The 144179-nt window shown below is 39.4% G+C and overlaps 3 protein-coding genes across 9 annotated transcripts; 2 read left to right on the plus strand and 1 right to left on the minus strand.

Moving 5' to 3' along the window:
* Window positions 1–735: 735 nt before the first annotated feature.
* On the plus strand, window positions 736–106272 carry LOC144042778 (ryanodine receptor 3-like). 4 transcript variants are annotated; one of them, XM_077555741.1, is made up of 105 exons: window positions 736–1204; window positions 14023–14142; window positions 17341–17445; window positions 17960–17980; window positions 22454–22528; window positions 22878–22956; window positions 28117–28229; window positions 28872–28971; window positions 29420–29513; window positions 30809–30883; window positions 31189–31345; window positions 33293–33457; window positions 33788–33909; window positions 34491–34671; window positions 37508–37643; window positions 38620–38715; window positions 38880–38998; window positions 39093–39226; window positions 40949–41190; window positions 41307–41499; window positions 43403–43619; window positions 43727–43831; window positions 45515–45618; window positions 48286–48369; window positions 48450–48609; window positions 49725–49872; window positions 50053–50255; window positions 50958–51132; window positions 51227–51435; window positions 51515–51714; window positions 53395–53461; window positions 53539–53699; window positions 53775–53940; window positions 54543–54629; window positions 55902–56128; window positions 58548–59355; window positions 59429–59629; window positions 61280–61382; window positions 63500–63631; window positions 66356–66629; window positions 66709–66823; window positions 67629–67761; window positions 67947–68050; window positions 69104–69239; window positions 69751–69937; window positions 70083–70191; window positions 70275–70395; window positions 71185–71354; window positions 73001–73221; window positions 73374–73464; window positions 73948–74088; window positions 76146–76309; window positions 76403–76481; window positions 76771–76860; window positions 76950–77096; window positions 77161–77223; window positions 77326–77401; window positions 78157–78280; window positions 78351–78454; window positions 78536–78603; window positions 78668–78789; window positions 78926–78975; window positions 79646–79706; window positions 80383–80621; window positions 81182–81263; window positions 81406–81536; window positions 81643–81969; window positions 82726–82966; window positions 83032–83119; window positions 83199–83291; window positions 84263–84277; window positions 85477–85647; window positions 85739–85798; window positions 85877–86011; window positions 87689–87801; window positions 89535–89631; window positions 90619–90728; window positions 91142–91193; window positions 91264–91314; window positions 91385–91484; window positions 91558–91637; window positions 91710–91786; window positions 91885–91958; window positions 93908–93925; window positions 95084–95164; window positions 95252–95340; window positions 95431–95559; window positions 95660–95764; window positions 97455–97536; window positions 97615–98933; window positions 100690–100748; window positions 100826–100997; window positions 101071–101157; window positions 101246–101452; window positions 101744–101874; window positions 101955–101997; window positions 102876–103003; window positions 103073–103133; window positions 103210–103356; window positions 103542–103676; window positions 103762–103918; window positions 103989–104053; window positions 104146–104246; window positions 105106–105157; window positions 105386–106272. In XM_077555741.1, exons 1-105 carry the CDS (start codon window positions 1157–1159, stop codon window positions 105479–105481), a joined length of 14682 nt encoding a protein of 4893 aa, XP_077411867.1. In that variant the 5' UTR covers window positions 736–1156; the 3' UTR covers window positions 105482–106272. The 4 variants fall into 4 exon arrangements, with proteins under 4 accessions (XP_077411867.1, XP_077411878.1, XP_077411894.1 ...); XM_077555752.1 differs by lacking the exon at window positions 84263–84277; XM_077555768.1 differs by lacking the exons at window positions 84263–84277; window positions 93908–93925.
* Window positions 106273–112615: 6343 nt separating this feature from the next.
* On the plus strand, window positions 112616–116525 carry tmem179ab (transmembrane protein 179a, genome duplicate B). The gene is made up of 4 exons (XM_077555817.1): window positions 112616–112977; window positions 114120–114257; window positions 115234–115312; window positions 115397–116525. The coding sequence occupies exons 1-4, from the start codon at window positions 112676–112678 to the stop codon at window positions 115568–115570; spliced, it is 693 nt and encodes a 230-aa protein (XP_077411943.1). The 5' UTR covers window positions 112616–112675; the 3' UTR covers window positions 115571–116525.
* Window positions 116227–130316, minus strand: c1h14orf180 (chromosome 1 C14orf180 homolog). 4 transcript variants are annotated; one of them, XM_077555789.1, is made up of 10 exons: window positions 129929–130316; window positions 129175–129205; window positions 126603–126689; window positions 124153–124273; window positions 121646–121676; window positions 121458–121566; window positions 121057–121220; window positions 120701–120833; window positions 119739–119765; window positions 116227–119435 (listed from the first exon to the last, which is right to left on the minus strand). In XM_077555789.1, exons 1-10 carry the CDS (start codon window positions 130079–130081, stop codon window positions 119233–119235), a joined length of 1059 nt encoding a protein of 352 aa, XP_077411915.1. In that variant the 5' UTR covers window positions 130082–130316; the 3' UTR covers window positions 116227–119232. The 4 variants fall into 4 exon arrangements, with proteins under 4 accessions (XP_077411915.1, XP_077411906.1, XP_077411931.1 ...); XM_077555780.1 differs by having other exon boundaries at window positions 124153–124276; XM_077555805.1 differs by lacking the exon at window positions 119739–119765 and having other exon boundaries at window positions 129929–130315.
* Window positions 130317–144179: the final 13863 nt, after the last annotated feature.

Raw genomic sequence — 144179 nt, forward strand, 5'->3', positions numbered from 1 at the left:
ATTTGAAATTTTATTGGTTAAGTAAATAGACGCTTTGCTAAAATATAGTTTAAGTTACACAAGCCATCTGATTTTGAAAGCCCTGGGCAAATTGACATGGCAGCACATATGTTCTGAACTCAGATTATATACATGAAAAAAGTCATGTACTGGAAGCAGTGCAGCCAAGAGAAAACCAATGAAACGAAATGAATAAAATGAATTGAGTTCAGTTTCAAAAAAAGTAATCTATTCCCATGGGGGTATTAAGAAGAAATACAGTATAATTTAATGGAATAATATATTACAATTAAATTGAAAATTCATTGAAGTTATTCTGACATATTTTAGGCCAGTAGAGACGGCCTTTGCTAGCACTGATTGTCAACACCCCCAAACACACTAAATTCTTTGTAGCGTTGTAGGTCCACTGCTCCGACGGTAGAGAGCAGCATTGTATTTGATATTAGGGAGGCCCCTTCATTGAGAGCGTAAATACAGTTTTCATACACGGATACACTATCAGTGACCGATACTATAATTCCCATTGTTAAAATCGCAGACGTAAAAATTTGAGAGAACTAAAACGACTTTCTTAAATTTCTGTAGGTTTTAGGGTCGTTTTAAAAACGTTGTCTACTATAGTGCAATGCATCCTAGGATCAGGATCCAGCTGTGGCCAAACATTGATTGTCTAGACGTGTTGCTCATCTGAGCTCGTACAGTAAATGGAAGCTGACGTGATGATGTGCACGCTTTCACGGCCCATTTTGCAGGGGTTCCGAGAGTCTCGAATAAACAACATTGATTGTTATTATCGCGGTTTGAATGTCACGCTTGCATTTACACGCTATGAGGGTGACGTTGTAGACGTGTCTGCTTCTACTTGTTTCCACGCCACGTCGTCCACAGTCGCTCCAGTCAGCATCAGCATCATCTTCAGCAGCAGCAGAAGCAGCAGCAGCAGCAGCATCCTCTTTGCACACTCTCCTCCTTCCTCCTCCTCCCTTCCTTCCTTCCTCCCACCTCCTCCTCCTCCTCCCCGGGGGCCGCCGGTGAATGAGGCTTGTACACCGGGGTTTGGCCGGCAGTCTCGCCGCTGTATGACCGTGGATTAGCTGTATGCACACGTCGACCGTGAAGAGGAGCCAGCGCCTGAGCGGGCTCACTTGCAGCCATGGCTGAAGGTGGAGAAGGAGAGGATGAAATTCAGTTCCTCAGAACTGTGAGTACACGTTTGCTGATACGCTGCTCTGCAGACTTCTCTTTGTCGTTCATCCCATGTAAAGGAGGTTGTTTATGTCTCAATCAAGTGCCCGTCATGTGGGATGGTTTTATTTCATGTCATAACATATAAATAACCTGCTAGAGCCTTGTGCACATCTTGAAGTCGGTGATAGTGTTGCCTTATTGTTTGTGCAGCAGCTCAGTGATTCCTTCATATGCACTATGCAGTCTTTGAATGAAGTTGACAATAAGTCCATCAAGCCATCTTAAATCTTTGTTTGTCAAGATAGTTACAGTTACACTGATAGATAAATATTCATTTAAAATTATGTATGTTGTGTAGACTGTTGAACATACTATACATATTTGGACAGTTGTTTGTAATGGTTTGGTTTATTTATAGCGTAAATGTTTTGAACCTTTTGTACTATATTTCTTTAGAGCAGTGGGTCTTAACCCGGGTTCGATAGCACCCTAGGGGTTCGGTGAGTCAGTTTCAGAGGTTTGGCGGCGGTTAAGACACACACCAAACTCAGATGACTTATGATGATTGGCTTCAGGTGGTAACGCTAGATTGCTTGGCCTGTCTGTGCAGGAGGGAATTTGGTGCGCTCAGTAGCCGACTTGCGACTGTTGTGATGGTACGTCGTGTGATTTGTAATCCTTTCATGCTGACTATGTCGAGCAAAAAAAGAAAGCGGTTGAACGAATATGTACAATACAAATTCACATAGAACGGAACATATGGTGTTCCACAGGGTTCAATTCTGGTGCCTCTTTCTTTTCTTTTCTTTTCTCTCATTTTTTTCTGGTGCTTCTTTCTGTTTCCATTGTATCTGCTGCCCCTGGCTTTCAAGTGCTCTATTAATGTAGAGTTGAGTTGAGTGATGGGAGTCTGCGTCCAACTGCATGATTTGAAACGCCAAGTTGAACAATTCTAGCCCAGCAAAACTTGCTTTTAGCAAAACTAGAAGAACACTTACAGCTGCACGGAGATGGGGAATCCAAGAACACAACACTTTCTGAATTCAAGAGAGCCAGGTTTGATGAAAAGGCTACTCTCCCTGTTTATTTGTTCACACTCTTGAATTAAAAAAAAAAAAAAAAAAATTAAAAAAACAACAACATTTTTTTTTTTTTCAATAAAGAGGGTTCGGGGGATGTGCATAGGAAACTGGTGAGGTTCAGTACTTCCAATAACCCATAAAGTTAAAAACCACTGCTGTAGTTAGAGGAACTTCTAAAAGTTTCTTAAAAAACTTAAAAAACTTCTGTAAGTTTCTTACACTCTCTAGCAAAAACAGAGGCAAAATATTAAAAACAGTTGTTAGTGCAATGCAACCTACTACAACCATACAACCACAATTCTAGTCATATTAGTGAATAAATTAACTGCACATATTTTTTGTATCGTCACCATTTTAGGTAGAGCTCATCTTCTGGATCTTTTTAGAATGTGCAGGTGTATCTAATCTTAAACTCCAGCCTTGGCCTGTGCAGCAACTGCAGCAAAGGTCTACGCAACTAAGCGGAGTAAGATTCATTCAAATATTCATTGTTATTCCTGATCATAGCAATTCAGTATGATGAGGACAGACAAGGGGCTCCGGGTTCAACGTGATTTGCAGTATCAGTTTAAACAAACGGGAAAACTGTTGGCAAAAATAGATGATGACATAATGTGGCCATTTGTGGTCAAATTCCATTAAAGTTGAATAACAAGGGGATCTTACTGTCTGTCTTTGTCCTCAATTTTTTAATTAGTCATTCAGTTACTACCGAACAAAAACAACTGTCAAAATGTCAAAATCAATCCGAGAAGCATGGTTCCATAGCACATGAACCACGTACCTAAATGATGGAGTCTTGAATATGTAGTCGATGCACTTTCTTTCCCCAAGAACAGCAGTGATCTTTTAAAATGTTCCTTTCTCTCGCTCACTGTCGTCTGATACCTCCTGCTCGTTTGTCCCCACAACCACTCAACCTTTTAACCGCAGTGCATAGAGGTCACCAAATCAGCACGTTCTCCCGCTCCTAAAAGGAGCTGACATTTCTGCGCCGCTGCTCCTCCTTTCTGGGAAAGAATGTAAATGGCATCCTTTTATAATTGTATTTTTTTTCATAGGCTCGCCTATTTTTGGATTTGGTACTTTTAGGTCAGTGAAGAAGCTTGGTGTGCATGTGTGTGTGTGTTGAATGCAAATGTGGAGCTGTGTGGTGCAGTCAGGCTGCACCAGACGTGCCACAGCAGAACACAGTGCAGAAATTATTCATCAGTCCAAGCACGGCGTGGACACACACATACATGCATTTATGTAGCGTAGGTGCTCACTTTACAGCTCATTCCTGCAGAAATTAATGCTCAACATAGATACATGTAAGCTTATGCCAACAGAGCAGCATGATTACACACACACACACACACACACGCACGCACGCACGCACGCACGCACGCACGCACGCACACACACACACACACACACACACACACACACACACAGAGTAAACTATGTGCCATGCATTTAAGTCACTATTGGTTTGCCTGTATGGAGGCTGTATGTTTCCTGCTCGCATCCATATGTTACTCGTTATTGGAGTCAAAGCGCTTGATAAAGCAGTTTGCAAACTGCTTCTTCTTCTCTAACAACAGAAAGTAATTTCCCTGGAGTGGGAGTAGAAATTACCCCTGCCGGACTGCTGCCTATAAAGCCAACTCTGTGGGAGGAGAGGAAAAGATGTGAGGCAACCCCTGAAGTTGACTCGGTTGTGGGTAATTTGGTGTTGACAGGAAGAGGAGTAGTGTTGATGGTGAGCCAGGAGACTTTGCTTCCTCCAAACTGTTGTTTAACTCCTTGAGTGTGTCGTTGCATGAATTGCAGTCAACGAGAATCCTAATGAGCGCAGCCAGCGATGACAATTGTCTTCAACTGGGTTGTTGTTGTCTGTTTTTTAAATGGGAATGAGCTAAGAAAAGTTGTAAGCAGCTCTGCTTTGATCAATCATTAAGCCAGAAAAAAAAGAGGTAAATAAATAAATAGAAATAAACATTTACTATGGCCAGGGCTGGACTGGTCATCTGGCATACAGGGCAGATGCCCGGTGGGCCAGCCTCTTTTAATTAATATTCTACATTTTACCCCAAGAGACTGCCCTACAATTTAGAGAGACCAGTTTGTTAATCTGGTTCGACTATAGATGACAAACTCAAGCATCATCAGTGGCAGAACTACATGTTAGACAGGAGTCGGGCTGGGCTGGGCCGGTAGCCCTAAGTCAAAATGCCAGGGCCGATTTTTGTGTGCCAGTCCAGCCGTTGACAGCAATGGGTGTCTTTTGGATGAAATCACCACGTCACAGTGGAATGCAGAAACCCATTAACATGGCGGCTCTCTGAAAATTTGACCGTTACAAGCAAGCTCGTGATTGATCAAAGTTAAATCTACTACAAAGAGTGTGTCACAAAATAGAGAAAAATGATGGACGTTATTTAAATTTAGAAGAAGAAGCAAGGATGTAATGTACACACGCTCATGGTTGTAAAGTTTGTCGAATATTTGTAAAAACAAAAACAAAAAAACAACCAAAACAAACATTATTATTATTTTCATTGTTGTTGTTGGTATTTTATAAAAGAAAAAAAGACGATTCAGTTGTTTGAGACGTCATTAAAGCTAATATTATCATCATAAAACCACTGCCATGAAATGTCTTTTATGCATTTTTTGGTCCAAAATAGGTGATTTGCATGAAACCAACCAAAATGTCCGACTAGTGAAGACTAAAAAATAGTATGAGGTAAAAACTAAGTTTTTTTTTTGTGATGAAAAGATGAAAAAAAAGAGTGTAATACAAGAGTCTAACATTTGGTTGTTTCTGTGTTTACATACAACACAATATTCTGTGAGCCTTGAAAGATCAGTCAGAATGCTCAATAGGTTCTCTCTACACATGCCACAGGAACTTGTACACATCCTGCTTGGAATTGGAGTTGCCCTAAGATGCACCAATAGTGGCTTCGTAATGAGCAAGGAAAGGACTAATATGAATAGAACATCAGCTTATGGTCACATGAATCAGACTGCTCATTACCCACGAGTAGTCCTCTAAATGGATTGGTAGCTCACTGCGTGTAGCGTCATTAGACTAGACCCAGTAGGGAGCAAAAAGAGGGATTCGGAAAAGCATGCAGTATGTCGGTAAGTGCACAAACAAGCACAACCTTGCTGTTGCGGGGATCCCTGCAAGGCACATATAATATTTGGGCAACTTATTATCAGTCTGAGTGGGCGTAGCGACTTTGATAAGGCCAGACTGGCTCTGTGACTAACATGCTGTGGCAGCGCTCGACTTGTTTATGTGAAGGTACCGGGATTGCTTTGCATTCAAGCGATGACTGTCAGTGTGGAAGCAAAGAGGAAGAAAAAGACAGGGTATATTAATTAGCTGTACTAGCAAAAACAAACAAAACAAAACAACAATAGAGCAGGTGTTAAGTGTCAAAGTTGACTGTCAAGTGTGTGTTTCATTTGTGCCAACCTGGCAACCCAGTCACTGTTGCGGCGCACTTGCTAGTCAGTGGAGTAGCTACACTGAATACCAATAGCAATGGATCATGGAAGGAACCCCGAGGGTGATTACATTTAGATTCACAGATTATATTTTTGATAGAGTTGTCAAAAAAAGGACGGCAAAATGCCTGGTTTGTGTCTCAAAGATAAATACACAAAGTCAAACTTCATTCATCACTACAGGTAAGCTAACATCTTTTGCTAGCAATTACAAGATATGTTATGGATTGGTTGACCAGATTAAAAACAAACAAAAAAAAAAAACAAGTTACATTACAATTTTGCTGAAATCAAATACTGTATACAATAAATTCTCACCAGGACGTATTTAGAACAAATTTAATCTCGAGTCAATCTTGTGACCTTGGTTGTGTTAATGCTAAATGCTATTTTGGTTGACAGTTCAAGCGTAAAACAAGTCAATGCACTCACCATGTTCCAACCTTTTTTAGCAATTTGGGGCTGGCGAAATCTGACAGGACTCGGGACACAAGGGTAAAAAAAAGGCACATTTGGTCACCCTTCGGACCATTAATTACTATGTGTGAACATGCATGAAAGTAACGTAATTAGAGGTGGAAAAGTTTATGAAACCTCTCTGAGCTCTTTGTTTTCACTTTCCACTGTTGCGGATTGGTTCGCATCGTGACGCAGGACATGCTTGAAGTTGAGACTTGAAGGTTGTGACTCGAGACTGACTTGCAAACTTGCACATAGGTGACTTACTCTCACCTCAAATTTTTTTATTCTTCTTTAAAAAAAAAAAATCACAATCCCCTCAGTTTTCTTTCCCCCTCAAAACCACGGCTAATGCTAATGACATGAGCTATGCGGTGTGTTTGTACGCTGTGATGATAAAACACCTCGCTAGTCTTTATTGCTGCATTCATAAGACAGAAAATATTTGATTTGAATTTAAACTGAACATGTTTGATGACCTCAACGTGTATCTTCTCATTTAAATTAATTCATGGTGTTGTGATGTCAGATTCCTCATGTTTATTGGAAATATCACTTTTATGTATAGAAATTTGCTACTAAATGGAGCTGCCGTCCGAGGGTACTGAAGATGTTATTTAATGATTGAAATAGTGATGTGTGTGAAAGTACTGCTCGCTGGTTAACCAGTGGTGTTCTGCAGTGTAGTGTAGTATAGCTCTATAGTGTTATAGTTATAGTGTTTAAAAAAATTAAGGAAAAATGCCATCACAATTGTGATAGCTGTCATTTCAATATCTCATTACCAACTGACATTTATTGAATAAATGTGCAATGTGTGAGTTTTTATCAGACGTGACATTCATATGCAAGATAGTGTCATTGTAAATGCACATTTTAAACCCTCTCAAAATGTGAAGCCATCTGTATTGATAAAAAATACATACGGATGAACGTACACCTCTGAGGCTGCATCACTATTGATTTTCCTCATCACTCTCATTTTGCATCACCCAGGACAATATCATCAACCATCGAGTTCCGCGCAACAAAGTTGGTTTGTCGCGATAGTGGTGTTCAGCAGGGACAATTTCCCTCTGTTGCATGATGATGACAGATAAAATTGGCCTGTGAGGTAGCGGGCAAGCCCACAGACATACCCGTGTAAAGCAGCTGTAATGAGCTATTGATCGTGCCACCAAATGAAGAAATTTCCGCAGTAGTGTCAGTGGCATGCAGTAAGCAGCCCTGATTGATCCCGTGTGTCAGGGTGTGAATATTTAACAAGGCACTGACTGAAGCGTCTCTCTGTGGAAGACCCTTTTATTCTTTATGTTTCTCTGTTATACATCTGATGTGTGCTCAATATTTGACACAGTGCTATGGTTGGTTGGATACTGATTTATATTTTTATTGGATGTTGGATTCACTTCATCAGTATGTCATTGAGAACTTTGCTGTCATGTGTCATCTTTTGGCTATTATAAATATTTTTAGGGGGCGAGGCAGAGCTCGGGAAGCACAATGTTAACAACAGCATGCCTAACTTAATTGACCTCTGTGATTAATCTTGCACAAAACTTAAATATAGTATATTATAGTGATGCATCCATCCAGAGAAAAGTTAAGCCTGATAAAAAAGAAAGAAAAAGAAGCACACATGCAAGTCTAGCTACAAATGACGTTGGCCTGAGTATTTTAACTATATAAGCCAATTCCTTATTAGATGCATAGAAGAAGAAGAGTCTGTTATCTGTCCTCTCTCTCAAGAGGAAGAGCAAGCTGCGCAAGCGACAGCCGCGTTACCACAGAAACAATGTCAGTGTGTCACATTTTATTCATTAAAAGTCGTCCCTCCTTTGGCTGCGCTTATGAATCATTCTCTTACACGCATCAATTCTACTATCTGCCTGTAATGGGGTCCAATGTTCTTCCTTCCCACTGTGCCCAGAGTAAGCCATTTAAAAGAGTGTTAACTGCAGCAATCTGCTGCTGTTAAGCTTACTTTGCCCTCCCTCGTAGCAAGGTGGAATTTTCTCTCAGGCTCGAGACAGCTCCCGACAAAAAAAACACTTCTCTGTCTTTATGCTTTGGGCAAGGTTTTTATCACCAAAGTAAGTTTTGGAAATTGATTTTCCAAATTATTAAGTGCCGCTTCTGACAAACAGACTGTTTTGATGACAAGAAATTGCTTTTTGTCATAACCTTTCCTAAGAATTGTCAGCTATCACAAAACGTTTTCCCACTGTGCTCTTTCCCATTGTCTACTCTGATTATGTTGTAAAGAGTCTCAGCTGCGCTTTAGAGTTAACGGGAACTCTTCACCTGCGTATCATCAACAGTCCCTGAGCAAACAGAGCTTGACGTAACAGTGTCTCAGCTGTAAGTCGGTCTTGGCTCCCCTCTGCAAGGACAGCTGCATTGATACATGGATGAGCATGGAGGAAGAATTGGAGTCAAGGCAGGCTTTAAAAAGTCATTCCAGGCAGATAGGACTAATTTGACCCCCCCAAAAATCAGTTATACATGAACTATTATTCAATCACCCTGACCTCAATATGAAAGATCTATTGAATAACATATCATATGGCACAGCTCAAGCATGAATTCCCTGATATCTTCTTCTTTTCCTTTCGGTATGAGGCCGGAAAATCATTCAGTGGACACTTCATTAGGTACTCGTCCATATGCAAATGATTAAAAACTGGCAGTATTCAGTCCAATTCTGCAGCTGTGCTTATTACAACAACATTGTAATAATTATTATATATTTTTTGGATCCATCTAAAAGCCACAGTGGTCATATGATGACAAAGGTCTTAAGTAAAAAAATAAAAATAAATAAATAAAAATAAAATAAAAAAGGCAACAAAACACAACCACATTTATACAAACGTGACAAAAAAACAGCAGCAACACAAGTGGTATTAGTTCCTAGACAAAATAGCCTTTTGTTATTTTTCTTGAAAACCGAAGTACCGGAATTTGCTTTGTGTACACAGTACAACGAATACGCTGCTCGTGTTACTCCCTCACTAGGCTTCCAAGAAGCTTTTTCACCTAAAAATACAACATGTTTCACAAAGAGCCTCAATTCCCTCGGCAAATGAGGAAGAGGAGCAGGGGACTGTTGTTTGTTCCTACTTACTCCCCAACTACAAACCCCGACTAAAATGTTGCCACAATGCCACCACGTCGAGTATGGAAAATACAGTAGAGGAGAAGCAATGCTATGTATGGATATATGTCCTATATGTATGGATAAATTCACATAGCAATGCCGTGCATCTTTCCATTGAATGGCGCCCGCGGACAGTATTATTATAGACAGCATTTACAGTACATACACATACAGTAGACGTTGACGCTGCAGCCATATTGGATGAGGCAAAGTGAAGCTATTTGTAAAGATATCTTGTTCACTTTCTCCTTGGAGATGTATCATCAACTCATTGGATTAATAAGGAACCATTACCTTTGATTACATTATCTCATTCTAACTCAATCTTACTAATATATTCTGATTTAATGGTGAATACAATTGCCACATCCAATATGGAGGATGCGCTGACATATCCCTTCGAACGGGCCACCTTTTTGAACGTTGTCTGCAGCAGAATTAAAAAGAAAAAAGGAAAGCAAAATCCAACCTCACGATATGCGGATCCTGTGGTTTCTTTTTTCAAGTGGCTCTTAAGTTGTAATGGAATTAGTTAAGTAAATAATTGATAATTGTTTATATTAAATTAAATATAAACAATACAATACAAATATGGTATTTTATTATTAAAATAATATGCTAATTAAACCATTGTACATATTTTACATGCACATCTAAATTTTAGATACTTATTTGTCTCACCTAATTTTAGAATGACCTGGCCTATATTTGTCCATTACAGGAATAAATGTAGCCCTTGAGCACAAAAGTTTGCTTACCCCTGTTTTAGATAATAACATGTTATATTATAGAAAATAATTGGAGCAACATTGGTGTCATATTTTATTTGTCATTTTGTTGCCCTTTTACTTTAATGGGTGAGTACATTCCCTTTTTCCAAGTGTTCAGGACTTGTCTTTGTGACAGATTGCAACTTGCTGCTGTCCGATTGTACTACCAAAAATCTTTTGCAAGAGCTGTAGTATGGTTTTTGTTGTGTGTATTTTAAATGTACACTCGCTTGACTTCAATACACATCTAAGGATGATATTTTCCCAGGCTACACATGTGAACTTTGAAACTCAGTAATCATTAACACTCTCATATGTATTTCACACTAGTTAATTTAATTCACGCGTTACAATAAATCAATGCAATTATGAGTCAACTACTAACTATAAATGATAAGCATGCTCTGGTAATAAATACGAAGGGAAGTAGCGCCGCATAATTAGTAGGACAACAACAAGCATCCTTGCGACGTGTTCCCAGTTATTTTATGTCAGACTGCAATAATGAAGTCCAAGATAATGTGCATGTAAAGCTAGCACTATCACTATCTCATCGAAAATGCTGTGAGACCCTAGCGTCTCATGAGAGACCATGGATTGCTATCAATTACCCCCCAAAAATTAAGGTTTGAATATCATCCTTGCACTTGATCAGATAAAGTAGTTTTTGTCACTATTAGACAAGATTACACTAATAAAAAACGGAAGTGAGGAGAGAGGGAGTTTTAGGATGTGTCAAGTCAAGAAGTAGATGGTGTTGCACTTTGCCAGCCAGGATATGTGTTGGATACAAGGAGGGCGAGCTGAGCTCTGATGGGTTCCGGCCCAACTTAACACGAAAAATGCTTCTCAGAGAGGCCATGTCCAGTGATTGGCTGAGTGGTTTAGTGGAGAGAAGACCTACTGTCACTAAGCAAAAATCTCCACCAATGTTGTCTTTTCCCCATGCATCCAAGGAGAGCGATTGGTCGAACCCAGGAAAATATCATGACGGGAGCACTCATTGATATGCTTTAGTGCTACACCCACAGGTCTCAGAGGTAAATGGATTTTACAGCGTTGTTGCAGTATGCACATAATGGAGACGACAGGATTATAGATTTACACAGAACAAAGGAATACGACAGTGTGGGGTTGGTGGGGTTGGGGGGGGGTATCATAACAGAGTCAAATTCAATCTCAAGGTGCCCTTGGAGACTCAACTCAGGCCTAACATTCTTTTAGGATAATTAAATTATTCTCTATTTTCTATTACAGAGCTGTTGGTCTTCAAATAACATTTATATCAGTGTGCTGGAACTTTTATTTTTTAACTTGAGAGAGGCCCTTTTGGTCTAACATTTTAAGATGAAGTAATGGCTGTGGGTAACCGATCTCTTTTTGGTACTTTTTGTTGCATTTTACATATGTTTCAAATATTTGACAAATTATGGTAAACCACTGGACTCTAATTTAGATTAAAGATGACAATTATTTGTGCTCATTTGTTTCCCCTCTGACTGGCTAAACTGTCACATAATGATCAATACTTTTAACTTATAGCATCTGCCTCAAACTTCCAAACCAGCCCATTGTAAATTATACTATAAATTTTAATATGCATCTACGTTTAATACCATATTGCTATTGATCTTTTTTTGTTTTTGTTCTTAAAATGAATGTTAAAATTCACTATGAGCTCAAATTTGTACTCTTCTAGCTGATGTACGGAAGCGTATTGCATTCACTTGAAAAAAAATTTCCTTTTTTCTGACAAATTTTTTGGGGGGGAGCGTTGTTTTTTTGAATATTTTTTCCCTTTTTTTTTTTAAATAATTTTTTTTCTGTTTTAATTTTTTTCCCTCTGTTTTTCTGATTTTTTTTTTCTGTTTTTCGGAGTAATTTTTCCCTGTTTTATAAAATAATTATTTTTCAGGTTTTTTTTGATTATTTTTTTTCTTTCTGTTTTTCTGAATTTTTTATTTTAACGGGTTTTCCCTCAGAGATTAGATAAAAAACCACAATACAGTATACACATTCATTCCTTTATTGAGAGCCAGTAAGTAAACATGACCATCTTATTTAGTTTAAAGTTTTATGAGTGCGAACAAAAAAAAAAAGTCATTCGAGGCTTCTAATTTGGATTTTCATGCCGCTCTTCCAAACGAACAAACGAGTAACAAAAATGTGTGCACATGCATCCGAGACATGGAGTAGCTTTCAGCGCACTTTTTCATCAGCCTGCACTGTAACATACTGTAGATGCTTATGTATATGGCTACTTTATTACCACCGCATTCTGCTCTCAGCACATTCCTCACATTAAATAATGCAGCTGGCCATTGTACAACAATCTCCCGCCCCCTTTCCTTGTCCCATAACACCACATATCATCAGATTTCTGCTTAGTCAGCTATCACGAAGAGTAACTAGTACGAGTTCAGCGTTTATAGTCTTCAACGCTATCATCTCGTTTATGCAACAGTGTCATTGGATGCTTCTTTTTTAGCAGTTTTTTCCCCCACAGAAAAAGTAGCTTCTGGCAAAAGGGATAATTGAACTGATATGCCATCAAGCTGGCAGCTAGTGCTTAGCAACAGTGAAAGAAAACTTAAACAGAAGCACTGCAGTCAGGGAGGCCAGCCATCTGCATGAATGTTGTATGAGACCTTTTAACACAATGTTATTTACATGCTAACAAATGTTTAAAAAGGGACTGTGACCCGATAGCATGGAATTCCTTCATCATGTTTGCATGTGTCATGTAGTAATGCAAACATCAGCTCAACTTCAATACACATAGATTGTTTTTAAATGTCTGCCACCATCATGCCCAACGACACAGCCTCATAAATCCAGTTGGTAATTCTCAAACACCATCACAGATATAATTGGAAGAGTAATGTAGTCCAAGCAAAAATATACTGTACATGCATTCATTTATGTAGGCTATTACTTTTCTTTCAAATCCTAGAATGTTCCAATCAATTGCTCCAACCTAATTTGCACTATACAAACAGTGTAAATAGCCTTAAAGAGATTGGACGGGCTCAAAGGGATCAACCATGGATGTGTTTGATCATTACATTTTGAAAGGAAAACCTCCCAATTAGCCAGTCGAGGGAAAGAAAAACAACTCTGTGCGTGTGTGTGTGAAGCTTTAAGTCTGCGTGTCGTATTTGAGTGCTCAGTTTTATATTTGCAGCATAGAATGCTATGCTTGATGAATAGGAACTGATTATGCTTCCTTGTAGGAAAATGTGTTTGGGATTCAGTGTGTTGCTCAGCGATTCTTTGACGACGCCAGTAGTCTGATGACTTGAACCACTTCAGTAAATGTCGAAACGAGGTTGTTTGGTGTTCTTTTGGTGCCCTCCATTATTATTATAATTTTTTTTTTAAATTTTTTTTTTAGATGTGTTGAATTAACCACATTTTGTTTAGTGTAGAATATATTCATGCATTGTATGTTATTTATTTATTTATTCATTTTATTTATTTATTTATTATTAATATTTTATTATTTATTCATGTATTTTAGATCATCAGAGTAATACATTGTTTGAATATAAAGGGCTTTTTGAAAGCGTTTTGCTATATTATAAATTAATGGCTGCTGTGGTGTTAGCATTAATTTTTATAGTTTTATTTTGGGTCAAGGATAGCAACCTGGTTTTTAAAAACATGCTCCAAAAAAATGCAGCCCAGTACAGACATCAAGTACAGACAAAATAACAACAAACAAATGATAATACAATTCAATTTCTATTCACAGTCGCAAGGCCCCTGCATCTACGTGTCCTGGCCAAAAGATGCGGGGTGGCCGTGTGCGCTACATGAGTGCACACCCAGATTGAAGTCTGTTTTGCTTTGACAGGATGATGAAGTGGTGCTCCAGTGCGTGGCCTGCATCCAGAAGGAGAATCGAAAGTTTTGCCTGGCTGCTGAGGGGCTGGGCAACCGGCTGTGTTATCTGGAGCCCACATCTGAGGCAAAGGTAGGCACACAAACTACTGTCGCTTTTCCATCCGTCCATCCATTTTCTACCACTTACAGTCAAGGGAAAAAAAAAACATGCATGCAACTACTCACAGAAAGAGCTAACCTGAAATACAACATAAGTCACTACCATTTAAGGACTGCTTTCTGGATCCGTGTGTCCGCATGGTGCAAAATTGGCCCATGTGACGTGGATATCGTGGTCCACTTCTATGCACGAGCATCCACTCGTGTGTGTGTGTGTGTGTGTGTGTGTGGTTTCTGTGGAATAAAAAATGTCAATGTCTCTTTTCTAAAATGCTCATTAGCTGAGATCATAATTATACAAGTAGTTCAAATAGTACAGGTAGCATTCACTTCAATGTATTGTACATAAACGACCTACAGTCACTAATAACACAATATTGTGGTACTTGCTCATACAGGCACACATTATAAATCGAGACAAATTGTGAAAGAACTCAAACGTGTCCCCTTCATCTCGCCATTAGCGTGGGTCTTAAATGTAGATGGCCAAAACAGGCCTAATTAAAATTAAACTGCACTAATAAACTAACCATCAGAGGCTGCTGGAACTGCATAAATGGAAAACCACCTGGCCTTTTTAACAGAAGTGCTGCTTATGTCGTAACATGATGAAGAATTTTAATAGGATATTGCTGTTACATTATATGCCAACAACAAACAAAAGGGGCTTTGTTTGTTTTCACTTTGGCATGGACCAATGCACACAACCCACAACACATACTGACATAAATTGTGATATGAATGGAACTGTATGCAGATCTGTGTTCCACAAGTTTAAAGTGGTGGAGCGGGAACCATGGAAGAGCCTTAACCTAAATACAGTATAAGAAATCAAATCGAATATGTACTGTACTGTATAGTTTACATAAAAGCGAACTGGATGAAAGGTTGTATTCGCCCAGGCAAGAGCGCAGCTGGACCCAAACCTCCATACAGCTCATTCTTTTTTTTTTTGCAGCAAGCAGTCAGCAAAGCCAACGGGAGATGCGCTTAAAAGCACATTATCAGCAGACTCATTTATGAGCTTTTCTCGCAAAGGTTAAGAGATGGCTCTACTTCTTTGGACCTGCTGTCTGGTGATGATTTGCTTGAATTACGTCCTCTGGACATTTTTAGTAGACTGTTTCATAGAGAGTATTGTCACTTGTGCCTGCCTTCAACTTTATTATTGCTGAACAGTGTGTTTGTAGCTGATGTTGCATTTTCTAGTTTGTTTACTCACCAGCAGCATGGTTCTGAGAAACCCGATCTGGTTCACATTTTAATCCACTAAGCAGATACAGTATAGGGACCACTTTAAGAGTATCAAGGCAGGTCTTTCACTTCCCTTTTGTATGAAGTGTAAACTTCATCGAAGCTGAAGAGAGGAAAGGAATCAGTCTTAACCCTTTCTGGTGCTATAAATAAATGCTGCAATACAGTCAAGCTGCCACCGACCAATGCTATGTATTAACCTCAATGATTGGTGGCGAACCAAACATCAAATCACAAGCTGCTGTAAAGCTGTCGCCTTGCTTTGCCCTGCGAGAGTGTAACCTGACAGGAATGGACACTCATCATCCACTCCATCTCCCATGGACCTTCATTTTTCCGCCATACTCTGTAGGGCAGTTCAACATTGGTCGCAGGGGTCAAAGGAGTGCTGTTAATCACCCACAGGGATTGGGGTGGGCGAAGCTGAATTGCTTCCATCCGGCCATTTGGTTCATTTCTCCACCGAATCACAATGTTACTTCTATCTTGCAATGATGTGGTGCATATGTTTAAGTCTAGTCTGTCTTATACTCTTTAGTATACTGTCTATTATGTACAACTCATTTAATGCAATATTCAAACAGTAATCTAATCTTTTACACAATTTAATCTATTCATTTAAAAAGTTGTTAAAATTGTTCTAAAGCTAGCTTGTTGTTTACCTAACTAATAACTAGCTAGCGAGCTCTTATTTACATGACTAGATAGATAGATAGATAGATAGATAGATAGATAGATAGATAGATAGATAGATAGATAGATAGGGGTGTTAGAAAAAAATAGATTCGGCAATATATCGCAATATTACAGCGCGTAATTCTCGAATCGATTCAATATGCGGTCGGATCGATTTTTAAACATCATTTTTTTATGGGAATATTCAACAAAAAATCTTACCTAGGGTTAGGATTCACACATTAAGCATGGAAGAATGTTATATTAATGGAACATTAAGCCTTAATATTTTATTTCAGTGCTGTTCAAACATGAAACAGACTGCAACCCGTTTGTTAAATGCAGTGGCTCAGTTATAAGCCTGAATTTTCAGATAAATAAATACATTTTCATAAAAATCTTACAGTGTACATGTACAAGTTTACTTCTTAGTATTTTCTAAATTTGAGTTAAAAAACAGCAACGCAATAATCAATTTATAGATTCGTGTCGGGATTAATCGGTATCGAACCGAATCGCCAGGTACTAGGCAATTCACACCCCTAATAGATGGATAGATGGACGAATGGACGAATGGACGGATGCCCAACTTTGTGCCCACCTCAGTATATCTTTGACGCTGTCCCCTAAGCACAAAATTACCAGCGGGTAGGCACTCACCTCCATGAATAGAACATCTGCAGCATCTTTTTGCAGATCCTAAAGAAAGTCTTCTGAGGAAGCACGGGCAGCTCTTTCCTTTGTCACGTGTACACGGCAATAGTGTTAGCTGCAGTTATCCAGAATTTAATGATTGGGCATCACACTACAGTATCCATGTTTTTATCTTGCTTAGATGGCAAAAATGTTCTTAAATCTAATTCTGCTTGGATGAATATGACAACACTTTATATTATGGAGGTTGCTACTGCAACACTTTCTGACATAGCTTCTTTGTTAGTGGTTTGATTTACCATATAGTAACTTTTGTGTACATTGCATTGCACTCGCCAGTGAATCTGCATACCTCAGGTTCTTTGAGAAAAGACCAAATGCATTTGTCGATCATAAGTTTAAAAAAAAGAAAAGTATCAAGTAAGAACAATGTTGCTTATGAACATTTACTGTGAATTTTTTCGCAGTATATTCTCATTTGGTAGCATTCATTGGATTCACTGATTTGTTCATCTAGTCCAAAGAAGAAACATTACAGTAATGTGTCTTAATCGCTAACCTCTTTTGCTCTGTTCTGTTGCTGCAGTATGTCCCTCCAGACCTATGCATCTGTACCTTTGTGCTGGAACAGTCCTTGTCAGTGCGGGCTCTGCAAGAGATGCTGGCTAAAAGTGGGCAGAACAATGAAGGGGTGAGCAAAACGACACACAAATGCAGAGAACACATTTGTGTATTGAAACCGAAATACAAATGATGTACCGTCGCATACTTACCCTGTATACAGCAAGCTGTGTAGGTTACAGTATTTGGAAATGATATTCATTTGCAGTGCCTGCAGTCAGCATAGTTTAAATTTCGAGATTAATAGCCTAAATAAGCCCACTGCAGTGATCAGGAGACCCAAGTTGCTGAGAGGTCCTGGCCTGCATGAATATTAATGAGGACGAAGCAGATGCAGTTGTCCAATTTAGCCCGACAGTTTTCTTTGGGAGAAACAAACTTTGCGCAAAAAGGTCATTACCAAGCTACTTCAAGAATAATGAGACAAGCTGCAGGTTGGGTGCACATTTTATCAATACAAGGTGAATTTATCATCATTTGACTCTATTTCTCTTAATATTGCTGTGTTTCCTGTCTCATTGATGTCTATTATTCCATCTTTGTGTTTTATTTTCTGTATCCGATCTCCATCTTCCACATGGTAGACTCGAGGCCCGGATCGATGGGTATGTTCACCTCTCATACCATTTCACTTCTCACCTCTCTTGTATGAAGCAGTGAAATGACACACAAAGACACGTCACACTGAAATATTTGTCTTCATAATAGGAAGTGTGGTTAATATGGATTTTTGGTAAACATATAGAATTTGATGACAAATTACGTTCAGCTGCCTTTCACCAAAGTTGTGCAGTACATTTGTTTTATGTCATTCTTGCTGTGTCAGAACAGCTCACATTTTTCAGCGTGTCTTCTTTCAGTAATTGTGATTCTAGGAAATGATACTAACAACCCTGAGATGAAGCTATCTGGAATAAGGAGCACAAATCTCTATTACTAATAAAGAAAAAAAAAGGCTTATTCCGTCACTTGGAGTCTTTTGAGCTTTTTAGCCATTTCACTCCTTAATGTCACATGATGTTGCGAAATTCCGTAAAATCCTCAGCTGTTAGCGGATCATATTCATGGTCTTGACGTCTGAGATAAATGGATGTATCAGGGCTGCAGCTTTGCCGCTGTAAAAAGGTTGCCTGTGAGCAGATGAGACCATTGGTTCCGCCACTCCTGTGTGCTGGCAGGGAATTATGGGCGGCAGCTATGGGAAAAGGCAGCTCAAAATATTAAACACTGAGGCGACGCTCAATTAGATCTATTTTACCATGAGTTCAACGTTAGCCCTCTTACACTGCACCTCTTTAAAGCCAATAAACACAAGAGCACTTAGTGAGAAGAGCTCAGCCAAGACATTTTTCATGTAGGAAATGAGCGTTTGATCGAGATCTAGAAGTTCTTTGCTGATGAGTTCGTGTTGGTTAGTGAAAGACTACGGCACCTTCTGACAAATTCAGGTTACGTCACTGATGTAGGAAAATAACTCTTATCAAAAGACCTGTAGGCCTTTTGATAGCTTGAAATAAATGTATCAGAAGTGGCCTTTCCTTTCTTTTCTTTGGTCCTTCCTCGGGTCTCCTGACGGCCTCACGACTCTGGCTGGAAGTGTTCGGTTTAGGTGAACGGTATGGGATTTTTTAATAGGTTTTAGGTGAACTAATGAATGCACACGCACTCACACGCACGCACATACACATACTCACCCACATACAAAAAAAAAAAAAAAGAGAGAGCAATGATGATGACATGTCAAATTGGTAAAATTACCGAATGAACAATACTGAGCTCTCCAGGAAGAAAAAAAAGAAAAAAAAGAAAAAAAGAAGTGGCTTTATTACATACATTTATGCTAGGTGGAGGTGCCACTGTAGACACATGTATAAATGAATGCTGAGCGGTGTTAATTGATGTCGACGGGTGTGAGTGTGTAGTGTGTCTGTCTCAGTTGTCCGAAGCATTCCAGAGAGTTGAGATGTGTGAAACCCGGAAGTCGGAAGTCTGTGGCATCTACCCCATTACAAGGCGCAGTCTCAGTTACGGGTGCTATTTTCTGTATTAAACACACATAACTCTAACACTCAAACATACGCTGGCTCAAAACATATGGTAACAGGCTTTCATGCTAAAACATACGCTAACACACATGCTAGCGTATGTTTTTAACTCTTTGACTGCCAGCCATTTTCAGAAAAGAGCACCTCATAGTGCTGATTTAGAGCATTTTGAGTGATGTTTCAAAGATTAATCGCACTATTAATTTTGACCATAGATTAGCCTTTAGCGTGACAGCGGATGGCTATGTTTAAGGTAGGACAGGTCTAGTTTCTACCTTATTCCGCTTTTCCGTAATCTGCAGTAGAAAATAGGTTGTTTTGAGCGAAATCCCGTATTTTGGATGAAACGTCTGAGTCCACACATGTGGGCATCATTTCTAAAAGTTTTGAAAATGGCTTGCTCTCTTTGATGATACGATGTTAATGGTTGAGCAAACATGCCGTTTTTGGGGTCTCCTGAAAAATGATGATTTTGGGGGTATAAGGTTTTGGCCTAACGTCAGCGATATGGAATTTTTTGCCAGGATAAATGTGGCTCCAAAATTTGGTGAGTTTATTTTGTACATTTTAGTAATGTCTCAAAAAGGCTATTATCTGGCCTGAGAATAAATAACGTTTCAAGAAGATCTTTTCAATGCGTGTTTGGTGCCCCTTCTACAATCTTCGCCTTAGCCAAAATATCATTGAAGGGGATTTGGAGGTTGAATATGTCTAGGCCAAGGCACTGAAATCAATAAGGGCTTAGAACAGATGGGCTTCTCAATAGATGCTGGCTGAAGCAAATTGCTGGTTGGGTCTGATTTAGCCGGGAGACACAGGAGGGACCGTCATGAACCACAAAGATAACACAGTAAGCGAATGCCAACCCCACAGAGCTTGATATCTATCCATCAGCAGGCTGAGATCAGTCCATCAAAGAGACAACACTACCCCAAAGGCATCAAATGTGTACTTTCTTATATTTGTGGCTCCTTCCAGAGCACAACAGTTTGGCTAATAATGTAAACAGCTGCACCTTTAAGGGGTGGCCTTGGTCTGCCAGATGTTACGCTGTTAGATTAAATGTCACTTGTGGTCAACAGCTGCATGACATTCTACAGGACACCATCCACCTCCTCTTATATCCATTTTGATCGAAACGCTTTACCTTTATGGGTCAATTAGCTACGGCTGATTCATTTTCTCATTTCAGTAATTGCGGCAACAGTTTCTAAGTGTCTCGATCATTCGCACTGCGCTCCCTCTATATAGATGACTGCCTCACAGTGCTATAGGGGTGGGAGACTTGAGTTTACTGGTCGTGGTGACTGCAGCTGGATGTGTCTCGCTGCATTAATCTCAGTATACCTCAACCAGCTGCACACAATTCTGGAAGCCAGTGTTGCAGTCAGCATCAAACTGCTGGCTGGCGTTTGTTCTGGGTAGTCAGTGGAGGTACATATTGTATAAAGAGATAACACGATTCCATGATTTATACACGCTATATGGAGAAAAGTCGTGGGAGACAGTAGGGTCCTAATAGTTACCCTAAGGCTTCATTTTGAAGACATTTTAGAGAATTCACTGCTTAGCTCCAACTTGGTGGGAACATTTTACGGAAAAACCCGTAAGCCGAATGACATTGCCCCAGTGCACAAAAAGTCCACAAAGACATGAGGAGTTTGGTGTAAAAAATGGGTCAGCAACCTTTATTGTCAAAAGAGGCATTTTAGGCCAAATAAATAACAATTGTGATGAGAAAAACAGTGTGTTAGTGTTAGTCTAGTGTACTGAGTGAGGGTCCAATAGCTATTTAGAGCTGCACCATAACAGAAAAATGTCCAGCATCCAATATTGTGAGATTCATTTTCTTCTACCTTTCCTCTTCCGCTTTATTATTCTTATTTTTCCGCGGAAATTTTTCTAATTCTTATTCTTTTTCTTAATCAATTTGATCATTTTTGGCAATTTTGTGGACATTTTATGGTAATTTGCAGGATTTCTTCTTTTGTTTTTGGACATTTTATAGTTACTTTTTAAACTTTTTTTTTCTGCCTTTTTATTAAATTCTCTGACATTTTTGGCAATTTCATTGAAATTTTATGGCAATGTTCTGCTTTTCCGCTTCCTTTTTGGACATTTTATGGTTACAGGTAATTCAGAAAACTATTTTATCTACCTTTTTCTGACAAAACTTTGGGAAGTGTGACATACATTTAAAGAATATTTTATCTAAAAAATAAAAACAATAATAATTTCTACCATTTTTTTTAGAGATCCACAGGGAGTCACATCAGAGGGACTGAAGAGCCATATATGGCTCCAGAGCCTCAGGTTGCAGACCCATGGTGTACAAGAACTTAACGGTTCTGATCTCAACCCCACAAAATCAAGTTATTTTCCTCCACCTTTTATATATATATGTATATATATATATATATATATATATATATATATATATATATATATATATATAGTGTATCTGACCAACTACATTATAATGGCATTAGGAGATACATACAATTACTTACTATGCCACGTAATTTTTGTGATTAATCACGTTTAGTGTGATGTTTATTCCTTCTAAGACTATTTATTGACAACAACTGTAACAACTACAGTAACAAGAAAGTCTTAGAATAATCAAACTCTTGTCTTACCTTAATGCTTCCTAGAGGCTGATAAGAAAGGTGAGTAATATAGGCGTTTCCAGCTGAGCAAAAAAAACATCATCAAAACTTCTCCACCTTTCGCGATATCATCCGTTCCCTTCCTGCATCTTCAACTCCATCATCGATGGAGCCATTCCCTGCTAATGTTGACATGACTGATCGTAGTTTAGCATTTTTCCTACATTCCTCTTATTGGATTGCTGGAAAGATGACCCCGTATCCTTGCACATATCTCAGGGGGAGAACACGCCTTCCCTAAGATATGTGTTCACAGCATGAGGCCGTCTTTGTCTGTGAGGAGGCCCTCGCTAAGGTCATATATTGCAGCTTTAGGTGTCATGTAGTATACATAATTACGGATATGTGTCAATTATGTCCTCAGGCAGCGCAGAGTGGTGGCCACAAGACTCTACTGTACGGACATGCCATCCTACTACGGCACTCATTTAGTTCCATGGTAAGAAGTTGCAAGGCATTCATCTGGATCTGGCATTAGGTTGCAAAGAAGTTATTAGCTAAAACTAAAATACTTTTTTTCTCTTCAAATTTCTTATTGATTTATTACTGAAACCTCAGTAGTGGTGGTTGCGGCTAACCTTGTGCTCAATCTGGTGGGGCATGCGTCCCTTTTCTTCTTCTTTTTTTTTTCTTTTTTTTTTTTTTTTTTTCTTTTCTCCAGAAAAAAAAGTGGGGCATGCTTCCCATTCCTATTAACAAAGTTGACACGTCATGGAAAATTTCAGCTCCTGATATTCACACAGGTAATTGAATATGTGTGTTTCTATGTGTGTGTGTGCTGACCACAGTACCTGGCCTGTTTGAAGACATCAAGGTCACAGACCGATAAGCTGTCATTTGATGTCGGCCTACAGGAGGATTCAACAGGTAAAAGAAATGAGAAGCTTCAGTAGTTTGTTTTCATTCTCCACAGATTCTCTCTCTCTCGTTCTCTCTCGTTCTCTCTCGGCACCTCCTCTTCCTCTTGATCTATCTCTTGGTTGTTCCTGAACAAATTTCACCGTGTGCCTTTTTATCATTGCTGTTAATATTCCCTGCAGTGTGCTGTGGACAGAAAATGTATTTCTTTTGTCAGAGCTGATTAGATGTCTCCAACGGATTTTATAGTCTTGTGCTATCCAGTTCAACTTATTATTTGCATAGTAATATTTTCCCATCTTTGCAGTTGATGAGCTGTCACCTCATTGTTGAAACATGTCACAATGGTGCTGTTTCTCCGTTTTACAATCACTTGAATTTATATATGACAATTGGGTACCGACAGTGGAGTGTTTCATCTTATATACGATCCCATTAGAGCTTGGACTCGCACCAAAGATCTGTATTCTGTTTGTATTGACACTAGCCACCGAATGACCGAATTAAGCTGAATGGGTTGCTCAATGTACGTCATAGGCCAACAAAAATCCAATTTGATCAAAATCGTAAAGGCAGTGCACTTATACAGCGTTTCATCTTGATCATATGTTTACAAAGTCATATTCACTTATCTCATTAAAACGTATCAGAATGTAGCTTACTTCGGTACATTCCGCATCAACACATGGAAAAGTTAACCTTCTTAGTTTAAAATAACTTATTTTAACCTTCAGGATCTGTGTCGCAACCTGGCCAATGACAAAAAAAAGGATGTTTTTACTCTTTTGTTCCATTTTAAGGCCATCTAGGTTGCTACTAGCCTCATACTAGCTAGCGCTAAGCTAGTTTGTCTTTTAGGTTTAACAGTGAGACGTTAGCCGGACAAATATGACTCTTTCTAGGATGGCATTAGCCGGCCATCAGTGAGACTTTCACATGTGCACTCCCCCCGTAGATACAGCAGATATAGTAAAACGCGACGTGGCATCCAAATTTTCATCTCAGATAATAATATGCTTTGATTTGTTCTGACTAAATGGTAAAATTCTGATTCGACGTTTGTTTTCAAAGGCCAATTTGTTAATCAATTCGAGTCACCGCTGATTCTTGCACAGCCCTATTGACCTTTTGCACGTGACGTCACAGCCCTCATGGGGACCCCCCCCCCCCACCCCTTTATCTAATCAATTATCTTATAAAATGGTCACATCTTGCTTTGCGGTCGGTTGTACAGACAGACAAAGGAGTAAACCAAATGTTGCTTTTTATCGCATGCCTACTAATGAAGATAAATTTGTATAATAACAGTCGCTAAGTCACTAAGTCGCTCCGGGCCACGTCCACTTCCATTCAACAATCATTTCCTTTTTTTTTTTTTTTTTTTTTTTTGGGAGATCTCAGTATTGATCATTTGAAATGTCATCATCATTGTTCTCCCTTTTTTTTTTTTTTTTTTTGTATGTGTGTTTGTGCGTGTGTGCGTGCGTGTGTGTGTGCGTGCGTGCGTGCGTGCGAAAAAAAATAAAAATAAATAAGAATTCCCATACCGTTCACCTAAACCGAACACTTCAAAATCCAGCCAGAGTCGTGGGGCCGCCAGGAGACCCAAAGGGGGACCAAAGAAAAGAAAGAAAAGCGAAGCCCAGCACCGACCAGACACCACCCACCGGGCCACTAACCTTCACCAACCCCAAAGACATCCCAACTCCAACAAATCAGGGAAACCTCAAGGGCCCAAAGGAGAAACTGAGGAAAGGTAGAAAGGACAGACGAAGCAGAGTGAGATCCACAGACACCAGCCTCCACCGAATCAATGACCTGAGGGAGAAACAAATTGTGTCTGAGTCTCGATAGATGCTGGTGTGGTGGATCTAGCATGCATGAAAATCTCCACCAAAGAGGGGAGCCGTCGACCTCCGCCAGGACAGAGCAAGCGCAACACCTCAGGGCCCCCCAGGCCGCGGCCGCACCAAAGGACGACCCCCGGGCCCCGCAGGGGCCACCGGCCGGAGAGCAAACCCCGGAGCAGGAGCGCCCCCCACCCCAACGCGGCCCGCGCCCCCAACCCAACGCAGCAGGACGGGGCACTGCAGGCCCACCAGGCACCCCACCGGCCCACAACCCCCGCTCCCCCCGCGACCCCCCCGCCCCCCACCCCCGCCACCCACCCCAACCCAGCCCCAACCGCCCCCAGGTCCCCAAATCCCCAGACACCCTCCCCACCCCAGCACCCCCCACCCCGGCACCCCCACCACCACCCCCCCACCAACCAAGCCGCCCCCGCCCCCCGCCCCCACCCCCACCAACCGACAGCCCCCCAGCCCCCGACCCCAGACCCCGGGGACACACCGCACCCAGGCATCCGCGCCGAAGAGGGGGCCGGGCAGCGGAGCGGAGAGGGCACCCGCGCCCACCCCACCACGCGGAGGGACGGAACACCAGGGGCAGAAGGGGAGATGGGGGCACCGGAGGACGGGCGGCATCCCCGAACCCCAGGCCCAGCGGGGAGAGGCCCCGGTCGTCACCCCAACGATCAAAGTGAAAAACTAACCCTGTTACTAAGTTCGCCAGCTCGCCGACTGGCGAACTCTACCCCTAAACCGTGTGTGTGACCCCACCCAGTGTATATACATAAGTGTGTGTGTGTGGTGCATTAAAATTGGGGGCAGGTGAACCGGAGCAGAGGGAAATGATATCCCCCCCTGCTCCGATCCATCCGCCCCCCAGGCATGTCAATGAGCGTATGTGGTGCATTAAAATAAATTAATGGGGGGGGGGGGGTGCACACGGACAGGCGACCGCAGCACTGCTTCATACCGCGGCCGCCCCAACCGATGCCCCCCCCCCCCCCCCCAGTTGTGTGGTGCATTAAAATTTGGAGGGGAGCTGCAGGGCGGAGACGGTGTCTCCACCCCACCCCACTCCCCCCCAAAGTGTGTTATGTGCCCTAAAATGTATTGTGCAAAACTAGTGCAGTGAGTTAAGAGGAGCGACCAGCTGGGCCCCCCCCAACCGGGCGGGGGGGGGGAGGCGCACCCGCCCACCAAAACCCCCACCCACCCCACCGGGACCCCGGCGGGGATTGCCCCCCGGATACCGGGGCCCGCCCGAAGTGCCCGGAGGCCCACCGGAGCGGGGCGGGCACAACACCAATCCCGCCCACCCCCCCGGCTCCCGGAGCGCCGAGACCCGGGCCACGGACGGAACCCCCGGCCCTGGGGAGGGGGAGGAGGGCGGACAGGGGAGGGGGAGGGGACGGGGGAAGGAGACGACAGGAAGGGCAGGAGGCAGCAGCAGGGCCGCAGAGAGAGGGGGAGAGGAGGAGGAAGGGCGACGAGGGAGAAGGGACAGGGAGGCGGAGGACGGGCGGGGAGAGGTGAAGAGGGAGAGGAAGCAAGGGGGAGGAAGGGGGAGGGGAGAGGGAACCACGGGGCACCCCGGCGGCCCACAGGCCCCGACCCGCGTCGCCGGACCCAGAGCGACGGACCGCGCCGGGGCGGCGCCGCCCCAGACACCAGGGAGAGCCCCGCAACACAGCACCCACCACGAGACCCAGGGAACGACCAAGACGCAGCCGCCACCCAGCAGCCAACAGAGGGGCAGACCCGCCCACGCCCAGCCAGGGGGGACAGCACCTGTAGCGTTAGTCCCCTGGCATGCAGTGAATCCGAATATTAGCCTTTAGTGCCCATTGGAGGTGAATCTGTTCGATCCTGTTGGCAGCAACTGGGTTCCTGACTATAAAAACACAACCATTAGTAACAAACTGCCAAATGCAGAGACATCAATGTAAGTTATCACAATGTGGTGGCTCTCGCTAACAGGCAGAATTAAATAACCAGAATTAGGTTAAAATATTCTATATACGTAGACCATATTTCTATGAATTTTGATATTTGTTTTTTATTTGAGGCCGATATTTTTTCCATTAAAATGTGATTTATAAGGAGGTTAGACCATTGGTCGATATTCAGAGTTTGTTTATTTTTCCAGTTAACAAGAATTGTTTTTTTAGCGATAGTAAGGGCTACAAGTGTAGATTGAAATTGTTTATGTGGTAGGTCAGTTGTTGTTAGGTCACCTAGCAAACACAAGTTTGGAGATAAAGGTATCCTATAGTCCAAGATAGCGGAAAGTTTTTCTAAGACTTTAGTCCAGAAATACATAACCGGGGTGCATAACCATAAAGCATGAAAATAAGTGTCTGTAGTGTTTTGTAAACACTGGAGACAAATGTCGGAGTCGGAGAGGCCCATTTTCTTCATCATATATTGAGTAATGTATGTTCTATGGATTATTTTGTATTGGATAAGTTGTAAATTTGTGTGTTTTGTCATTTTAAATGCATTTTCACAAACTTGAATCCAAAAGTCAGATTCCGGAGCTATAGACAAGTCTGTCTCCCATTTTAAGATGGGTAAAGACATTTTATCCGTATATGAAAGTAACTTATATATTTTTGAAAGTTTTTTTGTTGTTGTCGGAGAGAGCTTGGTAATATCTTTAGCTAAGCCAGGCGGTTGGAGCGTACCCTGAAGTGTTGGAATTTGTTTCTTTATCATATTTTTAACTTGCAGATAATGTAAAAAATTTCCGTTTGTTATTTTGTATTTTTGGAGCAAAGATGTATATGATATAAACATATTATCTGAGAAGAGATGGTGAAGATGTGTGATTCCTTTCTGCTCCCACACACCTAAATAAAACGTTTGGTTGTTAATTCGAAAGTCAGGGTTATGCCATAGGGGAGAAAGCCCACAGGGCTCCACTTGGGCTTTTGTAATTTCTAATGCCTTCCACCAAGCAGTCAGGGTGGTGGAGATCATTGGGTTTTTAAAACAATTATGTCGCTTAATCGATGTTGTAATAAAGAGTAAATCTAGAAGTCTGAGGTTATTACAATCCTTCTGTTCTAGTTCCAGCCAACAGTTAGTATCTCTGTTGGGTTGTGCCCATAGAACGATATATTGTAGCTGGTTAGCTATATAGTAGTACATAAAATTTGGTGCCTCTAGGCCACCTTTGGATTTACTTTTCTGAAGAGTAGATAGACTAATCATTTCCGTCCGCTGTCCGTCATAGGGCAGTCACGTGACCACGTGACGTCGGTGCAAATGGTCAATAGCCCAATTAGCCCATCTATGTAAGTAAATGTGTGTATCATTGCAGGTGAGGCTTGTTGGTGGACAATCCACCCTGCCTCCAAGCAGAGATCAGAAGGAGAGAAGGTGCGCATCGGTGATGACCTCATCCTTGTCAGCGTGTCCTCCGAGCGCTATCTTGTAAGTATCTCTTGCTTGTCATGTTTACTGCTCAATGGTTTTCTTAATGGTCACGTGCCTTGAATTTGTGTACAGAAAATTAGTTAGTAAGAAGTTAACTGCAAACTTTTTCCTTTTTTTGCAAGATTATCATGTTCTTGTGATTTAATTGATACCGCTACCCGTTTAAAAAGAGGTCGAGGCCTGTGCTGTAATCACCCTTGTCAGGACCTTGTCACCCCCTTCAGCAAGGCTTTGTTCCATATTATACCATATCCTTCTCCCTGATCTTTGCATGATAGAGCTGTATGTACACTTGAAACAATTAGACCACAGTCTCAGTGATCCATAGAGATGGCGACAGCATGCCCGTGGCAGCAGGGGCGTGGCCTTCAATATGAAAGTGCCTTGTACTGTAGTCACTAATGTCAATCTGGCAATCTGTACTCACTGTGACCCAAACTTTGTTTTCTGGGAACATGAAGTTGGAATAGTTGGGAATATGTGTATACAAAGAGTGTATGCATAATGTAATGACCGGTGAGCATGCTGTATTATGTAAATAGTGGACCTTACTGAATCATGAAACCACTCCTCATCTAGTGTTAGTCTTTGATTTCACATGATGATCTTAAACACAGCGTGCAATCTTTTGTCCTACAGCATTTATCAATCTCCAATGGCAACATCCAGGTGGACGCGTCTTTCATGCAGACGTTGTGGAACGTCCATCCCATCTGCTCTGGCAGCAACATAGAGGAAGGTAGACAGCTGAGCCAACACCCCGCCTTCACGCTGTCGAATTTTCTTTGGCATTTTCATTTTCATTGCCTCGGTTTTTACCCATCTTGGCATAATTTTTTTTATGAAAAAAGAAGAACCAACCCCCCACCCCCCCCCCCCCCCGATACATTTTAATAACATTGAAGATGGCTGTTGCCTCAGTCAGGCCCACCATTATCTTAATGGTAGTAACTGCAAAAGTAATAATGCTAAAATAGGAAAAAGAAAACAAAAAAACATTAGAAATTAAATTATAATTATAACGCAGCCATGTACCCGAACTTCACCTTGTCACCTTTTTGCTTGTGTTTATCATCTCACTTATTGCAATCCCAAGGCTTCTCAGCTACTAAGCATTCTTACACTGTTGCAGCAATAAAACAGGACATTAAAGGTCAAGGGTGTGTTCCCGCATTTCTCTCTTATAGGCTACCTGTTGGGCGGCCATGTGATGCGACTGTTTCATGGGCATGATGAGGTGGTGACCATCCCGGGGTCAGACCAGAGTGAAGAGCAGCAGAGGTACAACAAATTTATTAATCGCTTGTGGTCTCATGTAATTTACAGATCACGCACAGGTGAAGCCAAGAATATAATCAGTATGATCACTGTCGGGAAAATTCTAACACACCCTGTTACGCCCTTTTCTCCCCGTGCAAAGTCTACGAAAATACCAAAAGAACGAAAACTTCACCCTAACGCGCACACTTAAATTGCGCTTTGCGCTAGACTTGCCCTGGGAACGAAAGCACACCTCAACAGTAACCAGCAAGCAAACTCGCATCTCTCCAACAGTTGTCATTTTAACATTTCTGTCCACACTCCCACAAACCCATCCACCAAAGCCCAACCAGGAGGTGCTAAGTCTTCAAAACATGTGGGACCATAATAAGACTGCCTTGTTATTTTTATCCAGTTTTATCTGCCTGCTTCTGACACAGATAAGTTTAATGTCATGGGGTGAAAAGTGTGCCAAAGCCACAGTCTTGGTCCAGGACTGACCTCAACTCCATCAAACTCCTTTGGTGATGAACTACAGCAGCAATTGGAAGCCAGGCCCTCTCATCCAACCAAGGGGGAGTAAGGGGGAGAAAAGTGGTGACGATTCTATAAGGGCCCCTGACTGACAGCTAGAGCAGTTAAATTTTTTATTTTTTTTATGGCATTAAAGGGGTATTTTTCATGGAGCCTCAAATCTCTGGCGGCTCCTCTGCATTCAAAGTCAGTGACATGACTTCTCAAATGTGAAGGACGAATGGACAACAATGACCACCGATATACTATCAATACAATATAAATGGTCAGGTCTTCCGATACCAACACATTGTGTAAGAGTGTTTGTGAATGCACCTTCCTCAGAGGCACATATTCACACAGACATGCTCACTCTAAGTCTATTTTTAGAACAGCGCATGGCAATTGTGGGAGGCAGGATTGAATAGTAATTTCCATTTTTGGCTTCTCCTAGTTTTGTGCCCTTGAAATTGCACAAAAGAAGCACACCTTATGTATTCCCTTCGAAGATGTCACTTGCAGTGACGAGCCAAGTCTTTGGTGCTATTCACCGATAGAGGCTTATCGGGGGACGCACGTGACTGTCTTTGAACGCACCAATCGAATGTCGAGTCAATACATGCCAGCCTTCATTGTTCATGGGCTTGTGTCAAACATCCTCCAGTGATTATCAGTATGAGAGATGAAAGTAAAGGGATGTTTTTGTCTCATGTAGGATGGATGACCTCGAGTGTATAGTTGTGTCTGGATATTTCATACATCCACAGTTTCATTACTATCTCATGCTTCTGTTCTGTTGACAGAATAGTCAACTATGAGATAGGTAAAGCTGGTGCCAAGGCCAGGTCCTTATGGAGGCTGGAGCCACTCCGGATCAGGTGGGTTGCTTCTTCTTTGCTCTAATTTATGTGCTGTATTTTTTTTTTGTCATACCTTTCTTTTCTTATCGACGTTGCTTTCTTGCTTTTTCTGTCCTCTGTCTGATTAAACGGCACAATGAGTCAATTTTTTTTTAGCCATTTGCTAATTATCCTACCTAATCACACAACACTCTTGATAATTAACAGCCGGCAGTAATACTCAGATCAACTAATTAGTGGATATTAGACTGTCAGGGTTTGTAAAATGCAAATTATCCACATTCTTTTGACACCTTCCTGTGTCTGCACATGTTCCAATTTAGCTGGAGTGGGAGCCACATCCGCTGGGGACAGCCGTTCCGGTTGCGGCACCTGACAACCGGTCACTACTTGGCCCTGACCGAGGACCGGGGCTTGGTGCTGCAGGACCGTGAGAGGTCCGACACAATCTCAACTGCCTTCTGCTTCAGAGCTTCTAAGGCAAGGACATACAAACGTGCTTGCTTTTGCTCTGCAGCCCATGTCACAGAGGATCAACTGTTGCACACTTCCTCATTAAGTAAGCTCCATTGAGGAACAGCCACAAGGGGTCACGCGCAAAGATTCGCAAAAGAACCACCCACTCACCTTGGACTAGGAAGTCACCATTTTCCAAGGGCAATGAAAATGAGAAGAGTGATTGCACTAGTAGTAGAAGCTAGCATCCAGGTTAATGTAGCTGAACTTTCCCACTTTGACTGAACTCAGCATTTGACTATACTCTGTGTAATGGGATTTAAGATATAGTAATGGAGGAAATTATTGACCCTTCCAATGAGGGTTTTAAGCATAAATTTATTACTGAACCCTTCATGCCACTCGAAAGAGCCATTTGGGTAGTTACTACTCTTATTATGTGTGTAGTAGCGAGTTCATTGGGCAGCACTTTTGTATAGGCTGCTGCCAGTTTCTTAAGACACAATATATGGACACATTTGTTATAGCAGTGGTTCTCAACCGCGGTCCTCAAGTACCCCTATCCAGTCTGTTTTTCATGTCTCCCACAGCCAACACAGGTGTTTCAAATGATCAGCTAATTAGCAAACTCTGCATGAAGCCTGTCAATGATCCTCAGATGTGTTGGCTAAGGGAGACATGGAAAACAAGCTGGATAGGGGTACTCGAGGACCGGGGTGGAGAACCAATGTGTTATAGCACCTCTTTTCTTTTGCCAATCAACTCACCCCTTGAGGCTTTACTGTGCCCGGTTGTTCAATTCTCTGTTATTTTAACCACTAATAAATACATAAACGCCGGTTAAATTATTCTTGACCGTTAAATATGCGTTGTTTAAAACAAGGCTACTCACGTTGTTGGTTAATGGTACCGTCAAAATTAACCGTCTGGTTAATGTCACTGGTTAGCACTAAAATATCCGACAACTCATTTTGTGATACTGTGTTTCTTTTCCGTGTGTTCTTCTTCGGTTGTTATTGACATGCTAAACTGTGGGTACAGATTACTAAACTATAGGCACAGATTAGTAAACTGTAGGCACAGATTAGTAAACTGTGGGAACAGTTTACTAAACTGTGGGAACAGTTTACTAAACTGTGGGAACAAATGACTAAACTGTGGGAACAAATGACTAAACTGTGGGTACAGATTAGCAAAAAAATTATAATAAAATTTCATACCCTGGCACGAGAGGGGCTCTGGAGTTTACTACCAGTTTTGCAATAAAAAAACAAAACAACAACAACATATTAATAGCCAAACAATCCTGAGCTCTCTTAGGAAAAAAAGAAACAAGTTTTTTTTTTTTTTTAACAGATATTCATTACCGGTACATATATTTTACGTATGCTTCACATGGATGTAATATGATTCTGTCAATATTTCTTACTGAAAACCTACTATTAATATACTATTATAACTATTCTGAATAAATCCATGAGCTAATTATTTTGGTTTCTTATGTCTATTTTACACCTATTGTTATGTCTAATTGAATCAAATTTTAGACGGTTATTCAAGTTACCGCCAGCAGAGAAAATATAGACATTTTACCGGTTCGCCAATGTTTGTTTATGACTTCATTTTGTAAGTGGCTAGTTTTGGCGTCGACTGCCGCCTTCCTCAGAAGCTGTCAAAACTGATACTTGTGACGTGTCAAGGTAAACGAAAACCTTTTTGTCTTAAAAAAGAAAAACTAAAGTTCAGTATTCATTTTGTACATTTTGTAAGATCGTCCAAATAGGTCACAGTCTTCAGTCAGTCATGTCTTATAAAATGAATAAATCTATGAAATATGTATGTTATTTTTGCAACTTTACAAAAGATTCTGACAATATGGATAACATCCAGCATCAATAACGGTTGGTGTGTAAACATGTTTCTCACTGACAGCTTTGACATGTTCATTTTCTCTCATTCTTCTCTGTACAGGAGAAGCTTGAGCAGAGCCCCAAGCGGGACATTGAGGGGATGGGTGTAGCGGAGATTAAATATGGCGACTCGCTCAGCTTCATAATGCACGTGGCCACTGGGCTGTGGCTCTCCTACCAGGCACCTGATGTCAAATCTGCACGTCTGGGTCCTCTCAAGAGACGAGTGAGTGTAGTAACTAAAGCGCACATCTGTCTTCAACTTTGAATGTAAAACAGAAACATAGCAAATTAATAAATGAATGAGATTGTGTTGAGAAGATAATTATCTGCAGGGTAATGAGTCAAATAAAATGTCTGTTAGATTGTATCTCAGCCTTGACTAAATGTCTTCCCGTCATTTAGGGTACATAGAGGCGTGAATGGCCAATGATTATAATTGATGACAGCATGTCCCCTCACCTAAACAAAGTCATACATCCTCTTGACAGCCTCACCTTTAAAATAGCTTTTCCTCATCATGACAATATCTCACGTTCATTTCTCCCGTCTGAAGGCATGTCTACATTCCGAAGGTCACATGGACGACGGCTTGACCCTGCAGCGCTGTCAACACGAGGAATCTCGAGCAGCACGTATCATCCGCAACACCACGCTCCTCTTTAACAGATTCATCAGGTACCCGAGGGTGCTTCTGCTGCATAATGTACTCAAGATGGGAAACAAATTGCCTGTTTATGTACAGTACATTTGTCACAAATTATCCCGGAGATGAACTGTACCCTGTGCAGTCGTCCCACAAATGCATTATGTAACATTCCCCCAGATTGTAAAAACATTTGAATTAAGCCATGAGGTGCCAAAGCATCAAAGAGCTCAGTCAGTGCTCCATTCATGCATTTCCAAAAGGGAAATTGTCCACGATAAAAAAAAGATGCAGGGGAACGTGTAAGTGGATGCGCTGACTACCTTTATTTGTCATCAAACCATCCATCTTGTGTCCCATGTGTGGAATTGGAAGCACTCATGTTGGGAACATGTGAGAGTGTGTCAACCTCCCCCGAGGCGGTGACACACACATCCCCTCCTGCCCCTCCCATGCACACGACAGGAGCTATTTTTAGCCAGCCAGTGGAAATCAGCATTTCAGCATGGATGCCCCCTTGGGCTTAAACATCATGCATTGTCATTTAGAGGGCTTGTTCACCAATGTTAGCATTTTGTCTACATGTGATCAAGATTCTGTGTCCCCTTGTCAGGGATCTGGATTGTCTGGGTTTGAAGAACAAGGCACTTGTGGCTCTGCCCATTGAGGAGGTGCTCCAAACCCTCTATGACCTCATCACCTACTTCCAGCTCCCTGATGCTGAGCTGGAGCACGAAGAGAGGCAGATCAAGCTACGCTCACTCAAAAACAGGCAGAATCTTTTCAAACAGGAAGTGAGTTTTTGCACACCAGGAAATTTTGGACATACAGATACATACATACGCAAGTTTTGGCAAACGCCTCACAATTAGATGGCAAGTGTCCTAATACTTTTGTCGTTGTAGTGGGGTGTCCAACTCATTTTAATTCAGGTGCCACTTTAACTTTCACCCAAATTTGATCTCAATTGGGCCACAGGGTTATAGTTTTGGAATTTTCATTTTATTTCGTTTTGAGTTTTTTAATTTACTTAATTTAGATAGTTTTAATTAGTTTTCAGGGTGGTTCTGTTTTTATTACTTTTTGTTATTTAAAAAAACGTTTCGTTTTAGTTTAAGTTAATGTCAGTATTAGTTTTCGTTTAAAATAAAATGAATATTGCTTCTATATAATATTTAATAAACAACATGGTAAAATGAAAAAGCAGGCAAGCCGAGCCATTGGAGCCAAAAGTCAAGCACGCAAAATTGTTGCCTCGAAGTGACCTCATCTGAAGGTGCTTTTCTATTGGCTGCTGCTCGATGACATCACTTCTGTATGACACACTTTCAAACATCCTTATTACGGTTAATATCAAAATAAATATATTTAAAATCACATTTAAAATTAGCACCAAAGGCTCATTTATTAAATTAATTATAAAATAGGGCTGGGCAATATATTTAAAAAATATATCAATATCGCATATTGGCCCACACAATATACATATCACAAAGACATGCAATAAGTTTCATTTGTAATTTTATGCTTTTACCTGAATTTGACCAGTCAAACGCAAACTTAAATGTGCATCACCATCCAATAGTTAAACATTATCTAGGGAAATTACAATTAATTAACTTGCTTATTTTGTTACATGAAAAAAAAAATCTTTAATTTGACAATAAATATGTTATTTCTTTAGGCACATGTTAAATATCGCAATAATATCAATATCGCAATATTCAACAACTATATCGCATATTACGTTTTTCCAATATTGTGCAGTCCTATTACCAAAGACTAAAACGAAAGACATTTTCTCTTTATAGTTTTAGTTAATGTAATTTCAGTTAGTTTTTTTTTTTTTTAACGCATTTACGTTTTTATTTTATTTTGTTAACGTAAATGTTTTTTTGAATTTTAGTTTTAATTATTTTGTTAGCTTTCGTTAAATTCAGTGAAAAACTGCAGTTCATGTTCTGTCCTGATGGGCCAGATTGGAACCCCCTAAAGGGCTACTTCTGGGCCACGGGCCGTATGTTTGACACCCCTATTGTAGTCTTTACATTTTCTATAGGGCTTCTCTTCACTTGGGTCGCGCGTGAGTTGGAGCCTGACATGGGCGAGAGTCGGGGCTCACCCTGAACTGATCGCTAGCCAATTACAAAGCACATGTGTAGTGAGTTTTCTATAACATCTTGTGTGAGTAGAGGCAGTGTATTATAAGGTGTCAGCAGCTACATTACAGTGTGAGGCTGCCATGAATGCACTGAGGCATTGTGCAGAGCCTCCAGCGCCCAAATTGCTTCCATCAATTACCAAGTGACAGATGCATGCTGAGTTGGGGAGGCAAATAATGTTAAGCATCCAAACTCTTTTTAACTTTGACAGAGTGCAACAACCAAATAATCATATCTCCATATCAAAATTATAAAAAAAATATTTGTTATAATGTCAAAATTGGGCATATTTCATCATCCTCGTTTTTTTTTCTTCTTCTGGAGTAATCTTTGGTCCACCCCTTTTATTTCACACCCAGAAGGTCAATTTGTCACTCTAGACAGCTGACTCTGGATTTTCTTGGCATTATAAATCATCAGCAATTTCCATTTGGTGCGTTTAGCATAGCTGATCACTGGAGATACTTCTGTGCAGCATAAATCACCATGACACCAGCGCCGAAGGGGACAGGAGTCAAGCCATAGGGGATTGCCTTCATAATAGCAATTACAGACGCTCCCCACCTTACGAACGAGTTACGTTCCGGACGATCGTTCGTAAGGTGAATTTGTTCGTAAGTTGCTTCAGTGCTATATTTTGTATTATAATTTATGTTTAAAGCCTATATAAGTATATTGAAGGTTTATATAAGAATGTTTAAGGCTTGTACAAGTAACCTGCATTGGTTTGTACTGAAAAAAACTTTTAATAAAATGGAGAGAATACGTATAGTACTGTACTGTACTACGTATGTTAGAGAGAGAGAGCGAAAGACACACACACAGTATGTACATGTACGTAATAAGATAAATAAAATGAAGTTTAACTTACTTTTGGAAGATGTACTCGATGCTTAAGGAGATGATGGAGGAGGAGGAAGAGGAGGATTTTATATCATGAGAGATTCTTCGTCGTCGCTGGAATCGGCTTCAAAAGTAATTTCCTGCTTCATGGGGACCGGCGTTTCTTCCTCCTCCTCCTCGCCACGTTGCTCAGCCTCCAATGAGCTCTCACAGCGCCAATCGTCGGTATTAGCGGCGGAAAGAAGCACTACGCGCAATACAAAATCTAATTTACAGCATTTCTTTCCGAACATTTTTCGACATACTGTACGCGCAGAAATGTTCGTATGTACCGTTGTTCGTAACTCGAATGTTCGTAAGTAGGGGAGCGTCTGTATTCGGTGTGAATGTGTGAATGCTATATGTGATGTGTTTTTAGATAGACAGATACATACACACTGTATACTGTATTAAGGATTATCTAATGTATCTCGATGGGTTTGTATCGTATGTGTACTCTCTCTGGACCACTGAATACATTTTTTGTTTTTGTTTCACAAAATCCTTTAATTTCAGAGGTATATAAAAAAAAAGATGTCTCAAGTTTGCCATTTGTGACAAAACTTTGTTTGGCTTCCTTTTTTAGGGCATGCTGACACTCGTGTCCAACTGCATAGACCGTCTGAATGTCTACAACAGTGTGGCCCACTTTGGGGAGTGTGCTGGGCCAGAGGCCGGAGCAGCCTGGAAAGACATCCTCAACCTGCTTTATGAGCTGTTGGGTAAGCTATGATAACGCAATGCGCATACACAATTCCCTGCTGTGATTAATGGCTTTGTCCGGCTAGAGCTGTGCTGGCATGCTATTTAACCCTCAACTTACTGACTGCGCACACTAGGGATTGATTTCTAAGGTTGTGAGGTTTCAGAAGGGTCAACTTGCACACTCATAAATGTTGTGCTCATCTGTGTAAGCTCATACATTTAATGACCTGACATGGAAAGATGACCCTCTTTTCTTCTATATCAAATTCTGTTTGACGGGAACATTTCTCAGGTTAACTAAGTTGTCACGTCAGGTGCGGAGTTAACACCATAGCGCGTACAAGAAGTTTTATATACATGTAATATATAAGTAACTATAGAGAGCAGGTCTGGAATCAGATGGCTTAGAAGAAAACACATGACGAAGAAAACCTTGACTAAGAATTTGAGTGGGCTGGGTGCGGAGAAACCTCAAACACATGGAAGAACAGCTTGCATGGAAGAAAGCTTGCATTGGAGAGCAGGGATAGGAAACGTCAACATCATAACATAACATAACACAACTATCATAACATAACAGAAGAAAATGCAGAACATTAATGGAATGATTCATTTGTCACCTGTTTGAGATCTTTTGGTAGGCAACCTCAATTCTAAATATGACTGTCATGCTGAAGTTGCTCCTCACCTTTAGCTTTTGTCCTTCATAGGTTTATTTACACTTATTTGACTAACAGGGTTGTATTAGTGTTCCAGCCATGTCTCGTCCTTCTTCCATTTAGTCCGCCTCCTCCTCCTCCACACATTTAGAATGACCTCCTCCATTTGTGCCTGTCTCCTTTTTTGCTCGTCCACACAAATATGTGTTTATGTGAGTTCTCTGCTTGTCTGGTTTATGCAATTTTATTGGCTATTCTCTATGTTTTTTTTGCTGTCCGTGTTTGCCTTTATTCGTCTCTAATAAGTATTGACTCTTTTCTTTATGTTATGCAGCGGCGTTAATCAGAGGAAACAGGAACAACTGCACTCAGTTTTCAAACAACTTGGATTGGCTTGTTAGCAAGCTGGAGAGACTGGAGTCTTCTTCGGGTGAGCTCATTGTCATTCTTGTACATATGGCACATCCTTATACGCTGCATTATTAAAGATCCTGCATCAAAGTTATCTCTAAGAATTACACACTAGAAATGTAAAGGGTGCACCGGTAGATACTTTGTGACCTCTGTTGCCAACTAATTGATGAATACTCGCAGGCATTCTCGAAGTTCTGCACTGTATTCTAATTGAGAGCCAAGAGGCTCTCAACATGATCCAGAGAGGACACATCAAGTCCATCATATCGCTGCTATACAAACATGGACGTAACCACAAGGTCAGTAGCACATATTTCAAAGACCAGACGACACAGGTAGAGCCATTTTTCATAATTTACGATATTGCCGCTCCCTCCTCTCGTCTGCCCTCAGATTCTCGATGTGCTTTGCTCGTTGTGTGTGTGTAATGGCGTCGCCGTGCGAACCAATCAAAACCTCATTTGTGATCACTTGCTGCCCAAGAGAGACCTGCTGCTACAAACCCAGCTGGTCAATGACGTCCAAAGGTTAGAAAGCCAGTATTTTTCCATCGTCAAAATTAAACCTCAGTGCAGCTAGCAGGTGATGTTACAGTATTTACTGTTGTATCTAGAATGGCACGTAGGAGTCCTCTGGCTAGAGCATACAATGTATTTAGAAAAAAAAATAGCTCTCAACATCAGTTTTACTCACCAACAGTCTCTCACTAAAGGACGCATAGAAAAGTAAGAACCTCAAATTGAGCAGGAAATTGGCCATTTTGATTTGAAGCAGCCATTTTGGGTGAATTGTAGAACTCGTCTTTTGAAAAACTCCTCCTATTTGCCTAAATGATCCCTAGTGGCCGCAGGTGAACTAAAACTAGAAAAGGGCGACCATAAATAGCAACGTTTTTTTTGTCTATAGAACGCAACCCCCGCATACTTGTGCTTCGACACCGGTGGATTCGTATATTGCAGGGGTTTTTTCTCAATATTTTAAAATATTTTCTGTGGGGTTCTGTTCCCCATTTTCCCACGTTTTACTTAGAAAATGCAAATTGAATCTTTATCAGTGTTTTTGAAGATTTTTTGGGGCTTTAAATCCCCCATACTTAAAGTGGAAGTTAACCTTAAATATTTCTTCACAATGATACGTTATATGTGACCTCAGTAGTCTAAACATGACATTCTGATTAATATTACATTTGTGGAATATGAGTTATGAAGCAAAATGCAGCCGTTTTTACCCATCTCAGGGGGCGGCCATTTTGCTACTTGCTGTCGACTGAAGATGACATCACAGTTGCTCAGGGCTCAGGCAACGACCAATCACAGCTCAGCAAAACAGGTGAGATGTGATTGGTTGTTTCTGAAGCTGAGCTGTGATTGGTTGTTACCTGAGACCTGAGCAACATTGATGTCATCTTCAGTCGACAGCAAATGGCAAAATGGCTTCCCCTCTGGAGTGGATAAACCGGCTGGAGTTTGCGGCTTAACTCATATTCCACTAACGCTGCATAGAACATATTGTCCCAAAAACATTTTTGGGTTGACGTCCTCTAGTGTCAATTCTACGGATTTTTCAATTATTTCCGGGTGTACATGTCACATCTAGGAGCATGGCATCAGATTAAAATTTGTTTCATGAAAACGAGGGGCTGAAAGTTCATTTAATTTATTCTTGCGTTATTCTTTTACAAATAAAGAATGGAGTTAACATTTTTTTCTTGTATGATTATCAAAACAAACAAAGATCGGTATTTTGATTATGTCTTTTTTTTGGCAAAAGTATAATTGGAAGGTGTAATTGGTACTTTGATAATTCATGAATTGAGTCAAGCTTCAGTATTCTGGTTTATACGGGTCTCGATTTAAACTGCTTTACTAAAATGAGTCATCAATTTTCCGTGGGTAGTTAATGTAGTGAGTAAGCTGACATTTTGGCCAATCATCATGCAATACATTATGCCCCTTGATTGATGTCCTTCATCCCTTATGATTAATGTGTGAAATGAAAAGACTGGATCGAGTGTCATCAATTTAAGAGATATAATCTCTTCATTTTCTTTCAACACTTTTTAATGTCTGCTTTGCTCTGCCTTAAGACGTTTAAGTTTATTTATTAATTTTTTTGAAATTTCCCAAAACGCAATTAAAAAACCCAGTAATTAATTATATTGTGGCAGACATTCAATTAGCTCAGAGGAGGAAAATATATATCACAAGAGAAATAGTGAAAGTGACATTTTTCTTCCCCACCATTACCAGTATGAGACCGAACATCTTCCTCGGGGTGAGCGAGGGCTCAGCTCAGTATAAGAAGTGGTACTACGAGCTGATGATTGACCAGGTGGACCACTTTGTGACCAGTGAACCCTCTCACCTGCGAGTGGGCTGGGCCAACACCAAGGGCTATGCACCTTACCCTGGAGGGGGTGAGGGCTGGGGGGGCAATGGCGTGGGAGATGACCTCTATTCCTATGGTTTTGATGGACTGCACCTCTGGTCAGGTAAGAAAATTGTCGTGCGTTTGTATGACTCACCTGATGCATACAAGATTAGTTGAGTCTAGACGGAAGCAAAACCCTCCCGGGACAACATCAGTGTGTATCTGTATGTTTCCTAGGACGCATCCCCCGGGCGGTTGCATCCCTCTACCATCACATCCTGACCTCAGAGGATGTGGTGAGCTGTTGCCTCGACCTCGGCGCTCCAAGCATCTCTTTCCGCATCAACGGACAGCCCGTTCAGGGCATGTTCGAAAACTTCAACACCGACGGACTCTTCTTTCCCGTCGTCAGCTTTTCTGCAGGTGTCAAGTGAGTTTTTATTATTTTTGTCAGACAAATACACTCTTCACCCTCGTGCATGAGCACACACAAGCACAATGAGATGAGACACGCAGGCGCACAATCTCCACTCACACAAAATCATACCTATTTCAAAGCCATCTAATGTACCAACCCACTCCAAATGCATGCCTGCATGCATCCTTGAAGTCTTGAGATTGGAGACGGGGGAAATTGGCTGGCCGGCCTGGAGTTGCCTCTGTTGCTGTGGCAAACACAGATAGTGTGATTGACTTGCATAAATGCAATTTCAAGCTCAGGCAGTTTTTCACGAGGACTGGCAGGCAGCTTTTTGTCATGTTGATTTAACTCTTTGAAGCCCTAAAACATTTGATACAATTATAAGTAAATGTTTTGTTTTGTTTAGCAGTGCGTTGGCTTTCTGGTTGGCAGCATCACTCAAACGATACCTCAGAACCAATTTTTTATTCTATATTTCTGGTACTAAGTACTAAGCTTTTGTTTTTGTTATCTAACATCTGATTTAATTTCTTCCTTGTAAAAGTACTATAATTTGACATAGTGTGTCAGTTTTATATCATATGCATGTCTTTTCATATTCAGAAATGTTTCTATACAAGGTTTTCCATTCCTATCAGTGAGCCACTATTGATTATCCCACAATAGTATTGTTATTGTAGGCAAAATACAATTTGTGAAAACATTGTATCATGGGTGTATGTGGGGTACACCTTGGATTGGCCACCAGTCAATTATAAAGCACATAAGCAAACAAACATTCACACCCACATTCACACTTGTGTGGGCAATTTAGTATCTTCAGTGAAACACACGTATACATGTTTTGGGAATATGGGAGAAAACGGGGGAAAAACCTTTAAAAAAAACAGGAAAAACATTTAAACTCCACACAGCAGTGACGTGCGGTGAGGTTCATGGCTGGTGAGGCACTGATATTAAAGTCGAATTTACAATGTTATGAGCCAAACAGTGCAGCGAATTTGCCATCAAATTGGCAGTCAGTCTAAAAAAGAAAAGAAAAGAAAGGTCTTAGAAAAATATCCCAGCATTCTATTCACACTTATTTGGCCCTAAGATGGTTGCAGTGGTTGAGAGAGAGAGAGAGACCATATTAGACATTCCAATTTTTCACTTATTTCTTATGTATTGCATTTGAATAGGAATATGCAAATTCATCACTTTAAATGATCAAATCATGGATATTATTGGATTCAAAATTAAAATCAATATAAAGCACACAGCAGATAACTACAATGGAAAGGAATTTTACATAATTATTTGCTATATTTTTTTCACACTTCATATGCAGGTGAGGCACTGCCTCCCCTGCACCGCTCGTCCCTGCCACACAGAAAGGTCTAAACTGAAATTTGAATTCAGAACCTTTGACTGTGAGGTAGACTTGCTTGCCACATGCATCACCGTGCTGCTCGAATTCAAAATCATCGTCGTATACGCAGGATTATCAACTGTGAAGAATCAAATCAGACAGGAAAATTGGCTGCCCTTGTTATTTCTTTCACGCTGTATGATTTCCAGATGCAGCATTTAATTTGAGAAGTGACATGCTTGCAAATGAACCTGCTGACCCACTGAACAGGGTGAAAGTCTCTGCCATTTGTAGCATTTCCGCTCCTCAATAATTGAGGGCTGCAGCCATAAATGACTCATTTGCGTCACCACATTTACGTCACCACTACTACTCAAATCTTTATTTTGGGCTGCCTCAGGAGGGCTTTGACTTTGTTTTTAATACTCTTGAGTTAAACTTGTCCCTCTTAAAGTTTATGCGCCAGTGAAGCAGATTATGAGACTGGAAAGTAAACTACATCTGCTTCCATGTTTGTATTCCCTTCCATTCTAAGAAATTAACACTATTTGATGTCATCAGGGCAAGGTTCCTGTTGGGTGGTCGTCATGGCGACTTTAAATTCCTGCCGCCATCAAGTTACGCCCCCTGTTATGAGGCCCTGTTGCCCAAAGAGAAGCTGAGGGTGGAGCCAGTTAAGGAGTACAAGAGGGATGTGGATGGGGTACGAGATTTGCTTGGCACCACCCTCATCTTGTCACAGGCCTCTTTCATTCCCACACCTGTGGAAACCAGCCAGGTAATAGGTAGAGTGATGCACTTGCACCAATGACATGAATCTCAATTTGAGTGTATGTAGAGTAGTAAAAAAAAACAAAAAAAAACCAGCTTTGTTTGTGTCCTCAGGTTGTTATGCCGCCTCACTTGGAGAAAGTTCGGGACAAACTGGCAGAGAATATCCATGAATTGTGGGGCATGAATAAAATTGAACTGGGCTGGTCTTACGGCAAGGTGAGAACATTCCCTTTACCATTTATTATGGCAACAAAATCACCATCAAGAATAAAAAACAAACAAAAAAACAATTCATGCATTTTAGTTCAAAGTAGTAACGTTAGTATTCAATTGATCACAAAAGCCTGTACGTCATCTTGCTTTTTCTCTCATAATTTGCGGTTCACACCAAAAAGAGGGTAAGTGGAAAGAAAAATTACATTCTCCATACATAATGCTATTCATGTCATCTGAAGCTTCCTCACAGTTTATTTGTAGGTGACACAACCATGCTGTCTGTTTTTCAATGTACACTCAGTCACAAATGACTGTTGTTTCACCCAAGGGCACAACAGGACCTGAGAGTTTTGGTACAGTGATAGACCAAGAGGAAGGCTCACTTTTTATTTTATTTATTTTATTTTTTTTTTGGGTGGGGCATTTAATAATCCACTTTATTGAAGAACATAAATGAGGATTTTCATTTAATATACAAGCGCCATAAAGCACCCTTAAAATGTAAAAATATAGGAGGCTGTATTGCTTTCTTGCCTGAAGTGCGATCTGAACATTTGACCAACAAAATGCATTTGTTTTAGTACAATGGGGAGCTGTCAACATACAAAAAGAAAACCATACTATTCTTAATGTTATAAAGATTGATGGTTAAATGAGCACTTCCCCAATTTACATTTTAAGATAAAGCACATACTTTATGGCTTCAACATTAGATACATCTGCACATTCCAATAAGATCAAAAGAGCTACTGTGTATCAAAGATTACCTTTACAAAGATAATAAGGACCCAACTATATATATATATATATATATATATATATATATATATATATATATATATATATATATATATATATATATATACTCCAGTCTCTTGGTTTATTGCACAATTAACATACTCTACCTGTTTTGCCCTAATAGGAAGAAATAAAGACTCAAATGACACGTGTTTATTATGTGTATAATTTAAACGCATGAACATCCTCCCTCTATTACTACTGCAGTATTTTCTTTCATAAGACAATGTAGGTGAAATCTGCTAAGGCCACGACTAGCTTTGTTATGATATTAACTTGTGTAGAAGATGTAAAAAAAACTGCTTCTAAAGTGACTTCTTGTAAAGTTGTCGAATAGTTTTCTAAAGAGTTGGCTGGTGTTCATCACACACACACACACACACACACACACACACACACACAAACACAACTACATATATGTGCATGCTTTTTCTTTTGGTAAACCATTGCCCATGAGCATTGCCAAATGGGGATTTTGGCATAAAATGCAGCCTCATGAGAGGCAATACATCTCTTGCTTGGTTTTCCAGTCATGCAACGAGAGGATGTGTTTCCTCGTACGTCTTCCATAACATGTTCACTAGAACAGTCTGTTACTTGATCAGTAGCAGCCTGTGGTAGACGCATTTCTCGTCACTTGTCAGCCCACAGCGACAAGATGTGTAGTTCTTATTTTTTTTATTATTATTATTTTTTTCTTTTTCTGGAGAGCTCAGTATTGTTCATTCGGTAATTTTACCGATTTGACATGTCATCATCATTGCTCTCTCTCTCTTTTTTTTTAATTTAAATTTTATTTTAAAAAAAGATGTGTAGTTCTGTGCTTAGTAACAAATGCTGTGGGGATGGAGAGTCAATTGATATATATGTCAAATTTGCTCATAGATCAGGGATGATAATAAGCGGCAGCATCCATGTCTGGTGGATTTCTCCAAGCTGCCCGAGACGGAAAAGAACTACAACCTGCAGATGTCGACAGAAACTCTCAAGTAAGTTGACTACTAGGGATTCATTTGCTTCATGTTTTTTTTCTTCGTACATTCAAATGCATGCATACCCTGATTTTCGTGCAAGGCTCACTGTGTGTGTCAATTTGGCAGAGCTGGACTTTGCCATGCTGGGCATTCCAGCGCAGTGAGAGTGTGTCCTTGCAGAGTGACAGTTTGGTGGCAGACAGGCATTTTAAACATATGCTTGCTCAGACCACATCTAAATATTGGCACAGCTGGACAAACGTAATTTTGGACAATTTGATCGAGGCACAGGCAGACAGATTCAGAGCTCCGCGGACATGTGTGGTGGATGTCAGATATATTTTATACATAAATATGTGAACTATTAGCATCACCCCTATGAATCATTTTATTATATTTTTAACTAGAGATGTTCAATTAGCCTGGAAATCCAGACTCGCTCGCGGCTTTGCCCGAGAGTGAGTTTGGCCAACCGCCCTATCAGTCGCATTTCTGAGGCGGGGCAAACCTGAGCTAACAGACAGTGAACTGATCCAACGACGTGAAGTCAGAAAAGCGACTCGTTGAAGTCTTTTATTTATTTATTTTTTGTGGAGACGGAGTAAAAATCCAACATGGTTACTAGCCGAAGAGAGCCAGTAGTGAATGATGTCGTTGTTGAATGTCCTTGTTGCGGGAAAAACTTGATGACTGAAGAGTGACGTTGCTCACGAAGACGTCACGAAAATAGACGAATTTGATTGGGCCGTTCTGTTTTCAGACGAATCACTTTCTATAGCCGCCTGTCCAGACCCACTTTCTTTTTGAAGAAAGTGGGTGTGGCTTGCCAGGCTTATGTTCAATACCACTTTTTTTGAGACGGATACGATAAATCTTCAGTACTCACCAATACCAAGTACCGATGCCATTAGTACTTATAATACATACAGTTAAAAAAAAAACAATGACAGATAGTTGTTTTTTTTAAAGACCTATATATCCCAATTATAGGACATTTCCTTAAAATTGCTTGAAATTAATGGCAATCATATTTTTTCAATTTGCTCATAAAAGTGATTTTGTATAGAGCACACAATAAATTGAATTTCAAAAAATAGATGAATAAAATGAAGCAAATAATCCAGTGGCCAGGAAAAAAAAAGTCCCAATCAAAATATGTGGTTGTACAACTTCTTTTTAAAGAATACAATGAATTGCAAAAAAATAATACAATCAATACAATAGTGTTTCAAGTAATTTAGTAATATCTACCATTAAGAATTCCTCAAGCTGTTTAGTGTGTGATGTTTAATTACATCTTGTTTTGAAATCCATGCTTTTAATTTGGAAGGCTGCTCTGTATTTCCGTTTCCTGTTTCACGTTCTCCATTCGTCATTCATCTCATAGCAGTGCAGTAGTCAATGATGATATACTATATAATATTCAAAGATCTGTCTGCGCTTCAGAGCTAATTAAATTGCTGAGTACAACTGAAGACTTTATGTGCTCTATTACCGGAGTCCGCTGTGGCGGTCAATAAATGCAAAATAATCATTTCAGCCTTTAGTTCCTGGCCGAATAACGGCCACAAGAGCGGAGGTGGATACCAGTATCGTTATCCGTTGTGAGTACCGATACCGTGAAATGTGTCCTGGTATTGGCCCAGTACTCACCCATCCCTATTTTTAAGTCATCCCCACTGGACGGCACAGTTCCGCCTTGTCGAAGCTCTAGTGCACAACTAGTGTGCCACATTTAAAAGGAATATTAGATTGGCCATGATTGAAATCAGCAGCCCTCTGTCTTGCAAATCTGTTGTCTGGACCGTATCTCACAATATAAATCGGGATTCAATGTTTTCTAAAACACCGAGATTTAGTAGTATGTGTAAAGCCTAGTCTCTCCACTGACTACCATACATTCATGTGTGTTCAAGTGCAGTATAGTAATATTTTCTTTTTTACAGCTGTCTTACAGTTGTCATAAAATGCAATCAATTACAGCACTATGTTCTGGAGGTCTTTCTTTTTGTTAACTTAGACATAACTGCAATAAAGCTCATCGTTTGTATTGAGCACTCAGATAAATTCAACTCAATTTTATTTACACATTCACCTTCCTCCATCCATCCATCTTCCTTTTTACTGTTCATTTAAGATTGTTTGGGGCGTTATGAATTCGCCATTTGCACTGTTGCACATCCTAAAAAGGTCAAATATTCTCTGCTCCTTAATCGTTTGCCAGCGCTCCACAAAACACTTAAATTGGCTTCTCAAAGTCCCTCTGAGACCTATTACAAGTACTTTACATAAACAGTCTTTACTTGATGCACAGAATGCTCAGGTTTTCCGTAATTATTCTTGATGTGTAGTCTGAGTAGACACATTGGGGTAACCTTGTTGCTCTCTGGATGACATCCATAAATATATATATATATATATAAAATAAAATAAATTATATATATATATATATATAAAACTAAAAACGCTTTTTACAGCATCCTTTCAGAGGGTGTGAAGACAATTTCACACCCACTGCAGTCCTTTGGTTATTTTCTTGACTTTTATTATGGTGAATAATACACAATGAATACATTACCTCACCCCACCAAGTGTTTACTACTCTAGGATATATATACTGTAGTCGAGGCAGAGGTGATGCTTTGATTTAAACATGATCTTTGCTTTGTTTCCCCTTTACAGAACCCTCCTGGCACTGGGCTGTCGAGTAGTTCAGGTCAATTCAAATGCTGATGAATCGCTTAAGAAGATTAAGCTCCCAAAGAAGTAAGAGTACCTACCAATTGGTATTTTGAAATTAATAATTTACACACAATTACTCACTCTTTACTCTCTTGGTCTTGTAGCTTCATGATGTCCAGCGGTTACAAACCATCCCCTCTGGATTTATCTGACATGAAACTGACTCCAGGTCAGGAGTTGCTGGTGGACAAACTGGCAGAGAATGCGCACAATGTGTGGGCTAAAGACCGCATCAAGCAGGGTTGGACGTATGGTATTCAGCAGGTACACACTATGCATGTGCTCATGTGCAGTAAATTGGAGGCACGGCAAAATATTGACTAATTTCTGTTTTACAAAACAACTTTTATAGTTTAAAATGGAGTTTGTTCAGAATTGCATGCAAGGACAGTAAAAAAAAAGTTTTGCTTTTGTGACTATAATCATAGTATTAAAATTAGTTTTTGTTGTTTTTTGTCATTATTATTATTATTATTGTTTTAATTTTTTTTAATTAAAAAAAAATATATATTTTTTAATTAATTAATTAATTAATTAATTAATTATTATTTTATTTTATTTTATTTTTTTTATTATTTTTTTTTATTTACTGGAATTTCACCTCATTTAATTTCCAACATTCACCAATGAAACCAAATATGTGCAAAGTGAATCTGTGCATATGTCCGGAGTCCCTATGGGGGGAAAAAAGTGAAATATGTTTCTCATTAAGATGAGAAACTTTCTCGTTTGTACGAGAAAAAGTTTTCGTTCGAATAAGAAAGTTTCTCATTAGGATGAGAAATGTCTTTACCTGAGTGAGTGAGTTGTAGCTTATTTAGCAGACTACAAGAATTTGACATTCAAGTCTCCTATGCTAACATGCAATGGACTACTTTCTCATCCGAACAAGAAACTTTATCGTCCTATCGAGAAAGTTTCTCGTCCAAATAAGAACGTTTATTTTTTGAACGCGAAAGTTGGTCGTCCTAATAACAAACATATTTTAAAATTTCCTCCGTGTCGCCTTAAGGTCACACAGAAGTGGGCTAGTCATTTCTCAACCTTGTCAGCTAGATGAATTCTCGCGATATTTGTAAGTTCACAAACTCGGGAGAATGCATCTTGTACCGCTCCTGCTGATACGCTTGCAGCCGACCTTTTTTAGGTCGGACCAATCAGGCGTTGTTTAGGGCGGGACAAAACCAATAAGCGCCAATAGCGGGGGGTAGGGGGGACCTAACAGAGTAATGGACGCTGCAATTAATTCTGTTCTTGCAGAATTATTCACTGTTTCCTTGTTGAATTTGAACAGCGAGAGGCACTTCTGGTAAAGATGTTCATTGTTTTTGTTGTTAATACTGCACGTTCTTATTGTTTTCTCTCCATGCTGCTGACAGGATCTGAAAAGTAAACGTAACCCTCGCCTGGTCCCTTACGTCATGCTGGACGAGCGCACCAAGAAGTCAAACCGCGACAGCCTACGCGAGGCCATTCGCACTCTGATTGGTTATGGTTACAATGTGGAGCCTTCTGATCAAGAAAGCGGTGTGTTACGTTTTAAAATGTTTCATGGACAAAATAATTGAGGAGATTGACATCTCTATTTTCACTTCCGATAGTTGTAATGGTCAGGTTGCCCAATACTTTTGCCCATGCACTATTACTTTGAAATGTTCATTTCTACCTCAAAGAAACTTTCTCTAATTATGTCGCTATCCTTTCCAGGACAAATGGTTGAGCGTCTCGGCATCGACAAAATCCGATTTTTCAGAGTAGAACGGACTTATGCGGTGAAGAACGGAAAGTGGTACTTTGAATTTGAGGCCGTCACGGGAGGAGACATGAGAGTTGGCTGGGCAAGACCTGGGTGCAAGCCAGATGTGGAGCTTGGCACGGATCAGCTGGCTTTTGTCTTTGATGGATACAGGGTAATCACGTCCACTATTACTTTTCATTTCTCAATGTCGAATAATCACATGTGATTATTTGAATAACGGTATCTTGCTCAAGGTGGTAGAGGTCAAAAGTCAAATTAATTCTCCACTTCTTGACAACAGTTGAGTTCTATCATAAAGTAGAAGTCATCAAAAAAGTGCACTGTACATTTTGCAGAGAAAGTGTCACGCGAGGTACGAAATTTAAGACCCAAGCGCAGACAAGACACGACTGTCTTTATATGACGAGTCTTTATATACAAAAATACAAAGTGCCAACACAGAGCAGGGCTGGATTCACATGGCCTTGCAGAAAACACTTGACAGAGAAACCTTTACTCAGAACCTTGAGTGGGCTGGACACAGAACTAAAAGCAACCACAGCGAGCACATGGACACAATTCTATATGACAGAATAAAGGCATATATGATAAGAATAAGACTGACTTGGCAAACTAATAGTGTCTAATAGCATAGCAACTGACAACTAATTATTCATTCACATTAACATTCACATAAGACACAATAAACTAGAGTCACTATATAGACACATAGCCACTGCATAGCAACTGACTACATGATCATACAATCATCACAGAGGACATAGTAACTGCATAAGATGTTATTTTTTAAAAAGGAGGCCATCAACAAGTCATTTTTGCGTATTTTTGTCCCGTCTTCTTGAAATGTACACAGGGCCACTGTCTGAACATGGGGGGCCGTTTGTTCGGCCGCTGCTGGCACAGCGGCGACGTGGTGGGCTGTATGATCAACATGGAGGACAAATCCATGATCTTCACCCTCAATGGGGAGATACTTATCACCACCAAAGGCTCTGAACTTTGCTTTACCGACTTTGAAACGGAGGATGGTGAGAAACTGTGTGTTTGTGAATGAGAAGAACCGTAAGAGGATTTGTATGTTAATTTTATTTTATTTTTTAATGAACCTTAATTGCTTTGCAGGGTTCATCCCAGTGTGCAGCCTGGGCTTAGCTCAGGTGGGTCGTATGAATCTTGGCAAAGACGCCAGCACCTTTAAGTATTACACCATGTGCGGCCTTCAAGAGGGATTTGAGCCCTTCGCTGTCAACATGAACAGAGAGCTCACCATGTGGTTCAGCAAGCGTCTGCCAACGTTTGTCGACGTGCCGAAGGACCACAATCACATCACAGTATGACCAAAAGTCTGAAATACCTCTTCGCAACATTGACGGTCATTGTATGGATGATAAGACCGTGGATTCTTCGCAGGTGACGAGGATCGACGGCACCGTCGACAGCCCCCCGTGTCTCAAGGTTACTCACAAGACATTTGGCACCCAGAGCAGCAACACAGACATGGTGTTTTGTCGTCTCAGTATGCCTGTGGAGTTTCACTCCTTCCTCAAGACCAGTCCTGTTGTCGACATGAACGGAGTGCATGACGATGACATGCTCAAAGTCAAACACAGGTGCTTATTCTTCAAACGTTGGGCTTTTTAACTCATCTGCTCCGAAAAACGTATAAATAAGTTCTATTTTAAATGTTTTTTTATGTGTCCCAAAGACGTATTTTTCCGTTTTTTAGTTATTATTATTATTTTTTTAATGTTAGACTGCAGGGGTGTCAAACATGCGCCCCTGCAAAGGGGTTTAATCTGGCCTGCAAGACGATTTTAGAATGTTAAAAAAAAAAAATAATGGAATGTTGGACCAATTAATCAGCCGGCAATGCAACTTGTACACGGATTTGTCCTAGATGTCATTATTTTCCACACAACCTGAAGTCACAGCTTGTTAAAAATTTTTTTTTTTTAAATCATAGACCGACATAATTGTGTTAAATATGACACAAATTCAATTATTGGGAGCGCCAATACATATGACAAGGATTAACGTCGTTATAACTTCATTAACGTTGTCCCACAATTCATTCTGGGAACAGTATTTATGCAAAACAGGTAGATTTAACACATCCGGAACTCAAACAGGCAAAGTGTTGCATTTGCATTCGTGTTTTTTTATTGGAACAATATGATTACAGCTCTGTAATTTAGGGCTGGCCCACAAATAGCGAAAATATGCGTATAATTGATGACAATTGTTTTTAAGTTATATGCCATTTTTTCATTGATCCGGCCCACTTAGTAATATATTTTCCTCCATGGGCTAATATGAGTTTGACACCCCTGTGCGAGAATATACGAAAGGCTTTAATGCAGCCTCTCAACTGCAGAGAAAGGTTGAAGCAATGGTAATAATTACAGAAACGGCCAGCAGGTGGCAGTTGAGTATAAGAGATCAACCAGGGCCATGCGTGTTGCAAAAAGCTCTTTCCCCAGTGTTTTCCACAGGTTTGTGAATAATGATTAATTAATGATGAATATATTCTAATGCTAATTGCTGCAAAATGGAAACAGATACAAATATATTTTTTTCCTAATGAAAGAAGATTCAAATCTTTTTTTTTGATAGGTTCCATGTATTTATAGCAATAGAACAGAATATTCTGTGGGCCTTACAAAATCAGTCAAAATCCAGTAAGTAGCGAAGGGGGTTGCTTCAGTGAAAATGGCTGGGAGTGAATGAGTTTGTGGTTAATCGTGAGTTAACTAGTGAGTTCATGCGATTAATTACGATTAAAAATTTTAAGCGCCTGACGCCCGTAATTTTTAATAATCTTTTCAAGAAAATAAAAAATTGTAAAAAATTAAAAAAATTATTATTTTTTTAAAGAAAAGATTATTAAAAATTCATCAGGCATCAGGCGATTACAATTTGTAATCGTGATTACTCGCATGATTTCCCTAGTTAACTCACGATTAATCACAAATTTTCTGTTCTAAATGTACAAAAAATATATTCTAATATTTTCTATGTTTTAATACTCTTGTTAACAAAAATGAAAAAAAAAGTTAAACTAATAGAAATAGTTCAAATGAATTTTTGACGTCTATAGCTGTCAATGGCAGTGAATGAGTTAACATGGCGAGAGTCTCGACTTTTATGCCTCTCTGCATTCCCATCTCGTCTCATTTTCACTTGGAGCGCCTATTAAGCAAATACCGACGAGGTCTTCTCCCTTTTGTTGCTATGCACAATGACAATCAATGTTATACCAATTCTGATCTTTTAAATGTGTTTGTTGATAGATACCCACTGCGATCCGTGCTACACGGCGACGAAAGTAGACGCGTGGATTACAGCAGCATCACGATGGTAGTGAAGCATCCTTGATTCACATTCACAGTCAACCCCTTTTGTCAACATTTACGCTCTTGAACATTTCCTTACAGTACTACCACTCTGTGAGGGTCTTCGCTGGTCAAGACCCCGCATGTGTCTGGGTTGGCTGGGTTACCCCCGACTACCATTATTATAGCAACAACTTTGCCCTCGGCAAGACCAGAACAGTGACCGTGACCTTGGGTGACGAGCGAGGGCGAGTCCACGAGAGGTGAGATTTCGAGGGCGAGATTTTATCTTGTCTTCAGCGGAGACTAATTAATTATCGACGACTGCTTCCTGATAGCGTCAAGAGGAGTAACTGCTACATGGTGTGGGGTGGCGATGTGACCAACGCTACTCACGGCTCAAGTCGTAGCAACGTTGACCTTGAAATTGGCTGCCTCAGTGACCTCGCCACTGGTCTGGTGACGTTCACTGTCAACGGCAAGGAAGTGTCCACATCCTACCAGGTAATGAATCCGTTTGCCGGAGAAGTTAACGCAACTAGCGACCAGGGCTGGACTAGCCATTTGGAATACGGGGCAGATGCCCGCTGGGCCGGCAATGCGGAGCTATTTAATTATTATTTTCCTCCATTTTATCTCAACAGACCAGTCAACAATTAAACGGAGCAGCAGCGGGCCTAAGTGAAGTTCATTTCAAACGTTAATAAAACACTGTAGAATCTGTGCTAAACAATGTGAGGAACACTCCTGGATAGCTAAGGATGACAATAACTCCCTCCGCAGTTTGTCAGGAACTTACTTCCTGTCTTTGCATATTTTCCTAACATAGTCATGACATTTGCAATTGTTGAATTTCAGACATTTGACAACTTCTCTGTTGGGCTTTGAGAACTCTTTTGAAGGGTTTAATCTTCTTATGTTCACTGGCGTCACCCAGCGCTGAGTCATCCTCGCCAGCCCGTTCATGATGCATAACACGCGCACACACACACACCATAGAAAGTGGTGACGTTTTATGATGCCACATTAAGCAGCTTTGTCATGTGTTTGATTCAGCATGTGCTTTTTTGTGTGGTGGCTGCTTTTTTTTTCTTTCTCTGCTCCAGGTGGAACCAAACACCAAGCTTTTCCCGGCTGTATTTGTACAACCCACCAGCCCCAACCTCTTTCAGTTTGAACTCGCCAAAATAAAGGTACACTTTGTGACCCTATATGTAACATTGTACATGTACATGTAGCATGATCTAAAATCAATTTTTATCAGTTCAGTTAATTTTTGTGACCAGCACACTACAATACAAACCACCAATGAATCCAACAAAGATATCGCTAAGAACAAAATGGCATCAATCCAGCATTTTGAAAACTTTGATTAAAAAAGTTGTACTGTATGTGTCAATGCTTTTCCCACCAATCACGTGCCAGTTGTACAGTACCATTTTTGCTTTCAAGCCCAAGTAGAGAGAACTAAAAAGTAGGGCTGGGTATCGATTCTAATGCCCTCTATTGATTCGTTTTCGATTCATTTTTTTTCCGATTCAATTCGATTCACTTCTATTCAATCCGATATCGATTAATTATGTCACGTCAATTCTTCTTAAATGTCAAGGACATGATAAAAACTCCACAAATATTAAATTCCAAAGTAACATTTGCAGAGGCAGTAGCTGTTCAATTAATTTAGTTTATTCATGAAAGTAGCACGTGTTATAATCACTTAAGTGGTTAGGATGAGATTACAATATTTTCATAATCTAATTCAATCATTGTAAATATGAATTAAAAAGATTCTGAATGTTTTTTAAGTGCAATAAGTCAGGTCTTTCATAAATGTAAGAAAATACTTTTAAATTCATGTGAACAATACATTTCAAGAAAACAGTAAGCAGCCTTTAATTAATTAATTAATTGAATGTGATATTTTCTTGAGAATTTATGGGAAAAGGAGATATAAAATAATCGATTTGTGGTTTTATGAATCGATATCGGGCTTGAAAAGGAAAATCGATTCAATATTGATTATTCGATTTTTAAAACCCAGCCCTACTAAAAAGTGATCTGAAACATGATAATTTGGTAACATTAAACAATAATAATTAAATAATGCACAAGCAGCTGCGAGCTATTATACCATTCGATGTAAATGAGGTTTAAGGGAAAATCCTGATCGTTTTCTCTCTCTAAGTCATACACATAGGCAGGAAATCGTGACCAGCTCAGACAGGTCCCTACTTAGCATTCTCATGCCTTCATAAGATGATAAAGGCTGCACTAACAAAATGGGCACTTGTGTCATTTGCTTGTCGGAAAAATGGTATACTCAGAGCCTCACAGGATAAGTCATTCACATAAGTACATCATACTTTAAAAAGGTCACTTGTTCATAAAGTTCAAAATCACTTGACTCACTCCACGCACAAAACTCTCGAACTACTTTAATGTGCCCCCCCACCACCCTGTTACAGAACGCCATGCCGCTGTCGTCAGCCATTTTTAAGAGTGAACATAAGAACCCGGTGCCTCAGTGTCCCCCTCGCCTTGACGTCCAGACCATCAATGCGGTTTTGTGGAGCCGCATGCCAAACATCTTCCTGAAAGTAGAAACGGCGAGGGTCAGTGAGAGACACGGATGGTCGGTCCAGTGTGTGGAGCCTCTGCAGATGATGGCAGTTCACATACCTGAGGAGAACAGGTATATGTCATTTACTATGTCATTCACTATCGAACATTTTTAGAATAGATTAATCTGTCGATTATTCGATCGATTGATCAACTAATCGGATTCAATTTAATTTTTGCATTAAAGTGTATTACAAAAGCATCCCCCCTAAACCCCTCCCACAATTACTGTTTATTAAATAGTAGTCGGTGTTTATTTAGTACTTTGCTTTTGTATAATGATTAAAAAAGGGGGATTGATCTTGTTCACTGTTACGGGTTCGGTCATTGTTTTCCAAAGTAAAAAAATTTTTGCAAATGTCTTATGTTGATTAAACACAGATGATAATCAGTCTTCTTTCAAGAAGGACGACAGAAATCAATGAACAATTATTGTTGAAGATCAGAGGATTTGGACAATTTCTAATACGAAATCGGCTCCAAACGATTATTCGATTATTAAAATAGTTGTCAATTAATTTGATAATCGATTACTTGTCGATTAATTGATTAATTTTGATAGCTCAAATATCATTTGATTACTGATTTTTGGCTTCTCAAACACTTCTCAAATAGTGGAGATAACTAAATAGTAGCATTTGATGTTTCCTAGAACTGTTAACTCATTTGCTCCCAAAAACGTGCAAATACGTTCTACTTTAAATATTACCATGGTGATGTTTTTTCATGCTAGAGCATACAGAAGGCTTTGATGCAACCTCTGAACTGAATAAGACGCTTAAAGCAAAGGTAGTTATTTAAAAAAAAACGGCCAGCAGGTGGCAGCAGAGTATAATGCTAAATTCACACCAAAAGCGGGGGGGAGGCGTTTTGGCGGCGCATTTGCATTGTAGTCAATGTACTTCGCGCGGAGCGTAACGAAAGTGCGTGGGGTGGCGTTTGGAGCGCTTTGGACGCGGTGCGCAGCGTTGTCTAGCTGTTGTCACCCCGAGTGCAACAACACGGACCGAATGGTGAGCAAGGAAGTAGCATACAAGTGCTGGTAAGTGTATTTACTTGCTGTTGAACTGTACTGAAGTAGCAGCAGTGTTTATCATCCATGCAAGTTATTTAGCGCAACTGCCGGCTGCCCGATTGCCACTAAAATACCAGAAGAGCTATCACGTACCTCAAAAACGTCTCGCTGCTGGAGAAAATAGTGCCCAGGAAAGAAGTGGCAGTAGTCGGCGGTGCTCTCTTTTTGTTGACCCGTAAAGTACTCTACAGTCTTTCACCAAGGGACACGCCTCCTCCTCTCCGATGTGCGCGAATGCATGAATGAGCGGCAGTCGTTCCAAAAAAAACTCGAAGGAAGGAAGCGTTCCAGATCGCCATTTCGGTTTTGGTGTGAATGCAGCATAAGAGATCAACCAGGGCCATGTTGCAACAAAGCTGTTTCCCCCCAGTGTTTTAAACAGTTTTGTGAATTATGATGCAACTTAGCTATATTCTATTGCTAATTGCTGCAAAACAGAAACAGATAGAAATATCTTATAAAACCTACAAAACGTTCTATTTTAAATATTGCTATGGTCCCCAAAAACGATTAATACGTTTTTTAATGTGTTTTTTTATGCTAGTGCATGCAGAAGCCTTTGATGCAGCCTCTGTCCTGAAGAGGTCGCTTAAAGCAATGGTAGTTGTTACAAAAAACGTCCAGCAGATGACAGAAGAGTATAAGAGATCAACCAGGGCCTTGTTGCAAAAAACTCTTTTCCCCAGTGTTTTCAATAGTTTTGTGAATAATGATGCAACTTAGCTATATTCTAATGCTAATTGCTGCAAAACAGAAAGAAATATCTTTTAAGGCTTAAAGCAATGGTAGTTGTTATAAAAAAAAAACGTCCAGCAGATGGCAGAAGAGTATAAGAGATCAACCAGGGCCTTGTTGCAAAAAACTCTTTTCCCCAGTGTTTTCAACAGTTTTGTGAATAATGATGAAACTTAGCTATATTTTAATGCTAGTTGCTGCTATTTTTTTCCTGATGAAAGAAGAGACTCTAATCTTTCTTTTGGTAGGTTCCATGGTTATATAGCAATAGAGCACAATATTCTGTGGGCCTTGCAAAATCAGTCAAAATCCAGTAAAACAGCCGGGAGTGAAGGGGGTTGCTTCAGTGAAAATGGCTGGGAGTGAATGAGTTAAAATGGCCGATTTCAGATTTCACTACATGTGCACTGTGTCATGCTAGCTTTAAAAGTATCTCTTTTGGTAGGTTCCATGGTTATATAGCAATAGAACACAATATTCTGTGGAGTGAAGGGGATTGCTTCAGTGAAAATGGCTGGGAGTGAATGAGTCAATGATTTTCAACATACCTTTTTTTTTGTTTTTTTGTATGTGGGTGAGTACGTGTATGTGCATGTGCGTGCGTGCGTGCGTGTGAGTGTGTATTCATTAAAACCTATTAAAAAATCCAATTTTTCAACATACCTATTGCGTCTATTTCAAGGTGTGTGGACATCATGGAATTGTCGGAGCAGGAAGACATGAGGGAGTTCCACTACCACACCTTAAAGCTGTACTGCGCCCTCTGCGCTCTGGGCAACACCCGTGTGGCCCACGCCCTCTGCAGTCATCTGGACCAATCGCAGCTCTTATACACCATTGACAACCAGTACCTGTCGGGTATGTTGCGAGAGGGTTTTTACAATCTCCTCATCAGCATCCATCTGGAGACGGCCAAAGGCGCTCGACTCATGATGAAAGATGAGTTCATCATCCCGGTCACAGCTGAGACGCGCTCCATTCGTCTCTTCTCCAACGCTTCCAAAAAGCACTCGCCGCCAGGGGTGGGACTGAGCACGTCGCTCAAACCCCGCCTCAACTTCGCGCCTCCCTGCTTCATCAACACCAAACGGGAGCATCACTTGTACAGTCCCCAGATCCCACTGGATGCATTAAAAGAAAAATCCATTTCAATGTTGACCGAGGCGGTTCAAGGTGGCGGCCACTACATCCGCGATCCTGTAGGGGGCGGTGTCGAGTACCAGTTTGTGCCAATGCTAAAGCTCATCAGCACGTTGCTGACCATGGGCGTCCTCGGCAGCGAGGACGTTCACAAGATCTTACTCCTCATTGACCCGAATGTATTTCGGGAGGCACACGACGAAGGAGCCGTCAGTATGACTGACAAAGAAGGACTGACGGGGTTCGAGGAGAAGGCGGTGGAAGCAGGAGAGGAAGAAGCAGCCAATGAGGGCAAGCAGCCAATGAAAGGACTCCTGGAGACAAGGCTGCCGGAACCCGTCAAACGTCAGGTGATAACATTCACACGTGAACAGATTATGTTAGCGTAAGCGCTACAGTACCACATGTTTATCTTCCCGACAGATGTGCGAGCTGCTTCACTACTTCTGCGACTGCGAGCTCAAGCACCGCATTGAAGCCATTGTGTCCTTTTCCGACAACTTTGTCTCCAAGCTGCAGTACAACCAAAAATTCCGATACAACGAGCTCATGCTCGCCCTTAATATGTCCGCCGCTGTAACGGCAAAGAAGACCAAGGAGTTCCGCTCGCCTCCTCAAGAACAGGTGTGGTCACGATTACCATGATAAGAATAATCGCAGAGATTCATTCTTCTCATCATTTATACTCTTATTCATTATTATTTTATTGAGGGATGTTCAATATCTTTTTTTTCTCTTCAGACTGATACAAGTACGACTACTCAACTCTTGAGTAGTCACCAATACGGAACCACTAATACTTTTGATATTTAACATTAAAAAAAAAACAATGACCTATATATGAAATCCTTAAAATTGTATGAAATGAATGGCAATTTTCTATGATTTTAATTTCTAGCGTCTGATCAGAAAAATGATCACAAGAGGTCGTGAATACCGATACTGGAACCGATATCAGGTATGGGTACTTGCAATACCGGCCGATACTAGCATTGGTACTTGCCCATTCCTACTTGTGGCCGTTTTACGATCAGGAACTAGAAATAATAAGAATAGAAAATTGCCATTAATTTCATACAATTTGATGGGGGAAAAAATGCTTTATTTGGATGTAAAGAGGTTTCTTTAAAATTATGTCATTTTTTGATGGAAATTTTATGTATCAAAAGTACTAGTGATATCGGTATTTGGTAGCGGTATCGGTGGCGACTCAAACGTTGAGTACTTGTCACGGTTGGCTGTGGTTTTGGACCCAAGTGTGTGTGTGTGTGTGTGGGGGGGGGGGGCAGAGCAAGGAGGCCGAGGTAAAGTCCAAAACAAAAGGGTTTTATTAATTAAACAAAAACAAGGTGGTGCAAACAACAAAGTCCTAAATCAAAGCAAACTCAAGTGACGTGACGGGGAACTAGCAAGACATGGGCGACACGACAAAACTTGGAAACGACAATGGACCGACCCAGGCTGGACCACCACAACAGACTAAATACACCAACACTAATGAGACACACCTGGAGAACACAATAGGCTGAGGGCACCGATTGGTCAGACACACTGAGAAGGGAAGAAACACAGGTGGACGTGATCAGACATAACGAGAGAAGGGGAGAAATCAGGAACACATGACAAACACTAAACACAGACACAAACAACAAACATACACATAATAAACAAACTCCAACCCCAACAAAACCGAAACATAACAGTACTGTTATCAGTCAAAAAAAAAATAAATGTTATCGAACATCCCTGCATTTTGCACTTTTGCACAGCAAGATATTTGCTTCCAAAATGCCTGATACAATAAAACGTAAAACACACGCGCTCACATTCTTATTCGTATCACCGGCCATACACAGTCTGCAGCCTCACTGGCTCTCTAACTAAATCATTCATGAGCAACATTTTACAGAACTTATGTAATTTTCCACATACATGACTAGCTGCCAACACTCCAATTCCAATGGTCTTTTTGTGTCACTGAATTCTTTCTGGACTCGCGGCCTCGTTGCTGTAGTAGGCACTCCTTCCTCCTCATCGGTTTGAATGCACACAATTTTCAAAAGGGCAAATACAGCTTCCGTTTTGCAGTGAGAAAACACACACACGCAGTCACATGCGCACTTACACAACTCCCTTGGGGGTTCACAGCTGGATACGGAGTGCTGTGCTTTAATGACTTGTAATAGTCTCCTGCATTGAGAGAACGCTCGAGTCTTGAGCTCTTATGTGTGAATAAGTATGAGAGAAAAACATTATTGTGTCTTTATATTTTAGATCAACATGCTGCTGACTTTCAGCACTGGCGATGATTGTCCCTGTCCATCAGATATCCAGGGGGAGCTTTATGATTTTCACAACCAGCTGCAACTACACTGTGGTGAGATGGAGAAATCGGATTCCTTGTCTGAATGCTAGATGTGGTAAAAGTACTTCTACAGACTACTGAAAGCAGAAATAATGATTCAACTTTCTTCAATTAAGTCAAAGTAAAGAGTAATGAGTTTCCCTCTTTGATTAATTTACACAGTGCTCATATGGAGAACGATCTTTTTTTTTTTTTTAAACAGAGTTAGTTCTCGCGCTGGCTTTTATACTATCAAATACTGTCAGCATTCTTCTCATCGGTTGCCATATCATTAATGCTATTTTACCCTTTTTTCTTTTTTACTGTGTGGGTACGGAAGTATATTGCATTCACTTGAAAAAACAACAACTCCTGTTTTTCTGACTAATTTTTTGGGGGAGCTTTGTTTTTTTGAGTATTTTTTTTTAATTGTTCTGTTTTTCAGAATATTTTTTTCTGTTTTACTGATTTTTTTTTTCTGTAAAAAAATATTCCAAAAAACAGGCTGAAAAAAAATACTTAGAAAAACAGGAGGAAAATTATTCCCAAAAACTAAAAAAAGAATATTCCGTAAAACAGAGCTGGTGTTCTATTCAGAAAAACAAAAAAAATATTATTTTATAAAACAGGGAAAAATTACTCAGAAAAACAGAGGAAAATATATATTTTTTAAAAACAGAAAAAAAAATACTAAATAAAAAACTGTGATTTTTTTTGAAAATAAAACAAAAAATATACTCAAAAAAACAAAGCTCCCCCAAAAAATTTGTCAGAAAAAAAGGACTTTTTTCCCCCAAGTGAATGCAATACGCTTCCGTATGTGGGGATCCAATTCGAAAATGAAAATTCCGATTTTTTTTTTCACAGCCAATTCATATCTCAATTTGAGTCACCACAAATTCGTGCACCATTCTATGTACACATGGTTTTAAAACTTTACATTTTCACATGAAAAGGCCACAGATTTAACAATCTCTAATGTGAGTTTGATTCAGTTAAAGGATTAAGAAATTAATCTTGATGAATTTGTTCTCACGCATTTGTACAGAATAAATTTTTTTGATACTGGTTAATAATCATTAGGGATGTTCAATACCGATACAAGTAGGAGTACTCAAGTACAAGTGCTCAACTCTCATCACCGAGTAGTTACCGACACCAAGTACAGATACCACTAGTCCTTTTGAAATATAAAATTCCCCCCTGAAAAAGCAATGACAGATAATTTTAAGGAAAGTCCTGTATATGCCACTGCCAATTAAAATTGTACAAAATTAATGGCAATTTTCTATTCTTCTTATGCCTAATTATTTCTAATTCCTAATCGCAAAAATTACCAGACGAGTCGAGAGTACCGATACCTTGAAGTAAGGCTGGGTATTGGCCCGATACCATTATGTGGTACTGCTACTCGCCTATCCCTTATCATCACAATATACCATATTACAATGTTATACAAAACTGTATATGACTATTTGTCATATTTATTCATATTGTATTGTAAAGTTATTTTATTTAAAAAAATATGTCAAATAAATACTTGGTACTATCTCAATTAAGTAAATAAAAGTAAAAGTAAATAAATGTCCTGGGCCATTTATTTATCTATTTATTTATTTTAGCTAACTTATGTGACCTAAAAAAAAATAGGAAATGTGCAGAGGCGAAAGTTTATACACAACCAAAATTCAGTATCTGAACCAGATACCATTCTACATTCACAAAACTAGGAACAATTTCTATTAAAAACAAACAAAACAAAAACACAATCCTATGCAGAAGTTGCGCTACTCACTAGAGCTTTTTATGGACCACCAGTATTTGCTTTTATCTGCCGTCTTGGTCTCTGCATCTTAGCAGAGGAGGTTGGGTTTAATGTCTCTTCAATTTGCGAACATCTTGATAAATAATTGAACCGCCGGGGCCTGCGCTGTACAACCAATCTAATGGCAGCTTTAGTCCAACTCCACAACATACAACTTGTCATGGCTCCCTCCACGAAGAGAAGCAATTAACTGGGAATGACCCACATGCATGAGAAACTTACATTTGACATGTACAACCCCATAGGAGGCTTATCTTGACTTGAAATTATTGCCACAATAATCTTTTCCCATCATGTACATCCTTCGTACTTTCGTGTTTTGTAGGAATCCCGATGGAGGAAGACGAGGATGAGCAAGATACATCCATTAAAGGCCGGCTTCTTACGCTGGTGAACAAAATCAAAGGACAAGCACATAAAACAGAGCAACCTTTGGAGAAGGAACAAGCTGCACCATGTGAGATTTCATTTATTGGAGTTTTGAAATGTATGCAGTATATTATTTTCTGATTATGTTGGTGACTCACTTGTGTTGCCAATTAACTGCTGACATGATGCAATACCCTGTAATGATACCATTTGGCACTCTGCTTGTGCAGTTAATCAGTGCCTGCACCGAATTTTAGACTACATTTAATACATCCATGCTCCAATTGATGCCAACAGAAGATCAGAATATTTCACCGGATGGGAGGAAGGAAAAACTGTTTAACCCTGGACAACCCAAGAACCCTTTTCTTCTTTGGAAAATTATGAATTATACATTAAATGACTGCTATAAGTTCACTGAACACCAAAATATATGTTTTTTTAATTTTAACCCTTTTTTTTGAACTAGCTCAGAGTTGCTAATTTATCAAAATATATATATATAACCTACTCCTAGGCATTCTGCAACATGATATGAAACAGATTAACAAAAAAACACAATTTTACCATCTGATGATTTGCTGAGAAGATGGTTTTGTTTGGGTTGATTTCCAGCTCAACAAAACAGCATATTGCCAGCCATCTTGTCACCACCACTCTGGCTCATGTAAGTGCAATATTCATCCACTAGATGGCCCCATGCAGGGGTCAGAAGTGGCACTCTGGACTTTTGAAGTTAAATTTGTAAAAAAAAAAAAAGAAAGGTCTTTGTTATTTGAGTAGCAGAATTTATAGGGGCCAAATTTGACCCCGTGGGTTCTTCAGGGTTAAATTAAATTCAGCATTTCATGAAAATGAAATGTAATGAAACAAATAAATGTTTGTGAAAACAATTTTTTTTTTGCATGGCCTATGTGATGGAACCGAAATAACTATAACAAAAAATACTTTCAGCAAGGCTAGTCGTATAAAAGGGCGTAAAAAAGTGAAGTAGCATAATACAAATACAACTTTAAATTAATAATGCTTTAAAAAAATGTTTAGTGTTAAGTGTGAAAAGGTGTCGTGAACTAACTGGCGAGGGTGGCAGTGAGTTCCTCTCGCAATTCTTTTTCAATCCCATTATGCTAATTCTCCGGAGTGAAGAGCATCATTCAACCGTTTGTAGGGGGAATAAAAACAAAGCACTTGTGATAAAATCCAATCCTTCACCTGATTGAAGCAATAGACATGCTGTGTTTGTGCTATGCCAAATGTGCTGTTGTAGCACAATGGTGGCATGCCCAGTTTCTGGAGACACATAATAAATAATCCATAATCCAATATTATCATGATGGATATTTGCCATTATGTTATCGTCATGGATCAAATCGTAAATAATTTTCCATTTGGAGATACTGTATGCCATTGTAGTAGTTAAAGCTGACGCAAGGCCTTTATATCTGAGAAAAGAAGTATAGAACTACATCTTATGCATCTGGAAACACTTCATCTCATCCATTAAAAAAATATTACTCATCCTGCAACAAGATGTGGACTATTGGAGTGCCCGAGTCAAGATTGGAATAAGGGAGTGGATATTTGTGAAAGAGTATGAGGGGTGTTACATAAGGGGCTGATTGATCAGAGTACTGGTTTATAGTGGCAGCTGCAGTTCAGAAAAGTCTACTTCAGCAGCATCTGGTGGCTTCAGAAAGTGTGCGAAGGGCAGCAGAATAACGGAGGGAGAATTGAATCGCTGCAGGCAAGGCTATTTACCTTTAATTCTCTTGCAATAAAGTTTACCATTAGTTTTAAATGTGCATTTGTCAGCTTTTCTTCTTTGTCAGTTAGGCAGTGGGAGTGTTTTCTTTTTCCTTATTATGCAGAGTACATTTATGTGTAACCCATCCGTCATCCATCCATCTTCTATAGTGCTTGTCCTCATTATGGTCGTGGGTGCAGCTGCCATTGGATGAGAGACAGCATACACCCCGGATTGGTCGCTGGCCAAACCCATGGCGCATAAAGACAAACAACCGTTCACATTTATGGGCAATTTAGAAGAAGCCAGAGAACTCATAGAAAAGCCATGCAATCACGAGAAGCACACACAGATAGCTACAGCCGGGATTCGAACCCTGAATCTCATAACTGTGAGGTCGAACAATGTTTGTGGTCGACGTAGCCAAAGACGAGTTTTTTTTTTTCAAATGATGTTCAAGTTATTAGGGTGAGGAACCAGGATTTTTTTTTTTTTTAAAGATCCCTCACGATGAAGGGGGGAAAAAAAGGGCTCCTTCTCCAACTACTCATCTCTTTGAGCAAGACACTCCCTTTTCTCACCTAATCTTTCTGACTGGACCCGCACAAATATAACAACACATGTACACCACTGATTAACAGCTGGCTGTTTGCGGCATAAAAAATAAAAATAAAAAATCAATTGGGCAAACTGTCACGAGTCTTAAAAAACACAGCCACTTAAATGCAATTTGTTGTAGAAAATCAATATTCTATAAAAATGCACCTTTGCTGATGTCTCTGGGTTAATATTTCCTTGTGTAGTCATACAAAAAGAAGTGACACATCCCATCCATCACAGACTCCAGTTATAACACGAAGAAGAAAAAAAATCACTTTTATTGTGTTCTAGAAAATCCATCTAACCCAAGAGAAAGAATATTGCATTGTATGCAACTTATCCTCTCCTTGCTGCAAATGTTGTTTGTATTTTCTTTGCCACAGAATAGAGAAATTGTTGAAATTGCCTTTATATGAACATTATTTTCACATACACAAAATACTGTTTCCTATATAACTATTCTTGCAGCCAACCTGAAGGAACTGATCTCCCAGACTATGGTCAGCTGGACCCAAGAGTGTCATATCCAAGACCCAGAGCTGGTCCGGAAGATGTTCAGCCTACTGAGGAGGCAATATGACAGCATCGGCGAGCTGCTCAGGGCCATGAGGAAGACTTACACCATCAGCGCCGCCTCCATCCAGGATACAATCAAGCTCTTGGCTTCACTGGGCCAGATCAGATCACTGCTTTCTGTTCGGATGGGGAAAGAGGAGGAGAAGCTTATGATTGATGGACTTGGGTGGGTGATATTTTGCCTGAGCGGATCAGCTTTTACCTCTTGTGTTGTCTTTATACCTGCACTCTTGTTTTCCCTCCAGTGACATCATGAACAACAAGGTCTTCTATCAACACCCCAATCTAATGAGAATTCTTGGCATGCATGAGACTGTCATGGAGGTCATGGTCAATGTGCTCGGAGGGGACAAATCCCAGGTTTGACAGTTTTTTTTGCCTGTTAAACTCATTTGCTCCCAAAAACCTATAAAACGTTCTATTTTAAATATTGCCATGGTCCCAAAAAACTATTTATACGTTTTTTTATGGGATTTTTTTTATGCTAGAGCATGCAGAAGGCTTTGATGCAGCCTCTGTCCTGAAGAGGCCGCTTAAAGCAATGGTAGTTGTTACAAAAAACGGCCAACAGATGGCAGAAGAGTATACGAGATCAACCAGGGCCTTGTTGCAAAAAAATCTTTTCCCCAGTGTTTTCAATAGGTTTGTGAATAATGATGAAACTTAGCTATATTCTAATGCTAGTTGCTGCTAAAAAAATTCCTGATGAAAGAAGAGACTCTAATCTTTCTTTTGGTAGGTTCCATGTTTTTATAGCAATAAAACACCATTTTCTGTGGGCTTTGCCAAATCAGTCAAAATCCAGTGAAACAGCCGGGAGTGAAGGGGGTTGCTTCAGTGAAAATGGCTGGGAGTGAATGAGTTAAAATAGCCGAAACAGATTTCACTACATGTGCACTGTGTCATGCTAGCTTTAAAAGTATCTATGTGCTCTTTCACTGTTTGCATTTCTTTTTGAGCTTTAATTAAGACTCAATTAGATGAGCTCTCCTTTGAAGGTGGAAAGGGGCAGAATTGACCATGCCAATTGCCAATTACGTGAAGTTAACATGAACTCTCTTTGCTGTTCATTATGATTCAACATATCCAAGGAATGAAGCCATTAATACAATTGTGTGGTTATTTATTTACAGTTTGACTTTATGTTGTATTTGTCACCTGATAGGAAATAGCCTTCCCCAAGATGGTGGCCAGCTGTTGTCGCTTCCTCTGTTACTTTTGCCGCATCAGTCGCCAGAACCAGAAAGCGATGTTTGACCACCTCAGTTACCTCCTGGAAAATAGCAGCGTGGGACTCGGTGGGTGACATTTGAATTCCGTTTGAACTGTTACATTTAGAGCTACTGCACTATTTGAATTGAGAAACACTGCTAATTATGCTATTATTTTGGTTTGAACCTCCCACGACATGTCATTTTCCAACGGCAAATAAAATTGAGAGTATTGTTTTGTCTGAAATTTAAATGTATAATTCACGTTACAGCTTCACCGGCTATGAGGGGCTCCACTCCTCTCGATGTGGCTGCTTCCTCGGTTATGGACAACAATGGTCTGGCTCTCGCACTGGAGGAACCTGATCTGGACAAGGTAGAACTTTCTTTTCTAATACATATCCATCACAATATAGTTTAAAAAAAAACCGCACACACACAGCATATATAACGATTTATAGTTGAACAGAAAACCATTTCCAGCATAAACAGTTATACAGTACAGGTCAACCATTTGGCATGACCAAGCAGGAAAAAAAAGCAAATGTCGCTTAAAATGGGTTTGGTTGGCATACAGTAGATGGCTTTATTGTCTGAAGTCAAACCCAATAAAAGATTGTGGGTGGAATCCAATATGCAATATATTAGGTTATGTTTTCTTTCTACAAAGCAAAATCGCCACCGTTAGATTAACACTGAGAGTGTTAAATCTAACACTAGAAAAGTGTTTACATGTGTCCACACCAATGAGTGTAAATCTTGCACTTTTCAAATGTTTCTTTTTCCACACTTAACCAGTGTTACTTCAGCTACACTGGTAAACACTGAGTAGTGTTGAAAGTACTCTACACTAGTGTCAGTGTTAAACATCTAATTCTGCCGAACTACACTTAACTCTGGTGCTTAAACACTTATGAGCACTAGTGTCAGTGTTAAAAATTGAAGTTAAACTACACTTTACTCTGATAAATGGTGCTTTTTCATATAGTGTCTTTCCTCCTTACAAGGACTTCGAAGCGCTTTACATTTTTTGACAACTAATCATCAGGAACAACTCAACTCAAGGATACTTTGGCATAGTCACATTGGCCTGGAATCGAACCCACACTCTCAGGGTTGCGAGACGACCACTCGACCACAGAGACACACTACCCCACCAACAGCTCGGATGTATCGCTATTGAAATGTTAACAGCGTGCTGGAAAATTGGAACGTTTCTCCTTCACCGAAAATGAGGGTGTGGTCAATTTAACACTCAAGGTAGTGCTAGTCAGGTTACGCCCAACATTTTCCCCAACACTCAAGAAAAAATTACTCTGACAGTGTATTTTATTTTTTTAATTCTAACAGTGTTAAAATAACACTGCCTACTGCATATTTGATCAAACACTGAAAATTTAACACTGACCAATTTGCTGTGTACCTCCAGGTGGTGACCTACTTGGCGGGCTGCGGTCTCCAGAGTTGTCCGATGCTTCTGGCCAAAGGATATCCAGATATTGGCTGGAACCCCATTGAGGGAGAACGTTACCTCTCCTTTTTGCGCTTTGCCGTCTTTGTCAATGGTATGACTGCTGTTGATATGTCCAATCTGTTTTTCTTTTTTTTTCTTTTTTTTTTTCTTCTTTTTTTCTTCTTTTTTTTTTCTTTTTTCCTGGAAAGCTCAGTATTGTTCATTCGGTAATTTTACCGATTTGACATGTCATCATCATTGCTCTCTCTTTTTTTTTTGGTATGTGGGTGAGTATGTGTATGTGCGTGTGTGCGTGCGTGCAAGTGTGTGCATTCATTAGTTCACCTAAAACCTATTAAAAAATCCCATACCGTTCACCTAAACCGAACACTTCCAGCCAGAGTCGTGAGGCCGTCAGGAGACCCGAGGAAGGACCAAAGAAAAGAAGCTTCACTTTCACTTTCCTTCCAATCTGTTTTTCTGATCAATATTCAGAAAATTTCAAATTGCTTCATTCCGTTGCTTAAAGAGGGAGCTTTATCATTCAGCAAAGACAGCATTGTTTGTATGGATCTCATTGGATACTGAATATATGTGTTCTGAATGACTTATTGATGTTGCAGGTGAAAGTGTGGAGGAGAACTCCAGCGTTGTGGTCAAACTGCTCATCCGTCGTCCCGAGTGTTTCGGACCTGCATTGAGGGGGGAGGGAGGAAACGGACTGCTGGCGGCCATGAAAGAAGCCATCAAGATCTCTGAGACGCCGGCTTTGGATCTGCCTGGTTCTGTGCAGGGAGTCAGCTGTGACGTGTAAGCCCTGCAGATCAAGCAAAGCTTAGTGAATCAATAGAAAGGACTTTGCTGCTTATTCCTTGTCCCTTTGAATATTTTTCCCAATTTTGTTTGGCTCATAAAGAAGGTCTTCTTGCTATTTGTGCTCACCCCCACCTCTTAGATCTGCTGACGGCGATGACGAAGAGGAAGTGGTCCACATGGGCAATGCTATCATGTCCTTCTACTCAGCGCTCATTGACTTGCTGGGACGTTGTGCCCCAGAGATGCATGTGCGCTTGCCACATATCATATTTGTCTTGTTTTTGCCTCTTTTTTTTTTTCATTTAAATAATTGTTCTTTTGCTGTCGACAGCTCATCAACAAAGGGAAAGGCGAAGCTCTCCGTATTCGGGCCATTTTGCGCTCTCTAGTGCCCACTGAGGACCTGGTGGGAATCATCAGCATACCACTCAAAACACCTATCGTTAATAAAGGTATCGTCTTCACTCTATAGCCGCTCCCTTCTAATACAATCTACATTTTAAAATTCACCCCAGAGAGCTAATTATAGCACTCCAACTCTTGAGGACCAAAATGGCACACAGTACATTATATCCAATATGCTCACAAGCTGTCAAACGTCTTAACATACCACTCTAGTGACAAGTTAGATGATATTAAACAGTATTAATTAAATTTGCACATTACAACAGGGTGCCTCGTATAGCAATGGTTACAAAAGCTTGAACATTTAGAGCAGGGCGGAAGGTTATTGATTTCATTTTACTGCTCATGCCTTTTTAATCAGCCAAGCGCTTTTCTGTGCACTCCCACAGCTCAGAGTAAGCCAGATCACTTCTACACTGAGCTGTCTTGCTCTATTGATTGATCTACATAAGCACGGCAAGACGTGCCTCTTATGCAGCTGTGAGCTCTGTCAGCAGACCATGTAGAAGACAAAAGTCTCATCTGCTGAATAAACAAACACAAAGTGACAAAAGTATTGAAACGGTTATTTAATCAACCATCAAAACTTTTAGTTCGAATCGCAACTGTTCGTTTGAAGAAGACATGGCTCCATCTTTGTTGTAGTACTTTGTTGAAGGCACTTTTCCTGTTCCCGCATGACTGCACATGGTTTGATGAGTCTGGTGTAGAAGAAATTGACCGCACCGACTTCAAAAATCTCAATTAACTCCGTCTGTTTTGTATTTTTTCTAATGCGACTAGTTTGGCCAAAGATTTTGATTTCAGACACATGTTCCTTTCTTTGTGTCTCTCAGACGGCTCAGTGACAGAACCTGATATGTCAGCCTGCTTTTGTCCGGACCACAAGGCCCCCATGGTGCTGTTTCTGGACCGAGTGTATGGTATTGAGGACCAGAGCTTTTTGCTTCACCTTCTTGAAGTTGGCTTTCTTCCTGACCTTAGGGTTGCAAACTCTCTAGATACGGTAGGTAGAATTTTTATTTTTATTTTTATTTTTATTTTTATTTTTATTTTTATTTTTATTTTTATTTTTATTTTTATTTTTATTTTTATTTTTATTTTTATTTTTATTTTTATTTTTATTTTTATTTTTATTTTTATTTTTATTTTTATTTTTATTTTTATTTTCATTAAGTGTGGGTAGAGTGAAGTGGCCTTATTATTACAATATATATCTTTTTACAAATATTTTGTGGACCAAAACAAGTGCTTTTTAATCCATCCTCCTTAAATGTATGAATGTAATCAGTCGGAATTCTTGTTTCATATAAATTGTTTTTATTTGATAGAGGTTAGGGTTACTTAATCATCAATGAAAAGTATTTATCTGTATCCCAGAGGCTTACCATAAAAAAAAACTCAAGTTCCTATGTGTGTCTAGTGTTGAATATTACACTTAAGAAGTTATCAGCGTCCATCTCTTGGTGAAGGAGATGAAATAGTTCAGATTTTCTGCATAGCGGGCAGTGTCCGGGGGCTCATGTGACTGCAAAGTGGAAGCGCCACTGAACTCATTAAGCTATTATGTCCGACTGGTGTCCCTGTAAACACAATGCTTTTCACATTAACAGATACTCACTGCTAATTGGATCTCAGCTGCATGTGTGATTATCCGTTATCTGTCACCATAATAGCAGCAGTCTGAAAGCTGTTTTTGCTTTACGACTTTGTTCTTCAGGGTGAGTTTGAATTATGCTGAAGTATGGCGGAAGAGTAAAATGTAGGTAGCGTTGTAAATTGTAAATAGAAGGTAAACAGGGTGTGAACAACTAAATTCTAATTCAAGCAGATACTGGATAAAATACAACACTTTAACTAAATAATATGGGAAAAGTTATTGAATTTTACCTCTAGAAATGTTTATGCTTTGTACAACAAATTTCAAGATATTTACCCGTAGCAGCACACAGAAGATACAAGTACAACACTGTAAAATATCTGCACACATTATGCAGCATTGTGCCAAATTAAGTATGAGTTTGTTGTATTTCAATTCTAAAAAGCAGTAAATAGCGATAGACTAACTTTTGAGATTTGCAAAAAAAAATAATAATAATAATAAAAAAAGTTGCTGGAGCTCCCAGGGTCAGTCAAAGAAAAAAAAAGTAAATTAAACCATAAACAAATTGCTCCATATTGTTGTTGTTTTTCCAAAATTTCTAAATATCCGAAATGTTATATTTCCTTTTAACTTCGTTTTAAATTAAGAAAAAAACAGAAGGTTGCATAGAGTTTCTAGGGTTGACCACATCTCTTATAAAGTTAACTGACAATTGTAGAAAATCGTTCTCTTAGCACAATTTTAAATTGATCTTTAATCGTTAGATAAAAAATAAAAAATAATTCAAGGCTGATGCTGATATTTGTCAAAATGCTGACTATTGGCGCCAATAATCGGCACTCCTGATAAATGGTCTATCTAGTTTGGGGCCTCGACCACCTACAGTATGGTGACAGATTTTATACCACAAAAGTGCTGTATTATTTTTTATTTTTAATCGGCTGCAATTGCTGTAATTTATATCATGCTTTTCCACCTTGGGTAGGACTCTGAATCTCGCCAGTGTTTATGAATTCATAAGCTATCAAAATGCAATTTCCTCTCGGCAGGAGGGTCTGTGCACCACCGAGACAGCGTTGGCCATGAACCGTTATATCGGCTCAGCCATGCTCCCCCTCCTCACCCGCTGCGCACCCCTCTTTGCTGGCACCGAACACCATGCCACGCTCATCGATTCCACCCTGCACACCATCTACCGCCTCTCCAAGGGTCGCTCCCTCACCAAAGCCCAGAGAGACGCCATCGAGGAGTGCCTGCTAGCTGTCTGCAAGTGAGGAGAACACAAAAAGCACATCGCATATCTACATGGCCAGGGCTTGAGATTAACAATAAATCGGATCTGGCTTGTCGCTCAAGTCAGTGACGATGGTTAAAAGCAGCTCAAAGAAGGCACTCTTATCTCGTTCTCGCCTTTTTCTGCAGGCACCTTCGCCCCTCTATGCTGCAGCAGCTTCTGCACCGCCTCGTCTTTGATGTACCCTTGTTGACTGAATACTGCAAGATGCCTCTCAGGGTGGCCAACATTTTCTTCTCTTTATATTTGTGTTTAAATCGCTTATTGCATTTCCCTCTGTAGCCTAGCCTGCATACCTCGGAATCCTGCCTATTATCGAGCCTGTTCTTCTCTCTGGTACTCTGGTCACGTGCAGTCTTACAAAATGTTGGACGAGTAAGATAACAGCAGCAAGGAAGGAAAAAACATGTGGATGAAGTATTCGATTTTGTCATTACAGGCTTGTTGGCTCCGCTCAGCCACTTCTTCCGTTTGCGTCCCAGGAAAAAAAAAGTACAAATGTTATAAGATGTGACTGGCCTGTGAAATAGGGGACTCACTTTTATTTAGACACATTCAGAATGAATTTGTGCTGAGCCTGAGATGCTGCTTCTTTGCGTTTCCACAACCTCCATGCTTACTGTTAGTGTTCTAATAGAATGAAGTGCAAATTTTGTTCATCATTTCATACTAAATGACTTTTTATCTCGTTTTGTCCTCCAGCTGCTAACCAATCACTATGAGCAAAACTGGAAGTACTACTGCCTTCCATCAGGCTGGGGCAGCTACGGCACGGCTTCTGAGGATGAACTCCAGCTCACCAAGAAGATCTTCTGGGGAGTGTTTGATTCGTTGTCTCAGAAGGTGATGCACCATATCCATTTGCATAGATTATTAGGACTGCCCTACAATTAGGGTTGGACGATTAATCGACATTTTGTCATGATTTCGATTTTGGCTTCTCTCGATCTTTAAAATGTAATAATTGAAGAAAAACTATTCATGTGCAGAACGGCGAGGTGCGTTTACAAGTTTCCTACGTTGTGAAATTACATTGAATGCACCATGTTGCTTGTAGCAAGCCCGTAGGGAATCCATGTGACTCTGCCGTCCCTAAGCGTTCTCTAAAATGTTTAATGACACCCCAGTTGGACTTAATTATAAAACTAAACACACAAAAATAATTGCATCCACAGTATATTTAAATGCAAAGCATGCTTCGTTTTTAAAACATCGCTAGCCTTGCACTAATGCTAAAGTGAATGGAGGATCCCATTCAAACGCTAACAGAAAGATAGCATCAATTTCGGGAGTGATAGTCCTTCAAATAATGGATAAGAAAGAACATTGTTCTTTGTAGGCTCTTTAAAACTAGGATTAGGAGATTGCCAACAACCTTTTGATACAATGTGTATCACGATACACAGAATGATACGTATCGCGATACACATGCATCCCGATACATGGCCTTCAAGGCGGTATGTATCCCAGTATTTTACATGACTTTACATACATGTTTATGAGAACAGTCTTATGCATACCTAAATGATATTTTTGGTATGTTGGATGGCAAAATAATGTTAGCACTAGCAGCACTTTCGATTTATCGCCAGCGCCACGTGTGGTCAAAATGTGCACTACATATCAAGGAGCAGCTTTCAAAGATGCTCTATTCTGACACTTCTGTATCGTAAAGTATGTATGTAAAGAGGTCCACAATGATATATTCCCATTAGGGTTTTTTTTTCTTTCTTTTTTTTTTTTTAGCATTAACCACTTTAAAACGTTGAGAGTACAGCCAATTACAAAACAATATGAATTACAAGTATATGTGCAATTTTATTGTTGTGCAGTTTAAATTTATGTTTTGAAATTTAGATTTTACTGCTCGGCATGGCTCCAGATTGCTTCTGGCTCCCTGCTGCTTCTGTTTTGATGTAATGTAATAGGTCAAATGAAAAAGCCTGCATACTAAACATATCGAAGAGAGGGTAAATCGCCGCCAAGGATTGCGCTGACAGTCCTAATCAGATTAGCCCTTATGCAAGTAAATTGGGACAAAGATAGAAGTCCTATATAATGTAATCATTAGCAATAGCTTGGCTAGTATGTGTGCTTGAGTGAGCAGCTGGGATCTTAAAAATTATAAGGAGCTCAAATATTCTCAAGGGAGTCTAGGGAACAAGAAGCAAGAAGATTGTCTATAATTACAACTACAAGTCTCACTACTGAAACAAACCTACAGTATTTATATACATAGTATAAGTATTTCATTTAATTTGGAAGTTAAATTAATAAATCTTTGGAGGTTTTGCTCTTTTTGTTATTATCAATGGTATTATTATATTATCAATTGTCATACAATTTCAGAGAAACTTCCTTGACATAATACCTGACTGTCATTAATAACATCAACAACTGAAAAATCTAATTCTAGTGTCAAAACTAAATCCTATGAATGATCACGTCTCTCTGGTAGCAAGCAAAAAGCTCAATCTGGTTTTGCGAGCCTGAGACTTTTATATGTGCTCGTTGAAATTTCTCCACCAAGCACATTTTATGTTTTTTAGAGTTGTTCGATTGGTTATTTAATGAACATGCGTGTGTGCAGAAGACAGCTTGGCATTAATACCTTGAGATATTGTAAATGTGTGGACTCAGCACATTTATCTAAATGCATGCTCAAGAAAGAGTCTGTGTAGAGGACCCAGCCTAAAAACATCAATATCACAATGGATGATATTGATCCAGAGCCCTAAGTATGCTCGTGCTTAGGGCTCTCAAGATAACTCATCATCATCGTCTCTTCTGCAGGCTTCCTCTTTGTCTTGTCATTGCTTCGTTCTCCTCCCAATTTGAATGAGCAAGCAATGAATGAAAATGTTTCAATTAGGCAAAGCTCTCTTATTCCTTTTGCGCAGAAATACGATCCAGAACTGTTCAAGATGGCAATGCCTTGCCTCAGCGCCATAGCCGGAGCTTTGCCACCTGACTATGTGGACGCCGCCATTAGTGGAACAGTGGACAAGCCAATTTGTGTAAATGCTCAAGGCAACTTTGAACCCAAACCTATCACAACTGCTAAGTAAGCCACACTTGGAGCTTCATGATTCATTTTTGTTTACAAACTTTGAAGTATGAAAGGAAAATAAATAAGTAGACTTCTGTCATTTTTCAGCATTGCCCTCCCAGAGAAGCTTGAGCACTTTGTCAACAAATATGCTGAACATTCTCATGAAAAATGGTCAGCAGAGAAGGTATAACGTCACCACAAATGTATGTTTGCAATTTTTGATTATACAAAAATGTGTGACTATTATGAGCCACTTTTTATTGTCATAACAACAAAGTAGCTTGTTTTTGCATAAAGGGGCAATTCCCATCCCATTGTTTAATGTTCACTACCACACCAGTTGATTCATTGTTGCTTCTGCGAAAAGAAACAGCCGAGTAGAATAAAATCCACAAGCATCGTTGTGCGGAGGATATTAGGGAACAATGGTGAAGCTGCAGAATCCGTCACAATCCGCTGTGATTGTTCTCCAGGTGCTGCTTGGGTGGAAATACGGAGACTGTGTGGATGAGAAGGCTAGAATTCATCCGCAGCTCAGGACGTACAAAGCTCTCACAGAGAAGGTAGGGGAAAAAAATCATCTTACAATTGTCCAAAATGTCCTGATAGAAGAAAGAACAAAGGTGATTCTTTGTTACCGCTTGATGTGAAGGAGAAAGAGATTTACAGATGGCCAATCAGGGAGTCATTGAAGAGCATGCTGGCAATGGGCTGGAGCGTTGACCGGGCCAGAGATGGAGAGAGCATGTCTCAACAGAGGGAGAATGAAAAAATACGAAAGATCTCGCAGGCCTCACAGGTATGATGAAAAATCGCGTAGACTGTAACAGACACGCCCACACGTTTGTTTTGAACATTTTCAGGCAAATGGTTTTAATCCCAGTCCAATAGACACAAGCAACGTGATCCTCTCCAGAGAGCTGCAAGTGAGTGACCACACGTTTGTTGACTTTTTTCTATCAAAGAACAATAGACAAACTACACTTAAAAAAAAAAACTGTCTCCTTCTGTTTTGTCTTTGGTCCAAGGGAATGGTGGAGGTGGTGGCTGAGAATTACCATAACATCTGGGCCAAAAGAAAAAAGAGTGACCTTGGAAGTCGAGGTGATTTAGAAATGATGCACTCAATTGTAGTTCACATACATTGAAAAACTCACTTAACAAATACATCTGAAGTTTTACAGTCTTATGTGAAAGGTCACCAGTAAATAGTTCAAACCTCTTGACAAGGGCTTTCTTACATGAAAAAATAAATATTTGGCGACATGGTAGAGTGCGTGGTCATTGCCCAGGCACATTATTTTATGCCTCCATCACATTAACCCTGGAGAACCCACGGGGTCAAATTTGGCCCCTATAAATTCTGCTACTCAAATAACAAAGACCTTTTTTTTTTTTTATATAAATTTAACTTCAAAAGTCCAGAGTGCCACTTCTGACCCCTGCATGGGGCCATCTAGTGGATGAAAATTGCACTTACATGAGCCAGAGTGGTGGTGACAAGATGGCTAAAATGCAACAAATAAAACAAAACAAATTATATTGTTCAATATAGCTGTGTATTTGATTGATTATTTTCTTAAATTCTAAATAGTTTACTGACAGTTTTTGTTATTCTGATTTTTCGAAATGATACCCCTAAATCCCAAAAATTCAAATTTCGCCCTAATCTTAAATTAGGGAATAAATTGAAAAAAAAAACATTGAAAAAACATATATTTTGGTGTTCAGTGAACTTATAGCAGTCATTTAATGTATAATTCATAATTTTCCAAAGAAGAAAAGGGTTCTTGGGTTCTCCAGGGTTAAGCATCTTCCCTCTACCAACGACTCATTGGGCGGGCGCTGTGCATTTTTAGGTGGAGGCACGCACCCTTTGCTGGTGCCCTATGAGACGCTGACAGCCAAGGAGAAGGCTCGGGATCGGGAGAAGGCTCAGGATCTCTTCCGCTTCTTGCAAATCAGCGGCTACAGCATCACAAGGTGGACACAAACGAGACGAATTCAGGTTCTTTCGGGAGCTCATCGACATTTGGTGATCATTGTGTCGCAGAGGTCTGAGGGACTCCTCCTCCATGGAGAAAAGATTTGCTTACCGGTTCCTCAAGAAGCTGCTCAAGTATGTCGACTCCGCCCAGGAGTTCATCTCTCACCTCGGTATGAGAACGCAACAGATGCGACTATTAGAAGCATGTGAACGATTGATTTCATTCTAATTTACATTCACGTTTAATCCAGAGGCCATGGCTGCCAGTGGCAAAACCGACAGGTCACCTCATGAGCAAGAAATCAAGTTTTTTGCCAAAGTAAGATTGGGATGGATTTGTGTACAAGTGAATAAATATCTGATACATGTACATTTGTTACCAGGTCCTTCTCCCGCTCATTGACCAATACTTCAAGAATCACTCCCTCTACTTCCTGTCGTCACCCAACCAGAACCTGAGCAGCAGCGGCTATGCCTCCAACAAGGAGAAAGAAATGGTCACCAGGTCACGCCACTCGTGTGCACAGCATGACAGTAACACTCACTGCATGACAGCAAACTTCATTTACGCTCTTTCTTCCAGCTCTTTCCTCGTTGTAACTTTCTCAATTTGTTCCCTTTTCTAACTTTCACACAACCAGCTTGTTTTGTAAACTGGCAGCTCTTGTCAGACATAGGATCTCTCTCTTTGGTAAGATGCTGTCTGTATGTCTCCATTTCTTATGTCTGTGTGTGCGCATGTTATCTTGTGCAAATGCATATTTCTTAACTGAAATTAAAGCGCTTTGACTTACAGAATTTATTTAGGGTTTTGAATAAAACTAAACATTTTCTTTACCGTATGTTATTTTGTATTTTTGTTAGTTTTGTATTAGACTATGAAAAAGGCATTTTCCATTTTTACCTGTATAACAAATAAATACATTTTAAACACTGCAATGCAACACTATCCAAAGACATACAATGCTGTATTCTTAATAGTTTTGTGAACATTGCATTTTATTTCCATTTCCCATTTGTAATTTTTTCATTCACAGTCTCTCAGAATTGTCTAGATGAACTATGTGTAGCCCGAGTTGCTCCTAGTGGCACACTTTGTACAAAGGATTGCATAGAAGCACTATTTTGTAGGAAATTATATTTGTAAAGTTAAGCACAACCTTACATTAAAACTGGACTATTACTACTGTGGCACAGAAATGTTATATAATTTTAGTTTAATTTATTTTGAAGCTAGTGCAAAACCTTTGAGTTTTTATTTATGTATTTATTTATTTTTTAAGTAACTGCTATTTACATTGTGTTTGCATTAAAATGCTTCTGGAAATGTGTCATAGCTGCTTCCCCATGTTGTCTTGTAGGGAGTGACTCAACCACGATGGTGAGCTGTTTGCACATCCTGGCCCACACACTGGATACCAGGTGGGTGTATATAATAATACTACTACTACTACTACTAATAATAATAATAATAATAATAATAATAATAATACATTGAATGATATTACTGAAGTCCAAACAAAAGCACTCTGTCAAAAGGAGACAAAACATTGAACGGATTTGCCAGCTTTTCCTGGCTTCAACTCATTTGTATTGTATCCTCATTAAAATATATTAGTCCAGAAAAGGTTCTTATTGCTAGAGTGTCTTGTGGGAGACACTGGCATTAGCAAAGAGCATACTCTGGCATTTAATTAAGCAAACAAGTTGCATGCAGCATATGATGCCCAAGGCTTCCAATGCGCCGCTTGTTAATGCAGCTCACACATAATGAAGGCCGTATTGTGTCTTGCCTTTCATTTCTCCTTTCTACTGGGACACATCAAGGCCTTGTTATTCATTTAACTATGAATTATGAAATGCTGGAAATAGACAAACTAATCATATTAATGCTTTGCCTACAGTGTTTCTGTACTCTGCGCTAGCAAAGTCACCTTAGATTTAATGTATATATTTACGTAATTTATTGAATAAATCACTCATGGTTCTGGGCAAGAGGTGGGTAAGGTGGACGGTCATACTGAGAAGTGCTGTGCTTTACATGCCAAGGGTTATGTAGTCATTTATTACCCAATATATTGCTTTGCCACTATTGCAGGACAGTAATGAAGTCGGGCTCTGAATTGGTGAGGGTCGGGCTCAGGACGTTCTTTGAGAACGCCGCCGAGGATCTGGAGAGAACGTTCGAGAACCTCAAGCTGGGGAAGTTCACTCACTCGCGCTCGCAGATGAAAGGCGTGTCGCAGAACATCAACTACACCACGGCGGCTCTGCTCCCCATCCTGACCGCTTTGTTCGAACACATCACGCAACATCACTTTGGAATAGATCTGCTTTGTAAGTTCTCACTGTTAATATATGACCAAGCATGTGCGCGGCAAATGTGACGCTTGTTTTATTTTGAGAAAAGTGGAGATCTTTTTGCAGTTTTTTTTACTGTAAAATTTACTTAGCGCGTGACAATCTCCAACAAGTCCTTCCAGCATGTAAACCATGCCGCTCTCTCAACGACTTTCAAATGGAATAAGGGAGCCGCTTCTAATGTCTAATGTCCCATAACAGCCGAAATACTCTCTGCTATCTGCGTTAGTCTAGCAAAATACCAAAAGAAAGAAAACGTTTGACTGTGCTTTGTGCGAGAGTTGCGCTGGGAATGAAAATAGGGCCCTGATAGTGTATTTCACAATATTGAATAGTAGCTATGCTACATTTGAAGTCATTTAACTCTCTAGCAGATTGTCTGGCTTAAATTTTATTTCATTAAAAACCTTAACATTTGAACAATGGCTTTTCATCCCTGCCAGCTACGAAGAAACTGTTTGGACATGTTCCGTCAAGGACAACTCATCTGTTGCAAAGTGATTCAATTTGACTTGTTTTTTTCTTTTCTGTTCCAGTGGATGATGTCCAAGTGTCCTGCTATCGGATCCTAACCAGTCTCTATGCTCTGGGGACTGGGAAAAACATCTACGTAGAACGGTAGCCCCATGCTTTATTCATTCACTGCCACGCCAGTTAATTTTATTTTTTTTTTAACGTCTATAGCCGTCAATGGCACTGAATGAATGAATACTGGAGTTGAGCAATTGTAAATCCATGCCACCTTCTCTGTGCCCCCCAGACAGCTGCCAGCTCTCGGTCAGTGTCTGGCCACCTTGGCGGGGGCCATGCCGGTGGCTTTCCTTGAGCCAATGCTCAACATGTACAACCCCTTCTCAGTCTTTAACACCAAGAGTGGCCGTGAACGAACCAGTAAGTTACATGTTGTCCTCTCAAGGTGCCAAATCTGCAGTGATTCTAAATAAGACCCGTTTTGAACCATGTTGCTTTGATGTATAATCCACACTGGTATCTTTAGTCCTTGGCATTCCGGACTCAGTTGAACAAATGTGTCCCGGGATGCTGCGGCTCGACGGGCTCATAAAGGACATCAACGACATGGCTGAATCGGGAGCTCGCTACACAGAGATGCCGCATGTGATTGAGGTGGTCCTGCCCATGCTTTGTAACTACCTGTCCTACTGGTGGGAGAAGGGACCTGAGAACCAGCCAGCTGGTGGCAGTACCATCATGTGCTGCGCCACCGTCACCTCTGAGCACCTCAGCCTCATTCTGGGCAACATCCTGAAAATCCTTAACAACAATCTGGGCATTGATGAGGCCTCGTGGATGAAAAGGATTGCAGGTGGGCACGCTGCATTGAGCCCTATGACTTTAATTTCCTAAACATAGATAACTTCTTTTGGATGTTAAACAAATGAGGTTAAATTATATTTACTAAAGGAAATAAGGACATACATAAAATACAATTATAAATACAATACATGCTTATTTTTTATTTGTTTTTATCTTTTTTATTTTCATTTTTTTTTATGTATTTATTTTTTTAGACAAGATCTTATGGTTGTTGAACAAATGAGGTTAAATCATATTTACTAAAGGAAATAATGACATACATAAAATACAACTATAAATACAATACATGCTTATTTTTTATTTGTTTTTATCTTTATTTTTTATTTATTTTTTATGTATTTTTTTAGACAATATCTTATTGTTATTGAACAAATGAGGTTAAATCATATTTACAAATGGAAATAATGGCATACATAAAATACAACTATAAACACAATACATGCTTATTTTTTATTTGTTTTTATCTTTATTTTTTATTTATTTTTTATGTATTTTTTTAGACAATATCTATTATTAGTTTTGATCTTTTTTTAATGTATTTTTTAATGTATTTTACTTATGTAGTTTAGTATTTTATTGATTTTATAAATATTGTTTATAGTTGATTTTACTAGGTTTTATTTGTATGATCGTATGTGGATTTTAATGTGCAGCACTTTGGAAACGCTTGTTTATGAAATGTGCTATAGAAATAAAGTGGATTGGACTAAATACATCCTCTATTTTCCCATTTTTGCATTTCAAGTGTACGTGCAGCCCATCATCAACAAAGCTCGCACTGACCTGCTAAAGAGTCACTTCCTGCCCACCCTGGAGAAGCTGAAGAAGAAGACGGTGAAGGTGGTGGCGGAGGAGGAGCTTTTGAAAGCAGACAGCAGGGGAGACACACAGGAGGCCGAATTGCTCATCCTGGATGAGTTTGCTGTGCTCTGCAGGGACCTTTATGCCTTTTACCCCATGCTCATACGCTATGTGGACAACAACAGGTTAGCTCAGGATGATGGAGCTTTTCAGGTGGACAAGGTCAAAGTCAAATGTCCCTCTGCTGCAGGCCCAGATGGCTGAAAGAACCAGATGCTGACTCAAATGAGCTCTTCAAGATGGTTGCTGAAATTTTTATCCTCTGGTGCAAATCACATGTAAGATTGTAGATTGGACCTTTATGTACAGATTCATCAGTTTTTGTTTGTCTTTTATTTTTATTTTTATTTTTTACAGAATTTCAAACGAGAGGAGCAGAACTTTGTGGTCCAGAATGAAATCAACAATCTTTCCTTCTTGACTGGAGACAATAAAACTAAGATGTCAAAGGTTTGTTTCTTATCCATTACAGACTGCACTTTGGTATAACATAGGATTATATATTGCAATAAATTATGCGTGAAGGCACTATCTAGGTTAGCATTCGGAATAAAAACTGCCGTTTACCGTAGTCATGTACAGATGCAGCTCAATAAATTAGAATATGGCAGACTAGTGAAATAAGTTAAGTTGTTCAATTCAAAAAGTGAAAATGACTATATGATTATACTGAGCCACTAAACCAGAGGGAAACAATTTACTACCTAATTTCTATGTTTAAAAAATATTTTTAAAAATCTGTTACGTTGTTTTTGTTATAATATTGTAATTTCTTGAGACTTTTCATTAGCTCTGATCACCAAACCATTTGCAAAAATTATTACAAAAAAAAAAAAATCATAACAAGTTTCACTCTGTGTGCAATTCTTCTATATACTGTAATGATTTTCAGTGTTTGGATTGAACAAATGAAATAAATTACATTTTCCACACTAATTTACTGACTTTCATCTGTAGATGCTTTACTCACTATGTTTTGTTTCACAGTGTCATTTTCTCCCCAATGCGTACTGTTTTCCATTGTGTATTGATGACGGAAGAGTCTGATCTCTTTCTATGGCCCATCTATTATTTCTGTTAAGTCCAAGACTAAGCAAAGTGAAAGTGGTTTTCTCTATTTGCCTCATTTGTGCATGTGGAAATACTCTTGTTTTCCTACCAGTCAAACCACTCTCCTTCAAAAGCTTCTGAATCAAAAACAGGAAAAATTAGTTGAACAAATTACATCAAAAAGGTTATTCTTAGAGTGTGTAATTGTGTGCGTGCTTTTCTATGCATCTAACACTCATCCATTAGAAACAAATATTTCTGCATATTTGTCATTGCGCACAAGTGGCGAATGTGTGCCTCCATTAACGGTCATCCTTATCCGCTATCTGCCTGTCTTTCTCCCTTCCTGTCTCTCTCTTTGTCTCATACAGTCCTTTAAGGAAAAGGTAGAGTGATGCAGCGCATGTTTACATGACAGCTTATTGGCTCATGAAGCTAAAAAGCCAATAGCGCATTGTGCCTCTGTGCTTTGTAATTTATAGTGAAGTCTTATTATTATGTCCCTTAATCTTATTTGTGTCTTCTTATTTGTGTTTTCTTCTTTCATAAATGTGTAATAGTGAATTTCTTTGTTTTTTAATTATCTTTAGGGGTGAAATAATGATGTCCAGACCCTTTGTAGCCAGTTGTGCTTTTGTTTGATAGGTTGTGATGTACTGTATTTGGGCATAATTGCCTCAAGTGTGTATAATTGTGGTTATATGTATTAGGTGTGTGCGTATGTATGTTTATGTCATTGTGAATATGCACGTGGACAAAATTGTTGGTCAATAATAATAATAATAATAATAATAATAATAATAATAATAATAATCGGATTCAACAGAATGGACTCATGAAACAGTTGACAAGCCACAAAGCTCCTTGGAGAATGTGGACAGACGAGACAATACTGGAACTTTTTGGCAGGTCACATGAGCTCCATGTTAACAGATGTAAAATGACGCTTACCGGGAAAAGAACACGGTTCCTACTGTGAAACATGGAGAAGAAGAAGGTTGTGTTGTGTTCTGGGGCTGCTTTGCTACGTCTGTCACAGGGTGTCTTGTTTCTTTGCAGGGTACAATGGAATTCTCTCAAGACTATCAATGTATTCTTAGAAATGTGCTGCAGTGTCAGAAAGCTTGGCCTTAGTTGACACAAGTTACAAAAATAATTTGCCTCATAAGGTTGGGCACCAAAATATTAAGGTAATCAGGGGATGTCCAGGCCTGTTTCATGAGTTTGTTGATCCAGAATCCAAAGCAATGTCTGACTTTCATTGGCTACTTTTCACAATTTGCTATTACTGTTGTCAGATTCAAGTAACAGTATTTCTCTGACCACTGTGGGTTTTTCTTACATCAACAACATTTTGTCCACGTGTGTATGTACAAGTATGCTTTGTTTTTACAGAGCCTGCTGCTTCAACTAAGCTAAAATCTGGAGTTTTTTGTTTTTTTAACCATGTTTTTTTTTTTCCGAACATCTTTCTTTTTGAATAAAGACCACCTGCTGCTTAGCAGTTATGCTTCAGTGAAGCATGTGTTTCATTGATTGTGTCAAGGATGGGAAAACATTGTTTTGTTATTGTTGTATTTTTCAGTCTGGGGGACAAGACCAGGAGAGGAAGCACAAGAAAAGGCGCGGCGAGTTCTACTCCATCCAGACATCACTGATCGTGGCTGCTCTCAAAAAGATGCTTCCAATCGGCCTCAACATGTGCACCCCAGGGGACCAGGAGCTCATCTCCTTGGCCAAGACGCGCTATCTGCTGGTCAGACTAAAAATCCGCTCATTCCACAAGTGTGCGGCTTTGATAAAACGTCAAATGTTGTGACTGAGTTGGTGAATATTTGTTTTTACAGAGAGACACAGACGACGAGGTCAAAGATCACATTCGGCAAAATCTTCACCTCAGAGAAAAGGTAAGATGCATACAATAGCCGACCCTGCAAGATGTACGTTTACTCTACCTGACCTGTTACTCGGATACTTGCTCCCAGTCGGAAGACCCAGCTGTGAGGTGGCAATTAAACCTTTACAAAGATATAATGATACGGGGCGAGGGCCCCCCTGATCCTGACAGGGTGGTGGACCGTATCCAGAGGATCTCTGCTGCCGTTTTTAACCTGGAACAGGTAGAACATTTGCATTTTTTCACATTGTCTCAAAGTGTTGACAGCAAAACAGCTGTGCGTTAAGTGGAGGGCAATGGACATTGGAAATATGCTGTTAAGTGTTTTATCCTACAGTTTTTTGTGGTGAAGATCTGTGAGCATCAAAAATGATGATTGTTGCTCGTTTAACTCATTCACTGCCAGTCCAGTTAATATGGATTTTTGACATATATAGCCGTCAATGGCACTGAATGAATTTGGAGGACTATCCGAGTGCACAAGTATCAGACTCTAACATAATTTTATGTGGCACGCTAAAGCAAATAAAATGTGTCCACTTCATGTTTCTTGCTGAGTGGATTTGTTCTTTTTGACAGATGATCTGGACAAAAATGTTAATTTAGATATGACAAGCATCTGTTCTCATCAAATCCTTTCTTAACATGACTTGAAATATAGTAAATTTGGTGGCCACTATTTTCAATGATTGAAGATTTTTCTAGTCATCTGCCCTCTGAGGGACACTTTAACTATAATATGGCCTGCTATGACAATACATTTGAGACCCCTTTTCCATTTTCTCTCACTGACATCTAAGTGTGTCTCTAAGAGCATAGTGTGTCTGATGGGCATGACTTTTTTTTTTTAAATAAGGCTTGGGGTCACAACAAATGCTGCCTATTAGCAAGGGACTAGTAAAAAGAAGATAAGCAATTCTGTTGAGATGCTTTTTGTTGATATTTTTTGTTTGTTTATAAAATTTGTTGATATTTGATCAGACAGAGTGAGAGTACTGCAGTTTTAACGTAGCGTACCTAAGTGGACGGAAGATTCTGCATGAATCTATTTGTGGTATGAGAAGAATAAACAATAATTCAGGGGATCCATGCTTTTTATTGGATAAGTATGATATATATAAAAACTAGGGGTATCAAATTTAGTGTGTTAATTTGAGTTGATTTAAAGTTCCTTAAACTCCACAATTTTTTTTTTTTACGCTCGATTAATGACTGCCCCTTATTTGGAAAGCCTGTACTGGGAGAATTCCAGTCGCAAAGCAGCAGACACGTCCTCGTCAAAATTTTGCAGTAATAAATTTAATGATAATGCATATATATATATATATATATATATATATATATGTGAAGACTGTGGTCAAGTTGTATTTTACAATTTTAAAAAGGTGCAGAATTTCACACTTAACTTCATTTTAAAGATTTGATAGCTGTTAATATGAAAAGCAAAATGCACTGAGCTGTCACCGACATCTTACTAATGCAATTATGCCATCTAGTGGCAGAAAAATGACCTCAACACAAATCCATATCACACTTGTTTTTTACAGTACAGTACATCTTTTTAATTTTCAACTCAATTTTATGAATTATTATGAAATTACTGTATCAATGGCTAAAATATGCAACCATATTTCTATTAGTTTAAAAAAAAATTCCACGTTTATGTTAACAAGAGTATGAAAACTTAAATATTTTATTGTACATTTAGAACAAATATAAAATGCGTGATTAATCATGAGTTATCTATTGAAGTCACGCGATTAATTACGAGTAAAACTTTAATCGCCTGGCACCCCTAAAACACCACAATACATACCCATATCATGACTACAGTGTATCAGTCTGCCTTTAAACTCTTGTGGTGATGCATATATGACTGAGTGTTTTCTTCCTCTTCTAGGTGGAGCAACCACTGAGATCCAAGAAATGTGTCTGGCAAAAGTTGTTGTCTAAGCAACGGAAAAGAGCAGTCGTTGCGTGTTTCCGGATGGCTCCACTCTATAACCTGCCGAGGTATTGGGAGAAAAACATCTGCAGTACTCACAGGGGTTTAATATGCACCAAATAATGTTAAAAACATGATCAATTTGTTATAAATTATTGGTCAACTTCCAGGTTCTGATTGCATCTGCAGCATCAGCAACTGTTGTTTGCCTCTTGTCTGACTCACAACCTCCATTTCTCACTACCTGGATTCTGACCATGCATTAATACGCAGGCTCCCTCTCTATGTTTGTAGGAAAAATGTCTGGCCCGCAGATGTTTTCAAGGAATACAAAAAGGGACACTAGCAATTTCATGCCCTGCTGGTCTGTAACTCAATTACAGGAAGCAAGCCGCAGTAGGAGGAAAACAATTACGGGGCCCAAAAGGGAGGGCGGCCACCTTCAATATGTGCTCAGTTGCGGCAACCTGCCTGCCTGCTTGCCTGGCAGGCAACATGTCACATTCATTCCTGGTTGTTAACACTGAAATATGACCCAGCATAGCAAACCTTTATTAAACTCTGCTTCCAATGCAGACACGTTTCTGTTCCCGAATACTAGCTTCCATGTGAAGGATAATGCAAACTCAATCTTTGTTGCGTCCTCAATGTCACACTGTATTGTACTTGCCTCCCTCAGGGACAAAAACAATAATTACTTCCTGAATGCCTACCAACATATTTGGCTGGAGAAAATGCATGAGAACTCAGACTATGACAGTCTGCTCTCCATGCTGACGGTAACGTAGCATTGACCCGTGTTGACAATGTTGCTGACACCACACGCACCTCTTGTAACGGACCCTTGCTGAATTCCTTCCAGGCACAAACCTTAACTTCCATTCATTCAAATGTCCCTGCTGGTTTCACCACTGGTCTGTCTGTTGGTTTATAAGGGGGAAAGTAGAACGGATTTGCAGGGTTGAATCAGACAGCAGTTTTTGTGGTCAATTTTTTGTTTGTTTATTAAATTTGTTGATATTTGATCAGACAGAGTGAGAGTACTGCAGCTTTAGCGTAGCGTACCTAAGTGGACGGAAGGCTCTGCATGAATCTATTTGTGGTATGAGAAGAACAAACATTAATTCAGGGGATCCATGCTTTTTATTGGATAAGTATGATATATATAAAAACTAGAGGTGTCAAATTTAGTGTGTTAATTTTGAGTTGATTTAAAGTTCCTTAAACGCCACAATTTTTTTTTTTACGCTCAATTAATGGCTGCCCCTTATTTGGAAAGCCTGTACTGGGAGAATTCCAGTCGCAAAGCAGCAGACACGTCCTCCTCAAAATTTTGCAGTAATATATTTAATGATAATGCATATATATATATATATATATGTATGTGGAGACTGTGGTCAAGTTGTATTTTACAATTTTAAAAAGGTGCAGAATTTCACACTTAACTTAATTTTAAAGATTTGATAACTCTTAATATGAAAAGAAAAATGCACTGAGCTGTCACCGACATCTTACTAATGCAATTATGCCATCTAGTGGCAGAAAAATGACCTCAACACAACTCAATATCACACTCGTTTTTTACAGTACAGTACGTCTTTTTAATTTTCAACTCAATTTTATGAATTATTATGAAATTACTGTATCAATGGCTAAAAGATGCAGCCATATTTATTTATGACCAGCGGGCTGTACCAGTACCCTGAACTAACAAGTCTGAACCTCTTCTGAAAGGCCTGCTTCCCTTCCTCTCCTCTGCTTTGACCTAACCCAGGCGAATTTCCTCTTACCCCCTCCCTAGGCATCGCTCTATTAACCTCTTCCTCCTGGCCTATCAGAGAATATGGATAGAAACAGAAGAGTACTCTTTTGAGGAGAAGCTAGTACAGGATCTTGCAGTAAGTACTGAAAGTGTAAAAGCCGGTCCCAAAGTCTTCATTCGTGATGGTGGCCATGTGCCCTGGGGAGGCTTGCCCCGCCTCCTTTTGTTGTATCTGTGACAGTGTTGTGTATGCTTGAAGGTGTTTTTCCGACTTATCAGCCATTTGTGTAGCAAGCATAACATCACTGACGATGTCAGAGCAATATCACGCGATTGTCATCTCGTGCAACTGCAATGCTTCATCCAGTTTGACTTTTGGTGTCACGCTTAATAGTTGGAAAATAGCACATTTTTCTGGGACAATGAGTTGTTGTTCTCCTGAATAAATCATTGGATGTCCATAGAATTGTTTAAAGTGGAACCTTCAACATTTCTTGACAATAATATGTTATATGTGACCGACATTCTGAATAATATTACATTTGTGGAAGCAACAAAATCCAGCCATTTTATCCATCTCAGGGGGCGGCCATTTTGACACTAGCTGTCGACTGAAGATGACATCAAAGTTGCTCAGGGCTCAGGCAACAACCAATCACAGCTCACCTGTTTTTTGAAGCTGAGCTGTGATTAGTTGTTACCTGAGACCTGAGCAACATTGATTTCATCTTGGATCGACAGCAAGTTGCAAAATGGCCGCCCCTGAGATGGATCAAAACGACTGGATTTTGTTGCTTAATTCATATTCCACGCAATATTAACCAGAATACCGTATTTAGACCAGTGGGGCTGCATTGAACATATTATTGTCAAAACAATTTTTGGATTGACTTCCACTTTAAATATAATTATGGAGAATCATGCTTATTGACATTCTTTACAAAGCTGCTGCATGTCACCTCAGCTTGTCTGTTAGCAAACATGTTCGTCCTTGCTTGTGCATGAAGGTCCGCATGCTTCCAGTGTATGCCCTTAGACTCTTAAAATAGTTTGTCGATGGTAACAGTTATAATCAGGTACTGTCACATTATCAACTGCTAACGAGAAGTTATGACTTGTCCAGAAAATACAACATAAAGTAGAGGAGGAGGAAGAGGAGGAGGTCAGAAAGCAGCCTGATCCTCTTCACCAGCTCATTCTGCATTTCAGCCACAATGCTCTTACAGAGTGCAGGTGAACACACACACACACACACACACACACACACACACACACACACACATACTTGTGCTTATATAATTGTGAGGACATCCATAGACATAATGCATTTCCTAGCCCCTTCACCTAACCCCAACCGTCAAAACTGATTGCCTACCCTTATTCCTTACCCTAACCTCAACCATAACCCAATTCAAACCTAAACTCTAAAACCAAGTCTTGACCCTCAAAAAGAGGTCTTGAGTTGTGAGGACCGGCCAAAATGTCCTCACGTCACAAAAATGTCCTGAATCTATTGGTTAAAGACGTATTTTAGTCCTCACAATGTAGTACGTACAAGTACACACACACACACAAAGATGGCACATGATATGTGACTGTGCATCCTTTAACCATGCGATATTTGTTATTTTCTTTTTCTTTTTTAGCTCTTTAGAAGATGATCCTTTATATATCGCATACGCAGATATGATGGCAAAGGTACATTTTTGTCTCAATGACGTTCATGGATGTGAAAATGTGCAGGTTTTACCTCATATTTCCCTCTCAGAGTTGTGCTGAAGGTGAAGAGGAGAATGACGAGAAAGAGAAAACATTTGAGGTACGATTGAAGCAAACAGTGGCGATCTTTTTTTTCTTCCTCACAGTATGTTCCTTGTGTTGTCTTTTAGGAGAAGGAAATGGAGAAGCAAAAAATGTTGTACCAGCAGGCCCGACTGCACGACCGCGGGGCTGCAGAGATGGTGCTCCAAATGATTGGTGCTAGTAAAGGTACCTGTCCACCCCCACAAACTCACCACATTTGCTATTCTGTATAGAATGATTTACACTGTGAGGTCATTAGGTCGACTGGATGCTATGGTAACCTTCACCCTGAAACTGGGTATCTCCATTCTCAATGGGGGGAACAGTCTGGTCCAGCAGGTAATGGCCGCCCAGAGGTAGAAATGATTTCATTAGCTACATCAACCTACTTAACTTCCTTGTTTTGTGCAGAAAATGTTGGATTACTTGAAAGAGAAGCGAGATGTCGGCTTCTTCAAAAGCTTATCAGGACTAATGATGTCTTGCAGGTAACAAAGACACAAATGTTTTTTTCTCAACCTTTTTCAAATTAGTTTTATGAACCTAAACTAATATGAGACCATAATGGTTAATTCTTCCTTTTTAGTGTGCTGGACCTCAATGCTTTTGAGAGGCAAAACAAAGCAGAAGGTCTTGGGATGGTAACAGAAGAAGGATCAAGTATGTAACTACTAGTACCAACATTATCGTACAGACTGTTTAATTTTCTAAACCATAGCCCCCAATTATTATTATGTTGTCATTTTCAGGCCAAAGAATGTAATTCTGACTTTATTTGCAAGAACCTTTCATTGAGTTGTACATACTTGTAAAACCGAGAGTTATGTTTCGTTAAGTACATTTTTTTTTCCACCCTAACACACATTTTACTGCCAAGAAAGCTTGAATGGTTTAAGGGTATTTTGATGTTGCTGAATTCTAAAATGACCATTTTTGTTTCTGGATTGGCTCTTGTTTTTAAAAATATGTGGATGTTTGGTATTCTATTTATGCTACAACTTTGATTAGGTGGTGAGGCTGTATCTCTTTTCAGGCATGTCCATACAGCATTTTTAATTTTTAATGCACTCGTGAAATCGTGAAAGACAGTACAGTCATTTCTGGACTACAAGGCGCACCTAACTATAAACTGCGATAGCTAAATTTGGGGAATACTCGAGTTTTTTACACATATAAGCCGCACCCGATTGTAAGCTGCAGGTGTTTTAATGTTACCTCACCGGGTACCCTACTTTCTTCTCCATAATGAGGGCGCAAATTGTCTCGCTCTCATTCTGTCTCTTCTACTGTACTTGGGCTCACTTGGTTTGTTTTGATGGATAAGCCGCACCTTTGTATTAGCCCGCAGGGTCGAGTAGCGGCTTGTAGTCCAGAAATTACTGTAATCGTTTTTATAGAGAGCCTTGTATTTGCAGATCAGGTTTCATGTAAATAACAAGCGACATTTCAGACAATTAGACAATATTAGCAGTCAACATTTTTTTTGTAATTTTTGTGACATCAAAGCAACTCTACTTTTACTAATGATTCAAGTATATTTCGTCAACTGTAAAATAAATATATATAAAAAAAACTGTATTAAAATACTTAAATACTAAAAATAAAATAAATAAATAAATAATTAATTAATAAAATAAAATAAAATAAAATAAATTCCAAATGCTAGAGACAATTTAAAAACATGGATATCATTTTCGGACTCAGCAGCCCAAAATTACCCAAAAAACATTTAAATATCTTTGGCACTTATATCCTCTATATGTTTTGGTGCTGTTGTTGGCCCACGTAATTATGCAATAACAGTATGGTACATAATGTTAGTGTTTCTCATTTGACCCATGCACCACATGCCTAAAAAGCAGGCCTGTCCTAACCAAGCCTGATGAAGCCTTCTCAGGTGAGAGGCAAAACGTCTTTGAAGACAAACAGAGTAGTCCATTTGCGACGGATTCAAGAAATGATGATGAATGAGAATATCCTGACCACATGGATCTTCTGACTTCTTTGCTCTTCTGGGGTTGCACAATTCCATTGTCATATCATGTTTTTATTTTATGTTGATATTGTCATCGCACAGATGAACCTGTGTTACTGTATGTCCAAGTCCTGTCTTACTGTGGTCAACCAATTACTTGTGACGTCAATTAACAGTATTTCAACATGGGATGAATCAATTTGACTGCAGATTTGCATACAGTATATAGAGACTGATAATGTCATTAGGTACATTTGCACAATCAATTGAACAGTTGTTAACAGTGTAACCTATTACTTTACATTTACAGAGGCAATAAAAGTACTTCATTGGATCCCATTAGATTGTGCATGTGTACCTACAATTGTAATGATGCATATTGCAGCTCATTTCCACTTCATAAACTCAGGCATAAGTGATGGTAACGGTTTTTATCCCTGCCTGTGTAGAGTAGACTGTATTTTAAAACTTCAATTGCAAGCTTACATTGCAAATCAATGTATGGATAAGTTACAGTATATCTGGAGTACGATCAATCTCTCCTGTGGTTGTGATAGAATATCAATGTCTTCTCCTTTGCTTATGTCTGCTTTTTGTGTGTTCCTATGATCATTTTTTATGTCATCGGTCGCAGTCAACGTGAGTGAGCGGGGTAAATACATGGTTTAGATTCTACTCTACTTTTCTATGCAATGCTGACATCATGATTGCTCCCCCGTTTGATTCCTCTGTTCATACTCCTCTGATCTTTCCGCCCTTTGCACCCTGAATGCATTACAAGCACTATTCCTTATTTACAGAAAAAAACCCAGCCTGATGGAACGCATGCATGTTCATTTTAACATCGGGTAGATCAATACACTATATTGCTCAGTCTGTGGTCAGGTGACCCAAATTCCTTCTTCTTTCACAAGAAGGTAGAGCTTGCAGTTGTTTTGATTTGCCTTCATTTGGATGATACTAACCAAGGTAAAATTGTAAAAAAGTCAAATGTTTGCTTTGTTTGCAAGAGGCAGTAGGGGTTTGCTGGTGTTTGGACAAAACTGCTCACATTTATTTCTATTATTATATTTTTGCTGTACAGTAATCCCCCTCCATCATGGGTGTTACGTTCCAGACCACCCCAGCAATAAGTGGAATTTACTTTATTTGGAAATAGCATATTTAAGTCCACCCTAGTCATGTTTTTGTACCACTTGAACATAATATAATGAGCACAAGAGCAATGGATAACACAATATATGGTATAAAGAGTGCAACAGTATATCTATCCTTCTACTTGTTCAGAGTAAACAGATCCTATTTTAGCCAAACTAACAAACTTATCTCACAATATGCATGAATATTCATGCAAAATAATGTACATTGTAAATGAACCTACAGCTGCTGCTTTCTGTAGGTGTAGAAAACAGGATTGAAAGGGATTGACATTTAATAATCTTCAGCAAAAACTAGGGTATACTTAAATATTGTACTTCCTGTTTTCATTTGTCTTATTTAGTCAAATTTACACAGTATGCATGACTAAATAGTGTACCACCATCTAGTGGTCGACAGTAGAATTGCCCGTCAAATAAAGTAACAAAATCGAGTTATAAACAGACAAGAAGAAGAAGAAAAAATCATGGGACCGCAAACCCAGAACCCAGGATGGAGGATGCTTTACTGTATATGCAATTAGCCAACTAGAAAGCAGCTTTATAAATATGCAAAAGCAATTCTACCACTATTGCCTGTATTAAAATGAGGAATGTTCTCTGTCTATTTTCCCGCTGAAACAAACCGTTCATTTGATTTCTTGTCTTTGCAGGTTCCAAAGTGCTTCAGAATGATGAGTTCACTAAGGATCTTTTTAGGTTTTTGCAGCTTCTGTGTGAGGGACACAACAACGGTATGTTCACACACTTAGACCAAATGGTAAAATCTTATCTCGTTTATGAATATTCAATGCTTAATCTGGTCCATTAATTATCTTCAGATTTCCAGAACTTTCTCAGGACACAGACAGGAAACACAACTACAGTTAACATCATTATTAGTACTGTGGACTACTTGCTCAGACTTCAGGTGTGATCTTATCCTATGAGCACTTCCTTAAATACATATAACACACTTTAAATTGTCTATTCTATTATATTTCCCACTGTTTGATGATAGGAATCCATCAGTGATTTCTACTGGTACTACTCTGGAAAGGATATCATTGACGAGGCGGGTCAGAGGAACTTCTCCAGAGCGCTGGCAGTTGCTAAGCAGGTCTTCAACTCATTAACAGAGTACATACAGGTGTGATATCACGACACACGATGACAACAGGAGTTCCGTTATAACCAATCTGAGTGCAAATTGTTAATTTATCATCTGAGTGCTGTACTGTGTGCTATAGGGTCCATGCATAGGCAACCAACAGAGTCTGGCTCATAGCAGACTGTGGGATGCAGTTGTGGGCTTCCTGCATGTTTTTGCAAATATGCAGATGAAGTTATCCCAGGTATGAAATTCTTATCTATATTTGACAGTAGTTTCTGGTGTTCTCATAAGACACTTACACTCAATCAGGGTGACAACAATTTTTTCAGCTCTTTTTCCAAATTGGACATTTTCTTCCTTGCTGAGACCCAAACTTAATAATATAATGGGCAATAACATAGATTAGTGCTATCAAAAAGAGTCATTTGTATTCTGGCATATTCTAGGGTTTATTTTATGGGTATATTTGTTCTACGGTTGTTTAGTCCCTCTCCTGTGACTCCCTGAAAAAAATAGATATTTTATTATATTTTAAGATATATATATTTTATATATTTCTTTAGAATTTTTAGATCCAATATTCTTCAAATTAATTAATGATTTAGATAAAAATGAATAATTAAATATTCAAAAAACTTGAGACGAAAGGTAAATGAAAAAGTTTTTAAAATTACCTAAAAATGTCCAAAAAGTGACCATATAATGTCCAAAAGGGAAGAGGAAACGCAAAAATTTCCCGTGAAATGTCCATTTAATTGCCAAAAATGTCAGAGAATTTAATTTTTTTCAAAGGCAGAAAAGAAGACATTTTATAATAAGTGACTGTAAAATGACCAAAAACAAAAGAAGAGAGGCAAAAAAATATTATAAAATGTCTTTGGAATTGCCAAAAAGGCAGAAAAGAAAATGTTCAAAAAGTAACTATAAAATGTCCAAAAACAAAAGTAGGCAGAAAATGACCATAAAATTCCTCAGAAATGGCCAAAAAGCCAGAAAATGTATTTAAGAAAAGGCAGGAAAGAAAACAACCGTAAAAATGTCCAAAAACAAAAGAGGAAATTCCTAAAATTACCATAAAGTGTTCACAAAAGTGCCAGAAAATTGCTAGGAAAAAAAAGAAAAATATAGCCTAAAATGTCCAAAAAAGGAAGAGAGACAGAAAATATGTCCAGAAAATTGCCAAAAATGTTAAAAATTTGACAGAAAGGCAGGAAAGTCTAAAAATGTTAGGGTTAGGTCAACAGAAATCCAAAAATCGAAGATGATAGAAGAAAATTCATCTCAAAGTATTGGATGCTGCTCTCATATTTTTGTGTTCTGGTGCAGCTTTAATTAGCTCTTGGGCCGTCAGTACATTAGACTAACACTAACACACTGTTTCCTTCATCACAATATTCAAATGTTTTTGCGGCTACGGACAGATTTTGTATTTATTTTTCCAAAAATGGCTCTTTTGATAGTAAAGGTTGCTGACCTTGGGCATATACTGTGTGTTAATATGTCCGTATTATTACTATAATTGCTTTAAAAGTGCAATATGCAGCTTTTTTTTTTTTGCAATATTTTATTAATTTTACTATGTTTTACCTCAAGTAAACATGCATTGCCTATTTTAACTTGAAAAATATTCCACTAAAGATGCTTAGTGAGGCAGAGAACAGGTGTAAGGCTTTACATTTAATGGTGACAGATTTGGCCTCCTGAGATTGATGGTGTCCTGAATCCAGAGTTGATAAAGATCTCAAATGAGTTGGACTGGCGAAACATCTGTTTTTATACCGAAAATAACATTAACACGGTTCTGATGGATGGAGGTTACCTAGTGGTGCTCTTTGGGGCCTTATAGGGCAGGTTTCTACTAGCAGACCGTATGCAATGAACGGCAAAGTTCAAAGGAGGCTGTCTCAGTCCAGCCTTTTATCGTCTAACAGGACTCCAGTCAGATTGAGTTATTAAAGGAGCTGCTGGACCTGCAGAAGGACATGATCGTCATGATGCTCTCTCTTCTCGAAGGTGAAGTTTGTAAGATCTGTTATAGCAGCGTGACTTTAGTAAACAATGTCATCTTGTCCTTTCCATAACCCATCACAGGAAATGTTGTCAATGGGACCATCGGTAAACAAATGGTAGACACCTTGGTGGAATCATCCAGCAACGTGGAAATGATCCTCAAGTTCTTTGACATGTTCCTCAAGTTGAAGGACCTGACCACCTCAGACAGCTTCAAGATATATGACGCCGAAAGCAAAGGTTTCATCTCGAAGAAGGATTTCCAGAAGTCCATGGAGAACCAGAAGCAGTATTCCCAGTCGGAGATTGAGTTTCTTCTGTCTTGCGCCGAGGCGGATGAGAACGACATGTTCAACTACGTGCAGTTTGTGGAGAGGTTCCACGAGCCCGCTAAGGACATCGGCTTCAACGTGGCCGTTCTGCTAACAAACCTCTCGGAGCACATGCCGCATGATGCTCGCCTCTCGACGTTCCAGGACCTGGCCCAGAGCGTCCTCAGCTACTTTGAACCCTACTTGGGTCGTATCGAGATCATGGGCGGAGCCAAGCGCATCGAACGGGTCTACTTTGACATCAGCGAGTCGAGTCGAACCCAGTGGGAGAAGCCTCAGGTGAAGGAGTCCAAGCGACAGTTCATCTTTGATGTGGTCAATGAAGGCGGAGAGAGCGAAAAGATGGAACTGTTTGTGAATTTTTGCGAGGATACCATTTTTGAGATGCAACTAGCGTCTCAGATTTCAGAGCCGGATCCAGTAGAGCGTCAGGAAGAAGACGACGAAGATGACAACCAGAGCGTGGCGGAGAACCAGGAGGAGGAAGAGGAGGAGCATGTGATGCTGGAGTCTTCATCAGCCTTTACCGTCGCTTGTATCTCCATGAGAAAAAACATCTGCCACATTCGCCAGCTGCTCACGTTCAAAAGCATGAAACGGCAGTACCGAAAATTCCGGAAGATGAGCGTGAGGGAGACGGTACATGGCTTCTTTGCGTTCTTCTGGATGATCATCACCGGCCTCCTCCATTTTGTCTACAGCTTGGTTTGGGGTTTCTTCCATATTTTGTGGACCACCATGTTCGGGGGCGGCCTCGTTGAAGGGGCAAAGAACATGAAAGTCACCGACATTCTGGGAAACATGCCAGATCCTACTCAGTTCGGGATCCACGGGGATGTGCTGGAGACAGAGAAGATGGAGGCGCACGAGGCATCGGCATTGACCGAGATGGGTCACATGGCTCAGGGGGAAGTGGCCGAGGCAGACCTGATGGCCGAGCTGCTCAACATCCAGCCGAAGAAGGAGGGCAAACATGGAGCAGAACCAGGATTGGGGGACGTGTCCGAGGTGGTTGTGGGGGGAGATGCGCCATCCATAGCCAGTGCTGTCAAGCAGAAGAAGGCTGAGGTTAGTACATGGTAATAAAGGTGGTCTCTCCAACTGATGGTTCACATCTTTTAATGAACAGTCCTTGTGTGAACACGTCGTAAAAACTACAGTACAAATAAACAGAAAATAACTCAAACAGTATGTTTTGTAGATCCTTTTACCTTATTCACGTTGTAGCCTTGACAATCTCTTCTTTGAATACAATTGTCAGTGTATTTTTAACATTTTAACCTTGCTCTTTGCCTTTGCAATTACCATAAACAAAAATAAACCATACAGAAAATACAGATTCATAGTAAACAATACAGAATCTTGACCTATTGTGTTGCTAAATATTTACAAAAGTGCGTTAGCACCATCTACTGGATGAAAACGGTACCGTTTTACTAAGCGGTAAATCACACAAACACCGTAAAATACAGTGTGCTGGGGTTGGATTCCGAAAATACCTGCAATGAACGAAATCAGCAAAGTAGTTAGCTTCATGTTTTACATTTATTATAAATGTTTTATGGCTCTAAAACCCCTCACCACACAGTTTATACACTTTTTTCAACGAGGCGTTTACCTTTTCTTACATTTTTATCTCTTGTTTAAATATTCTCAATGTTCAAACTTTCATAAATTTGATAAAATACGTACAACAAAATGCATGCAAAATTGCACTAAATTAAATCTGTGAAACAACGATGAACCGCATTATAGCGAGGGAACACATTCGTAGAACAATGAAACATTACTCTAATGAGAACCTCGTTCTCTTCTCAACCAGGTGCTAAAGAAACGTTCACTGAATTACTGTTAAACTTGAGTTTTTTTTGGTTTTTACAATGACGCGCACACGTTTACACTTTTTTTTTTAAATTTTATTCTTTATTCACACACTAAGCAATATACAAAATAAGGGAGAGGATTGGATACAAACATTGTATAGAATAAACAACTAGAACATAAACACGCCAGGGAGGTTAGAACATATCAAAGCTAAACAAAATAAAATCAATAATGTAACAAAAAAAAAGAGAATAAGAGAATATAAAATCATATCAATAAATGATAAAGTTTACAATAATTGTAAGCTTTCAGACACATTCAACCAGACAATGATGAAAAATAATTCCTCATGGATATAAAAAAAATTCAATAAAGGACGGTTTCTTATATGTAAATTTTGACTTTAAATGTAAAATTTCGCTAGAATAATTATAAGATTTATCAAATAAAATTGCGTATAGACATTCTTATCAAATTCAAATACACCAAATAATGCATGTTTCCAAAATAAGGAGGAACTGGATAAATGTGGACTACACATCTTTACACTTTGAAGATGGCGCTACTTCTGGCGGTACGTCGGTTACTTAACGTCAGCTCCTACCGATTTACGGGGTCTTTCCTACATCCTTCAAAATAAAAGCATCAACTATATTATTGAAATAGCACAGTGAAACAAAGACATTCTGCAATGTAAAAAATAATAGCAGGTTCATTTACAGTACGGTCTAATACAGTGGAACCTCCAAGACGAACACAATCTGTCATTTAGTTAATTATGTATAATGCAAACAGTTGTAGAAAATGGATTGTAAATTGTTGCTATCAACTGCCAACCCGTGGGCAGTATTTTATTTTGAAATAACTTGGTCAGAACCAACAAAAAGCCCAAAACGGGTCACAATACCGCCTAGGGGTTAAAAGTTTAAAGAAACTGTTTAGAATTCCTCTCATAGAAGTGTAAATAGATGATAATGTTTTTGTTTTTTTATATATATAGATGGCTGCAAAGAAGAAGGCTTCAAATGGAGACTATAAATCGGATTCAGAGAAAGCAGAGTGAGTGTTTTGTGCACTGTGTTGTAACATAACATCTCCCGCCACATGTTTCTCTAACGGAATGTTTCTTGGTGTAGCTCTGATGATGGTGAGAAGAAAGACCACGATAAGTCCAAAGATGAAGCCCCTCCTGAGCTTGCACTGGAGAAGAAAGCCCCCAAGAAGAGACTCAGCATGAAGAAAGAACCACCGGAGGCCTTCACGGCCAGCTTCTTTGCTGGCTTGGAAATATACCAGACCAAGATGCTGGTCAGCTTCATTTAACTCCTCCAATTAATGGCTGATGAGTATTTAATGGATATTTTTGACTTGTATTTTGTAGAACTACCTGGCCAGGAACTTCTACAACCTGCGATTTTTGGCACTCTTTGTCGCATTTGCAATCAACTTCATTCTTCTCTTCTATAAAGTGAGTTAAATGCATTTTACAAGTGTCTGTGAAAATAAAGTCTAACAAAAAAAATATATATATATATATTTTTTTTTCATGTTATAAGGTGACTGGGGATAACTCTGATGATGTGGACCCTTGGAATGGTCGAGGGAGAACTGGGCAAGATGAGGAGGAGGAGGAAGACGACGGCTCTCTTGAATATTTTATTCTACAAGAGAGTACGGGTTACATGGCGCCAACACTTCGCTGTCTGGCAATACTGCACACTATTATATCTTTTTTGTGTGTAGTGGGATACTACTACTTGAAGGTACACACATGCATCCCCAATCAACATATACACAGTACAAATTCAAATACGGTTCACTATATTTACAAAAGTATTGGGCTTTTATGATTTAATTAAAATCTTGTGCGCCGTCAGTTAAAAATCCAAAATTTTGTGTGATTTGGATCAGATTTTTTCCAACTGAAATTCTGCCTTTCAAGGTTCCTCTATACTTTTGTCTCCGTAGTGTACTTTCCAAATAAAATAATTGATGATACAATGATCAAAACCCCAGAAAATGTGTAAATGTGTGACGTATCGTGTGTATGGAAGGTTCCTCTGGTGGTGTTCAAGCGTGAGAAAGAGATAGCCAGGAAGTTGGAGTTTGCTGGACTGTACATCACAGAGCAGCCGTCAGACGATGACATTAAAGGACAATGGGACAGATTGGTCATCAATACGCCGTACGTCCGTCTTGCATCTTGAGATCATTGCTTTATCTTTTTTAAGAGTGTCCTCACATTTTTTCATGCTGTTTTGTCAGGTCTTTCCCCAACAACTACTGGGATAAATTTGTCAAACGAAAGGTAAGGGAAATTTTGTATTTTGTACCCTAAAAAAATAATAATTATTACAGTATATTTGTGGTAGCAAGAGCTAAGTCCCTACAGTGATAGCTTCTTTTCTTTGATAATTTTTTTTAAGAAAACAATTTTCCTCATAAGCGCTCAATAGGTACCTTTGAGACCAAACCCCAACTATTCCCATCACTTTTGCCAGGATGTGATCCTTGTGAGAAAAAAGAGTGTAAATGAAAGTATGCAATACTAATAAATAATATTAATAATGTGAGGAACAAGCGGTTAAAAAAATGGATGGATGGATAATAATAATAATAATAATAATATTGTTATTATTATTATTAATAATAATGATAATAATAATAATTATTATTATTATTAGTAGTAGTAGTAGCATTATTATTAGTAGTAGTACTAGTATTATTATTATTATTATTATTATGGCAAATCAATGGGGTTTCTGTTTTCGCACAATTACTGTATGTCAGGTCTTAAATTGCCCGTAGGTGCAAAAAGTTGTTTGTCTAAATGTTCCCTGTTGTTAGCTGGCAACCAATTCCTGGTGTACCTATTTCCAAGTAACATCATGATTAAACTATCCAAGTTCTCGTCAAGCCATTAGTTCTTTGCTGCTCGTGTCTTCCTCCTCCTCCTCCTCCTTCTTCTTGGAATGAGCAATGTCAAGTTTTTTTTTTTTGTTGCAACAATGAAAGATACACCTTGTCCATTTTAGCTTCCTGGTAGGCTTTTATGTCAGCACTTCCAAATATGGGCATGCTGGCAACCGGTCATTCCGTGCAAAGTGCAGTGCGAAAAGGGCTTTAGAATGCTAATATTTTTCATAGACTCACTCCTCTGTTCTCCTGCTCCTGTTTTCCCTGTAGGTGATCAAAAAGTATGGAGATCTGTATGGCGCCGAGAGGATTGCAGAGCTGCTGGGATTGGACAAAAGTGCTCTGGATTTTAATCCGACAGAGGAAGCTGTCACCAAGGAAGCCTCATTGGTGTCCTGGTAAGAGATGAGATGTTTAAGGAAGCATGCAATTGGGAAAAATAATGCCGACTCTTTTACTGTGGACAGGTTGAGCTCAATCGATACAATGTATCATATTTGGAAAATGGGGGTTGTGTTCACAGACAACGTAAGTATTAATGATTGGATGGAAGAACAAATGGATGAGAGACTTTAATGAACTTCAAATATTTTTCCCATTCCAGTCATTCCTGTACCTTGTTTGGTACACGACCATGTCCATTCTGGGCCACTATAACAACTTCTTCTTTGCTGCACATCTACTGGACATCGCCATGGGATTCAAGACGCTCCGCACCATCTTGTCCTCTGTCACACATAACGGCAAACAGGTGAGACGCTGCATACCTGCAAATGTGATGCTATACCTTCATCGTGTGTTGATGACCAGTCAGTTGGGACTCTAATGAGGATAAGCGATATAAAATAAAATGAAAATTGGATGGATATTATATATATATATATATTTATTCTAACTGAAGGGTTTCGCGCGTGTGTGTGTGTGTGTGTGTCCCAGCTTGTGTTGACAGTGGGTCTCCTGGCCGTGGTGGTCTACCTCTACACTGTGGTGGCCTTCAACTTCTTCAGGAAGTTCTACAACAAGAGCGAAGATGACAACGAGCCAGACATGAAGTGTGACGACATGATGACCGTAAGGAAAATATTCTAATTACTCCCCCCGAGTGGAATCCGTACCCGTGTTTCTGTCTGTCGTAAGTGTCAACTTTCTTCCGCAGTGTTACTTATTCCACATGTATGTCGGCGTGAGAGCGGGGGGTGGCATTGGCGACGAGATCGAAGACCCGGCTGGCGATCCCTACGAGCTGTACCGCATCCTTTTCGACATCACCTTCTTTTTCTTCGTCATCGTCATCCTCCTGGCAATCATCCAGGGTGAGACCCGACATTGCGACTGTACTCGTGTTGCCCCCCAACACTTACAATGTGTCTTTTCTGGTTGCAGGTTTGATCATTGATGCTTTTGGAGAGCTGCGAGATCAGCAGGAACAAGTCAAAGAGGACATGGAGGTGAGAGAAGATAAGAAAACATGCGATGAGTGCACAGGATGTTTTTCGTTTTCCTCCCTCATGATCATCATTTCTGCTTTTCCCCCCATCAGACAAAATGTTTCATCTGTGGGATCGGAAACGACTACTTTGACACAACGCCTCATGGCTTTGAGACTCACACTTTGCAAGAGCACAATTTGGCCAATTACCTGTGAGTATTCGAAGCGTTCCATATTGTGTGGTCTCGTTCCTGTATGGAACCATGATGATAACTATTCATTTTCACTGAAGCAACCCCCTTCGCTCCCGGCTGTTTTACTGGATTTTGACTGATTTCGCAAAGCCCACAGAATATTGTGATCTATTGCTATAAAAACATGAAACCTACCAAAAGAAAGATTTGCAGCAATTAGCATTAGAATATAGCTAGGTTTCATCATTATTGTCAAAAGAGCTTTGTTGCAACATGGCCCTGGTTAATCTCTTATACTCTGCTGCCACCTGCTGGCCGTTTTTTTTTGTAATAACTACCATTGCTTTAAGCGACCTCTTCAGGTCAGAGGCTGCATCAAAGCCTTTTGTAAGCTCTTGCATTAAAAAAAAAAAACAAACATAAAAACATATAAATACGTTTTTGGGAGCAAATGAACATAAAAGAAACGTATGTTTAGTAAATTTTAATGATGATAGTTCAGTCATTTAGAACAGTGGTCCCCAACCACCGGGCCGCGGACCGATCCTGGGTCGTGGGCCACTTTGGACCTGGCTATGGCGGGCTGCACAGTTGAAAGAATAAAAAAAAAAGTACTGTACTTCCGTTTAATTGATTAGCCGTGGCTTAAAAATATTTTTATTTAAAAAAATGAACGGATTCTTTTTGTTTACGACGGACTCTTGACGCATGTTAAGATGCTAATGATCTCAGTCGCGTAGCGCTGATGCTAATCGACAAGCTAGCAAAATGAGTAAAAAAAAACAGACATATTTCTTAATTTTGTTCTGTTTTTGTTTTTTACTGTTGCTAAAGCTGATTTTTTTTTTCTGTCATTAACTCTGCTTTTTTTTTCAAGGTTTTTCCTGATGTACCTCATCAACAAGGACGAGACCGAGCACACTGGCCAGGTGCAGCACGATTAACTCCAACTCTGATCAACTGAATTAGATCGATTCAAAATAAAGAAATCATTATTTTATTATTTGAAATTATTGTTTATGAAGGCAAAAACATCTAGTCCCCAGATAGTATGCAAATTAATAATAATAAATAATAACATAGACAGTAGTAGACTAAGCACATTGCATGGGAGTTACATGTTAACATACTGTTCTTTGTGTGTGGGTGCGCTTCAGGAGTCATATGTGTGGAAGATGTACCAGGAGCGCTGCTGGGATTTCTTCCCAGCTGGAGACTGCTTCCGCAAGCAGTACGAAGATCAGCTGGGATAAAGCGGATGCAGCCTCCTTACCTCCATCTGGGGGGGTTTGCTGTAATCTGCACCCATGAACGCCCTCGGCCACACTTGAGCGGCCGGCGATACAAATGACATGTTTAATCGAGCAAGGAAGCGCGCTGCTCTTGCTACCCTCACTTCGGATGTCAGCCTCCAATTCACTTTGCCAGGTTTTGGTTTTGCGGGGCACTTTTGACAGCATTGCCTTCTACAGTACTCTGCATAACCCTTGACCCCAGTCATTGCACAATGTTGTGCTGTCTTCTTGAGAAATTCTAGTGGGGGGAATGGGGGGTTTATGAGACAATGTGTCAGTCAAATTATGCACAAGAATCTAACATAATTATTTGGAGAATGTTGAGACTTAATGCCAAAAGAAGTGAGTGAAGTGCATTTGTCGTGTAACCTTGCAAGTGAAGTGTAGAGGCAAACAGTGTTATGTAAAATCTAATTTTTTAAAATTGTTTTCCATAAAGTGCCTTACACTGTAGTAGCAAGTCTACATTACAAAAAGCTATGCAAACCCTCGTGCTGTCTTTTCTTATTGTATGTAAGTAGACGACAGATACAGACTTTTTTTTCATTTATCATGAGAGAAGAAAATGTGATATCTTTGTTTTAATGAATGCAGCAACCATGCAAACGTTACATGTTGTATAAATGACATCTGAGATGACCTGGAACAGCAAACGTGGAATTGCTATCGTATGGCCGTTTGTATGTAGTAGCTTTGCAGATTTGTGCATTTCTTTTGATGGGAAAAAAATAAACTAGTGCCAGAAATTATTTGTCTCTCCGGATTCTATTTGTAAAAATACTTATTCAATTTGTGTGCAAGTTTGGTTAGAAATTCATGATTAAAGATTAACAAATGCTTGAAATATATAAAGAGTAATTTACATGCTGCCCACTGACCTTCATTTAGAAAAAAAAAAGATAAATATTGTCTTGAACAAAAAGAAAAAAATATCATTTTATAGTTTTAACAAGACTTGTGCAAAGCTTGTATTTATTTATTTATTATTTGGTGCTCCAGGTAATACAAATGGCATTTGTTTGTTGCATGTGTCATGTTTTAATGTGTAAGGTTCAGCTGTCACATGATATACGTACATGAGTCCAGGGCTGGGCAAGGAATGGGCTTGCCACAAGTCACATAAAGCCCACTCCGTCAATCTGATCCACCCACAGCATTGACACCATCAAGAGTCCAGTAACTTATGTTGCATTAATTTAGCCCTGTTTCCTCTTAAAACTGGTTAATTACAAATTATTTATTCATTTTAAATGTATTTTCATGCATTTATCTAAATAAACTGAATCAATGATTGATTGTAAAGAATAAAATAAAAATCATTAGTAAATTTGACAAAATATTCATTAAATAATTGATTCCTTAATTATATATATATATATATATATATATATATATATATATATATATATATATATATATATATATATATATATATATATATATATATACCGTACAATGGACCATCAACTGTTAATCTTGACTTGACATGACTTTTACTCTAGATGGCGCCACAGACCAAGATATACAAGACCCCCTTCAGAAACAGCAAATTGTCATACAAATTCATAGTATGAGGAGCATAATATCAGGCGATTTTATTCTAGAGACACAAATATGATAGATAGTATATAAATAAACGCATGCCGTTTTCTCTGCTTGATTCTCAACTCAACTAAACTTTGTTTATTTATAAAGCCCTACGTCACAAATGTTTTCTGTTGCGTCCAGGCTGCGCGCACAATAGGGTGGTAGGCCGCCACGCTCATGTATATGAAACATCTTCTTTCATGCTATGATTATTAATCACAACAATTAGCCAACCAATTCATCCACTGACTGACGTTTGGATGATGAGTAATCTGTAGGGGGCGCTAGTGTTGTATTTGAGAAAGCTGACAGCTTCTGAGATGATCTCATGAATGGTCTCAGAGGATTTTGTTTCATCACAAGACAGCAGGTGACCTCTTTATCAGCATCCCCCACCCCCCCCCCCCTCAACCCCTTTCCACTTCTTTTCTCCTGTCCTCCAGCATCAACATCAAAGCCTGCCATGATGTCATCATCTAAATATGAAGGCAGCGTTTCATGGTGGGATGTGAGTGACCTGTGTGATGACCTAGCTGCTCAACAGAATGTTTTGATTTGTATTTCTTTGTCTTAAAAAACACCATCATCATGGCTGTTATTTGAATCTACTATTCTGCAAATAGATGCTCGATCAAACCAAACATTGTCATATAATTGGCAGGATACGAGCAGATAATTCTTTTAGCCGTGTTTCATTGGATAATTATTTCAGTGTGCTGCACTCACCTCATTATTTAGCTTACAATTTTGGCCCATATGATATCTGGCAGGTAAAACTTAATTAGGCCCTGTTTGTTGAGCATATGTGAGAGAGAGAGAGCGAGAGAGAGAGAGAGAGAGAGAGAGAGAGAGAGAGAGAGAGAGATCCCCATTTGTGTGGGTTTTTACAATGCATGTTTACACTGATGCCATGACATCTATTTACAGTTGGGATCAGGAATTTTACAAACACATAAATGTCATACTTAAAACTGTTAAAGGCTAATTCTATCTATCTATCTATCTATCTATCTATCTATCTATCTATCTATCTATCTATCTATCTATCTATCTATCTATCTATCTATCTATCTATCTATCTATCTATCTATCTATCTATCTATCTATCTATCTATCTGGCTGGCTAGCTAGCTAGCTAGCTAGCGGTAGCTTTTGTGTTATAGGGTAAACCATGCAAGTATTAGCACATAACAAGGGTTTTATGTTGTATTGGCTAATTGTATGTGTTTAAACAACACTGTGGATTCAACAGGATAAGATGAATGGCCTCTATTAAGAGCATTTAATCAGTGGCTGGCCTAGTGCTCTGTTTCCTGCACCCGCTGGGAAAAGATGAATGTCTACAGGATATTTCATCAGACCCCTCACATCAGTGCAGAGGATATGAGCCTCTAATTCTGTCTGCTTTGTTTTGGCTTGCTTTCAGGCATACTAGCACGGCAGGAAGGTTTCACAGGATGCCATGAGGATTTGGCACACACAAAAAAAATGGTTAAACACACACACAGAAAATGGTGACATGGGGCATTTTATTAAAATTCATAATATGAACACTAATCTGACTGATTAAAATGAGCACCAGCTCACAATGCCTTGAGCATCTGACAGTTCTTGCCCACAAATAACATCACCTTGCTGTAGGAAACCTCCCTCCTAACCCGACCTGGCTCCAAATGATGTTTTCCCTTTTTCTCCCCAAGTTCAAGCTGAAAATAAAGAGGATGATTTGGACAAAATCAAGAGGGCCATGACAATGGTGGAACCCGGAAGAATCCTTCCAAGAGCACATTAAAGTATGGCATTTACAGCACTTATTTAAACCCATTTTAAAATAACCCAAACACATTCAAACATATACAGAAAAATACAGAGAGAACAGTGTACCGATTCCTTGATGTGGTTATAGTAAAGATATCCCTTTTTTTTTCTCCAAAGAATGAAATTTAAAAATATATATTTTACAATATAATTTCCTATGCACCTCCACTAGTCTAAACACAACATTCTGATTAATATTGCGTTTGTGGAATATGAATTAAGCAGCAAAATCCACCCATTTTTATCCGTTCTATGTGGGTGGCCATTTTGCCACTTTCTGTCAACTGAAAATGGCATTAAGGGCTCAGTTTGCAAACATCACATTATCAAAGCCTAGAAAACGTGTGAGCTGTGATGGTCATTAAGTGCTTTAGGCCCTGTAATGTCATTTTCAGTCGACAAAAAGTACAAGTAAAGGCAAAATGGCCGCCCCTGAGATGGGTAAAAATAGGTTAATTATTCTGATGAATTCATGTTCCAGGAACACAATCAAAATGCCATGTTTATACGCACGAGCATGCATAGAACTTATTATTGTAAACATTTTTTATTTGACTTCCCCTTAAACTCATCATCTGACAAAATACATCAATAGAAATGAGCCAAATATGTATGGTGTAAAAAGCAGGACTACAGAGGATGACATTCGATAATATTCAAAAAAAAAACTAGGCTGTGTTGAAATACTTCCTGTTGTGTTTTCATTGCTCTTCTTCTAAATTAACAGATGTCAAATTAGTAAATGGTCTTGCCATCTAGTGGTCGACATTGAAATTACACCCAAAATAGATGAAACTTGGACCAAAATAAAGTTACTATCTGTATAAAGAAAAAAAGAGTAAAATAGTGGAACAGTAAACCCAGAACCTGCAATGGAGGGTGGTTTACTCTATGTCTTTAACATTTCTGACACTGCTTAGTGACCGGGTGAATGGATGTTTGTCGACGTGCCCTGTTATTGACTGGCAACCAGCACAGGTGTACCCTGCCTCTTGTCTAAAATCCATCAGGATTGGCTCCACCTCACATTTGACCCTTAAACACATCATGGTTAGGAAAATACATTCAAATCCATTGTGGTAAGTATATAAAATCTGTATTACCTTCCAAAATACTTGTGAACGTAACTGAATAGCAATTCAGGCATCACGACCCTGCCAATGTTACACATCCACTTGTCATCAATAAATTGCTTTTACCCCCGCCACACCCTCCCACTCTCTCTATTTCATCCGAAAGATGATCTCTCAATAAAGTATTTCTCAGCAATTATTAATCACGTGTGAATTATTAAACCTTTCACTGATTAAAATCCGGCCAAATAAATTGTGCAGCCGCTGGTGTGTTGTTGCGACGTCGTGTGCAACAACGCAAGGGCGCGCCGTAGACAATTTGAAGCGTAAATGCATCTCATTTCGCGCTGTCCTTGAAAGCACACTTTAGATTGTTCAGTGCGCTCGATAAAGTGTATTTGCTTTGCCGCCATCGCATCTCATGAAAAATGGATGACCTCCTATTTGCTTTCTGCTGCCCACCGCTCCCGCGCGTCTGAATCCAGGGACTACATTTGGCTGAGCATCCTCCTCCTCGTCTTCCTCGCCCCCGCCTTCCTCTCTACCTCTGTAGTCTGTTTAAAGAGGGGGAATAACTTAGCACATATCCAGGCCTGACACACTTTTGTGTTGGTGTCCCACACATGCTGTTTTATTTAGAAGTGAGGCTTTGAGGACGTGCGTGTGTGTGTGCGCGTGGAACCGCCTTTGTGCTCATTGGGGATACCTCCTGGAGTTGTTTGCCCTTTCTCCACATTTGATGCGGTTGCGAACTTTGACAGCAGACAATCTCTGCGTCAACAGAGCCGCGTGTTAAAACATATTTTTGTGCTGTGAAAAATCATGTAACCAAGAATAAAAAGCTGCCTAACAAAGCGAAGGCAAGAAATGACATCACCTTTGCTGTCAACATCTCCATGTATGCTGAGCTAATACACAATAAGCAGGCTAATGTGCAGAGGGGTGTGGTGCAGATGACACATAAATCACATGCAGAGTGGATGCAAAACTGTGCGGTTTGCATGATAGATACAAATAGCCGTCTGATGTGTGCACGGCTCTCATATAAATACTTGTCAGCCCCACTGCAGGCAGATGATATCTCACAGGATCTTGCGCTATTCATTTTCTCTGATTCCAAATGGGTTGTTTGATTGTATTGTAAATTGTATTTGGGCAATTTTTGGGGTTAGGGTTAGGGTTAGGGGTTAGGGTTAGGGTTAGGGTTAGGTGTTAGGGTTAGGGTTAGGGTTAGGGTTAGGGGTTAGGATTAGGGTTAGGGGTTAGGGGTTAGGGTTTAGGGTTATTGTTATTGTTATTGTTATTGTTATTGTTATTGTTATTGTTATTGTTATTGTTATTGTTATTGTTATTGTATTTGGGCAATTTTTCTATTTAGACAGGCCTTATCTGACAGAACCTATAGAATGACCAGCACCAAAATGAGATAAATAATGATTTGTTTTGATTGACAAGGTTTTCATTAATTAAAAAGTTTGTTGTTGTAGTTGTAGTTTAATATGTGGTCGAACTGCACTGGTGTGAAGTTTACACAGTTCTCTACTGTTGACGATATTATATATCAAACAGAAAGAGGGCAATTTATGGGAATTGTCCGCTAGAGGGCACTATAAACAGTACCAGGTTGGATTTGGGAATTAGTTCGTCCAGATGGACCTAATGAAGCATATCAAATGAGCACCACTGGGTCTGACTTGAAAACGGGCACTTTTATTTTTTGTTCATACAAACAACTGTCATTTGTGTTGGCCAAATGTTTTTTACGTAAAAGGTCAAAGACGTACTTCTTTATGCCCACGATTGTTCATTTGATTCATTTGATCTGGTCTCTAATCATATTAAAGGTTTATATATAGCAGATATAGCATGAAGATAACGAGAGGTGTAATATATATACTACACAGATATTTAATCTTGAATTGGAAAATTAAGTTGTCACAGCAACAAGCAATGTACAGTAATTGATACCCAAAATAACTCAAAATTTACGAAAGATTTAAATATATTAAATTCATCCAACGTCAACATTTAATATCAGAATTATTAAAATATTGTAGTGAGCCAACATGAAGTTAATTGTAGCTATTTAAATAAACAAAATGTATTCAGGAATGAATGTCTTAAAATATGAATTTTGCATTTACATACTGTAAGTTTAACTGTCCAGTCAACATAAATTTCATGAAATGAATGCGAATTGGTTTTGCATTTAAATTAATGAATGAATGAATAAATAAATAAATAAATTATTAAATAAATAATCAGACTAAAACAGAAGTCAACATGTTTTTTTATATTGTCTCCTTAGTTAAAATTTTAATACTGAGTATATATTGCCCCTTTCTAAATTAATAGAATTCATTGTGAGTGATCCCTTGTTTTTTTGTTGTTGCTTTTTTGCCACTTGTCGCATGTTTACCCAAACCATCCAAAGGCAAAACACAAAATGAAAAACAAGAGGACAACATAGAGGCGCCTCTTTTGTATAGCTAGTATTTAACAGAAAATATACAAAAAGCAAGTAGCTGTGACGTCTAGAGAAGATGAGGCCTGAAGGGCTCTCTTGCTCCTGCTCATTAGTTTCCAGACCAGTGCGTCTTCGGATGCTGCGCCTGCCTCCAGCGCGCATGCGCAACCTCTGCAGGACCCTGCACGGAGGAGAGAGACGCCAAAAATGGCCCTCGACAATTTAATTTTCGCCCAGTGCGTTCTTTATTTTTTAGCCTTCGTATTTGGGTTTATCGCCGTTGTGCCTTTGTCTGAAAACACGGAGGACTTCGGTGGGAAATGTTTGCTGTTCACGCGGGGGATGTGGCAGAATGAGAACATCACGGTGTCGAAGCAGCGCTTCATCGTGGAGGAATGGGGAGCCGAGTCGTCCTGCAGCTTCGTGGCTTTTGTCGGGATAGCCTCCCTCATATTGTCCGCAGTGCAGGCCTGGAGGCTGCTCTTCTTCTTGTGCAAAGGACACGACGAGTGAGTAGTGCACTTGTTCTCGTTTCAACATCATGCTAAGATGGCCCTCGTGTTTCCATCCACAACCAACGCCCTGATTGCACGCTGCTTTCAGCATGACAAGCAGAAATAGAAGAGTGGTCATGACAGAAAGATGGAGGAATCACATGCTGCCAAACCCTCGCCCAATTCGCAGGGCTTTAAGCATGATTTAATATCATGTGTTGAAAAACAAACAAACAAACACGTTTTCAGATAGCTAGTGGACCCAAGCAGCCACTGAACCCTGGAGAACCCACGGGGTCAAATTTGGCCCCTATAAATTCTGCTACTCAAATAACAAAGACCTTTTTTTTTTCTTTTTACAAATTTAACTTCAAAAGTCCAGAGTGCCACTTCTGACCCCTGCATGGGGCCATCTAGTGGATGAATATTGCACTTACATGAGCCAGAGTGCTGGTGACAAGATGATGGCTAAAATGCAACAAATAAAACAAAAAAATTATATTGTTCAATGTAGCTGTGCTTGATTGATTATTTTCTTAAATTCTAAATAGTTAACTGACAGTTTTTGTTATTCCGATTTTTCGAAATGATACCCCTAAATCCCAAAGGGTCAAACTTCGCCCTAATCCTAAATTAGGGAATAAATTGAAAAAACATATATTTTGGTGTTCAGTGAATTTATAGCAGTCATTTAATGTGTAATTCATAATTTTCCAAAGAAGAAAAGGGTTCTTGGGTTCTCCAGGGTTAATTAGCTTATGTGGCATGCCGAAGGTAGACTCCAAAAATTGGCAATTGGCACCCTCCAAAAGCTTGTAAATTGTAACTATAAATGCCACAAACTGGCAGAAAGCAACTACTGGCACTTTTGTCGAAATGAACGTCTTGAACTCGTTTGAATATAGTTCCTTGGCAGCAAGATGCCACAAATGGCAGCTAAGTACTACTTCTACGTCATAATGAAGCTCCTCTATTCACTTCAACACACTTTCTTTGCACCATATATGCCCGACGGCATGACAATATGTCACTTTGGCCTGAGCATAAGTGAATAGGTTGAGTCTTTCATTGAATAACAAGGGAGAGGTTCCATAAAAATCTGCAATTATTTAAATTGGTGAATCACCCATGAATATTCTCTCCATTTTTTTCTGCAGCTCCATCTTCAATGCCTTCCTCAACCTGCTGATCAGCTCCTTGGTGGTGTTCACCGTCTTCTTATCGAGCACCATGGTCAGTGTGGGCTTCAACCTGTGGTGCGACTCCATCACCGAGGGTGGCACCATGCCCAGCAGGTAGGAGAATGACACATGACATGTTTTCATTACAAAGGACAAAACAAAAGAAGAAACAAGCAACAGTGCAAGACTTAAGGCTGTGTTTGGGTCCAGGTAGGATTCGTTGGTCAAGCTTTGCACTGTTATTGTGATGACTGAGGATACATGACTACAAAGCATGAAAAATAAACATACATGCTAATGTTTGCTAATGCTTACCTGGTTGTTGTGCGTTATTTCTAGACGCTGCAGTATTATTCACAAATGTGTGTTTCTGTGCTGCATTTTTTTTTGGGGGTCAATTCAATTATTCCCCTTATTAGAAGTAATTACAGGAGACTAGGCAAAGGCCAAATATTACAAATATCACTGAATGACCAAAAAAAAAATAGAAAAAAAAATAAATATTTTTTTAAATATGTACCACTCTAAAATTATTATTATTATTTTTAAAATATAGGTAAATACAAATAAAGCATCCCGTCTTTTACCCATTCATTTTCCAAACTGCTTTTTGAACAAAATATACAATATTTGGTACAGAAGAACTGTATACCATGTTAAGTTATGAATAAATAAATAAATAAATATAATTTTTTTTTCTTCTGATTTAATTCTTCTGAGTAAGTCACAGTGTCCCATCAATGGTGAGCTACTCTTTAGAACAGGGCCCGTTCGTGTAACGGATGGTGTTACTTTGGTACTGGAGTGAGTCGACTTGTTTCGCTGTAACGGCTCAACGGCGCCCCCCTCTTGCATATGGCGAGTATCAATAACTGCGCAGGTGCCGGCAATTCGACTGTGTCATCGCCGATGTGAGTTGGGAGCACTGCGCACTTGCTAGTAGCTGCTTAGCTAAAAATTCAAATTTAACTATTTATACCACCAATCCCTCCTCTTTCTTTGTTACACACTGAGAAGAAAAAAAAGAAAAAGTCAATTGGAGGTAATTTATTCAAAGAGGCCGTTCATTAACGTGTACTATTTTATGTAGCTGTGAAGATCTGCAGGACACCGACCTAGAATTGGGCCTGAACAACTCTGCTTTCTACGACCAGTTTGCAATAGCTCAGGTAAGCCCCCTGTGTCATCCTAGTGAGCCAACAAAAAACTTCCCACCCCTCAGATCATTACAACTTCTTATTCTCTTTTTACAGTTTGGCCTGTGGGCCGCGTGGCTCACCTGGCTGGCCATCGCCGTGCTGGCCTTTCTCAAGGTTTACCACAACTACAGACAAGAAGATCTGCTGGACAGCCTCATCCACGAGAAGGATCTGCTGCTGGGACGCTCCTCTCGCTGCAGCTCTGACCTCAAGACGGGCCTCCTCTAGAAAGCGAAAGCTACGCACACACCAACGCACACTCTTTCGTCGATACTGTCCCGCCATGAGAAACGCCGGCGTTTGCATCTGTTGACAATCAAAATCAGTTGGCTTTTGTTCCCATTGCGCCGAGAGTGAACTGAAGGGTTTATCTTCGTCCTCTGCCTGATTGATTTCCCTTCAGAAAATCCTCAGACGGTTGTTAATCCCGCATTTATTGAGTCTATTCACCCACTCCTTTAATCTGATAGTCGAGCTCGTATCAACGGCTTCATTGCAAATGTACTCCCAGTTTATGATACTTGGGACATTTTGTTGGACTGCGTCTTTGTCAAGCTTATGAGACCAAATGCATGACAAAATAATACAGTGGCTTTTAGATCTGAGTAGCTCGCACATCTCGTTTACACACCAATTGATGTGACTTTTGTTTTATTTGAGGTCTGTACTTCATCCTGCATGCTGCAGCAACAAGAACAAAACTGTGCTTCTGAGGTGTTCCCTCACTTAGCGATAGTTGTAAAAATGATTAACTGTACTTATGCAATCTGTCCCCATTTTTTTTTAGCAATGTATCTCAGGCTATTCACTACCATATACTGTCAGTATTAAACATACTGTGTATGCCATAACAAAAAAAAAGTCAAAAAATGACTGCATGAATCTCACAAGTATCACCATTTTATTAAAAACATAAAATTATAAAATAGAAGAAAACTCTCCATAAAGGCACTTCTTACAAAGTGACCAGCTGTGAAATACAGCTAAACTAATGTGCATATAAGTGTAAGAGTATCACAAGAGTATCACTTCTTTGCTTCCATACAATTATTATATATTAGATATTGCTTTGACATAATCCACTTTTCATGAAATCCATCAACTACTCTTTAACATGGGATGTGTGTTGTGCTCCTATAAACAAATGTATATGGTGGTTTCATAAAGGAGACTCACATAACAACTGGTTGTATTTGTTGTCTGTATAATAACTCTACAAGTTGTCCAAGATGTAATTGATAACCAGTCTTCAATGATTAGAAGCCTTACAGTTAATGAATCGAGTTGATTTCCAGATGGATTGTCAAGCACATCGCATCATCATTGAGCAGCGCACGTCCTCCTCCTCATTTCGCACCAATTACAGCTGACAAGTACACTCGCAAGCCACGTTAGCCGCGTGATACGTAAACGCCGTGCGACGGTTTCTCCCAAGACGTCACCCAAGCGCCGCGCGACAAAAATCACAACGAGGAAAGAGGAAAAAACTTAAGGTGGTTGCTGTTTTTCTCTGCTTTTTATTTTATGTACTTGGCGTGGATGGATGGTTTGCGTTTAGATGAAGAATTTGAAAAGGCTGACTCGCAAATCACGAGTTTCGATCGACACGTAATCTCATTGCGACGGTTTATGTGACGTCACCCAAGTGCGGCGCCGCAAAACCCAGAACAACGGAAAGAGAAAAACTTGTGGCGGTTGCCGTTTTTTTCTGCTTTTTTTTTATGTACTTGGCATGGATAGATTGTTTGAGTGAGAGGAGACGGCGTTTAGATGAAGAATTTGAAAAGGCTGACTCGCAAGTCACGAGTTTCGATCGAGACGTAATCTCTTTGCGATTGTTTCTGTGACGTCACCCTGGAAGGCTCCTGCAGCGGAGACACGCACATACGGGGCTTGTCCAGTAAATTTACCCCGAAGTTCCTGCGGTGGAAACTCGGCTATTAAATACACCTGATTAAGTCCCATACAAGTGCTGCATTAAAAAATGGCTTCACATAGATGACAGTACGCAAGTCAAAATATTACAAAAACAAGAAAAACTGAGCATTATCTGTATAAAGACCATATTATTGATGCAGCACTTATATTGGATTGTGCAGGCGTGTTTAATTTTGTGTTTGGTAACTTTGCTATTATTTACATTTATTCAAGGACAAATACAAAGATGAATATTATATTTGTTAGTCTATATTGCATAAACATATTCACTTTCATGTCATATATACACAAATCATGTACTGTACCAAAATAAATATTTGCATTCAATGTAAATCATATACAATACATACAATAGAGGGTAGCTGAGGGATCAAGTGTGGCAAGCAATATGTGAGCATAAAAATGCAAAACGTGAGAATCGGACGGAGCAATAAGGTGCAGTGATTGTGAAGTGTGAATGCGTACATGACATATACGTGAGCATCATGTGTATGAAAATACATTTCAGCATTCAGTCGATATCCATTCTAAAGTCCATGTCCAATATGTATGCTCCTTGCCTTCACGAATAAGAAAATTCAGCACAGTGAGCACAGAATGATTTTGTCTTAAAAGTAACATTTTATTAAAATTTTATTAGGGGTGTCAGGCGACAATTTATTTATTTTTTAATCGTAATTAATTGCATGACTTCAATAGTTAACTCACGATTAATCGCACATTTTAGGTCTGTACAATTAAATATTATAATATAAGGTTTCAGACTCTTAACATAAAAGTGGGAAAAAAATAAACTAATAGAAATATGTCTGCATCTTTTGGTCATTGATACAGTAGTTTCATAATAATTCATTAAATTGAGATAAAATTAAAAAGATGTACTGTACTGTAAAAAACGAGTGTGATATTGGTTTGTGTTGAGGTAATTTACTGCCACTAGACGGCATAATTACATTTGTAAGACTTGGCAGTTTAGTGCATTTTTCTTTTCATATTAAGAGCTATCTAATCTTTAACATGAAGTAACTTGTGAAATTCAGCATTTTTAAAATTGTAAAATACAACCTGTTACCACAAATATATGCATTATTAAATTTATTACTGCAAAATTTTTACGTGGACATGTTGCATTTTGACTGGAATTTCTTCATACAGGCTTTCCAAGTTAATCACGCATTAAAAAAAAATAGTGGCGTTAAAGGAATTCTAAATCAACTCAAAATTAACCCACAAATTAATTAAACCCTTAATTAAAATGTGACATTTCTGCACACGAGTAGAACTAGGGCTACTACATGCTACTAGTGAGACAAACCTACTAATGGGCGCATTTGTGTTACTTGTGTAGGACAGTAATTTATTAGCAAGGTTTAATTGCCTGCTAATAGGCAAAAAGAGGTACTAGCAGTGGGGAAACCCCCCATTACTAATAATGTTGTAACATTGGTCTCTATTTTCGTGACTGGCGGAAAATCCTAACCTAACTCTGTGCAGAGGCAGGTTAGACCTGATGTTGGTAATTTCTTAGTGCTGGGCCGCTGTGGGAGTGATTACAGGCAACTTCAATCATGGCCAATCAAAGTGACTCCTTTTATTCCCTTCACTTAAGTCTTGACATAGCGGAAGCTCATTATTTAAAAAATATAAACACAATTGCTCATATATTTTGATGCTCGCTGTTCACATATTTATGAATTAAATATGTTGAGTTAGACTAGCTGTGGCCAGGAATATACTGTAGCTTAGCTTGACTTTTTGCTACCCAACTGTCACTCCTTGTGCTCCGCCGGGATCTGCCAGCATTCGCACCATAAAAATCATAAAAATAGCATGTACTTGTACATGGACCTTAAACTGGATAGCGAGAATATCAGATAAATCAAATAGCTTAGCACATAGGAGCTACATGTTTCACTATAAAAGATGTCCCCTCCTGCCACTGGTCGCCATCACTACATGGTCAGCCAAATCCAACAACCCCATACAAGCTGCTTCATGTGAAGCAAGTAGACCGCCAGAGCGGCCTCCAGCTGCTCGCACGCTCGCTGCGGACGCCGCCGGTCTGTACAATACATGGCAACGCCCAAGAAGGACATCATCAGGAAAAGGCAAGTGAACAGGACCAGGTGAGGGCGGGCCGGCGTCGTCTCATAGGCTACACGCACACACAGAAACACACCAAATTAAGACAGTTTCCACAAAAGCCTTGTAGGCTCCAAACTATTTTGAATGTTAAGATATTTACAGCGCAGCCTTGTCACACACTCACAGTGATCGTGTTTAAAATGAAGTGTTTCAAACAAAATGTCCTACATAGTGATTAGTAAGCCAAGAATAAGTCTGATGTTAGTCCATTCAAAATTAATAAAGTTAAAAAAAATAAAAATAAAAAAAGGTGCATCGCTGCTGACGCCTCCTGGTGCGTCAAGTGAGCCCGTGCACTTGCATACAAACTTACCACCTGTGTCGTCACAGGGAGGAATGTCTGTGAAGCCGACAGAAAAGCAGCATGTCAGGGAGAAGGAAGCGGAATCTGAGATGCACAGCAGTTACAGCTGGCTGTTTGATACCTGGAGATTTTACAGAGTGTGACTTTTTTTTCGCGTGCATGATTCACTCTGACGAGCAAATCATTTGTGTATCGTGTGTTCATCGCTTTCTGCAGTAATAGCAGTAAAACAGCGCAGAATCATTTTGTGCAAACCATGCACCCTATATGGACCAAGTGAGCAGTTTATTTATTTAAAAAATATATTTTCTAGGTTTTATGAAAAGCTGCTACTTAACAGCTTTCTGTTAATGCTGATAAGGCATGTGTTTAAGATTTTCAAGATTTTGGGGTGGCCTTGGCCCTTTATGCCACTAGGTTAGAGCCACCCCTGGACTGAACGGCGACCAAATCCCATCTTCACATTCAGAACCAAAACAAGACCAAACTGTAGTAAACTGACCATCTTAAAAACAATTACTTGAGGATCAATAATGTTTATAAATCCGACCTTGATACAAGGCAGAGAGTGGAATATTCAATTCTTTATTCACTACATTGGGCGGCTGAAATACAACTTGGTGGGCCGCAAATGGCCCCCGGGCGGTAGTTTGGACACCCCTGCAATAAATTCATATGTGATGATCACCATTTCTTTTGTGTAGATCAAGAAAAATGTCAACGGAAACACACATGAAGTCCCATGAAAGATAAAGAATTCTCTCATCATGTCATGTTTGACAGCCATTGACTTCAAGATTTTTGGCTGATTTGATTGAATTGCAAATTGTAAGATATCGGTGCTGCTTGACATTAGATTCAACTGTACTGAAGTTATTGGGCAGGCGGCAAAACATTTGGACGGCAGTCAAAGCGGCACACCAGATGGCAGCATGGTTTCTTGCTCCCACATTGCCGTCTTGTTCACTCACCATGCACTGTGGTCTCCGGTTCCCGGAATCGAACCCTCCGCTGGCCTTTCCGTCTTTGGGTGGCTTCTGTGTCCGACCCGCAAGTGGGGCTTGGCTTCTTGAGGATGGAGGTGGGGATTTTCCCATCGATGACCTGAATGAAAAGAAGATTGAGACATTACAAGCAGTAATCAGGATTATGCTTGAAAAATAAATAAATAAATAACAGGCAAGCTAAATTGTCACTTTGACTCTTTTTTCCTACCTAAATGTGTCCATTCAATATGCATGCAATAAAGTAACCAAGAGTGTAAAGGAGCTGTGTCTCTTCAGGACAAACAGAGGTGTGTGTGCGTGTGTGTGCGTGTGCGCTCCACCTCGTCTGTTGTTTTGTCTTCCTGTTGGTGGCGAAAGTCCTTTCTGTGGCGAACCTCGGAGTGTTTTTCCGGATGTGAATGAGGAAAAGCGTCGACCGTGTCCCTGATGGACTCGGCAGCAGCCAAGCGTTTGGACAACGCAGACACACGCTGACCCAGGGAGTCTAACAACACGACGAATAGTCACACATGACTACCTCCTAATATTGCAGGCGGGACGCTACAGTTTATTTGAAGATAAGTCAAACAACATTTAACATGCAAACTTTTTCGGGGGAAGTTAACTCTGTCGGCACCAGAATCATTGGTATGTTCTAATAACTATAACAGGAACAAAATGTCTCACCGATAATTATTTTATGGATGTCAGAATAAATGTCAGCTCATACGTGTTACTCTACCTGAATATTCAGTCTTGCCAATCTCAGCATAAACTGTGCCCATGAGCTCCAGGCTTCTGGCGGTTATTGGGTGGTCGTTACCGAAGGCCCTCTGGTGGATTTTTGCAGCCTAGAGGAAGTCCACATTACAATTTAACATGTCAAATCAGATGTTTGGAAAAATAACAATAAAAATGGCAGTGACATACCTTACCACTGTACTCTAGTGCAAGATGAGGCCTAGAAGGGTTTAAAAAAAAAAAGAAGCCATTAATGACTTGCACTACGAAGCAGCGACTTCTGCCAAGGCTTAAACACGTGCCACCCACAATATCAACAGAAGTCATAAATCTTTATAGCTACAAGATGGTCACGTTTAAACCACGCCCACAATGTCTTCTGGATGCAATGCAGAAATAAATCAACACACGTGTGGGAAATTTAGAGAATGTCATTTTTCATGTCACCTTTAAAATGGTCAGTTTTGTAAAATGATGTCGATGTCAATTTAATTTGGTTTCATCTTCCCACGGTCAAGTTTACGTGTCTGAATATGATTTCATTTTAATCTAAGTTCAATTTAAATGGGTGCCAAATGTGAACTATAGATCAGAACCAGATTTGGTTTAATATGAGTAGTGCAACTTCTGACCACCGATTAAAGTTGTTGTTGTTTTTTTTCTCAACTTTTTTTCTTCATTGTTTGTCCAATATAAACATTGTAAATTCTCAGCAATCAAAAAAGTACAAAAATGCAGCTGGTTAGTTGCACAGAAATTCTGATGGGCAAATACCAGACCTTATTTCAAGGTATCTGTACTTGTGAGTCACAATGGTGACAGATATAATCAATATCGGCTGTCTTTTTGTTGTAACTCTTTTTTTTTTTTTAATATCCTTAATTTCTTGCAATTTTAAAGAAAATGCTATTAGAATATATCGGTCTTTCTTTAAAATGATCTGTCATTGTTATTTGGAGGGGAAATTTTTACGTATCAAAAGTACCAGTGGAATCAGTATTGGTACTTGGTATCGGTGACTAATCAAGAGTTGAGTTCAAGAACTGGTATCTGTCTGAAAAATAATGATCAAACATCCCTACACAGAAACCAAACATAATCATGTAAAACAAGAACATGCTATCAAATGAAAATAAAGTACATATATTGAACAACCCGGCTGCGGTATTCCGACAGAAATACATGTGCAACAAAGAGCGATGTGGGTCAAGCAGGTTGGCTGGCGCTGGTTGTCATGTGCACGTGTATCTCTTTCACGGCCTGAGGTGCAGCATTGAGGCCAACCTGGAAATGCATCTGCTGGGATTAGACACAGGAAGCAGGTCTGTGGCTACCTGAGCAGGAAGTGGAAAACTTCTATTCCTGCCGGGCACGTGCCGATGCAGGAAATATGCTGACCGGCCAGCTGTGTTTCCTCACAAGTGACCCGCCACGGCACGGCGCCACGGCACGGCGCCACCCTCACACCCTCACGTCTAGCGTAAACATGTAGAGCAAGCTCCGTTTGGCGTGACAGAATGTCAGACTTGAGCTTCTGAAGCCACACTTCCTTTCAATTAGTAATGACTGAGTGTCACATTGCCCGTTTCAGCGGACACCTGATCGGAGAATACCCAAAAGGACTTCCTAGGGCATTGCTGAAAGAGTGATGGGGGCATTTGTATTAAAATAACTTAATCTTATTTCTGATTGTTCTGGCCTTTGGATGTGGACCTGGGATACACAACAGAAGTTTAACTGCAAATGGGAAATTTCTATGCAGCCACACTAGTCTAAACACGGTATTCTGGTTAATATTGCATTAGTGGAATATGAGTTAAGCAGCAAAATCCTATTTTGTCACTTGCTGTCGAGTTAAAATGAAATCAGGTAACAACCAATCACAGCTCACTCCCCGAAAACAGGTGAGCTGTGATTGGTTGTTGCCTGAGCAACTGTGATGTCATCTTCAGTCAACGGCAAGTTTCAAAATGGCCGCCCCCCAGATAGATAAAAACAGCTGGATTTTGCTCATATTCCACAAATGTAATATTAATTAGAATGTCGTGTTTAAACTATAGTGAGGTCACATATAACATTATTGTCAAGAAATGTTTAAGGTTGAATTACTCTTTAATGATAGATGACATGCATTCGAAGCACATAATTTAGGGTGACAATATTTCAATTTCCAAAAAAAGAGGAAACTTAGCCCAGCCTCCAGGTATTTAAATGAACACTAAGTTTACTCAAGAATGCCATACATTATAACTATTTTAACGTATGTCTCCTTTGTCTGGGTACAAAAAAAAACACTCTCTTTTGAAGTTTTACTTGACAAATGAATAAATAATGACAAAGTACTGAGGCCAACCTTTTTTGCTCCTGCTACTGATTTTTTTTGTTTTTAATGGGGCAGGTGGGAATCAAACTAGCACCCTCCGATTTGGTAGAGCAAACTACCAGCGAGCTAAAATTCTGGGACACCAATGCAGCTTTGGACCGAACACTCAGGACATGATTACGTGGAACACTGACCCACTTTTTTTCTTCTTCTTCAAAAAAAAAAACGTTTAAAATATCCAACATTACGAGCACACATGCACACAACTCGCCTTTGTTTTCCCCTACACCCCTTGTGATCAACTTGGGAGCGGTCTACCAGAAGAGAACATGTCATGGCGCATGAATTCCAGCACAGTGCAAGTTTTACCTACTGTTTGCTCACGATGCATAGTTGAGCCAGCCGCTCGAGGTGCCGTGCCTGGGAGGCCTGCTCCGAGAGCTCCTCTGGGGTCGCCCATCCTGCGGACCCCAGTGAAGAGTCCTCCTGGGGCCCTGCTACACAAACACAGGGCATGGGATCGCAGTCAGTCTGCCAGCAAAACACTCAGGCTATCAAAGTCCTCTCTATGCAAGCTTTAAAATAAACTAAAAAAAAAATTGTTTGTCTATCTGGCACTTCTGAGAACACGGAAGAGCAACAACTGAGAACTGGAGACAAGAGCGCAGAGATACGGAGAGAAAAGAGCAGATAAGGGGGTCAAACAACACACTCGCCACACCCACTGGGACACTTTGACACACATGCGTGCAAGGTGACACAACAAATGTAATGTGCGCACATTCCACACACGAAATAGAGGTTACATTACTTTAAACCACATGGGGAAAAGCTAGCTAGCTATCGACAGTTAAATGTAAGCATTTCAAAGCTGAGCAGCTTCTAATGAGGCCATTCTGGTCAGATGCCTGCCCAGATTTCCACTCAACTGTGGGTATGCTACACAACGCTTCCCGAGGAGGAGATATGGAAGACGTGCAGCGCTGAGAGCAAGATATGATGAATGACCAGCACACTGGTGATAGCAGCTTAACTCCCAGTAGGTAAACAAACATGGAGTCACGCAAAAGAAGTTCAAGAGAGGGCCTTTAGTTATTTTAACCCTGGAGAACCCACGGGGTCAAATTTGGCCCTTATAAATTCTGCTACTCAAATAACAAAGACCTTTTTTTTTTTTTTTTTTTTACAAAATTAACTTCAAAAGTCCAGAGTGCCACTTCTGACCCCGGCATGGGGCCATCTAGTGGATGAATATTGCACTTACATAAGCCAGAGTGGTGGTGACAAGATGATGGCTAAAATGCAACAAATAAAACAAAAAATATATATTGTTCAATGTAGCTGTGCTTGATTGATTATTTTGTTAAATTCTAAATAGTTTACTGACAGTTTTTGTTATTCAGATTTTTCGAAATGATACCCCTAAATCCCAAAGGGTCAAATTTCGCCCTAATCCTAAATTAGGGAATAAATTGAAAAAAAACATTGAAAAAACATATATTTTGGTGTTCAGTGAATTTATAGCAGTCATTTAATGTATAATTCATAATTTTCCAAAGAAGAAAAGGGTTCTTGGATTCTCCAGGGTTAAGCAAGGTCAAATGCAGGCATTAAAAAAAAGTTAATCTGATAATCTTCATAACAATTCAAATAAAGATAAATCTGCCTTATATATGTTGTATATTTCTTTAGTTTGATTTGATTGTGTTTTTTTTTTATGATGACAGTTTTTCAGATTGTTGGTTCCCCTGCAAAAGCCACTTTTCCCCCCTCAAAATCCTTACTACATCGCTCAAAAGTAAATATTTGTGTCACATTGTCAGTGCTATCAGAACAAGTCTGAATCATTATGTACGGACGAGACAGTCAAATTGATTAGTCATGTTGTCAATATGACAGTGTAACTCTGGAGGGATGTTTTGGTGTAAAATGACGCTTAAGTTTTGATGACAAATTCAGTTTTCTAAATTGAAAGTCACACTTTTGTGTAAGTGGAAGATTGATGGGCAAGATTCACATTTCCCTTTTTGGGCTGTAATTTGCTGACAAACCATTTCATCGCGATACAGAAAGGAAAATGCAGCACTGCATTGCACAAAGAAAAAAATAATAAAACGACATCCTTAGGGAAATGTATTGATGCAAATCGTCATCATTTAGCTTCACTTGCTACAAGCTATTTCAGACGGGCTGATCTAATGATTCACAAATTTCCCTTTTAAAAAGTGTCATTGAAAGGTTTAAAAAAAAATAGGCTTATTATGACAACTTGTTCATCCATTTTCTATGTAAAGATGTATGAAAAAAGCTAAAAGAGAAGTGAGGAGAATGTTGGAAACAGCAGAAATTGTAAACAATCATTTGCATGTACGTAGCAAAATATTTGTTCAAAGAAATGAGAAATTGCTTTTTGATGTACGCAAGTGACACAATGATTTAAAACTTGAACAAGTACTTTTGAGAAATTCAAAAAGGAACAAAGAAAAACTGTAATAAATCTTCTATGGTTATATATCCTTATAACCAGGCATATGATGTACAGTTCAATTCAAATTTAGCTTAGCTAATATGCTTTCTTCCCTTTTAAATAACTAAAACACTTTTCCAGCCAGAAAGCCAGAAACACAAGTATTGCCAAAAGAACAATATACTGTATACAGAATATAATGGGCCTATGCATACAGTTAAATTATTTCATTGCGTTTGAGTAAGACTTCAAAGAATCTTGTCATATCTTAAAGCAACTAGTATAGTGAACTACACCGATACCTGCTTTTGTATTCCCAGAAGTATAAAACATATAGTGATGCTCATTGAACTTGCCTGTGCTCCCGTGCAGAGCCGTCAGCTCGATCAGTGCCACCTCGTAGAACATTTTTTCAGCCTGGATGAACTGTAGGGCCTTCCCATCTGTTTATATGGGTAAAGGATCACTCCTGACCAATTGGATTAGTCAGTTGTAGAGGTTAAAAACAGCCACTGTTGCCCAGCTCAACTCTTTTTCTTATGCTCTCCCCGTGCACTCGTCTCAAGAATGACCCTCGCAAGCTGACAACTGTGCAGGTTGTTGATTAGCCCGGGTGTCAATCATCATTAACTTGACAAATGGAGCTCCTGAAACGTGTTTTTTTTTTAATTGACATAGTATGCTGATTCTCGTCACCAGGCTATAAAGTACCACATCACCACTGAATGATTTGTGATTTTTGTTTGGCCAAACACCTTTTATATCATAATACTGCTGTCATCAAAAGCCTCTCTATTATAAGCGCCTTCAAAAATAGTGCCTGTTCACGCTGTCAGAGACACTCCATTGTAGTGATAATTGTCAGGTGAATTTACAGATCACATGCTTAAAATAAACACAGTCCCTACTGTTTAAATGACCTATTTAAACCACGTGCAGAACTATAAATTGCTCAGTGTTTGTAATTCATTGGCCACGTGACTTTCTTTGCCCCATAACGTGAGATCCAAAAGTATATCGACTATGAGTATGGCTAAATGAATAAATAAATAAATGACAAGAATGGAATTGATATACAAAGTCAGATTAGGTACCATTTAATTCGTCCATTTTATATCAGGATCTCAAAATCATTTGGAGAAAGTAATACACTGATTTTGACGATGTGTTGAATTTAGTGCCATCTAGTGATAAACTAATACAATGCAATGATTTTGAAGCATGCGCACCACCAATTACTACCAATTATTATTTGGAGTGAGCAAGCGAGCGAGCAGCCCAGTGAGCAGGAACTGGCGGGAGCAGCGGGCAAGTGGCTAGCAAGAACTAGCTGGAGCGGCTAACAAAAGCGGTTAGTGGGAGAAACAAAAGCTAGCAAGAGCAACGCAGAGGGAGACAAGTGGCGGGAGCCCGAATCACGCGACCTATGTACGTTATATAATTAACGATTACTAGACCTATGATTAGATTTAAAAAAAGAAAAGAAAAATAATTGTATGTTGATGTGATGTGTTTTTTTTTTAATGAATAAGTAATTAGTTCACCACTAGATGGCACCCAATCCTTTACCCTATTTGTGTAACTGGAGCAAGCGTATATTGCAAATAGAACTTTTAAAATTGAGAAAAGTAAAATAAACACCGTGAATAAGAACAAATAATGTAGAAAGTAAAATTAGCATGTTTATGACGGTATTATGATGCACGAAATCTGCGTAGTTCCGTTCATGGGAGTCAGCTAGCAGAAGGGAATACACTTGGTATGTGGTGGACTGTTTGGGGATAGGATTAGGGGTGCAGCCGTCATTAAAGGTCAAAACACTTCCTGTGTCTGCTATTTTTAGCCTCACTGGATAACAGCAATGGTAACAACAAGAATCTCACACAACTCAATCAACCAATGCGACCTTAAAATTATACTTTTAATTTACTCACATATTAGTGTAAAATTCTAGCTTTAACCTCTGCCTTCTGGTGAAAAAGCATTTAATTGTTGTGCTTGTCACTACAGCTTGCTAACATAGATTAGAAAGATATTAGACATTATTTAGCTATAATTTCCCCACCAGTTAAGACAAACAGAATAATTTCCCACAGCACACCTGATTATTCGATGTGCCGTGGCTGATGAGTCGGGAACCACTGCCAGAGATGCCAAGAGATATAATCATTAATTATGTGTGTTGTTCCCTTCCTTTTCCTCACCACACCGCAATAATAGGAAATACTGAACGCAACTCTTATCTGAAGTCCTTCTTCATTGCCACATGCTTTCCAAGAACTCTATCAGTAAACACTCAAAAGAGCAAAAAGAGCTTCTGGCTGGGACAAAGTTCACTGCACTGATAACTATACAGTACAATTTTCAATCCCCCCAAATTGCTTTAATGTGATTGTTTTTACTGGTTATGCAATGCCGCTAAAAGTACATTTTAATATGTGGATATTAATATTGATGCTGCAATGTAGTAATTGTGTCAGAGGATGTAACCCTGTCCTACTATAAGTGGGTAATGTTTCCCGCTGAGCTGAAGCGACACCTATCAAATGTTGCTATTTAAACAATGGTCAGTGAGGGGTAGCCACTGGTTCATGTAGCAGGCCAGTTACCATTCGGAGTGTCTCAGTGACAGAGAGAGGGAAATATACACTGACACCCAACATCCTCTGTTATCCCTATGCTCTATATTGTGGAGCTTTATGGAGGCTGTTAAGTGGCAATCGGCAACCTAGTCAAGTGCGGATACAAGTTAATTAGTTTACTTGGACGCTCTGTTGTGCCGAGATAAGAGCCTACAAATCCTCTTAGCACTAAAGCGTGAGCTTTGAACAACAGATATCGACTGCCATTTATATTGACTTCTGTTGATTATCTATGCCCTTTTTTTGTGGGCTAGTCAAAGTAAAAGTGCCTAATTGAAGAGGATACAATTCTTTTCAGTGATGAACAGTTCTGCAATCTGTAAAGCACAGAAGGATAATCAAGGGTTAAACGAATCGGACGATGTCACGAGTTGTCAAACAAGTGGTTTGCATCCACAGTCTGGCCATCATCACGTTACTGTTCACGTGGTCTGGAGTGGACTATGTTTTGACATCTGGGACATTCCTTCATGTGCTGCTAAGCAGAATAAAAATGTGCTCACTTGAAGGCCTTGTGAAGCCTCATCACATACAACGGAAGGAATTTGAATCTCTAAGTTCTTAGTGTATTGCTCAAATTGGCACCGTGTACACCAGGGGTCACCAACATGGTGCCTCCAGGTAGCCCGCAGGGACCACATGAGTAGCCCGAGGGCCTGTTCCGAAAATAGCTCAACAGTGATGAGGCATTGTGATTTTCTAGGAATAGATACAAAATAAATATACATACCATATTTCATATCACATACCATTTATTAATAATAACTAGAGCTGTCACTAAGAAATCTTTTTCAGAATTTTTCATCCGGTTGAGGCAGAAATTTGTGGTCGACTTAGCCAAGTTAGCCCCCCCAAATACTGTAATAATAATAATAATAAGAAGAATAATAATAATAAGAATATCTGATTAATTTAAATTTGATCAAATTTATCATTTTCGAAGTGTGTATGAAATTGGTAGCCCTTCTCACTAATCGTGAGTATCCAAGAAGTATGATAAATATGCACACAACATGTGTGTGGGACAAAAACCTGCTCACCTGGTGAAGGCAGTTGGGCAGAGAGGTGAAGCTCTGCACATGGGTCAGTCCAAGCAGGCAGCTGAGAAAGCAGTGCAGGGCGGCCTGGTACTCCCCCTGCTGCTGGAGCTGCTGTCCCAGCTCAAACAGGCCCTCCCTCCCCCCACTCAGCATCCCCAGTCCCAGCCGGAGCCGGCACTGCCTCCCATCAGAGCGCTCCAGATGCCGAGGACAAATCAGCACTTCAGCCCAGCTGATGACCCACCCCAACTCTCGATCCGTCCCGGAATGTCCCGTCAAGGACAGGTTGGAAGGAGCGGGCTGAGGGAGCTCCGGCGACTCACACGGATCAGATCCATTCCCTTCCCTCTTCCCAGGCTGCACCAGGAAAGGAGGACAGAGGAAGTGGAGAGTATTTGCTGGTTGAGTGGCAGAGCTTTGGACCAATCACGTGTGAGGATGGCATACTCTGCTCTATGGCTTAAAGCAGGCATGGACAACTGGTGGACCGCTCAGTACTCTGAATGACCCCTTGATTATTATTTTTTTTTAATAAAAAAATTGGAAAATAAAAAATAAAAAAAATATTTGGGGAGAATGTTTTTTTTTTTTTTAACCATCCCAACAAATCTTTATAAAATGCTGATAAACACATATATATATATATATATATATATATATATATATATATATACTGGGGGTAAATGTGTAAGAAAAAAATCACAGATAAAAAAAATAAAAATAAATTATATTTAAAAATATAGATTTTTTTTTAAATTGCCGAACTGTGAATATGCATTAACTGTAGTTTTAAATGGTAATTTCACCATTTACCACAAGATGACAGAAATGTCGTAGTTGCACTTATAGTGTTCTATTCTACATGAGTAGGCCTATTATTTTTTTGTAGACTTGGAATGATATGCAAGGTAAACATAATATTTCAAATACATTAAAACTTTGAGTGAATTGATTTTTGTGAGAAAAAAATGCACAATTTTTTTTTTGCACTTCATGTTGGTTTGCAGTTGAGCAGGTTTGTGCCATCCTAGAATGTTTTATTTTATTTAAATGTTTTAAATGCATGAGAGCCCTTAGCACGGGGGTTATTACAGATATTTTGTTTATTTTTTGCTTTGAAACCTTTAATTTAGATTTTTTATGCATACATTGAAACATTTATTATGAAAATTGCAATTTGTTAAGAGCACGTATTTTGCCAATATGTAAATATTTTGTCCAAATTTAAAATTTAATTTTTGTCATACATCTGATTATGTGGTGTGTGGTCCTAGGTTTTCCCCGCCAGCATAATCCAAGACTTTAATCCTTAAAAAAAAAAAAAAAAGTGCACGTTTAAAACAATAACAATTTTACTTCCAAATTCAGGATTAATAATGTGAAGAGGAGACCACAGGCAAAGCAGAGTGAATGCTGTGTGTGCTTGTTTTACATGGGGGACATTTTCTATACAGCAAGCCAACAAATGTAAGCACAGAGTCACTAAGATCACTACCCGAGAGAGTCAAAGAAAGAGAAAGTGCTCACCACTATCCAAACAGACACAACAAATATTTATTCACCAGACGTGCGCTATAAAAGTATTTGCAAACCACCCTTGACACTCTGCTAACTAACTACTAATATGCTTTCAAAAAAGTGCCGGCATTGACAGGTGCACACCTCACATTAACATGCAGCCAGGCTTTAAATTAACGTGGTAACAGAAAGCAAATGAGCAGAGTCAGTTTCCATTAGCGCCCGACAGACTGAGCTAGCTAAGGATTTTAATGGCGGCGAATGCAAATCGATCAGAAAGAATTTAACGTGTGATGGCAGGTCAGACAAGAACTGTGGGCAAAACAGACAGGTGAGCGTGCGGCGACACTTAGGTGGCTTCTTGGCAGTGGTCAGCTCCTAATTGACAGACAATGAGAAGCATCTCCTAATTACAAAGCGGTCGAGTGGAACACATCTCATCACGTTAAACAGCATACACGTGCTGACTGGGGATTTTAAGATCAGACAGTACATTAACGACATCACGTTAGTAAATTAATTGAATGGCCCAATGACCTCATGGGGTTTGGTTACGTAGGGTCAATTCACAGTGCTTGTTACTGAAAACAAAACATCTTTGATTACGTGCCATCTTCCACTCTAACACTTAACATTGGCAGATTAAATTGTATTTCAATCAATTTGGCTGCTGAACAAAACTTTAAAAGCTAAGCGAAACAAAGCAACTGATTTGGCTCGCCATGTTCGGCATGTTGTGGTTTTGTTTGCCTTTCAGGATGTGTGCATACAAACAGGAAAACGGTAATGATGATGAACTAAAAAAAGGAACCTTATCGCTGAAAGTGGTCGTCATTAAAGGAATGGTTTTCAACACATTTTATTGGTTTGCGATGAGTGACTATTAACAAGAATGATCATTCCCAATTTGTTTAGAGAAGGAACCATCGAACATCAGCTGAGGAACTACGTCCGGGCAGATGTCTTCTATGGCACATTGGTACAACTCCCACCCTTCCCGATCCTTCTGCTGGTGCAACGAAACTAGTTTAACCAGGCTAGCACAGAAGTGGCTGCAGTAAGTCTCATTGTTGTATTCATTGCATCGCTCATGGCTCTAAGACCTTTGGAAAGAAATTTGGGAAGATAATAGGGGCTTTTGGAGAACTTTTCAATTGACCTTGGTAAAATTCAGTTTTCCACTTACAACAATTTCCGGGTTAAATTAAATATGAATACTATATAAAAACCTGAGGATTATACATTTCAAATAAATAGGCTTTATTAGACTAATGAATATGTATCATATAAGGTTTATTTGCTAAGCTTGTGTTAAAATTTTGTAAAAAAAAATTTTTTTTAATTGGAATTTGTCATGTAAAAAAAATTACATAAATCATAAGTTAGCTATTGGATGGCATTGTGCATTTAAGGTTAGGCTATATCTGATAAAAGCATACAATTCAATATCAAACTTATTGCATCTTTACAATACGCATATTGCTCGGGCCATTATCACAATGATTCTATTTTTCGATATATTGTGCAGCCTTACTCGTAATCCATTTAATTTTACAACTGATTTGACTTCTTATGATGCTCTCTTCTATATATTCTACACTAATATGTTATAATAAAGTGAGCATACTCAATTTAATTTGATGCAAAAAAAAAAAAGGAGAAATCTAGTTGCACATGGTATATTGATTGCTTGATTTGAGCATTAGAGGGACCAATACATCAGCAAGATCAGTACACAACATCTCACAAAAACCCGGAGGGTACGCAGACCCCGCAATATACAACTCGGACCTCCTCGCGTTTAGGATAGCTCACAGTTGTACATCAAAATATTGTAGACTGTTTGTATTTCACGCGTTGAGCAAAATTAGCTGCAGTATATCTAACTTTCTGCGAGCAACAGAAGCTACACCCTCAGCCAATAATGATGTCATAATAGAACAAATATGTTTTTTTAAGGTATGACATTGAGCTATGAGAGCTGCATCCATGTTGAATTGCGTCACACAGTCAGCACTGAAATGACTTTGCTCCCTTGTTAAGCTCGCTGAGGAATAGAGCCAGTTCTTTGATTTGAACACCTCTACCTTGTAGCCAGGGTATCTACATTGCTGTAGTATTCTGGCAGTTTAATAGGCCTGGACCGAACACCCCCAGCTACTGGAAGGCATTTTACGACCTCCATGTAATCAGCAGTAAATGCTGCAACCATCTGTCTCTTTTTACTCAATTATCTGACCCAATGACTTTACTGATAAACACTGTCCAAGTCAGCACAGCCGCAAAGATCCAAACTAAGGTTATCACATTGTTATATACACTTTTTTTCCCTCTTTGTTTTATCTCGCTTTTCATTTCAGCAGAAGCAAATTCGATCATTCACTTATGAGCTGAAAATCACGCTGGAGAATGAATCACCGGGAGAGTAAAGAGGTTTTGTTGTGTGGGAGTCACATACAGTTTACAGCACACTCAGCAATGCATGGCAGAGTCAGCACTTAAATGTTCAAGTGCTGACTCTCAAACAGGCTATTTAACTTACTTTGCATTTGGATTCATCACTGTCACAGTCAGGTAAAAGCAAATCATGAGTTGATAGTGAAGCCAAATGCTCTGGCGTCTCTACCTTTTCTGGGTTAGTCAATTATTGCTCCACTACGCCCCCAAGTGGCCAGCTCCTAAAACTGTGAAATACACTTTTATGCTCCGGTATACTGTAGATGACAAAAATAAAGAAAAACGATAAAGTGAAGCAGAACTTGGTTATAAAATATAAAAACTTTTGTTTGTTTGTAATAAGACAACACGATTAACCCTGGAGAACCCAAGAACCCTTTTCTTCTTTGGAAAATTATGAATTATACATTAAATGACTGCTATAAGTTCACTGAACACCAAAATATATGTTTTTTCAATTTTAACCCCTGTTTTTTGAACTACATCAGAGTTGCTAGTTTATAAAAAAAAAATATATATATATATATATAACCTACTCCTAGGCATTCTGCAACATGATATGAAATAGATTAACAAAAAAAAACACAATTTTACCATCTGATGGTTTGCTGAGAAGATGGTTTTGTTTAGATTGATTTCCAGCTCAACAAAACAGCATGTTGCCAGCCATCTTGTCACCACCACTCTGGCTCATGTAAGTGCAATATTCCTCCACTAGATGGCCCCATGCAGGGGTCAGAAGTGGCACTCTGGACTTTTGAAGTAAAATTTGTGAAGAAAAAAAAAAGGTCTTTGTTATTTGAGTAGCAGAATTTATAGGGGCCAAATTTGACCCCGTGGGTTCTCCAGGGTTAACCCTCAGTCTGCAGATGACATATGAGTAATTAAAATGTAATGTAGGCTACATCGGAACGTCTTTAAATTGTTACAATAAAAAAAACAAAAACCCTACAGGTTCTGGTATGATTACACAGGTGGGATAGCAGATAATCACTGGAAGCTGGAAGATCCAAGCTCATTGAAGTTTTTATTTACAGAGTCGTCACGAACCTGTGGACAATTTCATCACGGGAAATAAACAGCCAGGGCCACGTCCTTCACTAGTGAAATACGTCAGCCCCTCTGAGCAGGAAACAACACTAATAAAACATCGTGGCATGTAGGTATAAAACCCCAAATAGCAAGTGCACACCTCCACAATACTCACACAAGAGCCCCGGTTTAAGCCATGATTTAACCAGTTTTAATCAGTGGGACATAAAATGAGAAGGTGCTACTGACAAGTATGTGGATTCATGGGATGAATGTTTTCATTTGTGTTTTCATGACAGCGAGGAGTGGGATCTTTTCAGATTCAACACTGTATGTATTAGGAAAAATACATTTTTAATTTGGAATACTAACTTGTTTGATTGCAGAAATTATTTAATTTTCATGTACCGGTACAAAGAATTCTGAAAGCCAAGTGTACTGGAACTCCAAAATTCCATTACCTGATGGTGCACAGTTTGGAAATTGAATGAAGTGAAGGGAAATGAAAATGTATTCGGTTCATTGGTAAGATTAAAAAAGAATAAAAATAAAATCATCATGGACTAAAACAAATTCCATACATAAATATACAACCAAAAGGCAGAAGCAAAAGCTTTTCTTTTTTTCCCATTTTTTTACATTGAATTAAATGAATGAAATTAACACTCAATTAAACTCAAGAGTTGCACAAAACTTTTGGAGGCAGATTTTTTATTTTTTTCCCCATGAGATGGCACCATAAATTGTAGGCTTCTTTACGCTACTCACAAAAAGTTAAGGGTATTTGGCTTACAGATGAAATTTCAGAATGAACCTAAAACGCACTACAATCATTACAGGTGAACTTAATCTAAACTTTTTGGAATTCTCATGTTCAAATGTTCAGTGGTTGAATACTCTTTGCAAATGATGTCATCATGATCCGTGTTTTTATATATTTTTGTTTGGTGTTGTTTTTACGTGGTGTATATGTTCGTTAGGTTAATTATTTGCACCTGTGCTCCTCAACCTGGTCCTTTGTGTCTACCAATCAGCTCCCTTCGCCATTTGTGTTGTGCCCAGGTGTTCCTCGTTGTCTTGTCAGTTTACCCTACATGTATTTATGCTGCATTCGAGTGAATGTTAACGTTATAGCGTTATTGACCCACATCAATAACCCAAGAATGAATCAAAATATATTTTTTTCCATTATATGAGAACTGTCTTACTTTTTTTCCCCTCACAAGAATGATCATCATGATGGACATTTTCCTTTTGACGATGGTCTAATTTGTTATTTCAACAAGGTAGCTGCTTTGCACAAACGTGACTTTAAAAATTGTGTTCTAACTCTTCCCATCTGTTTGTGATGGCCATAAAACATGAGGGAATGAAATGGCCCTCTCAGGGGAAATCTATAGTTTGTTTGGCGGGAAACAGGAGGTGTAAACAAATGGAAGGAAGAGGAGGATTGATGACTTTCTGATGCCTACTCAGTCATAGCTCATTGTGGCAGGCTGCTAAGAAAAAAATAAATCAAATAAATCGAAGAAAGTAAACTAACAATGGTATCACCTAAGCTGCTGCTCCTCCCGTTGCACAACACTGTTCTGAAAATACATCACTTTCAATGGGACATTGTGATTTCCTAGGCATGTTTTCGAAATTGTTATTTGGAAAATGCAGATATTTATAGAAGTATTGCATATTATCGCTATTTATCTAAAGTTGTTTTAAAAAGTATCGTCGGGAAGCTTTATGAACACCGAATCTGACCATATATAATAAAGATGTCAATCATTTTTAAATCCAAACTTAAATTAGAGAATGTATTTACGACAAACAAACTAGCCAATGAACAAAAATCTAAACACCTTGTGATTCTCATTTGGTGGTAATAATAAACACATTTAATAATTTCTTTAAGCAAGATCAGGTGATTCTACTGCTCTAGACACGAGTTATATTTGACACATAAAAGACAAACAATGTGACCGCATACTATACAATGCATTACGTTGCCCATTATATTGGTATGCAACTATAGATGCATTTACTTTTTATCGCTGTCTCCCCTGACCATAAAGCTGGGTTATTGTTGCATCTAACGCCCCGATGCAGTGTTTTATTGTGCCCTAATAAAAAAGAATTCATCCACAAACGCTTGATGGTTTCCCCTCCAGGAAAAAAAAAAGCGCATGGCATATTGTAAAAATCCATGATAATTATCTGGCAATATTGGTTTTATTACGAGAGGATGTATCCCAGCCGCATGCTGTTTTTGCTGATAATTCTAATGCTTCACTGCCACAATGAGGGAGGACATAACCATGAAGAAAAGAGAGCAGAGCAACAAAACACCGGTCGAGACTGATTGAAAGGTACTATATGCAGTACAAGGAGGTATTTTTTTATCTTATTTTGCATATTTTAACATACTGTTACGTCAGAAGTAACAACAATTGGACAATATGTCAAATTCCGGTGACATTAAGGTCTGTGTCTGTTTGATAAAATCAAAAATAATGTACTGTATATTGCATTGTTATTTCTATATTGAGTTTGAATGAAAAACATAAATATATATATATATATATATATATATATATATATATATATATATATATATATATATATATATATATATATATATTGAAGAGGGTCTTCTGCCCAGATTTAGTCATAACTGTTTTAATTTCCTTATTTCCTCAGTAGAACTTTTATCTGTGGATGTGTCTTTGTGAGTGTTGTCGCGATTTCTGCTAGCTGCCGTCGTGGCTGGGAGGCCTCCCCTATTTCCACAACAATAGACCATTTGTCTGTGGTTGAAGTCAATGTGTTAGTATGATGTTTTTAAAGTATCTCATGTCCGGTAAACTCCGGGTGGGCTGTTTGCTGGGGGCTTTTGTGGTAATGCCGTTCAAGATAGTATAAGAATGTTGTAAGTCCTCTGAAATCTTCGCACTTGTGAGAGGCTGCAGCCATTGTCTGGAACTCACTTGTGCCCGGAATATTCTGTAGAAATAAAAGCTTCGAAGCAACTGTTCATCAATCTCCAGCCTGCATTCGGATAACCAACATTCTCACTACCCGACAGAAAACGAACACGTGAAGAAAAAGATCATTTTCTTCAACAATATATATATATATATATATATATATATATATATATATATATATATATATATATTTTTTTTTTTTCAACATAACACTCTGGTCCATCATGGTGAAATAGGGTCTTGTGCGGACCCAATTCCCAAAAATCACAGGTTGGATTTATCTCGAAATTCATGGGTGCCAAAAATTCAGCTTGCCTGATTATAAAGAGGGAAACCTCCCAAAAACATAGCCAGGAAGGTAACAAATACTGTAAGACTACCAGTTCCTCTTCATATTCCACACAATGACACATCCGTCTGCATATCAGACTATTTAAGAGAAACGGATACAAAAAAAAAACTCCAACCCTTGAGTGTCCATTTTGTTTCCAATAGGTCCACATTCGCCAAGAGATCAAGCTTTTTTTTCCGCATTCTTCTTTATAGCCATTACAGTATTCCATTTGTGCCCTCTGACCCCCAGTGATGTCATATTTTCAATCCAATTCCGAATGAAATGGACAAAGTGAAATCCATGGGGTGTCTGCGGAATGTCACGGCGCTCTGCGCGTCTAAAAGTAGTTTCTCGGCGCAGTTCGGTTAGGCATTAGATGTGACATAATTGCATCCACTGGCTGAGGTCGTGGAAGGCCAGAGATTATTAGATGGAATGTCACGAATGTGTATCAGTGATGGAACTTGTGGAAGGAGAGGAGACCATTACGGGAAGTCCCGCACACCAGTGAAAAATGGAATGGCTTTTCAAAAACTGGGCTACTGTGACATTTTAGTGTCATATACTGGAGAAATATAAACTGTTTGCCTCATCGGGGGGAGCTTCTCGCGTCACGTCGTTGCAACTTTGCTATGCTCTCCGTCTCAGTGTCCAAACCACGTGTTTTTTTTTCTTCTCAGATTGCCGCTTGCAACAATGTAAATATTAATATAGAGAGTGACGCACATTGCCACAAAAAATTAGATACTAATGAGACAAAATGCTTCAGTACCTCAAGCGAGAATTTTATCTTCCAAATATTCACAATGAGTGCCAAATATAATTAGATACAGGTATTCCAACAGTAACACAAAAAAAAAAGAATTATTGATGAATGCTCAATTTGAACATTTATGACCAATGAGATGGACCAAAAAAAAAAAAAGCAAACAATAAATACAGACTGATCACAAGGATAGGATGCAAAATTTTCCATGACTGGTCCTCCACAAAATGGGCTCCAAATTAGGTTTCTCAGTTGAAATTGTGTTCCTTGTGAAATTGGATCAACTTGACTACACATTTCAGTCTATGTGGTTAAAAATCAGCCACAAACAAAACAAAAAAAAATTTAAACATTTAAAAAAAAAAACAAAGAGAGCAATGATGATGACATGTCAAATCGGTAAAATTACCGATTGAACAATACTGAGCTCTCCAGAGAAAAAAAGATTAAAAAAATAAAAATATCAGCCATCTGACCGGAATACGCAGAGTTCTACCTCAGTGACCCTGTTGATCTAACTGAAAATCACACCCCAATAAAAATAAGTTGGGCAAGCCATGGGCCTCGGAAGCCCGAGTCATTATTACCATTTATAAAGTCTTCATGCTCAAAAACACACTGCCAGCTAGTGCAGACCAGAAAAACACAGATGCTGCGTCCCAGTGCACTTCGACGATGTATCCTGCGCATTTCACTTTTTAAAATTTCAAAATATATTTTTAGGCCTCAAGATGGCAGTAAAGTCTTCTTTAAAAATCTTGATGGCAAAATTGCCCAAAAGTCTTGCTCAGACATTTGTTAATTTGGACACATTTAGAATGTTGGAATTTAAATGAAATAAAACAGCACATTTTTGCCTATTGCATACTACAGCCGCATAAATGCCGTGTTCAAAAGAAAGAATGGGTCATTCAATTATAAAGAGAAAAAAAAAAACTCTTATCGTAAACAATAACTGGATGTTTCTGGGGTTGGTGAAGGACTCTGGTTGGTCGCCCGGTGGGTGGTGGGTGGTGTCTGGTCGGTGCTGGATTTCACTTTCCTTTCTTTTCTTTGGTCCTTCCTCAGTTCTCCTGGCGGCCTCACGGCTCTGGCTGGGTTCTGGAGTGTTCGGTTTGGATGAACGATGTGGGATTTTTTTTAGTGGGTTTTGGGTGAATTGGTGAGTGCACACACCCACATATAAATAAAAAAATAAAAAAATAAAAAAATAAATAAAGAGAGAGCAATGATAATGACATGTCAAATCGGTAAAATTACCGAATGAACAATACTGAGCTCACCAGAAAAAAAAGAGAAAAAAAAAGGAAACAATAACTTGACAAAATCAAGTGCCCAGCAGGCAACAGCGATCAACAGAAATAGAATTGTATTTCTCTGTGACGTGACTCGTGAGCCATAAAAAGTGTCTATCCAAAGAAGTGTGTGTGTTCTAACAAAAGCTAACATAGAAGTGGTGAGAAAACACCGGTCTCGTCTTGATAAAGACATCAGCGCTTTTTTTTTTTTTACTGCAGCGATAGTTGTTCTCCCATTCACATCCTTTTGTTGTTATTTTAGAAGAGTTCACGTCAGTCGAAAGTCTACTTCCTGTTTACGGGCTCACGAAGTGAGGAAAGCAAGAAGAAAACAAACCTTCTTCCCTCCTTACGCTAACGGACTATCCGAACAATAAAAATCGAATCTACATGATCATGAACTAGGAAGAAACACCACCAATGGGAGAAATGAAGTGCAAGTATCTTAAATGACAGTTTTAGAGGCTAACAATAAAGGAATGAGACATATTATACACATGCAAATTTCAGGGTTTCATTCATTAGGAGGAACTGGGCAGCAAAAACAAGAAAATGTGAAAGCAAGTATTATCTAATTTCTTTATTGGTGTAAGGTAGAGTGCACCTGCCAGATCCATTGCTTTTCCGGTAATAGCCCATAAAATTCTTGGGCAATCATCTCTCTTTGGTACACTAATGTCTCAATGTCTTTGAGAAGCAATTGGATGGCTCACATGAGATGATATGTCTTTGAATTGTGCTGCGTGAGATGAGCATGTCTCAAAAGAAATAATGGAACTGGATGCTGGTCTCACTTTGATGGTGGAAATGAAAATGAATCAAGACAAAAGATGAAAAGCCTGACAAGCACCCCAGTCAATCTTTCAGTTTAACAGCCGGAGAATTCACCGAAAGTAGGCTGCTGGGAAGCGGCGAGCGGCGTTTTTGGGAAACGTTTAGCAGTCTGGTGCGCACGTCAGCTTCTCTTAGACTTTCTCACTGAGAGTGAAGACAAAAAAAATATTTGTCGAGCAGCTCCGGGCCTTGAACACGGAGGTCACATTGCCCCGAGTCATCCTGAGAGAAGACAGATTTGACCGAAAACAGTGTTCTGATTCTGTGAAGTCTGCTACCGGTCTCTCCGAGGAGGGCTGTTGTATTATTTACAGCAGCTCTGTGAGATTGTGTCGTCCCGTTGGCAGTGATGCAGCGACATACAATCTGTAAGTAAGTCTCCCGTCAGCACTTCGCGGCGGCGTGTTGCTGTCTCTCGGGCGGCTGACCTCATCATTGGACCTTGCGATGAGCAAACAAATCCATCAAAGTCTCACCGACACGCGTCCGCGTCCGCGTCCGCACCTGGCAACATGGCCGCTGTGCACTTCCAAGAGCAGCCAAGCCAAGTGAGTGCAAATCTGAGACAGGCCCAGATGTCACACTTAAAAACGCTGCTGTGAAAACATTTATTTTAAGGTTCTGCGCATGCTTGAGTCAATGAAGTTTTTGGCTAACAAACAAATGTGTGGCGACTGAAGTTTTAAATGCCAACAAAGGAATGATCAAATACATGGAAAATTTAACTTACACTATCTATTAGGGGTGTGAATTGCCTAGTACCTGGCGATTCGATTCGTATCACGATTCGATTCAATGCCGATTAATCCCGATACGGATCTATAAATTGATTATTGCGATATTTATTTATTTTTTACTCAAATTTAGAAAATACTAATCAGTAAACTTGTACATGCACACTGTAAGATTTATATGAAAATGTATTTATTTATCTGAAAATTCAGGCTTATAACTGAGCCACTGCATTTAACAAACGGGTTACAGTCTGTTTCATGTTTGAACAGCACTAAAATAAAATATTAAGGCTTAATGTTCCATTAATATAACATTTTTCCATGCTTAATGTGTGAATCCTAACCCTAAGTAAGACATTTTGTTGAATATTCCCTTAAAAAAATGATGTATGAAAATCGATTCGGCCGCATATCGAATCATTTCGAGAATTGCGCGCTGCAATATCGTGATATATTGCCGAATCGATTTCTTATAACACCCCTACTATCTATTATGTAACAAAAAATGAAAAATACATACAGAGAAAAATGTCCTAAAATATACCCAAAAGCTACTGGTCTGCATCGCAATATCACTCTACGAGCTTTAATGAGCACATCACTAACGTGGTGTAATGTAGTTTGTCCGATTCTTCTGTCTCTGATGCAGACCCTGGAGGTGGACTTGGGGAAAAAGGTATGTCAAACAGCTAAAGTTAACCCAAATTGAACCCAAGGTTTAAACTTAAAAATGATGGCCAAATGATGCCTTTAACTAAGCTTATTGGTAGTGTCCCATCAGGATATGCATGTTTAAAATATAAATAAAAAACATCAACTTTCCAGCGGCTGAAATAGTCCAAATGACAGATTTCTTTGTTGCTTTCCATATATATTTTTTTAATACTGTTTGGTAGCCAAAAAATGTACCATACCTATAACGGCCCAAGATTTGCAAGTCGCTTATTGTTTCAGGCAGTCTCTGGAGTTTTCAGCCACAGATCTCTAAATTTAATGCATCAACCCCCCCCCCCCCCCCCCAGTCATATCTCACACATGAAGTCCTGCAGTGCCTCTAATCTCATTACAACCCCCCATGGAGGAGAAACTGTTGTGTCCCCTCAGAGGAAAGCACCTTCTTGCACAACAGAGATCCATGCTGCGATCCAATTAGGCAAAATATCCATCACTGCTTTTTAGCTAGTAAGTTCTGAATAGGAAAAGCCTGTGCCATGTCAAGGTTGAATAAAGCGACATGCAAACGTCTTAACTGTCACGTCAGCATCACTTGGGCTTCCAACCTGCTTACAGTATGCGATGAAAGAAGAATAACAACAAAAGCGTGGTTATGTATCTCAAAGGACATCCGGCAGGTGTCGTATGTTACACAAGTCATACAATTAAACAATCCGGTTCCAATAATAACAACACTGAATTTGTGCAAAAATATATATTGCGATATCAAGGACAGTTACAAACACTCTCTCTCTCTCTCTTTTTTTTAAAGAAAAGATGATTAAAAATTAGGGGCGTCAGGCGATTAAAATTTTTAATCATATTTAATCGCATGACTTCACTAGTTAACTCACAATTAATCACACATTTTATATCTGTTCTAAATGTACAATAAAAAAAGCTTTAAAAAAATTTTTTTTTTTTAAACATCTGTTCTAAATGTACAATAAAATAATACATTTCTGTGTGATCCAGTGTTCCCCACGGGTAAACACAACTTTTATTTTTTGCCGAATCTCTTCCACTTCATAAAAGTGCACACTGTCGCAGGTTCCATGTTGTCGACACGAAGCAGTTCTAGGGAGCAACATAAAGATTTATTGGAGTCAGCCAGTCAGGTGATATGAGGTCAAAATGAATAGATGAGTGATCCTTCTCCCCTGAGATGCTTAATGAGGGACATTAGGAACTGAAAGCAACCCTCTTTACATCCAAGAAATGGTCTTTCCCGCGAGTAGTAGTCAGACTGTCAACTAAAGTGATTTGTTACAGTAAATATAATTAAAAAATGTTTGTCAGCCATGATTCAATTCAGTTGTCAATAACTCTAATCAAATTAGTCTCAGAACTTCTCTTGAATAGCTAAAGCCAGTTCCGTTCCATTTTCGAAAAATATGAATCTTGCAAGTAAAATTATTGTATACAATGTCATTATTGTGTTGCTATGACCCCCCCCCCCCCCGAATATACACTTATTTTTTCTCCCCTCCTTAATCCTCGTGTTTACTTTTTTTCCCATCATCTAAAAAAACTCGGGGCGCTACGTAACGACCCGCCAGGCTTCCCGTTTTGTCTCCCCCTGGTGG

The sequence above is a fragment of the Vanacampus margaritifer genome, chromosome 1 (genome assembly GCF_051991255.1).
Source record: "Vanacampus margaritifer isolate UIUO_Vmar chromosome 1, RoL_Vmar_1.0, whole genome shotgun sequence".
Lineage (NCBI taxonomy): Eukaryota > Metazoa > Chordata > Actinopteri > Syngnathiformes > Syngnathidae > Vanacampus > Vanacampus margaritifer.

Bases quoted from the DNA above. Each gene is read 5' to 3' on its own strand.
- c1h14orf180 (XM_077555780.1), bottom strand. From the start codon at position 130,081: ATGCTGAGTGGGGGGAGGGAGGGCCTGTTTGAGCTGGGACAGCAGCTC. The intron at 129,206-129,928 runs GTGAGCAGGTTT...TGTGCTTTACAG, and splicing joins TGCCCAACTGCCTTCACCAG to ATTGCAGAACTGTTCATCAC. The intron at 121,567-121,645 runs GTATGTCACTGC...GACTTCCTCTAG, and splicing joins CACTAGAGTACAGTGGTAAG to GCTGCAAAAATCCACCAGAG.
- LOC144042778 (XM_077555741.1), top strand. From the start codon at position 1,157: ATGGCTGAAGGTGGAGAAGGAGAGGATGAAATTCAGTTCCTCAGAACT. The intron at 39,227-40,948 runs GTTAGAAAGCCA...CACCATTACCAG, and splicing joins CTGGTCAATGACGTCCAAAG to TATGAGACCGAACATCTTCC. The intron at 83,120-83,198 runs GTAAGATTGTAG...TATTTTTTACAG, and splicing joins TCCTCTGGTGCAAATCACAT to AATTTCAAACGAGAGGAGCA.
- tmem179ab (XM_077555817.1), top strand. From the start codon at position 112,676: ATGGCCCTCGACAATTTAATTTTCGCCCAGTGCGTTCTTTATTTTTTA. The intron at 112,978-114,119 runs GTGAGTAGTGCA...TTTTTTCTGCAG, and splicing joins TTGTGCAAAGGACACGACGA to CTCCATCTTCAATGCCTTCC. The intron at 115,313-115,396 runs GTAAGCCCCCTG...CTCTTTTTACAG, and splicing joins ACCAGTTTGCAATAGCTCAG to TTTGGCCTGTGGGCCGCGTG.